Raw genomic sequence first — 123,465 nt, 5'->3', positions numbered from 1 at the left:
TAGATCTAATTTTTAACTCTTTAACTGAACTTTTTTTGTGCAACGAACATATCAGATGCAAATAGATATATTTTTAAACATTTTTGTAGTTGTATTCTCATAGGGGTCATTTTTCTGCATCATGAATACTTCACTCATTTTTGAATGGTGTATGGCTACTTTTACTTACTTTCTGAATCTTGGTCACATAACCAAAGAATTGTAATTAGTTAAATAGAAGTTCACCAACGCAGCACTGTCTCCAACATCCTTATAATAATTATACTTTTACAGACATTTAAAAAATCCTAAAACTGTTTGACATATAACACAAAGTGACCTCAAATTAAAATGTCTCACCATCCACCGACATCCCAGCTGTGGATGGAGTAACTGCAGATAGGCAGTGAGACACTAGGTGGAGGCACAGTCGCGATACGCAGCATTTGCTTTTTAAGACACTTCACCCACAGGGAGCTGCCGGTAAAATGAACTGAGCAACTTCACAGTGAATGCACACATCAGCAACAGCTCAGTGACTAGTGATGCCCCCTGGCTGCTTGACAGTTGTCCAATTAGGACTTAGCATGATGAATGCACTGATTAAACCTGAAAGGGGAATCCTATAATGTCAATAACTTTACCGTCACTAATGAGAGCTTTAAAGAGAAAACAAAAATGCATCAGGAGGACTACCCGAGTCCTCCTGGGAAAGGTATGCAAACATGAGTCACCAGCAGTGCTAGCTGTGCTTTCAATCCACTGGAACACAGACACTACTATTTTTAGCATTCATGATTAATTGTATTCCCCTTCAGAATCAATGATTGTAATATTTATCAGAATATTAAAAGAATACATTGATCATTTAAACATGAAAACATACAATTAGGGAGTGCTGGTGAAACTAATTGGTGGTGTTCTTGGTCTGTTCCAGTCTAATATCGGACTCCTGCAAGGATGCAGATCTAATTATGGTATTCATTACAGCTATTGCATTTGGAAGATGAAATATCTTTGTAAAGCGTGGCACACAGATATCTATTGGCTGAGGTTTTGTTCATAATGCCAGCACTTTCTATTGCGAGAGAGACAAAAGAGGGAGGGGTGAACTCTGTCATCTGAATCATCTGTAGTTTATTGCTGGTGCTGGTAGCTTCCTCTCCGAATAGCATCTGTGCAGAGATGGTGTGATGTAAAGGTTCACAGACGTGTCAGTCAATGACAACGCGGACACAGACAAGCACTCTTGCTGCATTGCCGTCCCCTGTGGGTAAGCTGTTGACTCCACTTCTACTGCACTTAACACACAACTGCATCCCGTCCTTTTCGCACTCGCAAAGGGAGTACATCTTGGTACTACAGAAGGAGAACATAAATCAATAGTTGGCAGAGAATGTCCCCTTGCCCTTTGATGCCGCATGGTAACCAGAGAGACACTAACTACACACTTGTTTTTTCTCCTTTGCGCTGGAAAACAGCACCCCCGCAGCAGATCTCATAAAAGTCGAGACTTTGCATATGGATGGTAACTAAAAAAAGTACTGAAACAAGGAGTACAGCCTGAGGGAAGAATGTCTGAGACTGTGTATGACTTAACTTGACATTTCTAAATCTGGGGGATTTTTTTAAGAGGCGTGTGGGCCAGTCAGGATTGAGGTCAACAAATCACAAGGTCAGTTGAAATTCCACAGAAGTATATTAAGACATCCATCTGGCACTGCTCCTAGGTACATGAAATTGTAGACATGTGAATAGATGAACTTGACGTTTTCAGGGGCTATGTATTCAGTGAATCATCCAAATGAAACCACAGGAGTCCAAAAATGTCCTCATGAATCCCTTTCTATAGGAATATGACATACGAATTTATTGTAATGTGACGTGGGAGCAGCAAAGTCCGTTTGTTTTTACTGTGTACGGAGCAGTGTACAAACATTATTTTGACAACAGGAACAGCATTAGGCACACTTTGGAGACAACAGGAGCACCACTGACCAGTTTTAAAATTTTTGGTGAAATCATGCAATATATAAAATTTTCCTATGAACATTTTTTATACATTTGAACTGTTCTTCGGTAATATAAAACATGTAAACACATTGGAATATTTTGGTCTCTTTACTATGAGGAATTTTTCTTTTGATCCACTTCAGGGATTCTTTTTTTTATTTACAAAATTTGATACACATTTGCTTTATTTTCTTCCCTTCTACGCTGTATTCTGCTGCAGTTTGTTTTTAGAAATAAATACAAGCCATCTTCTTAATTAAAGGGGTCAAATAAAATATGTATGATAAATATAGATATTTCTTTTTCTTTGACAATCATACATCCAGGAAAAATCACAAAATGTTATCAAAGCTGAAACTTTTTAAAATATAAAAATTCAAAGCAGCCACCATCCAATACAACTCATCCAACTGTGCAAAAGGAAATATATTCTCATCCGTGACATTGAAAGAGGAGTCATGACTAATGGATGAAGGATTACAGTGGCTATACAGGCTCTCCTTTTTCTGACAGGGACAGTTGGTGGATTTTAATGGTGGGAAGGTTTCCGACTGGAGGCGGCTGGGCGCAGTTTGACTCCTGCGGGGGAGTCCCACCACTGAAGACACAGCAGCAGGTCCGATGGAAGCTTTTACTGCAGAGTTTGGCCACTTTATCCCTGCTCGTCTTGACCGGTCCTGATCCACCTGAGGGGCCTCCGGGAAAGACATTCCACTCCCTGCTGTCCCTGGAGGAGGGGGTTCTGGACAGGGCCATGGAGGAGGAAGGGCTGAGCCGACAGGGCGCCCCCCTGCTGTCCAGTCCCAGAGTGAGGGGCTGACTGTGACCCTGAGTTTGACTCTGACCTGCCCTCAGATGATGATGGTGTGGCCTGGGTGTCTTTCTCAGACAGTGACCTCCGAGTAAACTCTGGAAAGCTTTCTTAAACTCCTGGTTGGAGCACGGGTAAATGATGGGGTTGATGCAGCTATTGAAGTAACCGAGCCAGAACGTGATCTTGAAGACAGTGTCTGAAGGTCTGTATGCGGGAAAGATGGAGCCTGTGGGAACATTAGGGTGATAAACATTGCATTAACAGGACAGCAGAAGGAACACAATATCCCAACTAAACTCTGAAACATGGAGTTTGATATATTAGAAAACAAGGGCTCTGTGATGCGGAAGGCACAAGTGCAATTTGAGCTAAATGCTAACATTAGCTTTCAAACATGCTCTCAGTTACAATGCTACCATGCTAATGTTAAGCAGGTAATATTGAATTTACATGTGTTAGCATGCTAATTAGCTAAACACAAAGTACAGGTGTCATTGATGGGAATGCAATTAGTTGTGCAGCTGTTTGGTGTCCTCTAGAGACAGTGAAGGCAATCTGTAAAAAAAATGAACTGTAATCCATCCAATAGAACTCACTCTAAACCACAAATGTCAACCTCATGATTCCGGATTCAGCATGTAATGAACATGAATGTCTGTTCAGAATTTTCGAATCCATGTTTTATATGTCAATATTTTGAATAAGTGAAAAGTTTCACCAGTTGGTGGTGCTAAAGAATAAGTCAAGAGATCACCAAAGTCGTTAGGAGTCATCCTCTGTCCACCATGAATATCTGTACCGAATTTCACGGCAATCCTTCCAAAGGTTTTTGAGATATTACATTTAGCCTGCCAACCAGTCGGTGGCGCAAGCAGAAAAAAATCTGAGTATCACCTCATCCTCTGGGGACCATGAACATCTGTAAAATAATATATCTTATGACAATGCATCTAACAATTATTGAGATATTTCAGTCTGGACCCAAGTGGTGAGCTGAATGATTACATATTGTTGCATCAAAGGTTGTGTTTATATCAAATGAACGAAACATAATGGGAGAAACATAATTGCTCTGATTAATATCCACTTAGTCTTTCAATTGAATCCAGTTTTGACTAAACAAAGCTCCCTACTTGCCATCAAGGTGAACGATTTTATTAAAATTGCCTTCATGAATTGTGCTGCTTGTGACGTATTCACATCAGAAAGCATGCGTTGGATCCTTAATTAAAAAGCAGAGAAAATAACTTAACAGGCACATTACATGCAGCCCTGTTAGTCATTGTACATATGACTCTTCATGTATCCAGTGACTGCCAGTGAAACAGAATAATTAAATGGCTGCTTTCTTGTGTGACTGCACTATCTATCTATCTATCTATCTATCTATAGAGCTGCTGCTGAAAAATGAGAATGTGATACAGAGATGGATAGAGAGAAGAGATGGAGAGAGATTGAGAACAAATTATTTTGTGCGTGGCTGTGCAGCTCATACATTTTATCCCCATCTGTGCCAAAAAACAATTCCTTTATAACCCTTCATAGAGAATGAAGAAAGATATTGCAGCTGTTCAAGACACAAATTGTTGTCCAAAATCAATAAAACATAACTGACTGTTGTCATATGAAAACTGTGTGACTACAATTGTTGTCAAATAAAGCACAACGTGTTTCAGGTTGAATGTCAATGCCACAGATATTAAAATGTCTTCGAACTCAGTTCAGCAGAATTCATTTTAAAGTAGCATTACAGTACTTTTGGCCATCCCGGGGCAGCAAAACAATCTAAAAACACTACATGGACATATTTCCACCTAATATAGTTGTTGTGGTGAACATGTCAGCAAACAGTTGCCTATTTACACATCCTTCAGACACAAAGCAACATTAGCATTCATTTGGAGTTGTGTCCACCTAGTAAGTCAAACATTTACTCTCCTTTTGGCTCTGTTTTTGGTCTCCACCATAGACTGTATGAAATATGGACGAGTCTCTGATGTCACCCATAGGTTTCTGAAGAGCCGTTGTGAAGCTGAAAGTGGCTCCGGTGGTCATTTGAGGAACCACATCTGCATTGGATTCATTTTGTAGCACCGCAGGTCTCCACCAACTTCTGAGAAAAATATCTGATTCTTAAGCAGCTAGCTAAATGTTCGACTATAATCACAAGCTAACTTTGTCTCTCTGTTGTTATTGCTAGACAGGTAGTGTAGGCTACAGTGTTTTTTTATTTGTTTCAGCTAGGTCCTAAAATGACATTGGTGACATTGGTGAGAATGAATAAAAAAACAGTAAAGTTGTGGGCTGTGAAACCGAAACAATGATCTGATTGACGCTGAAACGCAGAGCAGAGCTGAAGGGAATTGCAGAGTTGGTTGATTCTGTAGGTAATATCTGGATCCTCATGAGCAACCTGTGTTTTAAACCTACAGGAGTGTAACTTTTCACCCTTTTGTTGTGATGTAGACGTGTACTTCAGGGGGTGTCAGTACATCCTGACATCATTGTGGTTACAGGTCCAACAGAGTGCACTTCTGACCACACCCGGCCACACCCAGAGTGAAAACTTAAATTTATTTTTCATCAATCACTTAATGAAGTTATTCTTTAATTTACCTGAAATGTCAAGGAGAGAAGAGGACAATCCACAAACAAACACAGAGCTAAAACAACTCATCATTTTCAATTTTTTGACAAGATCAAATTCCCACGATTCATTTTTCTCAAAATAATGTTTAGGCTGCTGCAATAAACCAAATCAAACAATCATGATGTATCCAGCTGTACACGACAAAACCAGACCATTGCTTGGTCATTTACTCATAAATCTCTCATTGTCCAGAGACTTGTGGCAGCGGTATGCAGTCTGATGCCAGGATTAGATGGGGAACATTGGTAAACATTTTCTCATTTCCCAGTCAGGAAAAGCAAAAGCCAAATGGTTGCAGCTAAATTTACAAGCATAATAGCATTGAATAAATTTTAAAAAGCCCAGAGGGATTTGTGAGGGTTTTGTCATATCTCATATTTCCTTCTCACATTCCCATCATATTGACTCCAGCACATGCAGTTGCAAGCCGTGCGAGTTCCCCTCAAGCACACTTCAGGGACAGTAGTAGACGGGAACATCAAATAAAGTCTGACACTGATGTGATGGCTTTATCTGTCAGTCGTGGACTGGCATTGTGATGAAGTGAGACAGGAAGAAATTACTTTTAGCTTCATTCAAAGATATCTGTTTGAAATACATGTTGGTCGGAAGTGCTATGCTTTTGTTTACAGAGAGGAGAGCACCTGTGCCAGTCAGACATCTAAACATTTTATTGGGCCTATTTATAGAGCGTCTACCTGGCCGAGTCACAACATTTACTAGGCTGCTCAAGAGGCCACAAGGCTCGCATGAATGACAGTAAATTCAGAGTGCACCCACAAAAGAGCAATTCAATCATCATTAAAATCGCTAGCACTTAAAAACCTGGCAGCGGCATGAATCGATCTATAAAATTAATTAATGCAGGCGTTAAGTAGCTTTCTTGAAGTGGTCTGACTCATATGTGTGAGTGCAGATTATTAAATATGTGAATCTGTTTTTAATTTGTGAAATCGTATTGATTAAAAAAGGAAAGGGGCATAATACGAGATCTCTATCGTCTCTCAACGGCTCTGAACTTGGCGACGTGGCTCAAAGCTAACAGAGCACTTAGCACTTTTGCTAACTGTGTTAACCTGAGGGGGAACGAGAGGGTGGGCACTATCTTCTGCAGCAACGCCGTCGGTTAGGGCAACTTTGCTGTAACTGCCGTATGAGAGCAGTGTCGAGCAAAGGCCATGAGCCAAGTGGGGTACGCTCATTCACTACCATGCATTAAAAGTCTATGCAGGGCCGGCCCGGCTATGTCAACAAAGCAAGGAGGAGCTCTGATAACAGCACACACAGACACAGAGGGAGAGCAACTTCACTCTCTGCTCAGGTAGACATTACTCCACTACATCTTTACATAGCAAATATTTTTTGCTGCTATATTAATGTTCTTGACGACCTATATTACTCCTTTAAAATAACTGTCCTGTGCATCTTTAAAGGAATAGTGACATTGTGGGAAACATGCACATTTTCTCTATCACCGAGATTTCGATGAGAATACCACTTTCATATCTGTTCAATATTAATCTGGTGCCAGGAGACAGTTTAACTTAGTTCAGCATACAGACTGGAAACGTGGGAACAGCTTGGCTCTGTCCAAAGGACACAAAGTCTGCCTTGAAAGCTTTTTTTTTTTTTAAATCTTTGGTTTTAGTAACATGCTATGATTTGTCAAGTTGTGAGCTTTAGGTGCTGGTAGGTGGACTTTTTAAAAAACTTTACAACACACGAGGGAGAGTGACTACATTCTCTGCGCAGGGAGACATTACTCCACTATATCTTTACATCACAAATAGTTGTTTGCTGCAAAATTAATGCTCTAAATTTCCAGTTGAACTTGTTTAAACAACTGTTGCTTTGCTCAAACAAATGCTACATAGATCTTGGGCATCCTCTTAAATGATTGAATATCACATACAAGATGAACATGACAATACTCACCGATGGGTAACACCAGGAAAAAGGGCAACCAGCACAACACGAAGCAGCCAACCACAATGCCCAAGGTCTTGGCGGCCTTCTTCTCACGCGAGAACTTGAGCAGTCGCAGGGCGAAATGTGTGCGGCTGCGAAGGGACTCGTCCTCTAATACACTTGTGTTGCCTCTGTGTATCCTGAGTATCACCCGCTCTGAATCGGACTTCTCTGTTTTGTGGCCCTCTCTGAGGCCCCGGCTCTCCCTGTGAGCTACCACATAAACCCGACAGTACATGACCAGTATGATGGCCAGAGGGAGGTAGAAAGAGCCCACAGCAGAGAAGATAGCGTAGGCGGGCTCCTCCGTGATCTTGCATATGGACTCGTCCTCAGGTGCCGGCTCTTTCCAGCCAAACAAAGGTCCAATAGATATGATGACAGACAGCACCCACAGCAGCATCACTGCCAGCAGCGCCCTGCGTTTTGTCACTATCGATGGGTAGCGCAGAGGGTAGCTGACTCCAATGTAGCGGTCAACAGAGATCACACAGAGGCTCATGATGGAAGCAGTGCAGCAGAGTACATCCACAGCTGCCCAAACATTGCAAAAGGCCCGTCCAAACACCCAACGATCCACAATCTCAAAAATAGCAGAGAAAGGTAGTACAGTGGAGCTCAGCAGCAAATCTGCCACTGCCAGATTAACTATAAAATAATGTGTGACTGTCCGCAGGTGTCTATGGCAAACCACGGAGAGGATTACCAGGATGTTACCCACAATTCCAAACAGAATCAAGATGCCAAGAACCAGGCCCAGAACCACAGCCTTGACCACGTTAAGCTCTGGGACTAAAACCTGGCTGCAGTTGGAGCAGTTCTGTGTTGGAGGAGGTGGGGTCATGTTGTCCAGCACAGGAACCATCTATTCCAATACGAAGCTGATGCTCAGCCCTGTCCTGCGTTGCAAAGGTGGACTGTAACACCCACCTATTTTATTTTGTTTCACAAAGGGACATCAGGGCATTCTCATAAAAGCCATTAGAGTAATGATCACATTAAGTCGGTCTTTACACAACATCATTTGAATGATGATGCCTCTGCCAAATGAACCATTACGCGCATCAAGAAAAATAAAACTCCAGGACGCATGCAGAAACACTGAGAGAGAAGTATAATATATGCAGACCAAAATTTACTCTGCTGAAATCAGGTAATCCATCTTGAAAATGTTAGTGATGTTGAAACTGTCTGTGATTATGCAGCTGGTACAAAAGAAAACCTATTAGAAAAGCATTATAGATGGGATACACAGATGGGTGTTCACATCTAGGAAAATCTCTCTGCATGTTCTGTGAACCAAAAACTGCAGTTTGGGAATACAATTCCTTGAAAGTCTTAAAAATTGGTGTCAGAAACCACTTTTCTGTATAAGGCGGCAGGTGAGCAGTCGTCAACATCCAGGCTCTTCAGTATTGAACCCAGAGACAGATTCAGCCTCAACACAGCAACACGATCCAGCGCCTTTAAAAAGAAAGACAGAAGAATCTGCTTTGAGAGAATTGACACATTCATCACATACAGAAAAGCCCAAAAGCATCCATCCTTGTTTTGTGTGTTTTGTAACTTTTGCACTTCTTTTCCATGTTATCACGGCTCAGATCTATCAAGACTGTGGGCGAGAGACAATGTCTGAGCCACAGCTGCTGTCAGATCAATGTGTCCACGGCCTCATCTTGTGCTTATCGACTAAACACAATATGAGGTTGAGTAATAAAGAAATCAGAACTAACCATATTCTTTTTCCACGGAATCACCTAGGAAGCTTCCCACAATTAAAACGCCAGATGGCATTGAGCCAAACCAGTATAGCTAGATAAACCTGACCTTGCTCTTAATCCCTCCACTAAACAAATCAATATCACACTGTGACCTTTTTTTGCACCTCTTAATACACTATATATAAAGCTACAGCCAGCAGGCAATTAACATAAATTATGGAAAAAGCTAGCCTCGCTCTGTCCAAATGCAATCCACCGACTAGAACCTCCTAGAAGTCCAGCCCATAACACACCAATTGTCATTAATAGATGTTTTTTGTAATTATACAACAATATTTAACATGTTAATTGGGGAGCTTTAAAATATGGAAGTAGGCAGATTAGTTAGTGGACAGTTTTGGTACATATAAAAGACAACAACAGAAGATAACCATAATAAATATAAATTATAAATTATTTTTTACTGACAATGTTATTGATCTTCTCTATTAATTTTCTAAAATGTTCTATTTCCTTAACTTTTGTGAGTGTACCCCCTGCAACTGCATGCACTCGTAATTGTACATTGTTGTTTTTTTGGCTTTGCATTCTGTAATACCTACAGTACAAATTAAATTAAGGTAAAAAAGAAAACCCTCTTTTCCAAGCCAGAATACTAGGCTATTTTCATTGTTTATATAAATTGAAAAATGCAGTTGCTCAGTTGGATTTCTAAGTGACAATGTGCACTGCTCCTCTATACTGTTGATTGCGGCCTGAATCGCTCCCTCTGACTTTGATGCATCAAATTAATTTCAGCTTGAATGCTCTGTCCATTGGCTTCAAAACAATGTCTTAGTTCCATGTGAAGTCCTCCTCTTTGACAGATGTGAAATTAATCTTGTATGAGCAGATTACTGACATTTGTAATGTGGGTGTTCCTTACCTAAATGTAGATTACATCAGACTGGTGAAAGTAGTGCAGCCATGTTGACGATTTGGGGATTTTGTTAAGCTGCTTTATTTGAGACTAAATTAAAAGTTCGTCTGAGTTGCCCTCTTTTGCTGTTTCTATCTCTCATCTATCGATCCATCTATCCATCTATCCATCTATCTATCTATCTATCTATCTATCTATCTATCATCCATCCATCCAGATTAACAATACTGCAGAATGTGCCAAGGCAACGGTGAGGGCAAAGGCATTTAACAGTCCCCTCAAATCTTTAGCCCCCACTCCCCTCCTCCATTGCTCCTCCATTGCACTATTAACGATTGGCTGACCTTTTCCTCTGTCCCCCACAAACCCCTGCTCTTCACTGGATGTACACCTGTTTAACATGCTTAAAGTCTGCCTTTATGTTTTTGGTTGGCTCGTCATGGTGGCAAAGACAGCATTAAAGCAGCCGTCATGACGCAGCTCCCGAGAGCTTCTCCCACCCACTCAAGCAGAGGAAGGAGGTGGACTGCTGGTGCCTCTAATGTAATTACGAAAGTAAGAGTTTATCCACAGGAGAACTGCAGGAGCTCATTACACCATCTTCATTTTTGTGCTTTAAAAAATGATTAAATTACCTCAGCTTAAAATACCTCCAGCATTGAAATAGTTTGTTACTGTTATATTAAACGTACTATGTTACAATGAACTAAGCTTGATTGATTTAATATAAGACAAGTTCAGTCATATTGAACTTGACTTGATTGAAACCACATTGCTCCTGTTCTTTGGTTAGTCGCTCATCAAAGGCAGACGTTTATGTCAGTGAGAGTAATGAGATGTATGTGACAATTAAGGCTGCTCAGTGACTTTATGACATTAAAAATATATAATATGGGAGTAAAGATTGAAGTGGTTACTAATCATCATGTTTATCCTTCTTTCCCTTTTTTTATTAGAGAACATGTGTTCAAGAAGGAAGACTAATTTCTTGAGCGTCGACCAGATTACATGTCGGGAAGATTTCCGATGAACCTAAAACTTAATATGAGTAATTATTGCTGCTCATACTTTACAATCATAAGACTGAAACTCTTGATTAAAATAATAAATAAATAAAAGCTTAAATCACATCAGGTTCCTGATTCACTAAATTGCAGTTTGAGTTTGAGGAGTATTAGGATTTCAATTGTGATGCATATGGATCCAGGTGCAGTAATGTAATGCACAGTGGTTAGGCTCTTTTCCAGCATGGATCTGTTTAATATTCATGAAGAGTATATAACACATATCTACAGTGGGGGTTTTCCAGTGACAGAGCAGGTGTAGCCTACTAATGGACAACTAAATGATCAGCTCTATAATGAATTAGCTGAATCTGCTAGATGCCTTGTTCCCGGACATGTAGTAGTAATTTGTCTTGACTTTTGACTTTTGTTAAATGTTACAAGCATGTTTCTCCACTACAGGATATTCTACAAATGTGTGTTCTTGGCTGTTTCCCAGACAGACAAACAACAATCTGTTGAAGTGGCTGATGAGCAGCTGCAGCTCAGAGTTGGACAGGAATCCACAATTATGTTGAGGACAGTGGGAGACTTGCAGCCTCTCTATGTCTGCAGCTATTTTAATTGGCCAGGAGTAAATATCCACTCTGGCTCTGTTGTCCCAGCCTCTTCACTGCCTGCGGAGTAATTCCCAGCTCTGTAAGATGAAGCCACTGTGCGGGACTGTAGGTGATACCTGACAGAAAGTGCCATCCACCTTAATAAAAATGGCGGAGACAGGGACTTGTGATGGTCTGCAGTCATTGGAGACCTCATAGTGCATTTCTCATATACACCCACTGTTATACAATAATACGACATTCGAAGGATGGTACCTCATCATCTTAAGGATTTAAGTGAAAGAGATTGATTGAGACAGATTATAAAACAGAAGTAGCATCATATAAACTAACAAGCCTTTTTATCAGTGCGACCCAGCCGTGTTATTTTAAAGAGGCAACTCCCGACTAGAAACACATTAAATTCGAGATAAATCACTTAATTGCTTTACAAATCATAGCAATTTAATTGAAATATAAAATAAATCAACATTATTTCTAGATACTTTTACATTTATAAGATAACCTTCTTAAATTCTGAGAAATCTTTCCTCTTTTTTAAAAATCAAAAGTCCGCTCGTGCGATGAGAAACAATACAAATTTTCAACATCTGCATTACCAGCGCGGACAGCAAGTTACAGAAACGCCTCAATTAAATGAGCGACAATTGGTATCAAGAGACAAAAATCAACTATCCCCTCAAAATGATTGCTTGAAGTTCAATTTGCCGGGACTCACCTCAACTTTGAGTTTCATTCTCAAATCCCGACGGATCGCCTGAGCCGCATTCGGACGCGGTGGTGATTGCCGACTCGCGCTCGGAGACGGTGAAAGGGAAAGTGCGCTCATCATGGAGAGAGCCCTCACATCGGCCGGTATAAACGCCCGACCTTCAGGTGCTCCAAGTCTCTTCAGATAATGATGAGTAGCCTACCAAATGACTCACTGCTTTCTCCCCGAACCACTTTCCCCCCGGATACCCCCCTACCAACACCCACCCAAACATCCTCATCCTCATCCTCATCCTCACATCACCCCCCATCAGCATCACTCCCTGTGCGTCATCACAGTGACTGTCTATACTCAACATGACTTTTCATTCACAAATGTTTCGTGATCGAGCGTCACTCACGTTGCCTACTAAAGAAAAAGTTGTTGTCGTTTTAGTTACCATATCAGTGACGCTTTGGATTACAGCACAAATGATTATTGTGTAAATATTTTGAACATACGGACGGTAAAATACTAACTAGAAACGGCTACTTGGGATAAACAAGTGATGGATTGATATAATAAAGAAGCTTTCACACATTTGCCGTCATGCTAGTGCACTAAACGATGACCATTTCGGTATTGGGTATAATATGCACTTGTAATGTTTGATCATTTCATTGAGCTTTTTCTGTAAAATGTCTTTGTGTTTTGAACCGAATTACACAGAACTATTACTTACAACATTTGCAGCATGTAGGCTACAGCTATCTGTTGCACAACTCAGTCAATACACATGTGTTAATCCCTGAGGTGTAACAGTCAATTAAAATTATGGCATTGCAATTTCAACAGGCATTTTATTATTCAACACTTGCACTTTTTATTTCTTATTTTTTCAACTAAGCTATAATGAAGAGACATAGAAACAGGCACACATGAATAAACACAGTACATTGATTTGTTTTAATTGTTTTTTTTTTACTGATTTGATTATTCCCACTGTGTACAAATCCTCTTTTAAGACAGTTGGTTCATTCTTTGTTTTCCTGTTGGATCCAGATATGAAGGTATTACCTGAGGCTACCGCCGGCTCACAGCGAGAGATGTTAAGCCTCTCTGTGAAGTAAACGTTTGACCGTTTAAAGTACAGCTTCTCTGCTCAATCAATGGCGGCGCTTTCATCGTACAATCCTCTGTGTCCTTATACCTGCTGTTATATCCAGTGGACAAATCCACTTTGGCATATCAAAAGCAAAGTTACAAGCACACTCCTGAAATCTCTAAAAGTACAATCACATCAGCAATGCGTAACATAAATAGATTATAATTTTGCGTGTACAATAAATGGATTGTTTTTTATCAGTGTTTTTAAAATGGAAAAAAAACTATTTTCACGGCAATTTAGGTTACAATTATCATAACATTTAGGGAGATTTTGTCTCATTAGTGTGCATGCATGGCTGTCTTGCACTGACACAGACAGAACACTTTCTAAGTATTTATTCAACTCGCAGATCAATTATTGTGTAATTATGTTTCCATTTTAACAACCCCATGCTGAAAAAAGATTACAAACATAATGAAGCAGTGAAATGATACTTGTATGTTTCTTCTGTGCTTGTTGGTTGCCTCGATTTGCATCTTGTTATAGGGTCTATCGTGCTATCTAACCTGCTGGAAAAGCAATTACCTATGTCTCAACCGCCCGTGCAGTGAGGCGGGCTGTTGAGTTTGAAAGATACTGAAATCAATACCTCTGCCACGGAAGACACATTTCCTGTCACAGGGGCAACAAACCAGAACCGAGCATTTGTAACTAATGTTGGCATTTACAGTGACATTCACCTTCATTGCATATCAAGAGATTTCCTCACGTATGGCTCTGCCTTTGACAAAATCTTAAGAGAAAAGAGGCACAGATTCCAATCATCAGAACAGGTAAATGCAAACAGCATTATGATTCAGGGCACTTATGTGCTTGTCTATCCGTGAAGTGGTATATAGCGTTAGAAGTAAAGAATGGTATAAAAGGCTAATTCAAAATGGAAACTGCTACTTCATGTGTAATCATATTCTCGAAATCACTGGACCACTGCAGTTCTTTGCATAAACCATAAAACTGAGATGACATTGTGAAATAAAGGTGATTGAATATGTCATCGTAGAAGAAGCCCCTCATGTGGAGCGTCCTGCAGCAGTGAGCTCTCCACCCACACAGAAATACAGCGAACCTGAAATGCAGAGAAAGAGAAAAGAACACTTGACTGATCATTGGCAAAAGACAAGACAAGAGTTAAAAATACTCCTGTAACTGCAACCATCCTGTATGACAGTACATATATGAGCACAAATACAAGCAAAGCGCAAAACCACAAATCAGCTCAATTTCCTCCACATGTGACTCAAAGAACCTAAAAATAAAGGACTTTTATTAGTCTTTGCAAGCATGTATCACATTTTGAAAAGCTAGTTGCACAGCAGCACCTGTGCACAACCCACATGCCACATTTTTATTATTTCTGAAACCTGGCGGGTTTAAATGTAAAACAGCTGCGCCACTGGGAGATTGGATAATGTTTAAGTGGTATAATGGTTCAACCTTTTATTGGGCTTCAGTTGTGGTGCTTTCTGCAACAGCTGTAATGAAGACAGACCTAATTATCTCAGCAGACAGAACTGCACTCTGAACAGGACTCTAATTATGGCCTAAATGCTGCTCTCTTACTGTTCAGTGTCATACCCCAGGGTTATAAGGGGGCGACTGCTGCTGTCTTCGCACCACAACATACAGTACATACACACACACACACACACACACCCCTAGGGCTCAGTGTGCTTAGCTGGTGCTCTTCTGTACAGGCTTTATGGTCTAGTGGCAGGGATTATCTAACATGGCAACATTCACCGCCCCCCCCCCCCCCTCTGACCAGTGACACTGTCATCTGATTAATAAATCACAACTGCAGCTGTCACTTGAGCACCATTGTAATTTGTATTGTGAAGTACTTTGCACAAATATTTTGCAGGAAAATCTCATTGAAATCCTAAAACCCACATGCATGTCAGCAAAAACGACAGACAAGACAAACTAAATAATGCATGAAGTAATGGCTCAAAAAAGGGCAGCAGGGTTACTTACAGGTACATTACTCCAGTCCCATTAATTTTGAATTTTTGAATGTAAAATAATTGCATAAAATAATTTTATCTGCTCTTGTGGAGTGTTTCAAGGCTGAGAAGCAGATTATTTAAATGCCAATTTCTCTATTCAGACTAAGTAACGGTAAGCAGCTTGTGCAGTGACCTTCATTTGTAGATGTTGAAAGTTCAAGTGAAAACATGGGACAAATAAGTCGTTTGGTGTACAAAGAAATTTGCAGCAGTGACTCAGAGTTGGTATCCGCTAATAAGTGCAGCCAAGAAGCGGTCACACAGCACAGTGAGATATAAGTAAGGAAACTGGCATCATTACTCGAGGAAAGGGTAAAGTTCTCTGCTGTTATTGTCAGCAACAGGTACAGAGAAGATGGCGGCAGGTGCATGTCTGCACAATCAGTAATTTCAGGAGGCCCAGCTTTGTGGGATCCAAATGAACTCCATGTGTGCACAGTAATATGGTAATATTGAAGCTTTAAAGAAAAAGAAAAAGCATGTTTGTTTAATCCCCTTTAAACAAAAGTGGGATTATAGATTATAGAGATGATGTTTAGCAGAGGCTTGGATACTTTTGTAAATATATGCATCAGGAGAAGAGAAAATAGCGTGCAGCATAATGCACTGCGTTACTACATGCAGTGAAAAACAACAGGAATATAAAATACAGATGGATGGTTTCGGAGTTTATATCCTTCCAGAGAGCAACAGTATGGCCTTAAGCTACAACAATGCGACTTGGAGTCAAGGCCATTGAGCGTACTAATGATCACTTGAGACTTGAGCCTATTATTGATACTGCCAGCACATCTAATACGAATATGCATTTACTTTATTATTACTGCTCTTCAACAGAGCGGTGTATTTCTCGATTATATACTACCTGTGGGCATTTACCCTTGACTGTACCATGCACCGCTCTGCCAGAAAGCTAAAACCACAATGATCCACTGTTGTGCAGATTCAGGGAAAAAAGCTATCTGAATTCTGCAGGCAGGAGAGTCTATATTTGTCTATGTGACAGTCCAATTTTCCACAGACCATCAGGAGAATGTAAAAAATACAATTAGAAAAAAAAGGAAACCTACCTGAACCACAGCAGCTTTAATTATTGATTTCAGGGGAATTGTCAGCCAATGTCATTTTTTTGTGTTCTGTCTATTTCCAGGTCAGTCATTCACAGGCCACATTATTGCTGCGCATGACTAGAGAGACGACAACATCTGGCAGAGAAAACACAATATACACTAACATAGACAGGTGCTCCTCCCAAAGTCAATATCTCAAGGATCAAATGTTTCTATTCAAAATATAAAACAGCTAGATTCAGCAATTATTAGTATGGAATCGTGACTTACTTTGTTAGATAATGGAAATCAAAGAGACTTTCTGTGCCATTTTTGTAGAAAAGTAGCAAATTTAGTATGTTGTTTGGAAATAATAAGATGTGATTTTGATCTGATGGACTCTATGCTCTTATTTTTTGTTTTGTGAAAATATCCATGCAAGTAGGCTCTGTAAAATAGATAGAATTGTGACTTATTTTGCTAGATAATGGAAATCAAAGAGACTTTCTGTGCCATTTTTGTAGAAAAGTAGCAGATTTAGTACGTTGTTTGGAAATAATCATGTGATTTTGATCTGATGGACACCTATGCTCTTATTTTTTGTTTTGTGAAAATGTCCATGCAAGTAGGCTCTGTAAAATAGATATTGTGTTTGATTATACAAGATTGCATTCCTGGCTCAAAACAGCCTTCAGAGGAGGACTGTATGTGTATCAAAAATCTGCAGCTTAGACAGAAACCTTATCTTCAGAGAACACAGTGTGATTATAAAGCTGGCCTGGGAGAACATCTCAGGAAATGAACATCCCCACAAAGAGATGAATCTCGACACCAGAGTATCAGTCTGCTGCTCTCAATGACCTGGTCATTTTACACCAGAACACTCGACAGGGCCCTCTTGTGATGGGTACGGAGCGGTGCAGAAATCACCGGAATAACAGGAAGACGACTCATCAGTGTGCGCAGGCGCATTGCAGACCGAGGCGAAAACACGGAAGGACCCATGATAGAAGATAATAGACAACACGCCTCGCTGTAATCGCTTCTCAGAACGAGTTTTAGGAAAAAATAACGGTCGTGCGTCGGGTCTGGTGTAAGATTTAACTGAGTGATGATGGTGTCGACAATGCATCTGTAGCCGAAGCTGCTTCTGCCTCATTGAAACACAACAACAAACTGTTTGCAAGAAGAAGCCGAGAAGATGCCAGCTCGTAACGTTGTGTCCAACGACAGCCCGAACAGTAAAGTTAGGTACTCCAGGCTGGCCACTGATGATGACGGCTACACCGATTTACAGGTAAGACGTATTGTGTGATATCAGTTCACTCTACCCATAGCATGCATTTTATGAAATTGTATTAAAATGATCTATGGTGGGTGATTTTCAGGCATTATAACAGTATCTCTCTCTCTATACACACACAAACACACACACACACACACACACACACACACACACACATAGTGATTATAGCAGCAATTCTGGACATAAAGGGGTAGGCTACTCCAGTGATGTAGTATTGCATTTTAATAACATTGGAGGAAAAAAGAAAGAAAAAAGTTCTGAAAATGTCCTGACTTTAAGCACCTAGTGTGGGTCAAACTCCAAAACACTTGATCCTACATTTCCCACAATGCAACCTGATATATGTATTGAGTTTACTGGATGTTACATAGCTCCCTCACACAAGGAGAAAGTTGTTTTAAGTTTGCAATATAACATAAAGAGAAAGCTGCATTGTATAACTGCATGTATTTCTAGAATAATTACATAAAATAGTAGACACAAAATAATTATATTTTATTCCATCACCAGAGCAACATATGGTCATGGGTGTTTTATTTTGCTGTCCTGCCATTCCATCGGTTTGTTTGTTTTTCCCGTGCCGTCCATAGGGTTGATTCCATGTGAAAGCAACATTGTCTCATACTTGGAAAAGCTTCTTCAGAGTCACAAATGTCATTTAACAAATGTTTTCACAGGCTGAATAACACTCTGCACGTCTAATAAATTGTGTAACAATGGTGGGGTTTTCACAGTATTTCACAGAATGCAATGAAGAACCAACAAAACACATCTTCAAACCCATAATGTAACATGACACTTTCATGGCTCACACAGTCAGTCAGCTTCCTCTAAAATGAAATCTGTCAACCAGTCACAGACTTTCACTTTTCTAAGAAGTTCAAGTACATTATGAGCCAGACTAATTTTGACTGGCCAGTTCAGTACATGAGTGGGAAAACAGGCAGTGCCACAAAAAGCATGCTGTGAAAAGTGTTTTTAATTAAATATTTCACCTCCTCCGCAGTTCAAAAGAAGCCCACCCAAAGTCCCATACAAAGCCATAGCACTAGCCACAGTCCTCTTCTTGATCGGCTCGCTGTTAATCGTCATTGGCTCCCTTCTCCTGGCTGGATACTTTGGAGCCACTGTGAGTACTTGTGTAATGCACAGAGTTTTTACACTATGAACAATAATTTGACTTTATTGAAATGAATATTTTCTCTCTTCCAGCACTCAGACCGAACTTTTCCTGTCCTTATCATTGGGATCCTTGTCTTCCTCCCTGGAATTTACCACCTACGAATAGCTTACTATGCATCGAAGGGCTACCGGGGCTACTCCTACGATGACATCCCGGACTTTGATGACTGACAGACACCACAGCTTCAGCCACTGTCTTCATGCACTCATGTATACTCCTAATACTCTGCTTTTGCTAATTTAAAGGCGCTGACATTTTGAAAGAAAACAAGCTTAAATAGATTCTGTAAATGACCTTCATCTAAATCTGGATGATTTTGATGTTGCCGTCATAGGGTTGCATGCCGAGGTAGTTGGTGCCAGCCTGCTGTTCTGAAGCCAAATCAGTATCGGACATTGTTTGATTTATTTTGTTGGCTTGATAAATCAATAAAACTATAATTTGATGGGTATCTTTTATTTGTTTATTATAACGTTACACTGAGTTGGTCTACAAGAGGACACATTTTAGCTCGTAGTACAGTATGTAGAGGAATTCAACCATGTGGCTACTTTTGCACCGAAACAGAGCTGATACTTCTCGACACAAGTCGAGCCAATTCTCAAAATGTATTTTCATGCCAAATAAAATTGTAGTCAGTGGGTTTTGTAATTTGAGGTGATCCACCCACTTGTTTGAGGATAGAGAGAACTCATAAAACTGGCTTGTAATTAATTATTTTAAAGGAAAATTAAGATAACTGTGTTTAAAGATTTCAGGCTAAGTGATTAACCTGCATCATGCATCTTTGTATATCTCATCTGGCAGAAAACAGATATTTAATAAAAGGCCATATTGGTCTGTCCACACTACGATCAATATACCAAATAACAGTTTCCCTTACTCTCCGCTTTATTCTTCTTTACTGCTTAAAGTACTTATTCCTCGGAGGATTTCATGTGATTAATGTCAATCCTTTGACCTCCATATGGTGCACCTGGCTAGTGAGACTAAATGTTGTCAAACAGGAAGTACACAAGCTATAAAACCTGATATTTTTGTTAAATTTAAAAAAAAAACTTTCCTCCTCTAATCTGCTACACTAGCTTATCAATTTCAACATAATTTGAAGCTGCTTTGCAGGACAATGTAATATAATGGGTGCTGTCTAAAGATTTTAATTAAATAAATTATTACTATACAGGCCGATAGGCGGCAGTATAATGCCATGAAATAAGCGATAATAAACACTACAAGTTGTAGTGTGACATTGTAGGAATACTACAGTTTTTTAACAGTGTCCACGTGTGAGTCATCATGTTCAGCACTTGATTGGCTGTTTTAAACTGGAGGTAAACAAGGAAGAGCAACTTGTCCTCGTGGGTGTCCCAAAATCCCCAATACATCACATCTTAGAGAAACATCCATCTCAAATAACGAGGACATCAGAAGACGTGGTTTTGTGGTAAGGTAATGAAAGTCTTGACAGTAAAGTTACTAAATTAAGTTAAGCTTTAAGGGTGACCAAATTAGATAGAACAAAAACATAATAGTGTAGTTAGTTTTCTTCTTCTGTTATCTCTGACAGAGTAACACGTGGCTTCGTACAACAGATAACGGTCACGTTAATTGTAAATGCGTCTTCTAACTTAGCATAGCCGCTAGCCAAACTCAAAAGTAACCACAATAACATAGACAATAACGTTACTTGATTTATGTCTTTAGTAAAAACAGCTAATGTCAGGTTTCTGAGAAGAATGTAGCAGCTCTTGCTAGCACGGTCCGTTAGCTAACTGAACCGTTACTAGCTGTAGCTTAGCTAACGTTTGAATGGCAGTGAGTTGTCGGTATTAAGGGCGGGTTAGGTGACGTTAGGTACAAATGTAATGCTAAATTAGCTCTTAGTCTAATTTACACATTGCATTGACATTCAGGTTTTTATAAAATTGTTATTTGTCAAATATTTCCAGAGAAAATGGACTTCAGAAGACGTCTCATTTCCACACGTGTTGTTCCAGTAGGGTATTAATGGTGGTCATCGTTACATTTATAACCTTTAATATTACAGATAAGTACGGTTGTAGCTAGCTCAATATATTTATTATCTTCAAGTTGGTCCTTAAGTTAAAGGAACATTGTAAGGTGTTGGTGGTGGGTGAGTGGTGGGTGTGGCAAACCCAACTCACACACCTAGCATTTGAAATTACATTTTGAATACATCACACCTGTTCTCCATTCCACACGTTACTTGAAAATGTGGATATATCTCATGACAACATATGTTTTTGTGACTATTATGCTGAATCCTGAGTCAAACATGTACGTTACTTTAGGCGTGTGTTTGCCTTTTGTTACGCTCCTCGAGTCTTTCCCACGAAAACGCGCTTTTGTCTGAGGCGGTTAAGTACGAGCAGCGTCAAGTCACACAGAGACAGGTGGCACACTAGCGGAAGTTGGTTATTTCAACTTCAACATAAAAGCGTTGGCTCTCGATAATAATGTGAAACGTAGGTATGGGAGACAAAACAGCAATTTTTCATTAATTTTAAGACTAGGGCTGCAATTACTTTCAATAAGTTTCATGGCAGTCGTACATTGTCTTGTAGGAAAAGCACAAGTGTAAATTATAACGTTAATGATTACTCTGTTCTGATCAGCAAAAAGCAGCTAAACGAAATTCAGTCACATTAGAAAAGCAAGAGACAGTTAGTGTTGATATTAATCTAAATAAGTGGCTGAAACTATTGATGATTACTAAAATTGCTTGATAAATTGCTTAATTGACTGATAGTTTTAGCAATGGATGTTTTACCCACCTCGTTCGTCGGTAGGGATTTTATTTTGAAATCTGAAACAGGAAGTGCAGTGATTGTTTTCTGTCCCCTGCAGTAGGAGGGGAAATGATAATAATGGGAGGAGAGACACGGCGAGAGTATCAACAGCAGGACTCTAAACTAAACCTGCAGTGTGCGCTCTCATTCTGATAAAACTTGGCTATAGATTTTGCACTGCGTCGACCGAGGGCCAGTTCTACATATTTGTAAAGTTAATTATAATCTCTGATTTATGATTAAAGGTACTTCCAGCAAGTTTGGACAAAGACGAATGCGGACATAAAAGCCGAGGCGTGGAAAGTTTAAAAGGACTTTAAATGTGCTGATGTTGGACTGATGAAGGAGGCCCTGGGTTAATGGATTTTATTCAAAGTTTTCTTTTAGGAAGTCTGCTAAGAATGAACGGCGTGGATTGATTTTATTTAATTTTGATCCTCGCAAGGTTCGAGGAAAAAAAACAATGTGACCACCTGCGTTTCATCCAACACTTTATTCTTTTTCTTTTAAAAGTGGTGTTTTAAAAAAAATCTGACTTCTCTCTGAAGAGGAAGGAAAGGACGGCTGCATTTGTTCTGCAGCACGAGTCTAAAAGAAGAGCATCAATGGATTGAAAGATTTCACTTTCATCTTTAAGTGAAAAAGTGCCTGAAGCAAGGTAAGGATCCAGCTAAAGCATCCTCTATAGACCTGTATTTATGACATTAGTTTAGATCCACAGCAACATGCACTACCAGTAGATACAGTGCCAGATCGCGCCTTTGTTTATGTTTAGTGTATCACATGCGCCACTTGTTATCTCCGAGTGAGTGTGTGTGTTTTTTTTTGTAATACCAGTGAATAGGTTTAGCACGCTGTAATGACCCAAAAGGGAACTCTGTTCTCACTCCCGGGATTAAAATACTGAGAACAATAGTCAGTTGGAATAGTGTTGTTGTTGTTTATTTTTTATTCAGTGCTCCCTCCTCTCAGCTGGATTAGACTCACCAGTCAGACAAAAGATGCACCTGTTCTGTTTTACAGGAGGTCTGTTTGGTGACATGAAGGACTGAGCATCACTATTCACTGTAGAGGTGCAGACATAAAGAGCTTGAGGCTCGGTGTCTGTTTTATCCGGACCAGACCGTCTATTATGCTGCTGCTCCGCATGGTGCACTGTGCTGGGCACAAACATATTACCGTGTTGTGCTTTTTCTTACACGATAGAGGCTCCCCGCTCTAGTGTGTGCCTTCCTTTGTTTTTGTTGTGCTTGTTATTACTGGTTGGTGAGACATGAGGTGCACAGAGGCACACATCACTCTGGATGTGTGTAATCCCTGGTGTTGGGCCATATTATAAGATTTCTAAATTGCGAGTCTGTTTTTGTGATTGCTTTTAAATTATTGATGGGGTGACAGCTACTGCATGTTCCCAAAGCCATTTTGCATTTTTCCTCCGGAATCCTTGAAATGTTGAGCGTATCATCACGACCCTCCAGTTTAACAAAGCCTGAGCACGTCAGATACCACCTCCGGTATAATTTTACACAGTGATACCCCGCATAATTCAACAATCAGCGGGCCGTGATATTTCACCAGTGCGTTGCACTTTTCAAAACAGATTGTCATGCTGGAGGAAATTGATTGTATTGAAAAACAAGTCATTCATGAGTTGAAGGTGGTTACTCCAAATTGCTGTGTTAATGACGGTCAAGATTAAAAAATGTAAAAAAGCACATGCAGTATAAGCTAAGGGAGATTGGAGAAAGTGCCTCACAAAGGTAAGGACGATAAACGGTCACGTTTTACGTCTCATTCGTGTTGACTTGTATGAAAGAGCCTTTTACATCTGGTCCCTTACAGAAGAAATGAGAACCATACCAGTGAGATTAGATTTTTACGGTTTGTTCCAGTGCCACGCCTCAACGGTAGACTTCGGCTCCTGAGGTTGTTACCTTTGGCTTTTGACCCTCAGCTCCCCTCACGTTGGTGTCTTGCAAGTAGCTTTATGGGACCGACCTTTTCCCCAGAGTTGGGGGCAGGGAAGGACAAAGACTTACAAGAAGGATATGAGCTGCTTTGCTTTCACTAGATGTCGTTCCCCGCTCCCCTGAGACCACTGAGCTGTATGAAATCAGTCCAGTTGTGTGTGTGTGTGTGTGTGTGAGCTTCCAGGTGATTTATTTCTGTCATTTCCAGTTTTACACAAATACTGAAAACTTGCATTGCATAGTAAAGGTAGCACTATTCAAGTTCCTCTGTGTGAGTGAATGCAAAGCGTTGGATCCATGGTCATTAGTCGATAATGTTACAGTATATGTGTTAGGTCACCAGCAATCACCATGTTAATCCATATACAGTAGGCTTTCCCAATCACGAGACTAGGGCTTCTCTCGCGTGCCCACGGTGTGCCCAGCTCATTTCCTTTAGTGAGAATAAATGTCAATACAGATACTGTAATTGGGTTGCAGTGCCGGGGACAACATCCATGGATTGATTGCTGCGTTGTATTGGCTGGAGCAACCAGTCAAGGCAACCCAGTCCCGTGTAAATAACTGGCACATGTACTAGTTGTGCAGATCTGTTATCTTTGCTGTGGCCGGTTGCACGACATTTCTGCCTCTGCATTGTTCTGTTCACCTGCTTGAGTATCATTTGTAGTTCCTGCTGAAGTGCTCCAGGCTTTTTTTGCGCTGAGGCTACGGCCTCTGTCAGGATTAGCAAGGATTACTAAGAGAGTAATGCTACTTCTTGTCAGGCCTGTATCTGTCGCTAACATCGCTGATAGTTCTGCTTAGGTACTGAGGGAAAACACGCACATGCTCTCACACACATGAGGTCAAAAGAAACCTTCAATGTATGGTCACATATCAAGTGAACAAGGTGGCAGAAAAGACTGCCGCACTGCTTGAGTTAACTCCTGCATTATGTAACACCATTACAAAGTAATCCTTAACTTTTGCAGTGTTCACTTTATGCCTCCTGATATGTTCATTCTAGTGAGATTCAGAGATGAGTTGCAGCTGACAGCAAAGAATCAGCTTCTTACTTGTATTCTTCCTTGTTGCTAATATTTAAGTGAAATCTGAATTCTTTAGATGGTATTACCACATTGTGCACATGATGGTTTGAGTCTGCAATTATTAAGTTATTGCCTGGCAGTGGAGATGGGAGAAGTAGCTTCTACAATGAGGTGTCTAGTGGTCTGTTCTAGAGGATCACCGGTACACTAGTTATATTTTACTGAAGTCAAAGTCCACATTGCTTCTTGTTGACTGTGGTCAACATAAAATGTGGACAACGCGACCTGCTGGCTCTACAGCAGATAATCCGCCCGTGTGGAGGTGATAGTGACTTGATTTAGCAGTGATTGATGTCTTCACAGCCAGATGACAAGAGTGTCCTTGATTTGTCTCACCAATTTGAGCTCTAATTCAATTACACTATTAACACTCGGAGCAGCCGGGCAGGATTAGTGTGGGTGTTACAAATGTACAGTCCAGCAGGCTAAGTCATGACTAGATCTAAAGCAATTTGTGTCATTGAAATCCAGAGAAACATCGGACCGGTAGACTGTGTCCACACGCGTGTTACAAATCTAAATTGAGTGGTAATGAGCTTGTTTGTATTGTCACTTTTTTACCTTTTACATCCCAAACACAGCATTGTTTCAGTGTCAAAGATCACTCTGGTCCTATCTGATTCACTGCCGATGTCCGTCCCATTTGCGCCACTTAATTTCAAGTAAAGAAGTTCTGTGACGCATTCAGTCTTCTCTCTCTGCATGGTTGTGTGAGATTTGCAAGAAGTGGTTAATTCTGTCAGCTTTCCCTCAGATACCTTCGTGAGGAGATTAGCGTGCAGGAGTAAACCCCTCTCACCTTGGAATAGTTGAATAGGAGATGTCTACATTATTCTATCTCTGTAAGTTACTTGGGAGATAAAGACCGTAATTGCTTTCAGGTCTTTTTGACTCCATGTCCTGGTTTAAATATTTGGACTCTTTTCTGAGGTACTCTGTGTACATGTCAATTAAATGGCCCCTTGCTCTGCTCTGCTGCCTGAGGAAATAACCCGTTGTCTTCTGTCTTCTCCTGCACCTGCAGACAAAAAGCTTCCCTCCAGGCTTCCTCTGTAATACACCGGCTCAGTGTGTCTGTCTGTCTGTCTGCCACAAGCGAGTCATGTCTTCTGGTGTGGAGGCACGGCAGAGCAGACGGGAGCAAAGACAAGATTAGTAATTGTTGAGGTTGTCAAAAGTCACTTGTGGTCTGGATATGAGCAAGAGGTTTAGATATATGATGGGGTTTGCTCATCACTTTTGCCATCACGTCGTTAAAATGACTGTGAAGATGACAGTCTAGATGATGCATTGATGTGCAATCGTTTCCATCTTCTTCTTTTTTTTGGACTGCTGGAGGTGACCCACAAATTATTACAGAGAAAATATTTATTTCCCTATTTTCTTTTTTTAATCCATTATAAGAGTCCCGTTTATTCCGGTACCCCCGCTGAGCGACTACGGTTTGCACAGTAGGAGTAATCCTTTCCTCATTAACAAACATTCTGTCGTGCAAATGTCCATTCCCCCCCCCCCCCCCCCTCTCTTCATCAGCTTTTACTGTAAAGCTAACCCCACTCTAATGTGTTTTTGTCCCACTCTTCTTCTTTGCCTTTGTGGCACTTTTTTGTCTTCTGCTTCTTTTAGAAAGATGCTAAAACAAAAGTTATCACATAGCTTCACGGGCCAGCTCCAGCAGCAACAGTCTCAACCCCGTGCAAGGAGATAAATGCATCTTTTTGCTGCTCTATTCTGGGATGTTTGTTTACTCGAGTGCAAGCATATCTGCTAAGAGACAAAACATGTCCGTCATGTGACTCAGTGATGCTGCGTTTCTACAGTGTTTACAGCAGCAGCTAATACCCACCACCCACTGGATTTCTAAGAAAGCCCCCTTCTTATCTTACCTAAGTGAACTCAAAGTAATAAGCTGGTATTAGAGGTGAGTGGATTGACTTCAGGGGAGGGGGCAAGGTCTTCCATTATGTTTGAAGGGCAGCAACTTAAACTTGTGCCTCCAATCCAATTTAAGGTGGAGGGCCTCACGAGTTGCTGCAGCTGTTCTCCTCTTCCAGACTGAAGCACTGTAGACCCACAATTTGTTCAAGTGGAGTCTTGTTCGCGGCTCATTGGGAGATATAAATCCGTGGATTGTGCTGGTTTGTTTGCGTGTGCTGTTTGTGAGTTTGATAGTCGGGTGAACTGCACTTGCTGCCGTCTGCTGCTTGACACGTGCTGTACTCGATGGAGCCTCGAATTCAGTTTAATTTAGCGGCGTCGTCAAATGTCTATTTATGTCACTTAAGTCCCCCCTTTTTTTTTAAGCAGTGGTATTAAGGTAACATCTGGAGTTTGAGGAGAGACGCACCTTTCAATATTGCTCGTGTCACCTGTCAATTGCTGTTGGCCTATTTAGCGTGAGACGAGACCGTCTGGAGGAGCTGAACCAATCACAAGCATCAGGTTAATCTGTACATACACTTCAAGTAGAGCCTTGTCTTCTCTGTGGAAACACACACACACACACTTTGGCCTCTGCAGACACTTGTTGAAATAACCCTATTTGCCTTAATCCAACCACAGCTCAGACATGCAATTTTCCAAAGGATTAAGTGTTTTCAAAGAATACAGTTATTTTTTAACCAAGAAGCATCTGGAATATAGTGTAGTAGTTGGATTATGAGTTGATGTTAACTGGAGGGATTACAGTTTGTTTCTGCGGGGGGGATGTGAGGGATGTCCTTGCACAGCAGTGACGCTGTCAATGGTGTAGTAGCTTTCTGTTGAAGAGTGAACGAGATGTGTGGTCTTCTCCTTCAGGTCGGGAGATGTGTGAAGGAGTGTGACGGACGGCCATGGGACTGGAGAGACGGTGGCTTCAGGCTGTCACCACTGCTGTAGCCATCTGTCTGCTAAGTAAGTATGCTAATGCGTGTATGGATCCATCACATACACTTACAATTCATTTCCATAATTCATTTCACCAAATGGTTAAAGACATTTCTCACTTGGCGTCTTCGTCAAAAAGCTGTTAATACTACTCGAAACCGTAAAACGATCATTCACAAAATGGATCCATACTATCAAAACGTTAAATAGATTTCCCCAAATTAAGTAAGTCATCAGGAGCAGCTGGTCATCTTTTGAGTTTAGCATTTTCAGGTATTATGTCATGTAATTGTTGTAGATCAACTTGTTAAAACACACAAAACAGTAAAAGAAACAGACACAATTATGTAACACTGACATGTAAACATAACTTAGACATGTACGGCACAGATTAGCTGTGATGAAAATATGCTTTGTTGGATCACATTTGCATGATCATGATGATGGTACTGCTTTACTGTTTGTCTTCAGTTTTTGAAGGCGTATTTTGAAGCACATTCACCAAATTAGTGAAGCGTTATTACAGCACTTATAAACGCGTTGTCACTTTTAACGTTGCATGTTAAATTTGGATTATGTAAACTGTCTTAGTGGTGGATGATAATGGCTAAAAAAAGGATCTAAATTGAATTCAGTCAAATAATTGGTTGAATTTGTGCACATTTAACTTTAAAAGCGTTAACAACGTTCACAAAGCAGGCTGTTTCACTAACTTTAAAGTTATATTGAATAGGGATTCATACACATTAGCCTTTTTGTAAGACTTTCTGATAGGGCAATCTTATCTTGTAAGACAACCAGTTGGTTTTCCTCCATTTGTCTCTGACATTTGTTTGCTTAGCTTCACCAAAAGTTAATTGTTTACCGATGTCCACAAGACCCGCAATATGTCCCTTGTTCTGGCAAAGCAATCGGCATATGTTGCCGTTTAGCCGCCTACGTACAGTTTGAGTGACACCATGGTGAATCTGGCACCGCTCCCATTGCCTTAGATTGGAGAAAGTAAAGGGGAGGGGTTACAACACAGAGACATGAGTGGAGTAGAGAGAATGGGGCCAAAATCCAACTTAAATAATATCTCTGGGTGTGGATTTAGATCAATCTGGGATTTGTGCAACCCCCAACCCAAGGCACGCTTCTCTGTGTGCGTGCATGTGTTTGTTAGGGGGGGGGGATTGATTATGCTGGTCTGCACACCATGTGTGTACCCCAGGGGGTGGTGGGAGGTTGGCTGGAGAGAGCACAGAGGGTCCTACTGCCCTGCATCAGAGTATCACCACCAACCCCCTTCTGGGATTACAGTAATCACCAGGCCAGATGAGTAGCAGAGCAAACACTGGCACCCAGTTGCACACACACACACACACACACACACACACACCCACGTGAGCACATGGCAGCGAGGGAGAGGGAGGAGAGGAGAGACCGCTCCAGGTGTCACTAATGGGATTGCTGTGTGTTTGCAGGCTTTGCGGCTGTATGATCGTGTCACCAAATGGCACTCGGTTGTTTTACGTGTCCTCTGATGACCCGGGGGGTTGTCAGGGAATACCCGGGAATGTCGTGAATCTCTCTCTCTCTCTCTCTCTCTCTCTCTCTCTCTCTCTCTCTCTCTCTCTCTTCCCCCCCCCCCACACAAATATTGCTGCAAATATTCTCTGAGCTGTTTTCAGCGTAGCTTTTCACGGGAATGAATGAAAAGGGCCGTATTTCTCAGGCCTGTGTAGCGCATGATTTATGTGTTTATTTCATTTTTTTTTCAGGTTATTTCTGTGCTATCTGAATGTCATGATTTATCCTGGTGACGTGCTGTTGCTTTTACAGGCGTGTCTCCATGTGTGGCATCATTGGTTCATGCCAGAGTCGGGGGCTCTGCAGAACTAAGCTGCAATCTCACTCCTACCTCCAAAGAAGCCACCACCCCAAACCTCTTCCCTCTGCATGTCGTGGAATGGGTGCGCCTCGGTTACAACGTTCCCATCCTCATCAAATTTGGAGTGTATGCTCCTCGAGTTCATCCAAACTACAAGGGTAAGAGTTATTCACGTGTTCAATTACAGACTCCTTTCAGAAGACAGACGATAAACACACGTTGTGTCTTTCACAGCATGTGTTAACAAGCGATTCCCTTGAAGTAGAAAGATCATTCTTTGATACATCTTTTTTTTTCCAGAGCTTCAGCAATTTGACTGCACAAAGACCCTAATATGGCTTGTTGAAAACATGTCTCAGTAGTGGGAAGACGAGCTGACTCGGGAGCTCTCATCGTAGCAGTTTGTTTCTGAAAGGATTCATGGGACTGACCACCAACAGACAGATTTCTGTAATTATAGTTCGGTGGATTTTTAGTGAGGGGAAGCGTTCGCATGACGACATTTCTCTTGTACCTCGAGTAACAATCATGTGTCCTGTGTGGGCAAAGGTAGACATGAGGAGGTTTAGGCTGCACTGGTATTTATGAAGACTTGGGGAGGGGAAGTTTGAATGAAACAAAACTCCAAATAGGTAATCCACCCAAAGCACAATCACTGTAATTACTGCTGCTGCTCAGTCTGTGTGTGTCCAGACTGCAGTTGCAGTGCGCGGAGAAGGGGAAGGGCAAGAATGGATGTGTTTTAATGCAGGCAGTTAAAGGGGGGGGGGGGGGCAGCTGAGCAAGAAGAAGGGGGGGGGGGGGGGTACCAGTAATGCCGTGCATGGGGGATTAGGAGTGTAGGTGGGGGCTTGGTGGTCTGATGACAGTGCTTTATTAGTATGCTGAGGGGTGACCCAGTAAGGGGAGATTGTTGTGCTAGAAGGAGGATGGATGAAGCATTGGGAATAATGGGAGTTTTCTTGCTGGAGTCCTATAATCCTGTCATTGTTCTACCAGAGGACAAAAGACAAAGAGGGGTATCACAACCTCCCCTTGCTTTGCCAAAGCCAGCAGGACTACTAGGACACCCAAAATCCCATACTGTCCCAACTAGGTCACTGAAATGTACAGGAAATCCCTCAGCATTTGCTGTGTGAGACCCTATTTTTTTCTTTTACAGAGAATGAGCCTCTGATTCAGAAACACGTTTGCAGCATAACCGCATCTAATGTCCACAGGGTCTGAACCACAAACAGGCTACCTCTGCCGAGCAATCGAGCTGCATATTGTAGGCCGTTAACCACGTCATTGTTTAGGGGCAGTCATCTGATGCACAAGCGGCCATAATGAAGTAAACAACATTGCAGAGATGTCGCTCAGAGTAGAAGACTGTTTTGGGTGTCCTAATATTTTTGTAATATTTATATCCCTTGTGTGTACTCGTCTGGTGTGAGCTTTAACCCTGTCTGCCTCACATCCTCATATCTCCCCTCCCACTGGAGGCAGATGGCAGCATGTGAAGCGTGTCAGCGCTGTGGGTCTAATGTATTCTGCCCTCAAATTAAAATGTTGGGGGGGGGGGGGATTTCCGATTTAACCTCAAGACAGTCAAGTAGCAACCTTTTCCTGATCTTTGTCTTGGCTTGTCTGAGATCTGCAACCAGACAGTAGCGATGAGGCTCGTACTGTTGTTAAGAGCTGGGGGATGGATTTACAACATAATGGCTGCTTCCAATAAAGCTAAGTAAGGCGTCAGACTTCAATATGCATTACTAAATCTGAGCGCTTTCTTGTCCTTCCTTTGGTGGACTCATTGCATTGCAAATGCCGCACAATAAAGTAGACTAAAATAAAACATTAAAAGCATTCCCAAAGGCTGTCTGTCCTTGGTCTGCTGCTTTATCTCAAGCTCACCGGCCATATATAGAAACCGAGACGAAAGAATCAAAGCAAGCGATATCCCGGATGAATATTTTCAATCCATTAAAGCAACGTTTTTTGATACGATATCAGGTGTATTTGAGATTGCACTCTGTGTTTGAGAAGTGTCACGGCTCCCGAGCTGTGGTCTTCCGTCGACCTTTTTAGACTCGGTCTCTGAGAGCTTCTCTTATTAGGACCCCTCATCCCTCTTCCTCTCTGGGTCACACCCAGCTCGCCCTGCAGGGCTGAACATTAATCAACTCGCCGCAAAGAGGAAACAGCCGGATAAACTCTGACTGACACACTATTTTAGTCTGTTTGAATTGAATTTGTTGAGACAATATGTTGAAGTCTTGCGGTGTCAGGATGGTTTACTGTTGCAGCGTGAGATCAAATGCCTCCTGTGTGCTGAAGTAAATCAGTAGAGACTGTGAGCAGGGAAGTCCGACCTGAGGTTAGAACGACAAAGGGTGAACCCCCAGATCTCAGCAGGCCTTCATCACGCTCTGTGTGACCTCAGATCACTGGAGAGGTAAGGCCTGCACGTCACATACACACACTTAAATCTACAGATGCACACACACACACAACTTGAACTCTAAAACCTTTGAACAACTAGGCTTTTGCAATCATGCAACTATTTGCAAAAACAGCCCAGCTGACAGGTGAACCTGATCACCTTCATCCGGCACCAACCAGTTTTTCCGCCATAACTAGATCAGGATGATGTGTGGCAAACAACGACACAATGAAAGAAGAATAGATGGCTGCAGTGGGGGGAATTTAATAGATGGCTGCAGCCTGGTTTAAAGCAGCAGGCCATCAGAAAAGCTCAGTTTCCTCATGCCTTAGGTGTGAGCATGAGATCAGTGCTGTGCTGTGCTGTGCTGGCCAATCAATATTGTTCAATTGTCTCTTCTGTCGATCAATATATCTGCTACTTTAAGATTACTTATAAATAAGTGAACGTGGGTTTAATCCACATTGCCCTCGATATTTTAAACTGTATGACAAGCTTGATGTTCACCAATGAGGAGTATTCTTTTCGGAGACAACTGAGTAACTAAAGCAAATTTTAGGCAACTATTAATCATTAACATCAACGTTATCTCTTACTGACCAGAAAACAAAGCTCAAGTTCTGTACCGGAAAACAGTTCAAACGCCTCTCGTAATCTCAGTGGACCAAATTCCATATTTTAGAATACTTTGCTCCCCGACCTTGTCCGAGAAGCGCTAATGTCTGCGGCAAGTCGAGCGGCCGCTGTAGCGAAATTTCGGCACGTGAGCTGGATGTGTGCCCTCGCTGGTGAAGGGGTGGACGAAGCTGGACGGAGCGAGAGGGACAGAGTTAACTGTAATCTATCTCACGACAAAGAGCTATTCATAAGAGGGTTAAACTGATTAGGGAGACGGGAGGATTGAGGAGAGAAATTTGGGGGAGTGGGAGGGGTGAGCTGTCAGAGGCAGGGGGCCGGTCCCAGACTTATGATTGTATTCAAATCAAAACACATCCCACAATGCACCTCCGCTCGGCTCTCTTATGCACATCCGGATGGACAAAGAAAAGCAGCGATGATGCTTCTCCAAACAGAGTAATCTGTCTTCCTCCATCGCACGATTGTATCGCATTCACTATACGCCATGTATTACAATGTCAGTAATACCAGTGGGAACCCCCAATACAAAAATCACACACTGATTTTATTGCTTTGGAACAATACAACTCGTGTCCTGGAGCTTAAGTTGTCACAAAATTAAGAAAATACAATATAGAAGCAACGAAAGTGCTGTAAATCTTCAATGTAACCAAAAATGAACTAGAGTGGGTAAAATGTATGTGGTGTAAAGTGTCCTCGGCTCCGTTGCATTGCAGTGGTTTCACTTCACCTCATCAATCTTGTCTGAAGAAAGAATAGGAGATCAGAAACCGTGAGACGAGGCCAGCGGCACGACTCTGAAAGCCGAGTTATTCCTAACCTGCCACCCACTGGGCGTGAACCTGACTCTCGCTGATATGAAGACGTTGCGTCTTAGAAGTTTAGTGTTTCCATTGTCTACCCGTAGCTTCACTGAAGCCCAACCTGTTGGAAACAAGGGCTCCTTTTAAGGTAGACTGGAGCTGTCATGTGATAGCTGCTGGAGGAAGAACCGTGAGGAGGAGGAGGAGGAGGAAGAAGAGGGGGGTGGACGGACACGCGAAAGGAGCAGCAACTATTGTTTCAACCTTTCTCCCCGTCCACCATAGAGCCTAATGATGTTTGTCTCTCGAGGAGGACTTGTGGACATTGTGCAAATGTAGCACCAGGGGGAGTGATGAATGTGTCTGCCGGGGAGTTTCGGAGCACAAAGGTCAGAAAGATCAACCTCTCATAGGCTGTCGGTGGATTATCAACGCACACAATACGAGTAACCTCTCTGTAACCTCTCGGACTGAAAAACAGGGGTTGGGTTTCTACTGATATGGTTGATCGTTTCTCATCTCTCGTGTTGTTATTGCAGCATATTTGCATTGTGCATTTGCACATCGGAGAGAAAAGCAACCCTTTTGTTTGTCACACCCTCAGGACGGAGCACCTGCTGAGTGCCAATTTGAGATTTCAGTTCACGTCCAAAGATGCAACATTCAAATTTAGATAAAGCAACATTTGTCACACAGCGTCAGCCTTTTGTCTGTCCCCCGGCTGAAAGGAAAACACTCTCATTCATTTATCCCTCTCTTCCTTTTCTGCCTCCTGGATGTGACACACAGATTTTTTCCCCCACTTGTAATTTTTCAAATCTCTGACGGTAGAGCTCGACCCTCCCCTACCCGTGTTTGGCCCGACTGTGTTTCTGCAGATCTAAACCTACAGCCCGGGCTTTTCTTGGTCTCATTGCTATGGTAACCTGAGAGAATGGGGGGGGGGGGGGGGGGGGGTCTACCGTCTCTTTGTGGTGACGGACAAGAGGGAGGCTACGGGAAAGGGTTAAGTGTTCGACAGCGAAACCAGAATTCCCCCGTGGAGACCCAGGGGGCAGGGGCGCTCACCACATTTTGAAAATCAACATGTAGACCGACCCACGTGCTTCTGAACCCGCAAAGATCAGTGCAGCGGGTCGGAGGGATTTCCATAGGCTGCGTTTCAGTCATGTTACCCAGTATAACAAGGGGTGCGATTAGCCACCGTGATCTCTTAAGTATCCCATAATATATAGCCACAAAGGGATTCTGTAAGTATGATTTTTTTTTTCTTTTCTTTTTTTTCTTTTTTTTTTGCACGTGAAAGTGTTTTTCCTCTCGGCAGTTAATTCCGTGACCGAACTGCAAAAGGTTTGTGCAGGAAATGGGCGAAGCAGGGAGGATCCCTCGGGGAGAGATAAAAGGAAAATACCTAAAGTTATCCGCACACCTGTTATCATCTGCCTGCACATTTCCTCTCGCTCCTCGCCCTGCCCAGTTGTTTGAAAGATGCTGACTGAAAGGAGAGCCACTCATTTTATGGCGCCTCTGAATGCCCATCAAACACTGGAGGTCAGTCAAACATTAAACCTAACTATTGAGCACAGCAACAGCCCCAGGCAGGAATGCAGGGTTAATTGTTAGCCTTTTGTCTGCCTTTACTCTCAGTGTGTGCTTCGCCCTGTCTTAAGGCCACGAATGGAGTTCAATGAATTTCATAGCTTTGAGGCTCCAGACACTGCTGTCTGGAGGGACAGTGGTGTGAATGGCGAGGATATTGTGTTTCTCGTGATATTGGTGCTTCAGGGTTGCTGGACATTCAAGAGCTCTCTGCTCTTATATACAGAACGTCTACCGGGGGAGAATCTAAAGATCAAGTGAAGAGATTTTTTGTTGCTATTTATTCGTTCATAACTAAGAGGATTGAATGTGTCAGACACTTCCTTTATCATTTAAGCAGCCTGTTGGCTGCAATATGACGAGATGCCGGAAACGTCTCACACATTCCCCTGTTTACTTTCAAATGGCTTTGGCCTGCAACGTATGTGTTTCCCCCCCTGCATGCATCCTCCTGTCGTTTAAAGCTCTGCGATTGAAGGGGGAAAAGAGTTCATTGAGAGACAGAATAAAGGGGGGGGGGTAACTTCAGTACTCTGAAAACCAGGCTGCAGTCACCAGGCAACCAGCAGATCAAGTTTCAAAGCATGACAAGGAGTTGTAAGAAGTACAGAGATGTGTGTGTGTGTGTGTGTGCGTGTGCGTGTGCGTGTGCGTGTGCGTGTGTGCGTGCGTGTGTGTGCGTGCGTGCGTGCGTGCGTGCGTGCGTGGATCCATCTGTGTGTTCAGAGTGCGACTCTGTCAGGATCCACATTGTTTACCTCAGTGTCCCTTATTGATAAACAAAAACAAGCAACTTTTCTGTGATTTAATGAACCCGCCTTCAAGTATTCACATACTCTTCTTAACTCTCTACTCCACCCAAACCCTAAATGACACGACACCAGCTTCATCCGTAATTTTGCAAATCATTACAATCATCACTCGAGTGATTCATGTGTTTGCACTTCAATGTAAGGCCCACAGACTTCCCGTCCCCTGAAAGTCACATTTAGTCAGCCACCTCCCCTTATTTTCATGAATCGTAATCGTGCGGATGCTCGTTTGTGACAAACATTGGAACTACAGTTGATGTTCACACTGTGCGTGAATTTGTCTGCCAGCATAAAGTCTGTGACTTTGACTGTGGCCTTTGTGACACTGGATGCCTGTGTCCTCTGCATGGTAAGCCCTCTTCCTGCATGTGCTGACTCTGCCTGTCTGGCTGTGTGTGTGTGTGTGTGTGTGTACTGACTCTCTCTCTCTCTCTCTCTCTCTCACCCATTCCTCTTTGCCCTCCCACCCTCCCCCCTCCTCCCACAGGCCGTGTGTCTCTGACCCGCGGTGCTTCTCTGCTGGTGGATCGGCTGACCCTGGAGGACGAGGGCTGGTTCGAATGTCGCATTCTGCTCCTGGACAGCAAAAAAGACGACTTTAGAAACGGCACATGGACCTTCCTCTCCATCACAGGTGCAGCACTGCAGGGTTGTAGGGACTCGGGGAGCAGCTTCTTTCACTGCTCATCACTGGCACTGTTCGTGTTTAGAACAGCCACAGCATGGAGCCTGGCTGAGGCTCTTACGGCGCTGGCAAGCTGAAGTGTTACAGCAGCGTATCAGGGCGTTCGGTGTGACGTTCTGTGCACACAGTGATCACATCTTGTGTTTGCTTAGGCTGCTCTGAGCTGATGTCAGCGTAGGAGTTATTCTTAAGAGTAACAGGACCAGGACAGCGTATATATGTGACTTGTGTGGGCTAAAGATTAAGGTTAAATGCTTAAATCAGAGTCTTTTTAACCCCCTTACTTCCTACTCTCTGTCTCTCTCTCACACACACTCACTCACACATGGTTGTTCCATTGAGAGTGTGAGGTCGGGATTTGATATGATTGTACTACGGTGAATGAAAGGCCTGCATGTGCTGCATCAGGTTGCAGATGAACACTGGACACCTTTGTACATAATAGTATTACATCAGTGCATGTATTGAGTACCACATGAATACATGTTGCCAAAGAAGACGTTCAGCAGTAACAAAACTAGACGTAACACAGAGCCTTGTACGTAGATGATGGTATATTTTATCCAGATCCCTTTCCAATTACATAAATGCATATAATTAAAAAAGGGAGTTCAAAATCCATAAATCTCGTTCATGAACAGATTAAATAACAACGTTGCATCCAAGTACACCCACCAACTGCCCGTCTCCACACAGAGGACATAAAACTGCTCACAGGGTCGAGAGATCATCGAGATAAACCAGATGTCCAACGCAGCTAACCAAGCAGGTGTTACCCATCGCACCACAACTATTTAAGTTTCCCTTTTAGGCATTTGTCGAGAAGTCGTCCACCTCGAAGAACATGCCGTGGTCGACTGTTGATGTCTGCATTTAGTCTTCTATGTCCCAACTGAATACGTAATTAGAAATATTGAATCTGTGCCGTCGTTGTTCCAGCTCCGCCTGTGTTCATCAAGACGCCACCAACTTTCGTCGAGGTTCTGCTCGGAGACTCGCTGACTCTCAGCTGTGGAGCCCATGGCAACCCTCGGCCAACTGTCGTCTGGCATAAAGATGAGAGCCGAATAGAGAAACATGAAAAAATAAAAGTGAGCTGGATTAACAGATGGCATTTGCTGTATTTTGATTAAATGCTTTATAATTAGCATTTTCTGTAGGAGTCGTAGCTTTGACTGCTTTGTTATCTTCTCCGTGGCAGCCTCGTAATCTACCTCTTGACTTTTCTCTCCTGTCGTCTTACTCTAGGTACTCAATGGCACCTTGTCTATGGCTTCTGTCACAAGAAATATTTCAGGAGTGTACAAATGTCACGTGTCCAACTCGGAGGGGAACCTCACCCACTATACGCAGCTGCAGATCAAAGGTCAGTGTCGAACTGTCAATCATCTGGGAAAGACAGAATCCCTGCTTATCTCATGTCCAGCACAAGCTTGATAGTTTGTCTGTGCTCCTGCACAAACCCAGTGAACAGGTTGACGATCATGGTTGCAGAGTCCATACTGCCACCTACAGCCCATCCCCTGCTGTAGCGTTGATTCAAGGCCTTCCAACACTCGCCATAGATCTCTCTAATCTACGTCACAACCGCCTGCATCACTATACAAACACAATCTTAACATTCGGGCGTGATGTGTTTTCTTCCAACTTGTCAAAAGGACCTCCAATCATCATCATCTCCCCAGAGGACACCACTCTCAACATGTCCCAGGATGCAGTTCTGCAGTGTCAGGCCGACGCCTACCCTTCTAACCTCACCTACGATTGGCTGAAACAAGGACAGAATGTTTACCATATTGAGTGAGAACATGTCTTTCTATATAATGTATTCGTGAACCCATACTTTGTATTTGTTGAATGTTAAATATAGGTAACGTGACATCATCAATCACAGTATCCTCGTGTACTTAATTGGAATACCGGGTAGACTATTTAAAGGAAGCCTTTTAAATATACACAATGGATCAATGGGGCATGTTTCCGAAGCACGCTGCTAATGCGATCAGTTCTAATTAGATTATGAATCTAATTATACCGTTGTATCGTGTGGTCATGAGCACGCTATAAACTTTTAAAAAAGGAGATTACGGTTCAGATCATCGTGATATATCCTAAAATTACCTTCTCAAACATTCAATTTATTAACAATTCATCTTCATTACAGTGAAATTAGTTTTCTTGTCAATGGGGTCACTTCTTAAATCGCACCATGTGTTGTATCTTTTGGCTTTAGGTCGCTTAAGTCCAGAGTGAAGGTTTTGGTGGATGGAACACTTCTTATCCCTAATCTCATTCCAGAGGATGCTGGCAACTATACCTGTATCCCAACTAATGGGTTACTCACCCCGCCCTCGGCCTCTGCACACCTCAAAGTGAAACGTAAGGGTTTAGTCAGCTACGAGAGTGTGTGGCTCCATATACACATTCATCTTTTATAACCCTGCATGCCCAACTTTTTGTGATTGATTCCTCTTCTTCCATCACAGACCCTGCACGTGTGGGCCGAATGTCCCGGGAAACATACTTGCCTTCGGGCATGGAGGGGGTCATTATCTGCCCCATTCAGGCTGATCCTCCTGTGCTGTACGTCAACTGGACCAAAGACGGGAACAATTTGAATCTTGACAAAGTGAGCTACGCAGCATAGAAATGCAATGCGTCACAAATTGCACACATTCCTCGTAAATCACTTCGCATCATTTCTCACTCTTTTCATCTTTCCAGCTCCCAGGTTGGATAGTGAACTCCGAGGGCTCCGTTTTTATAGCAACAGCCAATGACAACGCTGTAGGCATGTACACATGTACGGCCTATAACAGTTACGGCACCATGGGGCAGTCTGAACCCACCACAGTCATTTTGCAGGTGAGGCTGGTGAAAACCCTTTCCTGTTAGTGGACACAGTTCTACATGGGCGGAAGTAAAAAGGCTCTCTGTCTCCCCTCCAGGACCCGCCATCATTCCGAGTGCATCCTCGGCTGGAGTATCTCCAGGAGGTGGGCAGAGACTTGATCATCCCCTGTGAAGCCATCGGAGACCCCGCTCCAAACATAACTTGGAGCAAGGTACAGAAAATGTTCTACTCTGATATTTACCGGGACTGCACAAAGTCTTAGACATGTCTTATTTTGACCCGTTGCTGTCCGTCTTCACAGATTGGCCCTACTCCTCGCTCTCTGTACACTGTGTTGGCCAACGGCTCCCTCCTGCTGCAGCCGCTCAGTAAAGATCACCAGGGGGGCTGGGAGTGCTTGGCCACAAACCGCGTAGCGACTGTCAGTGCAGGCACCGTGGTCATGGTGCTGGGTGAGTGGGCCCACCTTATTTCAGCAAACCATTGTGTTGATATGGGGCACTTAACCTGAGCGCATCCACGCGTATTGTCAACAGATCAAACTTACAGAAGTGTTTTTGTGTTCCTCAGGCACAAGTCCTCATGTTGTGTCCTCAGTGTCTGTCATCACGGAGATGAACCAGGCCAATGTGTCCTGGGTGCCTGGCTTTGATGGTGGATACGCCCAGAAGTTCACTGTATGGTCAGTAACATACAATACATGCTGTATGAAAAACAATCCTAACTGTTTTATGCTCTGTCTTTAAATTTTCTGTTTTAAATTTTTTCCAGGGTCAAGCAGGCATCTCGAGGAAAACATGAATGGGCGTCTTTGCCTGTGCCGACATCCAAATTCTACCTGCTGGTGACCGGGCTACTTGCTGGCACCGGCTATCAGTTCAGCGTCCTGCCTCAGAATAAACTCGGCTCTGGACCTTTCAGTGAAATTGTTTCTGTGCGGACTGAAGGTTCGTGAAAGTGAACGTGTTCCGTTTGGAGTTTCCCCTCACTCTCTCTAATGCTGTTTCGTTTCTATCAGTTTGAACTTATATTGGGTCTTCTTATCAGCTGTGCCAACAGAAGCACCTACAGATGTCACCACTCTCCCATTCCTGGATCCTCCAATACTCCTGTCAGCCAACCAGACAGACCGAGGTATTTTCCTCCAGTGGTGGCCTCCAGAGGCTCCATCCTCTCCACTGACGGGCTTTGTGCTGCAGGCCCGCAGGGATCAGGGCCAGTGGGTCATCCTCAGCAGCAACATCGGTGCCAATCAGAGTGAACTACTCGTACAAGGACTGTTAAGGGTACAGATCAGTTCATTTCTTACTTTGCATCTGTACTTTAAAAAGATCAATCAGTGTGACCTCTGGATTTCTTGCTTTCACAACCTTTATGCATGTAGATTAAATAGCTATTAGGCCAGAAATTGTGTTGTATCAAACTGATGTTATGATTAATAATAAACTCTCAACATGATCATACTAGTTTGTGTTGAATAAAACACCTTACCTGTCTCTCCTTCAGGACTCCAGTTATGATCTGAGGCTGATGTCTTGTAGCAACAAAGTTCTTAGTGAACCGAGTGAGTCTGTCAATGTATCCACCATAGGTAAGAGGCTTTGTATAGATTACCAAGAGCATCACATGCATATTGAGTCAATGTTCCCGCATCCCACTTGCAACCACCTTCATTGACTCCGGCCTGATTACAGGGATGGAGATTTACCCCCTGCGCCCACGTTTCTTGGAGTTCATCCCTGAGCCCCTGCTGGCTGGTGTGTTAGGAGGCGTGTGCTTCCTGTTCGTGGCCATCATCCTCTCGTTGGTGACAGCGTACTACATGAGTCAAAGGAGACAGCGTCGGCGCAGAAAGAGAAGACAAGGTAAAATGTTGGATTTGATTTTATCCAAAAAGTTTAATTATTGTCCACTTCCAAGTTTATGTTAAATACACTTTGTCATATTTGGACAGTTTCAACTGTGCTGCATTTTAATCCTTCCTTCACCTTCCTCTTCCTCTCTTAGATCTCCCATCTGCCCTCCAGAAGGGCTCATCCCCAGAGTAAGTGTCCTTACCAGTACAGCTCTATATGTTCACTGAACATTTTTGTTCCTCTATTTGTATTCAGAGTGTAACAGTCCATATGATGTAATTATTGCTTATTTCTGGCTGTTTTAATACAGCTTAAATGTTATTATAGCCGCCAGTAGACTGTGGTGAAACACGTTATACAGCCCCAATATCACAAACGTTACTATCTGTACAGCATACGACATCCCCTGTCCTTTTCGACCATCGCTTCAGATAAGGAAAAACTTCCCAAATTACCAGCAACTATGCTGCCAGCCATCTAACTTCATAACTTTAGTAAATTACATATTTATTTTACTTGATGACAATTTGACTGAAACCAACAATGAAATAAAATTACTTTGCACCTATTTAATATTTTTTTTTGTCAGAACCTGCGGTACTTTAAGGTTTGTTTTAAACAACAACTCTTGCCCATGTCTTCCTCAGAACTCGCTCACCTCCTCGCAGCCCAGACAGTGTCCTAAAGCTGAAGCTGTGTCCGCCGCTCCCCTTCTTCCCCACCTCCTCCTCACAGTCCGATCGGTCGTCCTTTGATAAAGGCAGCCGTGGGGAATACCACGACCAGCGGAAACAACTCATATCCAACTCATCTCCGCCGCCACATTACACACTCTTTGAGAGTCACCTGGGCTCTCAGGATGCCTCACCATCTGCTCTGGAGTCCATCTCCAGAGGCCCAGATGGGCGCTTCATTATCCAACTGCTGCCAGAGGGTTCCAGTCCCTCCAATAAGAAAAACTCCAGAATAGAAGTGCTGCAAAGTAACGGTGGGGCAAGTGGCTCAGGGAGCAACAGGACGTCACTCAGGGACTCGCCTAAGTCGAGTATCTTAAGCTCAGAGAAGGACAAGAGGAGGGATTCTCCTCTCACTGTGGACGTCCCAGAGCTGAGCAGACCTCCTTCCTCTCCTGGAAGAGTACGAGCCATGGCCAGAAACTTCTCCCGTCACGGCTGCTTCTACTCTGATGACGAACAAGGCTCAGAGGCTCTGTTGGAAAGAGCCAGCTTCTATTCAGACAAGAGTGAGAAAAAACCCAGCGATTCTCTCAGGAGATATCACATGCCAGGCCACACTGAAGATCTGTTCCCAAGTTTGGGGAGGAGAACAAAGCTGCTGGATAGAGACCAACACCATTCAGACTACCAGCCTCTGGAGAGTCAGCTGACTAACAACAGCACCCTGGTGTCACAGCTTGACAGCGAGCTGCAGACGGGTAGTATCAACAAGTGTGTCCAACTGGCAAAAGAGAGGGAAGAAATGGAGAGGGAGCTGGAGAGCTATACAGCCGATCAAAGAAGTCGTGGGAGAGACGAGGGACATTCTAGTAAGACAAAAAGCCCTCAAAGGGACACGCCCAATGCAGAGGAAGAGCCTATATGGAAGCCTCAAGATGTAACGATAAGACAGAAACACAGGCCCTCGGGTCAGACGAGTCGGGTATCTGACTATCGGAAGGCGTGCTACTTTGGGAACACCAGCAGTCCCTCGGACCGGCTCCCTACGTCTCGCATACAATGGGACATCAGCCCGGTTACAACAGTCACCAGCCTCATTCCTGTGCAGAGCCCCCGGGAGACCATATCGCCCAGATCACAGCATGTTCGCACATGTCGGGAAACCACAGGGGACTCTCTTGCTGTCGATTCGTCACGCTCTCCAGTCACTCAGAACACCTCCCTCCCCATGCTGTCCCCTGACGTAAGCTCAGAAAGTCCCCCTGTTCTGTGTCTAGAAACGCCAGACAGAGTCAGGTCATTGAGTCCTCTGAGAGAGCCAGATAGATGCAGGAAGTCCATGACTGAGCAGGGCTTAAGGGAAAAGATACAGGACGGAGGTGTTGCATCAAGGACCAGACATTCATATGCTTCTGCAGGCACTCAGCCCTGGGCTTCAGCTGCCAGAGGGCCTTCAGTTGAGAGTGAGAGGCCTGAAAGTTCGGCCTCTGCACCACATAATCAGCCGGAGAGAACTGCAAACTACTACACAGCCACGAGGGATCCCAGTCCATCTAGTTATCCTACCTTACCCTATGAACATCATGAAGTAGGGGCAAAGGCCAAAGAAAAAGACACTCGGGCCCGGGATGACCGACGGGGTTCAGGGTTTTACTCTGAGTTAGAGAGAGAGGGGGTGCGAACACGCTCCAGGAGAAGTGACAAATGTCTCTTCTCTGATAGTCCAAGTCCCGTTTCAACATTGACACTTGTAGAAGAGGTGGATAGTGACCAGTCCCAATTTTCTGTCCCTGGAATGTCAGGGTCCTTCAAGGCTAAGCCTGCAGCTCCATCTCCCCAGATGTCCCCACTGCAGACAAGTGCCATTCTTGAATACCTGAGCCTTCCCGGTTTCATTGAAATGAGCGTGGATGAGCCGGTGGAAGAGGCTGCAGTCACAGACGCTGCTGGACGAAGTTCAGAACTAAAGCCAGAAAAGGCCCTGGTAGCTAAGCCCGATGTAGTTCCTAAAAACTGGGAGGTTCACGTTCAGGACAACCGGGTCACAAACTCGACCCACCATTCTGTAGAAGCCAGCGTTATTTCTGGTAAAAAACAAGGCCATAAACACTCCCTCCATGTGGAAGCTAGAGATTCCTCACATAGAGTAAGATTTCCAGATGAGACGACACCATCGTCACCTGGTCCAGAGAAAACTAGCAAGCAGCTCTATAATGAGAAAACACAAATTCGAGTTGGCAACAAAAGTACCGACAGACCTGAATCCAGACTTGGATCCAGGTCTGCTCACACCTTGGTCAGTGCAGCTAGAGGAATGGCAGACATAGTGTCAAAACACTCACAGAGCTTTGTAGACAGCCGGGAGTCTTTATCAGAGCAATCCCAAAGACAAGCTTCTCAGGGCAGCCGGACTAATAACATTGCATCACGAATATGTCAAGCCCCTGCGCCATTTCTAAAGAAGTCCTTAAGCATCGGCCCTTGTAGGACACTCTCGGGTATGGGACAGCCTCGTCCTTTCCTCAAGAAATCCATCAGCTTAGGCTCACAGAGGTGGGAGCACTTTGAGAGCCCTAGGTCATATATTTCTGAGAAATGTTACTGGGACGAGTTCCCTCATCCAGATGTCAGGGTAAAGTCCTACAGTTTGGGTCGCAGTCCGCCTTCCCTTCCCAGGCCAGCCCCCACCTGGAGGGAGTATGTCCCGTTGAGACGCCCCAGCATGGGGAGCCTGGAGAGGCCCCAGCACGCACAAAGATCTTTAGCAAGTCCTTCCTACCTCACTCCTTCCATGTACCCACCGAGACGAACCTCAATGTCCCCGATGCTGGAACCCTCCGATCCCCGACGGCAGGCCACTGTTTTCCCAGAGTCCTCCAGGTGGTCTCCCTCTTATCAAGATACCATGAGGTCTGCCCCGCTTAAATATGTCCCCATGCCCTCTTCCATCCCTGTCCCCCAGTACCAACACTGGCCAGGATCCAGAGGGGAAAGCATGAGACCCATGGAGCCCAGCAGGGGCCCTCCGAGGTCCTACCTGCCCAGAGGCATCAGCTGGCCCTCACCTCACTATGCCCCCTTTCCACCCAGAGAGGCAGAAAGTTACAGACAGCCAGACAGGATGATGAGGAGGGGAGGGGAGACGGAGATCAGGGAGGTCAGAGAGACCAGGGAGGGAGGGAGGACCAGTTATGCCAGTCAGAGCAGCGGTAGAGGCAGCGCCGGCCTCTTTCGACAGTCCCTGTCCATCACTCCCACACTGCTCAGCTCCCCCGAAACCACAGAGGAGAGCGAGCGGCACAGAGCTGAGATGGAGCTGCCTGAGAGGAGAGCGAAAAGGTGAAACACCACCACACCTGGGAAATAACAACAAACTCACTGGAAGTGTCTTCCTGGCAGAGGGATTTATTTATGTTGCCAAAATAACATTAATTCTGTTGTTTTTTTTTGTTTCTTGTTTGTGATGACCGTTACCTGACCACTTGTTTTGTGTATCTCATTAGAAGGAACACATCAGTAGATGAGAGTTATGAGTGGGACTCTGCTGATGCGTGCGTGGACTCGGAGGTCCTGGAGGCCATGAGGTTTGATCAGTCACAAATGGGTTTTCGGAGAGGCAGGTCGGAGCTCGGATATGATCAAGCCGGTGGCCTCCGGGACCAGCGGCAGAAAGGTGATGATTTATTCTCCTCTTCCTCGTTGTGTGTGTGTGTGTGTGTGTGTGTGTGTGTGTGTGTGTGTGTGTGTGTGTGTGTGTGTGTGTGTGTGTGTGTGTGTGTGTGTGTGTGTGTGTGTGTGTGTGTGTGTGTGTGTGTGTGTGTGTGTGTGTGTGTGTGTGATGTTATTGATGTCGCATGTGTCATTGTGAGTGTAATGCTTGATGTGATGGTGCTGCACGTGTTCACCCTTTGTGCTGTGATTATTGTGAGCTTGTCCCATGACATTGCCCATCCATGCATTCCCTCTCCCTGATGCCGTCCCCAGGCCCGTGTCCCTCAGTCAGCCCGCCAGTTTCCAACCCACCTCGCTGCCAGTACAGCCGCTCCCTAAGTGAGGCGCGCTTCAACGCTCTCCGCCAGGAGTACCAAGAGTACAGGCAGACTCAGCAATCCATCTGTTCCCGTGAGCCCTGCCGCGATTCAGCCTCTGACTCCGGCTCAGCGCTGCTCTAGCAGCTTAACTCGGTCCGTTATTCTGCCTGCCCTCTCACCTCTCATCTCTTTTTTTATTTCCCACCTCTCACTGCTCACCTGCCTGCATCCTTTTCTTGCCTGCTACTGTATCATCCATGTGCAGTGAATTTGTGCATGCCAAAATCTATGCTGCTTGCAATTTATAGCTCAAATGTTTTACGGCTGTCCTTTCCGAGGACTGTTCTAATGATGTACTACTCTCTGTCCTTGTCTTTCACAGGTATATCTAAGACACATACCAGAAGGCAGTTTTAATGAACAGACGACGGCCCTGTGGTACTGGACTCTGTCACACATCACTGGAGCTTTCTAACGTGAGAAAACTAATTGTTCAAAGTTGTCTGTCATCTGTAACATGGCATACAGCACCATAAACTGAGAAGGGATTATCTATTTTTCTGAGAAGCTCGTGCAACTGTATTTTGGGATTTCTTTCTTCTTTTTTTTTAAACCTTGACAATCAGGCACACAGGCCCCCTTTGAGCAATGAAATGCTCCCCATTGACTGAGATAAGAAAAGACCTGCTTTATAAAAGCAGCAGCATGCTACATAATGAAGGTTGTATTTCAAGTTCATGTCTATCGCATCAAAGACCTCCCTTTGATAATAAAGGGATGCTAACGACGACTGTAGGTTTGATTCCAAGATAACATCTGCTCGTGCAAATGGCTGGATCTGTAATGTTGCCATTCAAACATGTTCACCACCTTCTCCCTCTGATTATGACAAAAGAACTGATATAATAGTTCTCAAAAAATCACATGATTATGCAACTCTGATTGTTTTGTACTTTGGTACAGAATCTTGGAGCAGTTTGCGATATCTAACTTACAGACAATAATTTACTACTTAAAAGAAAACTCTGTTTGTGATTTGCCACTGTGGTTTTCCTGTTGGTTCCCTGAACTCATTTCCTGTTCTATACATATTATATATAACGTTGAGACTTTATAAATACTCACCAGTATTTGTTCCAGATGTACAAATGTTTATATGTACCCCAATGTGAATGAACCCTGCTGTATTGTATATCCCACTTCATCGTTTCATCGGATGACAAAATGCTACTTTAGTGCCCCTGAATTGGTCTAAGCTTGCCTCTGTGATTAAATTACAGCTCCCGTAAAACTTGATTTAAAAACACGGGGAACATGTTTTTTTGCCTTACTTTTGTTAATGTCACAAGCGCACGTAATTGACCACGTAAGGTTTGAGCTGACGAGTTAAAATCAAAAGTGATGATCAGAGGATTCAAAATGATTGAAAGGTTGTTCGTTTTTTACGCGTGTTTTGCTCACATGATGAGTCTGTCTGTATATTTATGAAGGTGAGTTATGATATGCAACAATGTTTACAATTCACTTCATTGATGTGAAGGCAACACTGTGAATATTTCATCGACTTCTGATTCTGTATTTGAATTGCTGTGAAGTCTAATGAATTTTGTGCCCATTAACTCTTCTGTTTTGTTATTAACTGAAAAAAGCTGTTTTTATTACGTCACCAGACAAACAGAGGTTTTAAGAATATATTTGTAGCTAAGATTCAAAATGTGTACTATATTTAAACCAGAGACTTCATATGGAGTGAGTATGCATTTACGATGATGGTTTTGGAAGTTTTGTACAAACTAGACATTTTTATATCTCACCACCTGGTTGTTTTTGTCATTTTTTATATGTTTGTACTGAATAAATTGTTTTATTCTGAATGCACCAGAATGAAAGAATGTGTTGATTTTTTTTTTTGTGTGTTTCGACAATAAGCATATAACAATGAACGCCGTTACTCGTTAACTTATTTTTCCAGAGCAGGGACACACCTATAATCACCTGTCAAGCCTACTTAAATCTAGTTTACTAATCCTCTCCCTTTGTCTCAGGTTACTCAACCCACCCTCACTTCCCCCTTTCCCATGCATTTACCTTCCTGCCTCATCCCCCCCTCCTTTTATCCTCTCGCTCGTTCAGACTTGTGTCTACCAACTGGGCCTTAAACAGCACCTGAGACAGGTCCTTGTATTTTCCTCCTATCGTTAAACCTTTGATCTGTTGTAGTGTGGTCCTTCCTAGTGAAACCATGTTGTGTTAGCCACGTTAACAAGTAGGCTTAAAAGAGGTCAAAGTCTCTGTGTTTTTGTCCTGCCCGTCCTTATACATTCTCTATGAACTGACTTGAAAATACATGTGTTGCTAAAAGACTAAAAACAAGTAAGATTAATTTAAAAGACTAAGAATCTACAGCCATGCTAATGACAAAGCTAACATGCTGATGGTAACCATGTTGGTTTAGCATGTTGGCACCCTAATGTTTTTTTAATTAGGACTAAACACAACTCAATACAACTGAGTCTAATTAGAATTTCTTTAGCTGCTCATAAACCAAATTATTGAACAAATGAAATTTCTGACCTGATGGTGGCGCTAAATGAAAAGTCAGGGGATTACAATTCATCTTAAAGGGAGCATACATGTCTGTACTAAATGTCCTGGCAATGTGTCCATTAGTTGGCAAAACATTCCACTAAAAGACAAAACTGTCGAGCTGTAGAAAAGTCTGGCGATCACTAAAGTCAGTGTAGGAGTCTCTGGGGACCATGAATGTCTGTAGAAAATCAATCTGTATAAAAACAATCCATGCGGTAGTTGAGATATTTCAGTCCAACAGTGCCACCCATAGAGCCACGCAAGCATGGCTCTATTTCACCCCATCCTTAAATCTCCTGTATTTCAACATACTGGAGACAGCGAGTCATTGCCAGTAATTGTAATAATCCATACTATTACTGTTTATTTCAAGGACTGAGGGAGAGATTTAACATCTCAGTCAGTGATATTGAGAGAATAATAAAGAGATGTACTAGTTACACGCTACATAGAAGGTGTAGATCCTCATTAATTCAGCCTAAATGAGAAGAAACAATTGTTGTTTTGTACATCCTAGAGATTATGTGTTGTGGCGTACTGTTGACATGTGCTGACCGTATAGTTTACAAGGTCAGAGTTAGCTTTGATCAGATGCAGAGGTGAGGACAATGAATTCCTCCCTGCCTGTGGTGCAACATGTCTCCATTTAAAGAACGTGGGTTAAGGTAAATGACCCATGAGCCCCTCAGATGTGTCGATCTGCTCTCTGCTCACATACATATTAACCAATACAGTGAATTACACACAACAAGCCATTTGCTCTTTAACTAAAGCCTTTTTATTGATCCAGGTAAGAATTCATCACAATACAGAGGTGTGCACCAACAACACCGACTTCCTCTATTTCTCTCCCTGGCTGAAAGTGTCGCATCACTTGGTTGACATTCGCATGACATGTTTGACCATATTTCCGATGCCATCAAAGATGTAGTGATAGTGATAATCTGTTTCCCACATGAAGGAAGGAGTGCTGACCACTTTGTTCTTCTCATCCACATAGGCTTCGTGAAAGAAAGGGTTAAGGTCAAAAGCAGGAGCTATACTTCAGATCATAAACAATGACAAAATGGTCATAAATCTGTGAGGATTTAGTCAACCGATAGCAAAAAAAGACCTCTGAAAGGATATGTATGGCTCTCGGACATTGTGGCGAGCGCCCATGCTCTTCACAGCCTGCACCATGCTTGTGTGAGGCCAGTTCCCCCAGCGAGTGTTTTCGTCCCGCTCGTAGCCCATGGTCACCTCGATGCTGGGCAGCACGCGGCAGGCCAGCACCGGAGCCATGCTGGCCAGTCTGAAACAGGAGCAGACTGTTAGTTGAGGTTTTTACTAAATTAAGATGAGGAGACCAGACTGATCAGGGTGTGAGCATAATTTCCTTACCAGTATCAGACAGGAGAGATTCAAAGCCTGAAAAAGAAAGGCTGTCCCAGTATAAATCACCGGGACAGCAGAGTGAAGCTCAGTGTGTACTTATAAAACTACTATTACTGACCAAAAGATGAGTATGAGGCAAGATTACAGTCAGCTGTTTATCCCCATGTGTCCATATTAACCAGCAATCTTGGGATACATTTGATCAAACAATATTATCCCCCACAAACAATCCCCCACACAATCCCCCACACACCTACAGTATGGTCCACTCACACAGGGGATTTCACTTATTGCACCTGACTGGAGTGGGTTGTGCACAGCCCACACATGATATCTGTCCTCATAAAGAGATGTAGTTTGGTGACCTCACATTATTCCTCCCAACTTGAACCTAAGCAGAGGTCTAATCCGCTAAAGTGAAAACACCTGAGTGTCTTTAGATAAATACAGGTGCTGTTTTATGCCTATAGGCTTCTTGGTATTTATTGACGATATTATCAACACTACAGTTCAGTCACAACTGTGGTCTCCGTATGGTGTAGATTTTGCTGTGCAGCAGGAATTTTGACTCCATTGTAGGAAAAGTGCAGGTGTAATAACATAAACGATGGGTTTGTTTCTTCCCAATATTTTACAGAAAGTAGGCCACATTAAGTTAATGCATCATGCAGATCTATAAACAAAACACACAGACATGCAGTGAGCTAGGTTCAACTGTTTACTGCTTTTTTTTAATCAAAGCAGTTATTTAACACTAATGACTTCAGCTGACAGCACATGCAAAGGTCTGCTGAGGTTTAAATTCAGTACAGTCTGTGTGATAATGAAGAGCAATTGATTGTCAGCCTGAAGCACTTCACAGACACTGAACATCTCCCCCCACTAGACTCCATCTACTAACAAAAGGTTCAAGTGCAAACTTGCTGATTTCAGATGAATCTTTAAAAGACGTTTGAGTTAAGGGTGCCTCCATTGGGCCTCTTTCACAGAAGACATTTTGACTTGTCATAGTAAGAACAGCACAGGTGTTTCTAATGACACTAATGAACGCTCTGTTCTGCTCAAGTGTTACAGTGAGAGTGACAGCGAGCAAGCCAGCAAGATACGAGGACCCCGAAATCATAGCAGCTGAGTGGAATTCATACATCAATCATTTCATTATTTACACCTGTGCTTTTCCTACTGTGACATTTAAAAATGTTTTCCTGAGAAAAAAGCCTCTAGATTTACATTTTGTCTTTCATACTGCTAAATCAAGGCGGAGTGAAACACTGATGAAATCAGAGGAAACACATGAAGGGAGGAGCTGCAGCAGGAGGCTTAATACCGCGCAGGAGCTGCAGAGAAGCGGTAGGATTTGCCACCGGGGGCTAAATTACTGCTTTGAGAAAGATAGTCTTATTCCAAATGTATACACTGCTTGTCTTATGTTTTTTTTTTTTTTTGAAAGATGAACACATTTCAAGACAACAATTACTGCTCTGATAAAACAGAGGGTGCATGTGTCCGTCTCCTGTCTGCAGCAGCAACGTGTGAATCACAGTAATACGTTCTACTGACTCCTACATTACACATCAATGTCTGCTTTGCTCATATTTTTCTTATCACTTGTAGGGTAGAAAAACAATTCTCATTGTTGGCAACACTTCAATGTCATGACGTTGCAGTATGTACTAAAAGTAAAAAGAAAAAATATGCGATTTGGCACACAGTCTCCCTTTCCTGTAATCCTGCATCTGCTGTCATCTCAGAGCTGCCATTCTGCATGTGACCTGTCTCCCCAGCTGCCCCTCGTCGCCTCATCGCTCCACGTGTGCCGACATAGTAGCCAAAGGATCAATCACGCTCTATCGCATCACATACTGTATGTCGCATCAGTGTCATTTTGTCCTACTCTCTTTAACCCCTCGGGATTTGCCGCATGTGACTGTAAGATTTCCTCTAATGTTACCTCACAGAAGATCAGCTGAGGCTCACCTGATCTTCTGGTGAGCCTGATTATCTGTCTGCTGGGATCAGCGAGAGGAGAGCCAATGTGGAGATTTTCAGCAGATAGCCTCTTAAGTGGTGCATCAACTTGCACTTTGTCTCTTTCTTAGCTTTCCTTCGCTTATTTGATGCAATGCAGATTTGTATTACATCATCAGATTTGCCTTTTTTTGCGATTTATTTTTGTGCGTGTATATTTTGTGAATGTTTAAACTACTGTATCATCACAGAATATGTCATGCATATTGGCATAATGGTTTTTAGAGGTAGTCTGTGTGCTAAAAGTAAACGTTTATTTTCTAGGAAACACTGTACTGACTATGTGAAAGTAATTACATTGTTTGATGTTACTGGCATGTATTGTAATGTAACTATTATTAATAATAACAACTTATGTCGGTAATAAAATATATTGTATCCAAACTTAACTGCAACATTTTAAGCAACATTCAATAATGAATAACCTGTTTATGTATTTCTATTTATTTATCTACATCTAGAAACAGCCCAGTATTCATTGTCTGAGCTTTTTTCCTTTCCACAGTTGCCTCGATGTCCCAATTCCATTACAGGGATCCTTTAAATCTCGTGTCTTTATCTAGTTTAATGTAATCTGATTTAAAGTGTTGTACGAACCAGTGACAGACTGCAATTTTGCCTTATGTTTGGATTTAAAATGTGAATTCTAAGTTTAAAAAAAAGCCACAATGTCGCATGCTGCTGCGCTAATACTTAAACATATTGATTGTACATAAGAAGAGTTACACAGTATTGCTCTTTCAGTACTGATAGATTAAATAGCGACCAAATGATACATACCCAATAGGCTTGCGTGAGCGGTGGAAGTCTTTAAGCACTCTTTCCACATCATTGTGCAGCTTGCAGTCTTTGCCGTCCTTCGCAAAAGAGGATCTAAAGAGTTGAGCATCACATATTGATATTAGTTCTTCATCTTTATCATGCCAGCTTGTATTTCACACTACACAGTCTCATCTTTCATTCATTCTCACAGATTCTTGGTGACGCCGTGGCCTCCAGGAAAGATGACTGCATCAAAGCTGTTGACGTCCAGCTTGGACAGGTCTTGCATTTGCATCTTTTCTTGACCATGACTGAAGCGAGCTGATTCCATCATCATGTTCCTATGTGACGGCCAGAAATAATCATAAATACTACCTTATGGAATTAATCAAGTCAGGTGGATAAACATATGTTAAATAAGCCACTGGACCCGTATATGAACCTCGTCCATCTGAAAGTGTATCAGTATTTCCAAACAAGCCTACCGGTTCTCCCCAGAGCCAGGTTGCTTCTTCATGTGGTCCATCACATGCATTTGCTGTTGATTTGGAGCAAACATCTGGAAGCGAGCACCGTTACGGCTCAGGTGGTACATGGTGCTGAGGACAGAGGTGTAAATTACCATCTCTGCATGGTGATATGTTCAAGCAATGTGTAAAATCCTGATACTCACTATACTCCCTCATGGACATCAGTCCCATCCCACCAGCCACATCCAGAGAAAACCTGGATTACATTGTGATTCACAAATCACAATAATGCCCACACTAGTCATTTAACTCTTTTCATTGGCCACATATTCGTGCGGTTCACTTACCACTGCAATATTGGTATTTCCCCAGTTGCCATAGTCACCCTGGTGAACAAAGCAGACGGGCTGGCGAGAGAAAACAGCCAGTGTTTGTTTTGACAGCAAAGTCCTGGATGCCAGCATGATTTAGCTTCAATCTTACTGCGTCAGGAGGAAAATGTAAAAGTTTGCCACAGAGCCTGAAGACTTTGAATGGTAGTAAAATGTACCTTGCTGTGCCTGTATATATACCACCAGAGAGGTGACGTTACCACGTAAGCTCAATTATCTGAGAATAGCATTTGCTTCTTTGCCTCGAATGGACTATTCCCCTGCTCAACACCTTTCCTGTTTATTCACCTGATTAACTTAAGTCATTTGGCCACTGAGTGACTCTTGAGCTCAGAGTATCTAAACATGAAGTGCTTTAACCCTTGAAATATCTTGACCCATTTAGAAGGTAACTCTTAGCATGGTATTTAGATGGAGAAACCTGCAGAAATAAATGCTAACTATGTTATTGATAGTTTTACATTTTGGAGCAGTTGACTGGTATCTTTTACACAACAGTCTGCATCCATGTGCAGTTTCTTGAAAATGCTGGTTGGTGTATTTGAATAAGGTAGGAGTGGATGTGATGCCTTGACATAGTACAATGCATACTGTATGCCCTTTAAAGTCCATTAGGTTGTAAGGCTCTTACTCGCTGTAATGCCATGGTCCGTCTGCGATGTCTAGACAGTAAACCCTGAAATACCCTGGTCAGACGGAAATGTCAAAGTCAATATACTGTTTGATCAAATCTACAGCTCTCACCTGTGGGCTGCATTTGGTGACGGAGAATTAGTGAAGAACCCAAGAGTGTACAAATGACAAACATGAGGCAACAATATGGCATTAATCTTTATTATGACCACTTTTTATGTAGAAACAATCAATATGTACATACTGGTGATGAAAGCATATGACAATTTGAGAAACAAAATGCAGGAATGGAGTAAACAGAACAATATACAACCAACTAGTCACCACATCAATCACAATTTTAAGTCTCACCTGGCTGCGAGATGTTCTCATACGATTCTGCCTGAAGATTTAAAATTTGCAAACGAAAGAACTCATGCATAAAACAAACACGTACTGAAACGGTCACATATGGTAATCAAAGTACAAATAAGGTTTATTTTTTTAAATCAAATACAAGAAACATGACACGACCAACTTATGCAGTGAGGTTCCTGTTACTAAATGTCTCTTATTGTGAAACATTCAGACACGTTTCTCAAGTTCTCCTTGGCTGTGAGCGCTCCAACACACACACTACATGCCATGATCCTTTTTAAAACACCACAAAGACGGGTCACATTGGGACAATTTTCTTATTTCAAGTAAAGATGTGATTAACTAAGACTAAACCAGTGACGGGTGTCTACCAAGCAAAAGAAAAGAAAGTAAGTCTGCACAGACAAGTAAATAATAAATAATCAGGTCTATTTGATAATATATATGAAAGAAATGTCAAAAAAAAATCTTAAGTGTATTTCTGCATTTTTTTTTTTTTATGTATCAGGAAAATAAAATCATACACACGGCAAGCATATCAAAAATAAAAACATAATGCTTAAGAAAGCTCCATTGAAAATCCAACCGACAGCAATACAACTGCTGCCGGTCTGCCGGTCTGCCGTGATCCTGTAATTGGCACTGGTCATCAATTACTTACGATGATCCATGTTGATCATTCCTTGCCGATTAGCTTGCTTTACATGTAAGAACCAATTCCTAAACACCATTTACATGCAGATCACTAACAACTTCAGTGGTGAAAGTAAGAATCGTCTCCTAAATGTCTGCCACCACAAAAGAAAGCTTTCATGCACCCAAGCACTGTCCAGTCAAGGAGTTTGTGCACCAACTGTGCACGCTGTGTTCATTATGGAGAGTATTTGCGAAGATATCCATTTGATAAGAGTGGGGTTTGCTCATCGAGCCAATAGCTGTGCTGAGAAAGAAGCGAGGGTTAACAAGGCCAGTCTGGCCGGCATTAGGGCGTGTAGGCAGGCGGTGGCTGAAACTGATTGGCAATGTCATAGTCAGCGGGAAAAGTTTCACTGCTGTCCTCCATCTCCGAGAGCAGCACTAAGGCCTGCTCCTCCTCCTCGGTGGGGTAATGGCGCAGCAGGTTCGCGGCTGTGGCGAGGATAGAGGCTCCGCCTGCGCCTGCCACCAGGTAGAAACTGATGGCAAAAGTGACGTATATGAGAGAGCCGTGGTACTTTTTGTGTTGCTGCTGTAGAGACAGGATGAGCTCCGAGGCCCAGTAGCAGAAGCCTATGACTGTGGCACACTGCAACACTGATGAGAGACAAACAAAACAGTTAGTAAATGTGACAATCTGACTTTTCTAAATGAAAAGAAGGGATCTGAAAAGAGCCCCAGTGTGAAAGATCAATACCTGTGAGAATATGTGCAAATGCATATCTCCGTGTGATCTTCAGGGCAGGGTGTTTGGGTCCAAACACATCCAAGAGGAAAGCAATCAGACTGCACAGGATGCCCAGGAAACAGAAGGCAGCGATCACCCTCATCAGCAAGATGGTCTGAGGATTCACACAGTAATCTGGAGGACACAGAGACATTACAAGTGAGATACCAGACTCATATACATCATCTGCAGGTTTTATTGCACTAGTGCTGGTCCTCACCGTCCAGAAGCTTGGGGTCAATGTACCCCAGGACATCTGCCACCCCCAGCTCTTGTCTCGGACAGGTGCCTCCATGAACCCGGAGCCAGGCCGGTTCTGCGAGCGCCGTGCACAGCGCTGTGATGGACAGAGCTCCCGGCAGAGCCGACACCAGGCTCCGCTCCGGCTGCTTGGGCAGCGAGGTGCCCCCTCTCCTCCTCCGGCCTCCGGGGACAGCAGAACCCGGCGGGGCATACATGGTACTTCAATCTCCCTTTAGATCGCTGTATTATCGGTTTCCTGTTATTTACTGAAACGCACGAAACGATCCGTTGGTAAGGTCGGCCAACTGACCGGTTCAAAATAAAATAGTTAGCCGGTACAGCTAATGTTACCTGGGCGATGAACGGATGACAGCGGTCCGGGCGCTTTGTTCACTTCCGTATCTAATGTTTCCAAACGACGCGTGAACTTAAAACTAGCTGCTTGATACAAACAGGATAAAGTATTTAACTCACCGGCAGAAAATGGACTGATGGCCTTTAGGCCTGTTAGCTCTGCCGTTAGCGTGCGAAGCTCACTCACGTCTAACGACAAATGTCATAAAAAATAAACTTAATGGTAACAAACCAGATGAACGCCAACCTATCAACTAATCTAGCAAACTATTCTGATGAAAAAATGGCCACCTATTCGATACAGAAAACAAAGACGAAACAAAACAAAAGGCAGCTTACACTGGCTTCCTATAAAGTATTAACTTCCTTGTTCACACCATTCTTCTTCGTTGCTTCAATAGGCTGCAGTCTAAGCGCGAGAGGCGACCAGTACTCCCACCTACTGATTATACAGCTAAACAACAGCTTTAAGTACGCTATTCTACATTATAAACCTTAGATTTGTATTGCAATTATGTGAAAGCATTCTATTTTATAAGTCACATACTTAAAGGTGGAAGGAATGAGTGCTTTTTGATGGGATAGCTCCACCGTGTGGTCATTTATAAAGCAGTTTTTTATTTGAGCTTTTAACTGCTGAACCATAAGGTCTAAAATCAACTTTGCTGTTAAAAATATAAACATACAAAAATGTCATCGTATAGTATGCCATGGGAAATAATAATTTACAATGTCATTATAAATGTAGTAAAATATTATAGTATAATATGCCATAAAAATATAGTTAAAATATCATAGTATAGTATGCCACAAAATATCACATTATTTCATATAAAGGTCTTGTAGCTCAATGAAAAACTGTATTATTAATTATCATGGCATAGTAAACTGACATTTTGTACACTTTATGCCATACTACACTATGACATATTTATGGCATTCTATACTATATTTTAATAAAATGATATGGCATATTGTACGATGATTTTTTTTCTCCGCATACTATATTTTGACATTTTAATGTACTATAATATGACTTTTTAAAATATAATTTCATGGCATACCTCATACTAAACGATGACATTTTTTTATGACATACTATAGTATGACTTTTGTATGACGTCTACAACAACAACTACTAGAAGATATTTCAGTCATAACGGAAGGTCACTTTCTCTTCACTGAATATGCCCCTTGTTTAGAAAAGCTGTACTGTGTACTTCATCAGGATGCCACAGTCAGACACTTCTCATCACATGCAAATAAAATCCAAAAGACGTGCAAAGCTGCTCCCCATAAACTACACACATTGTATAAAGACAATAATGAACACATTCACAGATATTTATTTCACGTATAGCCCCATACAGTACAGTACGAGTGGGTAATGCCAACAAAGTTATGTATTTAATGTACCAGGGAAGGTATATTCAGACCTAGAATGCACAAAGGGTAAAAAAATGTAATGCACTTTATTTATAGATAAAGGCTAAGAATATGCTGCAAATATATATATATATACTGTATATATATATTACAGACTGATGTAATTATGCAGGTCCAAAAGATAATAAAATAATCATTAAATAAAATAAACACCTTTGGTACAATATTTTGAGACGATAATCTCCAAAAATAATAGATTTGTCCATGTTTAATGCTGAAAGCAATGATTATCTGTGTAATGTATGATATATTTATGATATATTAACATAACACGCAAAAATAAACCTGTCAAGTGGAGCAAACAATGCAATGTTTTTGTGTTTTCTCACAGAAACAGGTTTACGATAGTGGATATAGGATCTAATCTCTGATCGTCTCCGCAAAAGGTGGCGGTAATGCACCTAAATACGCTGGTAGTCGACCGCTTTTAAAACCACAAAAGAAGAAGAAGAAGAAGAAGAAGAAACAAGCAAAGATGGCGGCGTTTCCGAGATGGTTGTTTTTGTGAACCTTTGTACTTTGTTCCTTGCTGCAACTACATTCCTTTTCAATTTGTCTTCAAGTTGACACATCGCTGTTGATCAGCACAGAAGCCCTGCATGTCTGAGCGGGTCGTTGTGACACTGCGTCGTGGTGTCCGTTAAATTAACTGATATCTCTCACGTCCATTAACTGTTAACTGTCAGCGGTGACGGAAATAAGAAGACGGTGACAGACGGGCTCAGAAACTGGAATAACGATACATCTATATATCTATCTATATATTAGTAGCTCCGACATGAAGCAAAATCTGACCCTGGTTCAGAGGCTGAACGCACACCCGGACTCCCGGTGCTGGTTCGTCAGCTGGAGCCCAACCGGGACGCTGCTGGCCTCATGTGGGGGCGACAAGGCCATCCGGATATGGGGACGAGAAGGTGAGTTGAGTTGATACAAATCTAATAATATTGCAATTTATTGATTAAAACTAATAGTAAAATAACATTATAGTATAAAAATAAACTGAAAACTGAGTTGGTTAGGATGTGCTGCCTCCTGTGATACTTACAGAAATCCATTGCACATGAACGTTAAAGGAAGTAAAGTTAATGCAATTGCTCTTATGTTTAAGTTATATTCTCAAAGTTATATAGAGTTACACGACTTCTTACTAGTTTGCCTTCACTCCCGGCATTCCCCCTCTTGAGGCTGATCAGAAAAAGTAAATAAAGGTGATGTTTTATGTTTCTGTCATTTCCTTTACTTAATAATCTTCTTCTATTATGAGTAAATCAAACTTTAAATACTGCTATGTGAGTTTTGTATATAGTTCTTTGGAGACATTGACTTGTTATTCAGGGAATATAAATCTAATCTAAATGACCTGTCATTGGTACAGGTTAGATTTTGGTGATATGGACTAAATCCTCTATGTAATTATGTATCACGTTGTGAAAATTTAATAGAGAAACTATTTGTTAGATGAAATAACCAGAGAGGAATGTCTGTTTGGGCTAATCCAGTACTTTAAAAATCCAAGTCACGTCATCAAATTGATGCACAGATCCTGTAAATCCATATTGCCCATAAAGCAGTCTTGCTCACTGATTTTTATCTGCCTCCGTATAAACGACTTCTCTCTTTGCAGGTGACTCTTGGATATGTAAGAGTGTGCTCCAGGACGGACACCAGCGCACCGTGAGGAGAGTGGCTTGGTCTCCCTGTGGGAACTATCTGGCCTCTGCCAGCTTCGATGCAACCACTTGTATCTGGAAAAAGAAGAACGACGAGTTTGAGGTTAGATGATCTATTTAATCTTCACTTTTGAATGTGCTGCACCCTCGTAGATTTTACCCAGAGTTTCACCCTGTCTTCTAGAGTTTGACCGTGTTAGAGGGACATGAAAATGAGGTCAAGTCTGTGGCGTGGGCGCCTTCGGGGAATCTGCTGGCAACATGTAGCCGAGACAAGAGCGTCTGGGTCTGGGAAGGTTTGTGTTAAACTACACTCGGATGCAAGGCATGAAAAGCAAACCTACTGATATGTGCCTCTTCTCATGTCGATGTAAATGACTTTCCCTTTGCGTTTCGCAGTGGATGAAGAAGATGAGTACGAGTGTGTTACCGTTGTGAACTCTCACACACAAGATGTCAAGAATATTGTGTGGCACCCGACACAGGAGGTAGGTTACCCTCTGCTCTATGCACCTGAATGATCTCTCAATATGTGGCTCCGTTATCTCACTGTGTATTTGCCGTATGTTCATACAGCTCCTCGCTTCAGCCAGCTACGACAACAACGTTTGCATTTACAAGGAAGCGGACGATGACTGGGAGTGCCGGGCCACCTTGCAGGGACACACATCCACAGTCTGGAGTTTGGCTTTTGACGCCACTGGACAGAGGCTGGCCTCCTGCAGCGACGACCGCACCGTGAAGATTTGGAAAGAGTCTCCTCTTGAAAGTGGTACGAAGCATTAGTCTCATTATAAATACTATTTATAAAATGCTTCATCCAATCAATGACTAAACTACATTTTATGTAAATTTGATGACTTTTTTCCAACACAAAGCACCTCAGCAGGCAAAGATCATCATAAGAAGAGAAGCTGCATACAATTGGAGACGTCATTTATATCCGTCACATACTTGAGTTATGAGTAATAACATCGCACCTTTTTCTATATTATGACAAACCTCTAAAAATATCAGGCAGGTCTCAATGTGTGCATGTTTGTGGTTAGCTTCCACATAAAGGGATGTCTGCATTATTGCAACAGAGCAAATATTTTAATCAGCAGTGAAAGAGCTGCTGCAGTAGATATTTGTCAACTGTATGTTATTTTTGATGACTAATTGATCTGTGGTCTAGCTTGTCAGAAAATAAATTTACAAAGTTTATACAACCCTAACGTCACAACTTTTTGTCAAAGTGTATAGGTGGACAGATGCTGGTGGACAGTCTCGTTCTCAAACTGTTTTTGTTTCCTGCTCTGCTTGTTGAACAGGAGACTTGTCGTGGAAGTGTGTTTGCACTCTGTCTGGGTATCATGGACGAACAGTGTATGATGTCGCCTGGTGAGACATTTCATTTTTATATATTGTTTGGGCATAATGCACTGAACTCTGTTTGTACCCTCGGGTTGTTGAGATCTGTGGATCAGTCGGCTTGTCCATTAAGATTAACTCATCACCACATATTCTCTGCCCCTTCATGGAATACTATACATCTATTTATCCATATTTTATGTGGCATGATACCAGTTAATTGATCTGATTGTCGCTGATCAAACGGTAACGTTTATCCTTGTTCAGGTGTCGGCTGACTGGCGCCCTGGCTACTGCCTGTGGTGACGATGCGGTGCGAGTGTTCAAGGAGGATGAGACGGCCGATCCGAACCAGCCCGTGTTCTCGCTGGCTGCTCAGGCGACCAAAGCTCACAGCCAGGATGTCAACTGTGTCGCCTGGAACCCGAAGGAGGCGGGACTCCTGGCTTCCTGCAGCGACGATGGAGAGATCACCATCTGGAGGTTCCAAGAGGAAGACTGAACACAACCGGCCTCCCACTGAACAAGACGTTGTAGCGAGCAACACTGGGGACTGTGCGGTCCAGAGGTCAACGCAGAAATATTGTTCATTCAGCTTTTCTAGATTGCTCGGCAGGATTCAGCTTGATATAACGGTGTATGTCTAAACTGAATGCTTCACTTCTTTTGCTCTGTACGTCTACATGTTTCTTTTTAAGAGCTCACTTAAGAATTTGACATTTATATAAAAAAAACAAATAAAACAATTGTGTGCCTTCTCTTTATTGCAAAAAAATATTCCAGACATACTACAAACATTTAGACCAGTTCAAGAATTTGATTTTAAAACAACAAAAAAAGTCCAAAAATATAACTCGACAGCTTTGTATTTAAAAACCCAATCTGGAATCAGAGCATCACTAACTTAATAGGGCAGACCTTGTTTTTGATTAATGTAATGGTTTATCAAATGTCAGTGAGAACTGAAAGTAGATCAGAGTACAAAGTTATACAGACCTGAACACTCAGATTGTTGCCATGTATGATTAGATTAACTAAACGGATCCTGTATTTTTGGACTGTGTACATCACTCAGGTGATTTAAAATGAGACAACTGCACTAAACAATAAAAGTACTTATTTTCACGAGGGTAAAGATGACATGCTAACAGAAAGTGAAGGGCCATTAATCAGGCTGAATATCTACAGGTAAAAAAAAAAAAAAAACACCTACTGATCCCTCTCATCAAAGAATAATGCAGAATGCAAAACTCAAGTTATTGATTAGTCTGAGTCACTGTCTCCCTCGCTGTCAGCCTCCTTCACATCTGCGCTGAACTTGTACTCCTGATCACAGCCCATGTACGCGTCACTCATGAAGTACAGGGTGTAGTTATGAACGCCCATCGCCGGTGCAACAAAGTCCAGCTTGACCTGCAGAGGGGGGGGGACAAGATAAACAAAATGAGGCCCCTCAAGATACGCGAAAAACACACAGACAGACTGATAGTGATTCCTCGTTTTACAGTTCGATATGAGACTCTCACTGACCTTTGCTTTCTGCTGGAGAGTCAGCCTCTTGATAGAGATAAGGCTGTTAGACTTGGGGTCTCCGATCACCACCCACCAGCCCTCCTCACGTTTCTGTAACAATGAAAAATATTTAGTAAAGAGTCATTACATGTCCAGGAAAAAGGAAAAGTATTTAAGACATTCTTGGACATGCAAAAACACAATGGCGTTTACCTGTGGGAAGAGAGGTGCGATGACGGGTCCGGTCACCTCCTCCTCTCTCTCCAGCTGGACTTGAACCAGAACTGGACTGCCACTGTGAAGAAACATACATCAACAATTACCAAACAATAACGTGATGAAATATAAGCAGCTGTTACTAAACTTTAGGATTTCTTCCTCGGCATTACTGCAAACAATGCTGCCGACAGAATCCATACATACCTCTTGATATTTTCCTTTTCTGCTACTTCATAGGACAGCTCTATGTTGGGGTAGCGGTTAGAGAAGCGAGCCACGTCGGCCATCTGGGCGTCTGAAAGCTGCAGTAAAGCAGTTCTGTCTTCATCCTCCATCTCCATGATGTCAAAGATACTCTCCACCCCCTGAAGAACAGAGCAGGGATAAGACGGTCAGTGTCACGTACACTCGTATTGAAGCAAGAGTTATGACTTAGTGTAACTACAGAACACTGGTGTACCTTATCTGTACAGCGCTTGATGTGCTCTGAGGTGAAGAAGGGCAGCTGTTTGAGGTACGAGTCCTTGGACCACATGGCCTGAGTGACCATCTGGGCCAGCTCCATAGCAGCCAGTGCAGGACTCAGCCAGCCGTTACTGGACAGCACATCAACGCAGGCCTGGATCAGACGAACCGCCTACAAAACACAACACACGGGTTGAATATACACACAGGAATACAATCCTGAAATTTAACAGTTTTCTCCCACTCGGTGCCACAATCTCCATGAACATGTACCTTGCTCAGGATATCCTCCGTGTCCGACTGCAGCTCAGCGCTCAGCTGCATCCTGGAGAGGTGGGCTTGCAGCAGCAGGTTTGTCTTCACGTGGGGGTCGTTGAACTTGGGGTTGTTCAGTTTGTGGGGCACTTTCTGTGCCAACTGAAATACAAAAACAAGTTGTTCCAACACAAACATACTGACTTGGTGGAGAAGTGTTAGTATGACTGTGATGTGCTGAAAATGTCTGGTTCTGATTGTTTACCTGTCGGAGAATTGCGTCCTCGTGATGTCTAATGGGAATGTTCTTGTATTCGGCAGCATTGGAGATGATCTCAATCAATCCACGGATCTTTGTCTTGGCATTCAGGGACATGCTGAACAACTCTGCCAAACACAACCACACAACAAGTCAGTCACGTGTTCATTCAACACATTTTATATACACAAAAGGATCTATGAGAGGCATAGAGATAGGCGATAACAGATTTACAGCTAGGACCGTCTTATTGGCACTAACCGATGGTGGTGTAGTTGATGTAGTAGTAGGCAGCGATCATGCCCAAATTGAGCGGTGCTACGTCCATCTCATCCTCTATGCTGATGCACTTGGACTGCTCCAGGTCATGTAGCGTGTGTTCCACCAGCTCAGACAGGTGGTCTGACAGGTGACGATGGGACATGCCTGACAAGGTAAGCACAAAAAGACATTTGTTCCCAACATTTCATCCGGTGTACGAAACACCATATTTATTCTGTATTTCAAAGCAGTCGTTTGCTTCGTAAACCCGACAGCATGAGACTCACCTTGCAGGTTGTAGTAGTTGGGGTTCTGGGTCATACGGCGGTAGAGGAATGTCCAAGTCAGGTAGTCCACAGCGTCCTGCTTGTTCTCCACAGTCTTGGTCACAATCTCGGCATTGAAGTGGTCATGGAGGCAGTGGTCCAAATGAGACTCCACCGGCAGCGGCTCATACAGGAACTTCTTGAAGAAGTCCTAACAAGAAAAGAAAAAGAAACTATTTTAGTTTGCTCTTACTGTCATCAACTGACAAGACACTGACAGAAACAGCAGGATCTCTCTCTACCTTCTTGGAGCCCTGACACATGATAACACAGCGTCCCTCGTCATCCAGCATTGGTCTGTTCGCCTTGCCCACCATCTGGAGGACGTCGTATATGGGATAGTCCACATAACTAAGAGAAAGAGGGGAAGCAGAATGTCAAGAACACAATACATATTATTGCATAGTCCACACCTTTATGAGAGCATCGACTAGTGGGAGCCTTACGCATGGATTTTGCCATTGTAGTACTGGGTGTCCATGACAATGACGAGGTGTGCGGAGATGTTGATGCCCCAGCAGAGTGAACGAGAGGACACTACCACCTGAACAGCACCTGCAAAAAAGAACGAGCGATTACAATCATAATTATTTAGTCCTAAACCTCTACCGACCAAGCAGAAAGTGCAGAGGGACTCGTACCGGAGTTGAAGAGCTGCTCCACTATTCTGCGTTCGGTTGCAGACAGGCCCTCGTGCAGGTAGCCCACGCCGTTGGCCAGAGTCTCTTTAAGAGTCGAGTCATTTATTTTCTCCAGGAATGGTGCAAGGTCTTTCTCGGTGCAATGCAAGAACCTACAGAGAGACAAACATTTGTTCTTTCGTCCACAGTGTCGAGGTGTAATGGAAACATTAGCACAATCTATTCATCACATGTACAGGCATGATCTTATTGTAGTGACTGACCTCTGAGGAACCACGTCAGCGGCACAGAAAGTGAGGATGTCGATGGCTGTGAGACGAGTCTGTCTTCGGGATGGGACGAACACCACGGCTGGCTTGGAGGGAGAGTGCCTCATGATGGCGTGGTACACTGGCTTAGCCATGGACAGCAGGCGAGTATGAGTGTGACTCACATTGAAGCCCTAAAACAGACCAGAAAAGTTAACAGCAAATCAGGAGTTTATGTCTTCCTGGCTGGCTGCACGTTTGAGTACAATACACCTATTTTTTTGTTGACTAGCACACAATTTACAGACCTGGATGTGCAGCTCCAGGGGCACCGGTCTGACGTTGGGGTGGAAGTTGAATGTGGCTGTGGTGCTGCAGCCCAGCCAGTGGGCCACATCTTTCGCGTTGGACAAAGATGAGCTGAGGGCCACGATACGGATGGGGCGCTCAATCTGAGAGGAGATGTACCTCATCCTGGAGCAGATGACCTCCAACACAGGCTAATGAAAAGAACCAAGGGAAGTTAGCATGATGCACATGACGACTATTGCAGTGCACGCCTAGTGTGTATGACATGACGTGTTATGTTCTTACTCCATTTTCTCCTCCGATGAGATGTGCCTCATCCACAATGAAAAGGCTGACGTTCTGGACGTTCTTCCTCTGTTTCCAGCGGCGAGACAGGATGTCCCATTTGTCGGGGGTACTGACAATAATGTCACCTTTTCCCAGGAGCTTCAGATCTGTGCTCGTCTCTCCCGTCAGCAGCACCACCTTTTTGTTCAGGATGTCCTGGAACTTCTGGTGCCAGTCGACAAACACCTGAGTGACAGAAATTGACACATTTGTTTATATAATGGACGGAAAAATTAAGCAATGCTAGCTTTGATAGAAAGCTCACTTAAGTTCCAAATGACTTCATACCTGCTCGGCCAATGCTTCCATTGGGGTGATGTAGACGCAGCGACCTTCTGCGTTGTGCAGCAGCATCCTCAGAATAGCAAACTCGGCACAGATGGTCTTTCCGCTGCCAGTGGGAGCTCCAACAAACACGTTATCATCACTGTTGTACACAGCGTTGAACACTGGAGGAACAGAAACAATACAACGTAAGTCAAGACAACAATGTGCTCTGGACAGAGAGCCCCGGGGCACTCCTTCACCTGAAGAACCACAGAGTACAGTCTGTACCTTGTGTCTGAATGGGGTTGAAGAAGGGGAATTTGTTCTGGTAGAGAGCCTCAAAGGCAGAGTTCCTGAGAGCAGTGACGGGCAGCGGCTGCAGGTCCAGCAGCTCAGTGGGTGGGGGGTATTTCTCTGGTAGGATCAGGTGACGGAAGGACACTGGGAGCTGAGTCTCACAGGCTGAAAAAAGAGATGCACAAAATAAAGCAGTTAGTTGAAATGCTAACGTAAACATTGTGCGAATTCTATAAACACACACGTTTTAATGAAGCACTTACAGAGCCATCGGTCTGAGACCACGCGGATGAAGTACTGTGGAGGCAGAGGCTCGAACACCGGGACAAAGAAAGTCACGAGGTGTTCGTCCTGGGCGTACTTGGCTTTGAGCAGGAAGTACTCGTGGTGGAGGATGACCTCGCTGTCCACATCCTCAACCAGGATCCAGAAAGCCTCAGAAGATCCATGAATCTAAGTGGGAAAAGTTAAGCGTGTCAGGAGGCTAAGACACAGTTCAGTACATGCAGCACATGGTGGGTCTACTGACTGACCTTGTCATCCCACTGGAAGTCAGGCGTGATGGTGAGCTCCACTTTCAGTGTAGAGCGAGTGATGGGCTGCAGATGGACAGCCAGGTCCAGTTTGGGGAACTGGTGGACATATTTGTGGATGGTCTTCCCCATTTTTGGCATTCGGATCAGCTCACCTGAAAAACAGAACGCATGACTTCTAATGACTTTCTAGGCAGAGGAGGGAATTCAGTGAGCATGTTGTGGGGAAAAGAAAACTCACCAATCTCATTGTGGTTGAGGTCATAGAGCCGCTCAAAGGGGAAGTTCTTCTTCTCTATCTTCTTGATCACTTCCTCTGGCAGCTTCTTGAACTGTCGCAGTGGAGACATCGACTGCCACCTGTGGAGAACAGGTACACAGAACATCAGCAGACTGCCTCAAACAAAATATACCGCACTGAAAGCATAAAGGAGGAAAGAGTGACACTTACATTCTCTTGTCAATCATCTTGCACAGATTCATGGTCTTATCTGTCAGTTGAGCCCAGCCTCTGTTGAGAACAATCTCAAATATGGCCCGCATTAACCTTCCAGCACTCTGCAAGGAAAACAATAAAGAAATAGAAATTAATCTAATGACGAGTTTATTTCAAAAACTGACAGTATCTTCAAAAAAAGTTTATTTGCTAACGAAATAAACTGAAGAAAATGTGAGAAAACTGCAATTCAGAGAGATTAAAAAAAATTTAATTAAAATAAACCGATGACAAAAGTGGGATCTGGCGTACCTGTGTGACATACACCATGTCGGCCATGAGGGCAAAGCCTTCCAGTTTGAGTTGAGAGATGTACGCCTGGAGCAGCACGTTGATCTGAAAGGATGAGACACAAAATACAAGGAAACTGTTTTATTGGGATTTAATTCATGATTCTTAGTATCTGCACACCAGAAACACAAAGCCATGACCATCATCTCGAACTATTCTTACATATTAGCTGCCTGTGGTGGCCTATCATAAGTAAATGCCTTGACGTTGATTAGATTAACCACATTGTTGGCACTAGAATGACTATTTTGGTAAACAATTAAATGTATTTTATACAAACTGAACACTTGTTAGGGATGCTACCTTAGCACTGGGCTCCTCAATGCTTTCCTTGACAGGAATGGGAACTCTTTCCAGCAGCTTCTGAAGTTCCAACTTCTCCTCCTAAAAGACACAGCAACATGTCAGCATTTAAATTGAGCACGTTAAATGGAGTTTTGTTGGGGGTTATAACTGAATAACCATGCGTGACAACCATACCTCTCTCACTGTGATGTTCCTGAACTCTGAGGAAAGTGAAAAGACTCTGAAGAGCTCAATCTCACTGAGAGTGGGCTTCAGCAGCTGGTTGTAAGTCTGAATGGAGTCATGAGTGATGTAGAAGTGACTGGCAATGCGTCCAAGGTCTGTAACCTTCAGGGGAAGAGACACAAATTTAAAACATTAAAACCGTGACGTCAAACTCATCACTAACTTACAGCATTGGCATTAAAGAAATAAGAGATGATAACTGATAGATGTGCATACCTGGAAGCTGCCTGTCCTCTTGTCATATTTAACAAGACTGTTCTTGTCCAGGACATTGGCTGCTGTGTGCACCAGGTCCATCCTGCGTCTCTCCAGCAGGGGATCTGCACTCCGGTCATCGTGGGACACACCGTACAGGGTGGGGTTACGCAGCATGCGCACATACAGGTAGGTGTAACCGAGCCAGTTCACAGCATCCTGAGACAGCAAAGATATGAGAAGTTATAGAAGTTGTAAAACAAATAGACTATTTGATCGACTCGCTATGCATCTTTACAAGCCACTAACCTTAACAGTCTGCACATTGCCCAGTACTATCTCAGCATTGAGCATGTCAGGCAGCTTGCACACCATCTGACTCTCTATGGGCAGCTGCTGGTTGAGCAGGGACAGATAGTACTGCAGCTCTCCATGGGACGTAATAAGGATTCCCTCTCCCTTGGTGTCGTACTGGGGACGGCCGGCTCGTCCAAGCATCTGAAATAAGACACAATGAATTGAGTTATATCTGGTAGTGAGAGGTAAAAAGCCCTCTTTACTGCAGTTTGGTATCCAGCCAGCACAGACTCACCTGCAAAATGTCCAGGGCTCCGAGCTCAGTCCATCTGCCTTTCTCTGGGCTGTACACCTGAGTGCCTTTGATGATGACAGTGTGAGCGGGCAGGTTGACACCCCAAGCCAGAGTAGCTGTGGACACCAGGACCTGGATGTGTCGATCAGCAAACAGATCCTCGACCAGCGTACGATCAACTCTGGTCATACCAGCGTGGTGGATAGCGAAGCCATAGGGCAGCAAATCCTTCAGTTCGAGGTTCTAGATAAGAAAGTTATTAAAGTGTGAGTCAAACAGGGTTCTTAATTTGTTATTCCGTTGCAGTGAAGTCCCCGGTTAGAGGCATTAGCTCACCTTGCACTGCTCAGCCTCAGTTCTCAACACTTCAGTAGATGCTGAACCCTCTCTGAGGAAAAGACCCAGTGTGTCCTTCTCCAAACACATGTCTCTTATGGCCCTGGCTGTCTTTCCCGTCTCCTTCCGGGAGTGGACAAATACCAGCACCTGATGGAGACAAGTAAATGTCAGGAGCCTCTCTAATCTAGTAACACCTTGTTGATCAGTGATAGTTCAGCATGTAGTGTAATGCATGTCATTTTAGTCATTTTGGATCAAAGAGGACATACCTGGTTCTTTCCAGCATGCTCCATGATCTTTTCATAGACAATCTCATTCATGATCTGGAAACGCTTGATGGCCTTCTTCTCCGTGATGCCGACATACGTCTGCTCAAGGGGCACAGGGCGGAAACTACACAGAAAAGTATATATATATATACACGTTATTGGAGATGAATGTGCAAACAAGAAAACGCATGCAGCTGTTATAGAAAGTATCTCTTCTGTTCACTGTTTTGTCATCCTCCAAACGACGTACCTGTTGTCAAAGTAGAAGAGTCCCTTGGCAGGATCTACGCGCAGGCAGGTAGCCACATCTTCATAGTTGGGCAGCGTGGCACTGAGGCCCAGCAGACGCACATCCTCCTGGGTCAGCTCCACGTTGCGGATGGTTCTTGCCACCAGAGATTCCAACACGGGACCACGGTCATCGTGCAGCAGGTGGATTTCATCCTGCACATGAGGGTTTTATGTCAAAACATCTGCACAGTCACTACACTCTGCATGTTTTATGACCTTATAATCCTTCATCAACATATTCACAGCACTTACAATGATAATGAGCCGCACTAGCTGGGTGTAGGTACGATCTCCGCCCTTACGGGTGATGATGTCCCATTTCTCAGGTGTGCAGACGATGATTTGAGTGGCGTTAATCTCCTCTTTGCAGAGCTGGTGGTCTCCTGTCAGCTCAGACACGGTGATACCGTAACTTGCCAAGCGCTGTGAAAAGTGAGAATTATTAAATCACTAAATCCCCATCCACAGAAATGTATTGATTTAAATGTAAACAAATCCCTGCAGGACAGAGGTGGGGCTCACCTTACTGAAACTTCCCACCATCTCCTGTACTAGTGAGCGCATGGGTGCAATGTAGATGATTTTGAAGTCATCCACATTGATGGTTCCATCCAGGTTTATGTGCTTTCCAATTTCCCTCAGCATTGCCATCAAAGCAACATTGGTCTTACCAGCTCCCTGTGTGCACAGACAATACATTATAGGAGAAAATACACTTTGGGAAAAACTGTCACAATGCTTTTGGATAATTTGACTTACCGTAGGTGCACACACTAGCAGGTTCTCGTCTGTCTCCAAGGCGGTCTTGTACAGTTTGCTCTGGATGCGGTTCAGGGTTTTGAAACCTTCAAATCCAGCCTGTGCATACTTAGGCAACTTCTCAATGGGAACAAGCACCTGATGACAAAAACAATATGCTGAATGAACGCCATGAACACATCTATAAACTACTCGTCACTGAAACTTTTACATTAGTTGCTGGATAGCTGGGCAAATTGTAAGGACATGTTTTACATATAACCAACAAACCTCATCATCAGCAAAGGGCTTGGGTTTGAGGGCGGGCACGTGGACTTCCTCATAACCTTTGCGCTGTTTACGAAATGAGCCGTCCGGCAGTTGGCAACGCTTGTTGGCCATGAAATGGCTCCCCTGGGTGAAGGCCAGGTCTTCAAGGTCTAGCAACTGTCGAGATGCCATTGACTGTAGGATAAGAACAAGAACAACGTGTCAACTTTTTTGTAAATATACCTATGGCAGCATATACGATGCCATTTCACTACCTCGATGTAGTAATCTTGGGTTTGCTTTCAGTGAAAACACCACGAGTAGGTTGCATGATTGCAGTTGATATATGAACAGAAACATTATTTACCTCTCCGTGGTCAATGTCCATCGCTTCCAAGTCATCGACACGAGACTTCCTCACCCTCTCCCTGCGAGATCGCTCCTCCTAAGAACACAAAAGCCCATGAACAACAGATAGGACAGAATAAACTAAAAGATCATTTTATAAGCAAGAGGTCTTACCCGAATAATATCCTCCTTCTCCGTCTCTTGCAGCTGGTAAAGGATCTTGGACAGTTCCTGATCAGCCTCCATCTTTCCAATGATCCGCTCCTTTTCTGCCTCACTCTGAGCACTTGCCAGCATGGTACAATACTGAACTGCATGTCAGAAGAAAAAGTGATTTACTTCAAAAAGTCACAAGATCTAATCCTTTTTAAACAACACAGTTCTACACCACTGACTTACTCATGCGACGATGCTGACGGAGGATTTTGATGAAATCAAAGGTGTTAAAGCCCAGCAGCAACACCAGCTGGTTCTCACATTCTCTATCGTCGCTGGCAGTCTGTGGAATACAGAGAGACAGTGAATGAGCAAATCTGAAAAATACACATGTGTATGGACTACAAGATGGGCTATAAGATTACATACCTTGAGGATTTCCAACACTTCATCAGCTTTCTTTTGGGAGACAATGGCATCATCGTAGAAACGGCTGAGCTGACGCTGGAGCCAGAAGGCATCGATGTCTCGCGGATGTAGATCTTTTTTCTTTGCCGTCATCACGTCGCCCGTGGCACCAAGCTAAACGAAAAGTAATTTATTAACTTTCAGTGCGGTGTTGTGTGCAATACTTCAAAAAGATACAACTATCTTTGTAAATATTGATTCAGAAGTTGCACTTACGTTGGCTGAAAGAGCGCAGCCCACACCCGCCTCCTCTCCTTCGCTGTCTTCATCAGAGTGTTCGTCTCGTACCTCCCCAAACTGGTCTTCATCCCCCTCCTGAATAATTAGGAAAAAGAAAAATCTATGACACAATCTACCTACAATTCTGATCTTTCAGCTACAACTCAGGAATAACTTGTGATTCTTAATGATTAAGCAAAAAGCCCTCACCTCCTCGTCAGATTCAAACTGGACATTCACACCATATGTTTCATCGATGTTGTCATCTGTAAAGGTAAGATATGGTCCATAATCACAAGAATACTTTCATGGAAAACTTAAACATGACTTACTGACATCATTAACTTATTAATTACCCATATTCTGTAAGTCCTTGTCGCCTCCGTAGTCAGAGATCTTCTTGCCCAAATTAACCAACACATGGTAGCGTGTGTCATCAGCGGGCCCAAGAAGCTGCTCTACTTCACGCCGCCTTTCCTTGTCCCTCATTTTATCATTCTTCAACACCGCTAATACCTCATCCGCCGCTCCACACAGAATATCACGCGGCTGCAAGAAGATATAATAACAAGGTCAGTTGACGCTTCAGGAGCTGATTAAAAACACAAGCTGACATTTAAACAAAACGGGTGTTTTAGAGTTTACAGACCTGATCTCCCAGAGCAGCATGGATGAAGCTAAGCAACACTTCATAGGTCTCTCTGGTTTCTTTGGTTTTGGGCTTGTACACGATGCCCACCATTTCATCAATGCCTTCAGACAGAAGAGTAAAACCCTTCATTTTTTTGATGTCGTGTCTGTCCTCATCTCTTTTTCGCCTCCTGTATAGACGGAACAAGACAAAAAGAAAAGAGTTAAGAGTAGTGTCACTCAGCGATGACAACATAACTGAGGTGTATTATGAAGATTATAAATTAAATTCCTTAGCCATTTGTGCCAAATGTATTCCAGACCATAGCAGAGGTCTGACGTGATCAAATTGAATTTGTGAGAATATCTATGATTTCAGTATTTGTTGGCAAATCATCACCATTAATTATCAATTATTGTTTTGCTGTGACCTTGTAAATTATTTAAAACATTACTTAAAAAAAACAACTTAATTTTTATCTTCTGGATTTGTATTTTCAACATGCAATGAGTTACAAATGTCAACATCCCTAAAAAATGTAAACACAGACCCTTTAGATGCGTTTAAACAATCTTAACTATCAGATATATTGGAAGGCTTTGATCACAATGGAAATGTTTAACAGAGTTTAACGGGGCTAAAACATGTGCAGACATCGGTGTTACGTTGTTTTAACTTTACAAAGACGATAAAAACGTGTTGTTGACAGCACGTACTTGTCTCGTCTCTCCTCCAGCTTCTGGGGTTTGGTCCTCTGAGCCTTGTCGCCCATCTTGGTCCCTTCCAGCTTCCCCACCAAGGACAGCACCTCTCCGTTGGGTTCATCTCTCCGTGTGCGGTCGATCAGAGAGCGATCGGCTTGTAACACCAAGTTGGAGTTCTAGCAGGTCGATGCAAACACAAAGTAAACGTTACGGTGATCAGCAGTGACACTAACGTCTCCGCAGCTAGCGGCTAAGCTAACTGCTAGTTAGCATAACGGCTAGCTGCACACGTAGTAGCACGAATTTAAAACATTTAGCATTTGTTTTGTTAGCTTGATTGCGTTAGAGCAAACTATCAGAGACACTACCAAAGATAGTACACTTCCAATATGTTAGGATTAATGAATATATTTTTAAATATACTCACCGCTTTGTACTCGTACTGCAAGCTACGGGCAGTAACATCCGCCATGGTGCGAGTTTCGTGTTTTAGCTTTTACTGCACTTTAACTGAACGTGAACTAGCTCACTAATACATCCAGAGTTGACGTTACTCTCTCCTTTCAGGTAGACGCTGGGATCATCGGTGCAGTCTTTGGATTTACAGCATGAAACAGTTTTCAAAATGTCAGAGTTTCATACAAGTAAATGCGTCTCCAGTACGTCACAAAAGCAGTTAGTTAACACGAGCTCACAACAAGCCGCCGCTAACGCTCATTTCCGTTTCCGGTGTCAAAGGTTAAACCTGGTACACACACACACACACACACACACACACACACACAGCGCCCCCTGCAGGCTATGTTTATCTCATCATACTTTCAGTTTTAAATTGCCTATATTCACAATACAGTCCTTGCAGAACACTAAATTCAACATGATTTATCTAAAACATTAATAAATAGCACCCACTCACAGCCTGTTCATTACGTACAACAAATTAAAGCAGTCATTCTGTGTTATTATTCAATGTTGCTAATAGGTTGTCCTAAAATACCTCAATCTTTGGCTTTTGATTCCTGGCTATTAAAAAGATAAGGCTCAGTGCCCCCAAATAATTAACTCTTATCAGTATAACTGCATTGTGAATGGTCCCAGCTGCATTCTCTTACCACAATACAACTTCAGTATTTGAAAAAAGTCTATTCATCTATTTATGTATTTTTAGTCATTTTCTGAAGTATGCTGGTTAATATAGATGTCAACATGTCTGGTTGCTACAAACATAAAAGGGAAATTCTCATATTTAAGGTAAATGGGCTGCACTCACAGCATTCACAGCCAGATGGCAGCACAGAGTGTTTTGGAGTCCAATGGTTGCTCAAAGATACTTTGCCTTGTGAATAGGAGAGTCAGTGATCAGACCATCAACCCTACGGTGAAGGGACGACCCATTCCAACTTCTGAGTAACAACAGACCTTAAACATGTACAAATGCTTCCTGTGTAATATGAATGTTCATTATGTATGGCTGTTGAAGAGATTTAACAAGTATATGTGCAAGTATTTCACAGGTGTATGTGTGCATTCTTTGTGCTTATGTGACAGAAATGTTACATTTTTGGCCTAAATTACCTCTCATACTGATGTAGTATGAAATGTAGTAAGCACTAAAGATATGATGTAGAAACTATATTATGAAACTGAGACAGGAACACATAAAAAGAAGTAGAGGAAGATGCAGTTAATGTGGGTGTGACCGTTTCCTTAAGAGAGAAGTGTGTGTTCATGTTTGTTTTTACTGTCTGTGGCCTCATATAACTTCCATCTCCTTTTGCACATCTGTATGTCCTTTTCCTCCATTCAGAATCTCTGATGTTTTACATCTACTGAGCCAGTCTTTTAACTTCAGTCACACCCAACGGCAGACACACACACACACAAAGAGAAGGGGTGACACAGATAAATGGGCTGCACACATCAGTGAAACAAATGATAGGTTAGTGTGCATGTGGGGGTTGAGGGATTACTGACAACTGACACACACACACACAGTGTGATTCAGGATATCTGTAGTTATTCCAGGTCATATTTGGAGTGTGTTGATCCTCCTCTCATCTGTCAACGCATTATGATGATATTATGAAGTGCACTCTTCTGTCCTCTCTGATTTAAAGGACATGTGGACTTGTGATTAACAGAAACAATGATGGTGTGGTCGGTGATTAATTTGCCTTCTAATTATTTGTCATTATAGCTGGATTTAGATGGCTTAATAAAAATATTACATTTAAACACTTAAAAGGTTTTCCCACCCAATATGCGTTTGTGTAACTCCTCCATTGTACTTTAGACTCGTGTCCAGACAATGTGATCTGTGTGTCTTTCTGTCACAGGGACACCACATGAGCACACTTCAGCTGTCTGAGCAGCTGTTGTCGTGACGCCATCTGTGAACACACTCGGCCCCAGAGCTGCCAACAGGAGTGTGAGAAAACACATTGTCCCTGACACACACGCACACACTGAGTCCTGCATGTACGGCCTAGACAGAGCGGAGAAGGATCGCTTTCTTCCAGGAAGAGTCTGTTGAGCGAGGTTTACCATCTGTGCTGCCACAGCTCTGTATTAAGGCAGGGTTAGCCTAGGTAAGGTATTAGAGGCTGGAGCTCCTGACATGTGGCTTCTACACTATTCTTGTCCCCACTGAAATGAATTCCACAATGTTCACTCATTATCATCTTGTGCCGATTCATCACAAACTTCATCTTCCCAAAATAGCCTTATTTTTCCTATTTATGCTACGGTATAATGACCTGGTTACCTCCATTTAAAATTGCCTCTTTGATCCGACAGTTTAATATGCACAAGACATTCAATAAAGGTGCAGTACTGGTGAAACATAGCCAAACACACTCCACCAAAACCCCAACAATATTGAGAAATGAGAAAATGGTGAGCTGTGAAAGTCATCACACAATGAAGCGTGGTAATGTCTCTCTGTACAGTTTTATTTACATGATACTATTCTGTCGTAATGCTGGATAGCAAGATTATATGTAATACATAAATATCAACACAGTTTGTTGTTTTTTCATTTTTTGTACAAATTTGCATATAACTAAGAATCAGAAAGGGAAAACTCAAAACGGATACATACAGTTGCTTTTAAAATGAAAAAAAAAACATCCTTACAGGGGGAGAAAAAACAGGGATTAACACAAGTCACAAACATACGTTGGTTTCAATGTGTCAGGCAGCCATGAAAACACACTTTTGCACAGGAATGTGCACATGCACGCTCACAAATACACACACACACACACACACACACACTTTTCTATGGTGCTCTAAAGCAGTCACACAGACCAATAGCTGTTAGACAGATGAGGAGTTACATCTAATCTTGGTATCTGTTATTTTTCATAAATCTAGCTCTGGCATGCTCCTGTAGTTCTGTAAACATGTGCTGATAAACCGGGTAGCTCCACAGACAAAAAGGTTGGGGAACAACACACACACACACACACTGTGCTCACATGAATGTTCTGTTAGCGTATTAAAAAAAAAATCATGGTTCACATTCCATAAAAGCACTGAATGCATGCGCTAACATCAGTACAATATCAATGGAAGAGGAAAAAAAGCTAATAAAAACGTAACAGATAATTGTCTCTCAGCAAATAAAATGTCTGAAACCCTAAATTGAGTGATGCCAAATATTTCTGAAACACTAATGCAGATGAAGAGTAACTCATGCATTTATCCCATTCATTCATGCTCCTACCAGGCCTGCAGGGGAAGGGTGCCATCCTTCCTCTCAGGCCACACATCAGGCCACACAGCCCTGCACCAGGCGTCTGTGATTACAATATGAGCTCAGACCAGTTGAGGAACTCCTTTACCCATCATGTCCATTGAAAATGTTTAGATTTAGTGAAACTTGGGAGTAATTGGTTTGTCCCTGTCTAGCGTGATACCTCCAGCCATAATGGAAACAGCCTCATCACAATCAAACCAATCAAAGTCAACACAGACATGCTGATCAAAGGGTCACTGAGGCTGACTGTCAAGATGATCCACGGTTCTGCTGGGGGTCAAAGCTGGTGAAAACAAAGTAAAAGGGAAGACAACAAAGCTTAACACAGCAGCTGTGAGGTAGGTAAAGCTAGGAAAGACAGAGACAAAGTAACAAAGCCCCTTGTGCATGGTGGGGGACAGTTGTACGGTTCTCCAAACATTGACCGACTCCAGTACCAACGGAGCACAGAGCAAGAAGTTCAAAATGTTGAGGGACACAACTCGTGTGGACTGTTACTGTGTAATCTGAATGCTTTGAAAGACATGCTAGTGTCTGACACATGACAGGGTCTTAGTAAAATGGCTGTCTACGGTTTGGCACAAAATGGCGCCTGGTTTGGGTGAGAGGAGCACAGCATATCCTGGACATTTAGCCTGGGCTGCTCTTAATAAGACAAGACATATTCTTAAAAAACAAAAAAAAACAAAAAAAACAAAAATAAAAGAGGACTGGACAGCCGCAAAGTCACACCACAGAAAGTAGGATAAAACAAACTAATGAATTAATCAAAAAAAGAGGAAAGTGATCATTCATGCATCTCCCTCAGACAGGATCTTCTTCTTTTTTTCTCCATCATTTTCTTGAGGTTGTTATTTCGTAAAATCAAGTCCTTTCGATCCTCACTTAGCCACTCGTGCTCCTTTCAAAAAGGTTCATTCTCATTCTCATTCTCCAGTCTTTGTCAAAGGTGTTGTCATCGTTGCTGCTTCTGTTTTTGTAAAATCTATATTCTCTGGATCTTCTCCGCCACCACCACAGGGTTCTCTTTACGGATCTTGGCGGCGGCCTCGGCCTTGTAATCATAGGGACAATTGTGCTTGTCGGAGTACCGGTGGATGCCACAGAACAAGTTTCCACAGCGACAGTCGAACCCTGGAAGCACAAAAAGGTCAGGGTTCAAAAGCTAGAACGGGAGAGCTGAAAGTCGTGGTCAGAGAAAACTCTTTGGCTTTCCATCTATAACCAATAAAACAGTTATCACAACCTGCCTCGCTGACAGTAATCACATGTGTTGCATCAGATGCTCCTTCATGTCCCCATCTGCTCACCTGTAAGGCCCACCCTTTTGCGGCACATGAAGCACCTATTCTTCTTGGGTTTTGAGTTGTCCCCCTTGCCTTCTTCACTGCTGGAAGACGCTACAGGAGAAGGGCTAGAAGCAGCAGGCTGGTTTACAACTACAGAAGAGAAAGACAACAGGGGAAATAGAATACTTTTTAGTCATGCTAGGTTTAATTTGCCATTATCTTGACATCTTGAGAATTTGTAAGAGCAGCAGATTAATGAGTTGAGTTAATTGTTCTATAAAGACATGCATAAACACTGGCAACTGAAATGATCTCCTTATCTCTAAATTGCCCCCTCTTTTTCTTGGCAGAAAATAGTGCACTACACTGTGAAAGCCTCTGGCAGGCAGCATCCACTCTGAGAATACCCTCTGGTGTAGAGGTATTTTTAAACAGGTTTATTTTTAGACCTCTCTTTTTTTGGAGGCTGTAAGTAAAACCAACAGTTGGATTTAAGGTATGCAGCTAAGCATCGAAAATAAACTGTGGCTACAGTGGCTCCTACAAGGCGGTGTTTGCCTCAAGACGTCTGTATGCGAGCGTTCATCTTCATGCGTCTGTTCTTGGCCCGTGTGACACTTGTTTCTATCGGCTAGCCTGTCGGTAACTACAAGCGTGTCTAAGTGAGTCTGCATGTTTTACCAGGCTCCAAGGATTCTGGCTTGTCCTCTCTCGAGATGCTCATCTCTGTCATTTGTTGGGTCACAGGAAGAGATCCTTGAACAGTTCTGAAGGTTTAAATTTAAAAAAAAAGGGAGAAACAGGGATCAGCAGGAGAAAAGGAAACAGAAGTTATCACATTCACCATTTACTAACTATCTTAAAATGAATAAAAAAATCAAACGCAGTACTACTGACCTAGACATGTCTGGTGAAGAGCAGGGGGAGGCATCAACCTTGGCTAGACTGGCTTCTAGTCTCTGGATGGCTGAGGCCTCTGACATAGGACTACCAGCTGAGCCTGGGTGAGAACAGAGTGAACTCCATTACACAAAAACATTTGAAATCGACACAAAAAGGATTAAATATGTACAATCATAGGTGGAAAATTACTTGTATATCAAGAACTGTAATTAATGTTGAAATTAAATTAAAATAAACTCATTTTATCGACTCCAGATTAATAATTTCAAATCTCTTCGGTTGACTTTCTCAAAGCTGTATTCGAGATAATCTCTCTGCTCTTTTTACTGTTTGAAATATAGGTCTCAACAGGTTGCCAGTGTCACATTGTGGGAGAAACTTCAATGTTTGATCTGAGAAATGTTTAAAAGGAGTGAACACCCACCTAACCTTGAACACTGTAATGAAGAAAACAGCTGTCTGTCATTACAAAGAGTGGAAAAACAGAGAGGGAGGGCAGGGGGGGGGAGGAGAGCTGGGAAATACACCGACTGGCCTGGAACTGGTTTTATTTCAAAACAAATGTCTACACTCTTATGAGTCCCTCCTTATCTCAAGCTGTAAATATATAGTTTATAATACATCTATTTGTTTACAACACAAACTGGGCTTCTGAAATCAATTTGGGGTGCAATCATTTCTACCATATCTCTTTGTGTGTGTGTGAACTAACTTACCCATAGGGCTGTGGGGGCTCATGCGGTCGCTGCTCTGCTGCCGTGTCAGGTGATCCTTATAGCACACGGAGCACATACCGTTGGTTCTAGGGTTGCCATAGAATCCGCAGCCCGTGGCACAAAGCACCGGGCTCTGGTTCGTCTCTTGGGCCATTGCTAACAGAACGAGAGAAACAAGAGTGAGAAACACACACACACACACAAACAATACAACTGAGAGCTACCATGTTTCCCCATCACAGGGCACGTTTCCCTGTTAAGACGCTGCCGTCCTGACAAACTAGTTCCAAAGAAACGTGTTGCCAGGGCTCACAGATAACAAGCGTCATATTATGAAAATTGGAAAACAACACGCCTGTCTCTTTTGACCTGCCCTTTAGCCTGAATACAGTAATGAACTCTTCTCCACAGGAAGTCCAGAGAACAAACAAACGCTCGCTCTGTGCTGCTCAGCACCTTGGCAGAAGCTGGACGCTGTTCTGTCCCAGCTTTGTTCACATTTGAGTCCCCCTTTACTTTACTCCCCACAGTTCTGAGAACAGTTGGTATGACTCTTCTATACATTTCACCCACCATCTCTCATTTTTATAACTGTATAGTGCTTTAAGTAATCAGTTGCACCTCTCCAGACAGCTAATCATATAGTGTCACATAGTTTGCATCACTTAGTTAATTCCAAATAACTAAAAAGGTAATTGTGTTAAATGTGTCATCACAGTGCGTCGTGATAATTACATGACCAAATACGACTCTTCACAATTACTAACACTGCCTCATCATCAGTCTATTCACTTCCGCCAGACACCAAACAAAGCACCGAGTCATCGGCAGTATCTCGGCCACCAAAAGAACAAAGCAGTAACAACAACAAACTGTTTGTACCAAAAGACACAAGATAGGAAACAGAGTAGGTCGACAGTTTCAGAAAGTATTCCCACACCCTTCCCCCCTGTGATACTTGCCCCACAAGACATTTTCAAAAAACTCTCGAGTCATTTCTCCCCACACACAAGCCCATAAATATGTGCGAAACTTGGCAAAACGTGAGGCCCTATGACGTCAGCCTGCTGTGCTGCAATGCAATACAACAGGAAGTTGTGTAATGGGAGGCGCTGCCTTTGAGGCAACAGATCAAAAACACCTCGATGAATGAACAACAGACAGGAAGTTCTAGATTAGCCGGGTAAGAGGCCTCCTGTCTGTCAGTCCTGCCCTGACTGTTTTACAAATCGCCTGCGTGACCGATACCAGACCTGTAACATGGGAGCTGCTTGCTGGTGTTGTTGTGAAGCTCGTCTACATTCTGGTCACGGACACAAACAGGACAGACGAGCTTAATGGTCCAGGAGAGACAGTTGGCAGTTGTTTAAGAACGTCCTGTCAGTTCACTCGAGGTGTCCTGGCCTCACCCACACACTGACAAGTTCCCTTAAATCTTGAGCTACCCCCCCCCCCCCCCCAACCCCGCCCCTCTTTATCTGCCCCTGCATGCGATCACTGACGTGTCAGCAAAAGGTTTTCCTCGGAAAAGCCCACAAGGACCTTCTCTGCGTCACGTGTTCAACTGCTGACTGCTGAAAAAATGCCAGACATGACTGACCCGGAGGTTAGTAAGCGTGTAGCTGAACAGGAATTTGTCTTTGCATGTGATCTCCAGTATCATTCACTTTAAACCCAACACCAGTTCATCATGCTGACAGCTACATTTGGACTGTACAATTTGAGCTACACATCCATGCCCCCCACAAATCTTGGACGAGGTCTTTGAGTAAAAGCAGCTCCTCAAATGAAGGATATCAATTTAAAGTGAGACAGAAAAACAACATGAAAGATAAAACGACAAGGACCATAGCTGCTAACAAATTGACAGTGAACTGTGGGGCTCAACTGTTACTGTTGGGCCCAGCTGTCAGACAAACAGCAGGCATGTTAACCTAACATCTACCAAGACCTCTCACAAACCTGAGATAAGGTAGGACGTAAAATCTTTCACTATGGCATGAATAAAGCGCACAAAAAGATGATTCAATTAGGTATTTTAGAGAGAAAAGCACACATGCTGTGCATGAAATATGACTGATTGTTGTTAATGTTGGTGTCTATCACCAAGTGGAGCAACTCATCCAACCACCTTGATTAATCTATAGCTAAATCACTGCTTAGCGAGCCAAAATGTCCTAAATATGACATATATTGTGAAATACTGAACAGCTGACAGGGCAAGTCAGGGGGTTTCCAGCACAGGGCAGATTACCAGCCACAATCATTCACCACCAACTTCCTTTCACAAAAAAAAACTATGGCAATAAAATGTGAAAACTGATCTAAAAATGGTTCTGTTTGGCCTCTAAGCGGCGGACTATTGAACCCAGTTCAAAACAACATAGCTGTGAAAACCTCTAGCAAACCAAAGGGGGGGGTACAGTGCTCCTGTATCAGACACAGGTTTAACGTTAGCTCTCATTTCAGGCCCTGCTGGGCTGAAAACTACTGAGTCACACTGAAGGGCAGAACAGGAAAAAGCCCACTGTTTAGTTACACACACCGAATTTATTCTCCTTAAAAAGGACACAATGTTACAAATAATCACCAGAGAGAGCGTCAGCAAGACACCAGCACTGATGTTTAGTGAAATAACCTACAGTCTAGACAGTGAGGTCTCTGCTCCCTTTGTTTCTTCTTTCTTCCTTTGTCTGCCATCTCTCTGCTTCCTGTTTAGACATCGCTGTGTAGCTCCCCCCTTTCTCGCATCAATTCTACTTATTTCCATTTTCTACGTGTTTTCAACGACACAATGTGAACAACCTCGACTATATAAATCACACTTAAGTACCAAGAAACGACTTGGTGGAGCCACATAGCTCTCAGCACCGAGCAAACCTTCGTTTTCTTCTGAGCTATAACTACACAGATGTACCGGCAGGTCATTTAATATTTAACTGAATGATCTGTAGTAATGTCAGAGCAACTCTTTCGCTCTACTTGCACATTCGGCTTATGAATTTTCTATTTCTAGACAGGAATTAGCTGGCTTTGGTTCCCCATCCCCCAGCTCGGGGCAAATAGAAAAACAGAAGAGACATCAACCAGTACTAGCTAGCTCCCTCCCTTGTTTTCCCCCGAAACCAGACGGAGTCACGTTTGAGGGCTTGTGATGTTTCCAGTCAGGAGGAGGAGATGGTGGTGGTCACAACTTCAACGAGCCCAAAGACGAAAGAAAAGCGTTGTTTACCACACAATACCACCACACATATACACCCCCCTGACCTTTCAATCCACCGGTAAAGGTCGCTGTGACCGACCGTCAGCCTAGTTAAACACCCCTCTTTTCGTTGTTTACCTCCACAAGCTGAGCTCACTTCAAAATTCATCCTTAAGAAAAAAAAAGCAATAATCCAAGATCATCACCTGCTAAAAAACGATGTAGTTTCTCGCGAGACGACAGGAAAAAGTGTCCGTTTGTCCTGGCGGAAGAAAAAACCGGTCGAAGGGTCCAGGTCCTGGTCCTTTACTCTTTCTACTTGTGTTTATGTGGCGGTGTCCTTCGTGTCAGACGGGTCTATGCGGGTTTAATGCTCCCTTCCTCGCCCTCCTACCTCTCTCTCTCTTCCTCTCTCCGTCTCCCGTTCCTTCTGGATAGATGTTTGTTTCCTTCTTTAGTAAGAGGAGTGGCGGATGATGTCACGGGTAAAACTACGTGTCGCCATTGGCTGACAGCGGAGCCCCCGAGCGCTATGTACAGTTTTGCGAGTCGAGGGAGGGTTGTCGGTTGTGCGCATGCGCGCAGTCAGTGTTGCGTTATTACACATCTCTTCGTCATCCACCTACAGGGCCACGAATCTGTTTTGTTGAGTAATACACCTAAACGAATGCATCAATAAATATAAGTGCTGACATGACAGAATTGAAAAAAAAGTATGATTATTAAAAGGATGTTCTCCTGGGAATGCCTCTTTGTACGATATTCTCTATCTGTGAGAGGGCACTATTTCTTGTTGAAACTGCCTCGTCCCTCCTGCCACCTAGTATGATTATTTATGTCAGGGGAACAAAACAAGTGCAGATGTATAACCACAGAGATATACAACCCTGTTTGTTATGGGAGAGGTTGACACCCTACCTTCCCTCCCGCACACCAACATGTTTTCCGTGAGGTATCAACAGACAAGAGCCAAGCAGTAGGGTGGATGATACCACATTTAAAACTGATACCAAGTCTAACTGGGACCAGAATCACAGATATTGCTACCAATATCAATACTTTTTTATAATTACAATTGGTGGATGTGATATCATACATAGGCATGTACATAGGCCGGTTCTGAATACATTATCATTCATACTCTGTGATTTGTCAAACTTAAGGCATTTCTTTTTTTATATTATTTTCTATATCTGTAAATGCATGTCAAAAAAGCTTTTTTCAATTCTGATTATAAATACAACCCATATTTGATCAGGTCAACTCAAATATGTATAATGTGTTAAGCAACCTTTAAGGTTTTACAGTTAAACAAATTCTTATATCCGAGCATTTCAGGCTAAAACCATATGCTAAAATAAAGCGATTTCTCATTTCTCCACCAGAATTATTTTCTTGCATTGGGAGGAATGCTATTTTAACAGTTAAATGATTATACAAAAAGTGTGAAAAGAAAAAACTTCATGTGGAGGTAGGATTAAACATGGGGACTTTGGAGTATTTCTAAAATCTTGGCTATACAGCCCTGGTGGTAAACATATTTCTTGTGGTACACTATCATAATCTGGCTGAACTGCCACTGAAATTCTAACATCAAACAATCATCTGAGTTCTTTTGTTCTATCAAATTTGACTTTGGCCTGCTGTTTATAAAACCAACAGCCACCAGATCATATCATCATACTGGCCGTGTTTTTGTGAAACGTGAAAACATGTTCCTTCCACTCAAATGCAGTGTGTCGTGTGTGCTGTATAGTTTGCCCTGCAGGTTCAACAGGTCCCAACGTATCCCCCCATCTTGTCAGAGTAACTTCACACACATGCAGGCACTACAGGCCACACTCAGCAGAAAACAAACACTCGGGGTAGGGCCTCGTGTGTGTGTATTTGTGTATGTGAGTTTGAGGGAACGTACTATCATCTATCAGTGAATGGATTCGTGGAAACTTAGAAGGCTAGTACAGTCTGGAAGCCATTGGGTAATACAGTCTGTTCGCTCCAGTTCAAACCAGAACTCATGTGGAAACTGGAAAAAGTTTCAGCCGAGTGAAAGTAAAAGTAGCTGCTGTTGCTGCTGATCTTCCCCTAGCTTTTTTAAGGGGAATACACAGACACACACACACACACACACACACACACGCACACACACACACACACACACACAGTAATTATTTCAATATCACAAGACATTAATGTTGTCTTGCTTTGACAACACTGAGTTGATTTGCACACAATTTACAACAAGGTATCAGGGGAGGGTCCTCAAAAACCAGGAGCATTATCTGCGGATTAAAGTGACGCTGTGATCTAATAATGTAATCAAATGATGGCAAAGGGGTGAAATATTGACAATAGACAAATGTGAAGAGTGCTTGTGAAAGCTCATCATGTGGCATTTTAATGCAAATCATCCTCCATGTAACATACACAGAAGCAATAGTAGTGGTTCCCTTATTATACTGACATAAGCTTTTCATATGTGAGTCAAGAAGGCACAGGGAGGGAGGGAGGGAGGGAGGGGGAAGTTAAGGGGAAACCAGGTCTGTGTTTTACACTGAGGTCTCTGTGTGTGAGTGTTGTGTTAACGCAGCCCTGTACAGAGAAGCAGAAAAGAAGGCGCATGTGTATGTCTGTTTAGTATGTGAAGGTTCATTTGTTTCAGTGAAGGGAGGGGCAGCTGAGCAGAGAGTGGGAGGTGTCGAGTATCATTACCCATCCCCCGTGCTGTCATAGCTTGGTTTCTATGGTGTGTTTGTAGGTTTTGGTGCCAGTACTGAGTGTGTGTGTGTGTGTGGGGGGGGGGGGGGGGGGGGGGGTTAGGTGGTGCTGGTGGTTGAATTAAAGGGGGAGTGGGCCAATAATTATTTTGCACGACCACGACAGGCACATGCGAGGAGCTGCAAGTGACAATGTTGCCATGACAGCGAATGCATACAATTGTAAGCTAATGCTTTTTGTTTCCTTTCAGTCTGTGCTTGTGTGTGTGTGTGTGTGTGTGTGTTTGAGGATTACTTATGAGAATCTGGAACAGCCTGTCTGTAGTTACTAGGCAGATATGGGCCCGACACACACACACACACACAGCTTGCCTGTGTCTGGCGTCTGTGTGGTGAGACACTGTTGATAAAGGGGCTAGTGGTGGAAATGGCAGCTTATCCATTTACATAAGCTGTGTGCGGGGCTTGATAAGCTCTGCACTGAGGCTGACTTAAACCATTGCTTCAAAACTTGATCCCCCACCCCATCATCCCCATCATCACCCCTCATTAAAGGGGCGATGATCTATGCGTGTGTGGGTGGTAACAGAAGTAAAGAGAAACATTTTACAAACAGAGGGTGCCTGTCTGTGTGATTCTGGGGAGATCAGGGACATCTTTGTTGTAAATCCTTGCTATTAAGTTCCATTTACACTGTTGTTGCTGTAATTGTTGAGGAAACACTAGGTGAACACACTGGAGGAAACATGTGACGTAAAACACGCCTGGGTCACATATGTGCAAAAGTGTCAAGAAGCAAAGTATTAGGTGTTCTAAAAGAAGCGAAAGAGAATTAAAGCAATAGAGAGATGAACAGAGAGAGAACAACAATCGGATCAAATTAATGTAATCTGCTGAATCAGCACTGATTGACCATTTACTCCCTCACTCGTGCGGCTACACAACTCCTCTACATCTCTCATGAATGTGTTTCTTGTTATTTCTGACCAGGGAGGAGTACCCCCAAACTTTCCCAGCACACACTAAATTGTCTTAACTCCCCTTTTTCCTTTCTCCCCCCCCCCTTTTTTTCGCGCACACAATCCTCACCGTACATGGCTTTCTGGATGATTGTTGTATACACACGGTGTGAGTATAAATGTTTGTGTGCGTTAGTGTGGTTCTTGTGGAAAGTTGCAGAAAGTTGGTGCATATGTTTGTAATGAGTGTTGATATGTCTTTGGAATAATTAGGCTAGTTGCCAGTTATAAATATATATGCTGCTGTGCCTGTGGGTTTCTCCTTTGCAGCTGATACAGGAGACTCTGTAGTTCACATGCCTGCATGAGGTGAACAAATGTGAACCCTTGCATGTGGGTTTGCGAAAGAGAGAGAGAGAGAGTGTGTGTGTGTGTGTGTGTGTGTATATGTGTGTGCAGCAGATGTCCTGTGTTCTGTTCTGTTCCCCAGACTGGCTGGTCTTTGTTGCTGCTGCTCCCTCGTGCAGATGGGCCTGGCCACGTGCTTATCTGTCTGCAAGAACATGCCACGCCTCCGCCGCTGTAATCTGTCAATTGCAGCGGCCAAATCCCGCCCCTAACAAAACCCATCGTCTGACAGGGTCCGCCTCCTTGCTTGATGACGCTGTTTTACTCACGCATACTTACCATGCTCTCTTTTTCTCCCTCACTGAACCCCTCACTGTCTGTCTGTACCTGTGCCTTGAACAATCTGGGTCCGTGTACGGTCTGTGTACGTTTTAGTCATCTGTTTTACCGTTAATTCGGAAAAATCTAAATACGGAAATACCATGGTATTCTCGTTTTTCGTTTCAAACCAAGAACGGGAAAACCAAAGTCAACTAAAGGAGCCGTATTTCGTTTTTGCAAATCCCTTTTTTGTTTTTTCCTTTAAAACGAGACGCAGAGCACAACAGGTAACCCGGAAAGAAGAATATTTCAAAATAAAAGTGAAGGCGATATAATGACCATATGCAAGAAATTAATACATTAATTAATTAATTAATCTGGGCCGATGGGAGTGCGTTAGCATCAGTAGTTGACTACATGCTGTTTAATATTCATTTATCTATGTACACAGCAATAATTAAGTTTTCGATTAATCGGTGCATTGTTTGATGCAATACAGTTCGTGATATAGTTTAATCAAAGTCATTTTCGTGTTCAGAGTTGCCGGCACTGATATTTATTTTTCCACCGTATTGTGCTGTTGATTTAGTGAACGTGAAGTAGATGCAAAGTCAAAGTGTTTACCATTTTTACCAGTAGATGTTTAAATGTATAAGTGTATTTAAACCATAGATTTAGTCATATTTACCTGTGCCTTTAGGTTATTGATACAGATGTATTTAATGCTGATTATTTCATCTGATATTTGATGTTTATGGTTAATTTGCATTAGTTGCATCATGTATTTACATGTTATATTTGTGTCATTTAAGAACTCAACATAGCAGCAAGAAACACCAAGAAGCAAAGTAACAGAGTAACCAAAAATATTAAGTATTAAAAAATGCACAATATATACAATGAAATAGAATAGTGTTAAATGAACTAACTAGGTGAATAACAGTAGTGCAAAAATCAACCCCAGCATGGAGAAGAATCCTGTCAAGCCTCGTGAAGCGGGAATTTACCAGCCCACTATCATGGGCTGGTAAATTATATTTGAAACATGAACCGTTAGCTTGTTATTTAGCCCGCTAGTGCTGCTACTTTACTGTGTTAGCTGGTGGCTAACGAAACCGTTCATAATCAATGCTGATGCTAATCAGGCTAAATGCTGATTTGTGTACTGTTGACATGTTTTAACCAGCGACAAACACGTGGTTCTCGGTCAGTTATTGGGGATAATATATATGTATATGTTATTGATTACACAAAGTTTAAATTAAATTATCACCGCTGAATAAACTAATAACAAACAGCTGTTTATTGTTGTTAGTACAGTTGGTACTGTCTCTATCAGTGATAGGGTGACCAGATCCATAACACCAAAAAGGAGGACACTGCGGTATTTAGTGAAGCTGTGAATAATTGCATAGGACTCTGGCGTGCTCCCCTCTACAATACAACTTTGTGTGATTGCTACATGATATCTGTGTAACAGAATAGGAAAAAATAGTCTTAAAGAGTCAAAAAGTGTTTGTTCACAGTATTTGTATTTATTCAATACATTGTGGTGTTCAAAAACTGACCACTGTGCTGAGTGCCACAAAGCATAACATTTGTGGACTTAAAATGTACAAATTAAATCACAGGTCACATAAATAATAAATAATAAACAGATAAATGAATGTTTTAAAAGCATAAAGAAAACCAAACAAATTTGGTTAACATTTAACGGCTCAAAAAGTAAAGAATTTCTAAAGTGATTCAGTCTATTGGGGACTTGTGTGCAGTGTCTTCATCCGTGTATGTGTGCAGCAGTCCACTTGTATTCAAGCAAACTCCGCCTTCACCCTCAGCAGAAGCTCAACAGCACCTCAGTCATCATGGTCGCCAAGCCCCCACCGCGCCTGGGCCTGTTCATCTCCTGCAGGGACACATAACAACATAGCAACAATACTGTTATCAGCATTCAAAAATCTGTATTGTTTTAAATCCAATGAATATTCATATTATATGTAGCCCATTCATAAAATCAAAATGCTGCATTAGAAATCAATTTGGCTTAAGAGCTTCCTACAGGAAATTAGTAGCCTATATTTGCTCAATTAAATACACAGCAAACAAACTGCATCATATCAAGTGGATGCCACTGACACAACATCATCATAGTGTATGTCTGTTTGGGAAATAAAACATAAGACTAGTGTACTCACCAAATAGTTGATTCTCTATTTGCAATACTTCAGATTTTTCCTGGCTGCATCCAAGAGTTTTTTGTCTCCAAGGAACTTCTTGTACACGTCTGTGCAGGGAAAGGTGAAATTGACACAAACTTGCAGCTCAGCCTTGACACTGTCCACCTCCAGCCGATTCCTCTCGTTTCTCCATGCAGATGTCATCATTGAAAAGACTCGTTCTGTGTGTGCATTGCTGCATGGGATGGAGAAAATGTAGGCGCTGACCTTCCTGAGATTCACGAGTGGTACATCTGCTTTGGAAAACAGTTTCAGATATCGCTCCTCACTGTGGCAACCTTCCATTTCTGGAGAGCTTCCACCATGGCATATTCCTCATACAGTCCATCCACATCAATGTCTTTCAGATTGCAGGCCTGGATAGCATCACTGTATTCTTCATATGGCACAGCAGTTGTGAGGCCAAGCTTTGCCACTTTGCTATGAAAGCTGGTCTCAGAGAAGTCGTATCTGTCACTTATGTATTTCTTTGCTCTTTCATAGAAAACAAGAAAATCTGTCTCACATTTCTTTGCAAGGTAAGCTGGTAGCTGCTTGAGTTTGCTGTTCACAGTAAAGCCAAAGAACCTGTCCTTCAGCCTTCTCTCAAGTTTCTGTTTCAATTCAGTCATCAGCTTAAACACATGTAATGCTGAATGATTTGGCCTCAAGTGCTTCAATGCTGTTTGAAAACACCTTTAGAATGTGACTGAGGAAAAGAAAATATGTCTCAGACACTTCAGTGCTTTCCTCTCCAAAACATTTCCACAAAATCTTGGTGCATTCCTCCTCACCTTCACTCTGAAAGTAGCTGGTCAGTGGCTTCCAATACTTCATCATTCTGTCAATAGATGGAAGCAGGGACAACCACCTTGTGACGACATGCCGCAGCAGATTGCATTCTTCCGCTTCCACAAACTCACAGAATTCCTTCAACTGTGCTGTTCTGCTTGCTGAGATGCTAAAATGGCTGTAAACCTTGAGCACAACATTTTCAACATCAAAATCCAGGCTGCCTGCTGCATATCGTGTTGCATTGTGCAGAATATGCGCTAAACAGTTTGCAGGTAGCACATCCTTCTGAGTCAGTTTCAACTTCTGATAAACACTGTTGTGTTTTCCATAGTTGACACTGGCGTTGTCTGCTACATATGCAGACATGTATTTCACATCTAGACCAGACATCTCCAGTTTAGCCAGCAGCTGGTTTGTTATAGCCTCTGAAGTTTCGTTGCTGTCACTGTAAAAATCCAACAGGGCATTTTATTGGAATGTTCGCTGAAAACGGCCCTGACCAGAAAACAAATCTGTACAGTGATCATGTACAGACACAAATGGAGAGGAGAGAAGACGCGAGGAGATATGTTTTAACAGACATGAGACATCCTTTCCTCTGAAGCGTCACGTGAAGCGACGTCGGCCTCAGTGCGTATATATGATGTAGCCAGCACACGGAGCCTTGTTTACGTTTTTAACCAATGATATAGGGCTAGAACCTAACCTAAGCCTATCAGATATTTATTTGACAACGCTTTTAACCAATCATTTGTTAGACTGCGTTCCAGCAAAATATTCTATCGCGCGGCTCTTTAGGCCCAGTGGAACTCCAAAAAGGAGGACAAATACGCGTCCGGCTTGATGCTGCGCCGGACGCCGGACAGGGCTGCTCTGCTCTGATTCCCTGTTCTGAAAAGTATACAAACCCTAAGAACACAGTAACTAAAGGAGTTACAGATGTAGTACCATGTATTACATAAATGCACCTACTCAGCTTTATTTTGACAGACAGGTGTGCATTAAAATATTGCATGTTAAAAGGGTCTTTTCATAGCTACCACAAGAGATCCATTTACAGTAGGATGCATCATGCAGTTTGTTTTGATGCCACTCTCTGCTCATGTGGCCTCAATGGCCTCACCTCTGTTCAGTGACTCTCTCACAGTAGTAGCTAAGTTTGGCAAAAGGAAGCTGATATCCCTCCCACTGTCCTTACTCACATATCACACGAGAGTACACAAACATGCTTACTGTGAGGCTATGGGCTTTCTCCATTCATGCATGCACAAATACACAGACACATGCAGAAAAACAAGTCAGTTAAAGACAAATAATCATAAACAAGGCAGAGGTGTGTCTTCCTACACCTTCCAGTAAAGAGGAACAGCGCCCTCCAATGGTTTATTGGCTTTGTACTCATGCCTGCCTCTCTTTCACGTTTTATTTTTATGTTCAGTATGTTTGCCTAATTTGTTGGTCATGTCAGTGCGACACCATACTCATTTGTGATTTTTTTTTAAACTGAAAATGTCCTTTGTGAGGACCAGCTTTTCGTCCCTAAATGGGTGGTGAGTTATCCTAATGTGACCCCCCCCCCCCCACCATTTTTTATTTTGCAAGCACACACACATTCAGATGTGTCAGATTGCTGAATTAGTCCATAAACTCATACATCTGTGACTCATTTCATACTCTTCACCAGCCATGATCAAAACCTTAACACAATGTGAAATGTCAGCCTTTATATTAGTTTCATTAGATAAACACAGAGGGATGAATTAGTGAAACAGCACAACAGACACATAGTCACTTTTACTTTGAGAATATGAGGCCAGACTGACTGGTGCTGTCCTTATTTGTACACAAACACGTGAGACACATATTTAAAGCAGATGAAAAATGAAAAGTTCAAGAAACAGTTGGTCAGGAATCGGTATCAGGGTTTATTTACTTCTTTACTGGTGCTTTGCACAGATTTATGTTGCTCTTTTTAGCCATAGAGTGTCAAGGGTCAGTGTGTGAGAACAGAAGGAAAATTGCAAGAACTAACTGACATATATGTGAATAAACAAATCTAGGAAGCCATCTTTACACTGATAAAACACAATATACAGTCATTGCCCTTATTTCATCAAGAAAACTAAATGTAAACCAGGAGGACGTTCAGCTACATGAATATAATCTTTCACTTCTCAGTGAACCCTAACAGCTGAGTCATACGTTATGATACAGTGAAAACAATCTCTCATGACCCCCTCTTAGGCCTGCTGCTTTCATAACCCTTATGTATTTGTCTTTTAAAACACATACTCAGCAGTGCACACACACACACACTCATAAACATTCACAAACACACATACAGCTGCATAAAGGCAGTCATAACTGTTTTGAATAATTGATTGCTAGTGAAATTGCGTGGCTCTAGGGTTTCCATGCTGTCATTGTCCCTGTTTCGGGTCGATGGGTGGCGAAGATGCCAGTTACTCATGTACCAGCCCCTCAACACACACACACACACACACACACACACACACACACACACACACACACACACACACACACACACACACACACACACACACACACACGACCACATGGCAGGGTGTGAGCTTGGATAAGCAACATCCTTTTCTGTAAAAATGCAGAAGGAGGGAGACCACTAAACCCTGCAGCTTCATTTCCACCTCACATATGCACCAAGTCGGCTGGCCACTGCTTTAGGGTGAGAGGACCATGAGAGGAAGATGCCTCAAGACAATTTGACCACCTCTGAGAATGACAGTAAGTCCATAATCATCTTTTTAGTTCCATGACCAGATTGCTATTCTGGCTTTCACATATTACTAGTCTGTAGTTTTGGTTTTAGAAGACATTCATCATTTTTGTCTGTGGAGATAAATGTCTGATAGATTCATTTGACGTAATCTGATGTAAATTATTTTCAATTTCTAATTTATGTCAGCATGTTCATTAGGATAAAGTATTAATGATCATTTAAATAAAGTAAAGACTTTTGGTTTCTGTGTTTGTGTGTTTATGACATAGCTGCGATAAATGATTTGAGCCTCTTTTTGGACAAAAACATCCATATTTATTGTGTTAGTAGAGCCTTAAATTCATTAATCTGAATATAACAGACAAGTAAAAACAGCACAGCTGTTTATACTGGATTTCTGGTTTTAATCAATATAAGACTATCGACCACTTCAAATATATTTACTTTCTTGCATCCAGCTGCATATTTGGGAGCTGGCCTCTGGCCCTCGGCTGTCTCCCCGTCCCTGTGGCCTTAGTCACCCCGTCTCCCTTCATTAGGCCATTGTTTCTTTTGTGCCCCTCTACTGCACACTGCCGTAATGACCCGATCGCTGGCCACTCCGGTTACACGAATGACACACATCAAAGGGCCGACTACATGAATATCAGTCCAATTTGTCAGTGGTCCTCTTTGTTTTACTCTTTATCCCCCTTTTGCTGCAGGACAATAGTGGCAGGTATACAGTCAGGTAGGCTAAGCTCGACCCGTGAAAGGGGTCAGTGTTGTAGATATACTTTATCTGAAAAAGCATGAACATGAGAAGACAGAAAAACACAACAATAGAATGGAAAAACGTGTACTGTTTACTGCATAAGAGACTTTTGCTTTTATGATTACCTCAGTGTATAAGAAAGGTTTGTCAGTTTTAAGTCATTTCATCATAAATTGTGTTTTGATCACTGACTGAGTCCAGTCTTGTAACTTAGTTAACCAACTCATCGTTTACGTGACTCATCAAATCAAGTTTTTTAAAAACATGGTTAACTTATTCACAATGTTCCCAGCTTGCATTGTATTGGGATGAAATTATTTAAAAGCCTTCTATTTTCTAATATGAAGAATGTTTCATGATGGAGGCTGGTATGTGCTTGTTATAAGTCTCAGATGAGTCTCATTGACTTTATCTCTGTCGTGGAACTGAAAGCAATGGAATCCTTGAAAAAGGTTGGTATCCATGTCAGTCATTCCCTTCCTATCTTACAACATGTGTGCCGAAACTGTGGACAGTTGAATTAACAGCACTGATCCTGATTTCACAGTATTTGCATGCATGTTATTAGAAATTACCACATCAAATTGATATGGACACAATATACAGATGCCGGTTATCATAACTTGGTGGCAATTTATGGACATAACAAATACAATAGATGTTGAAAACATTGATATTCTCAACTTTGTTAATTTGTGACTTTGTCTGTCTCCGGCAGTTGACATTGGACTGGAATTTGAAGGTGAGTGGGTTCTTGATGGTATTACATGAGATGTTCCTATAGTTCAGGCTGTTTCTACCAGTCAGATCATGAAGAAATTTCCTAATTAAACTAAATTATTAGGGAGGCAGAGGAGTCTTGACATAATGCTCTTTGATATATATTTCCACACTTTATCCTATTCCGAGGGTTGGGATTATAGGAGTGGTTTGTTTTTCACCAGTTGTTCCTTCACTTCTCTCAGAAGCTCTGCTGTAACTAACTACACATCTGGCCTCGCTGCTCCACCAGTTCATCTTCTACAGTTTTTACCCCCCATACCCAGTAATACTTACACTTCCCTTTGCCCCCCTATCATGGTGGTCACCTGGATTAAAATGTATCAGTGAGAGAAAAAAACACTTGTTTTAACTGAGTAGAGAACAATGACAAACTTCACAATACTGTAAGATAACTATAGTAAGAGAGAAACAAAGTGGCACCGTTAAAGTTTCAATGATGTAAGTGAGTGTACATATTTTGTACAGCATTTCATTGTTAATACTGAATTAACACAGAATCTACGTTTTTACTACAGGTGACGAAGATGAGGTTTCTACTTTTCAAGAGGAACATGAGAGGGAACGACACAGAGCAAAAAGAAGTGACGGTGATAGGGAGAGAAGGAAGAGGGGAAATGGGAGGAGAAAAAGATCATCTAGAGCAGAGGAATGGGAGGGGGCATCACAGGCCAGGCCTGAGAGAAGAGAAAGGGGCAGGAGAAAGACAACAAGGAGTGATCAAGAAGCAAAAGGGAGAGAGAGGGATGAGGAGGTGCAGCCCAAAACAAAAAGTGGTAAGTCGGCAAAAACAAGGAAGCACATAAAAAATGAAAAAACAAGAAAAATGGAGGAGGAGGAGGGAGAAGGCGAAGAAAGACATGCCAAGAGAAAAAAGAAACATGGGAGTGCCAAAAAAGAACAGAGAGAAGAGGATGGAGGTAAACGTACAGTGAAGGAGAAAGCACAGGAAGTGAAGAGAAAAAAGCACAAGAAAGTAGTTGAAACAAGGTAAAGTATTATCGAAAGAATAAACCTTATCTGTAGTTTCCTCCTGACAAAAGTGTTATAATCTTCCCATTCTGCAGGGTTATCAGAAGGACTTTTTTACACAACTATCATGTCATGCACACAAGGTGCAAAGACATTTAACACATCTTCTATGCCATAGTTCAGAGCCAAGTGAGGAAGATGACAATGATGAAGAGGACAATGAGGAGAGAGAGGTGAGGCCAGAGTCTCTGTCATCGGAGGAGCTGGAGAAGCTGAAGGAGGCCGTGGACGAGAGGAAGAAACTGATCCAAACTCTGAGGGGAAAACCTTGGCCAATGAAAAAGAAATGTGTGACTTTACGGTAAAATCACTCATGTTTTCATCGACACTTTGAATTAGGACCCTGAAAAAGTCAGAATCTCCTGAGGATCAGCTGTAACACAACATGTGGCCTCTGGTTCACTTTGAATCGCATCGTCTTCTTCCTTGTAGGGAGTCTCAGGAGTTTGTGGAGAAATATGAGGGAGCTTTAGGAAAAGGGAAAGGCAGGAAGCTCTATGCATACAAGGTCATGATGAACAAGGTAAGGCATCCCAGACTGACTTGATGTCAGTATCTGTTCATATAGTTATTAAAATAATTATATTGAATATATGATGCATGTTTTATGGATTTATATTTCTTCTGTAGAAATGGATGAAATTTCAACGGGACTTTGAAAATTTCAAAACTGCCTGCATTCCATGGGAGATGAAAATCAAGGAGATTGAAAGTAAGTTTGGTTTATTTTCAGTTTTTTTCTTCATAGTATCAAACTTCATGTCATAGTATTCAAGACTTTGTATGCAAGATGAATCATACAGCTTATATTGTAAGGTTTGCAGGCCTCGCATTTAGTTCTCCAGCTTCCCTGCTTACAGAAAGTCATTACTGGTGTCCCAATCATCCTCATATTTATTCCCTCTGCCTCTCAGGTCATTTTGGCTCCTCAGTTGCCTCATACTTTATCTTTCTGAGGTGGATGTATGGCATCAACATGATCTTGTTTTGTCTGACCTTTGGCCTGGTTATGGTGCCAGAGGTAGGCTACATTGCATTTAAAAAAATCAGAAACAAGTTCATAATTTCCGGGTATTGTGTCTGCAGTTTTGCTCTCACGTATTTCTCTGTTCATTTTGTCTGCTGAGTTTTTTTTTTCTAATAACCCTCATTTTTCCTCTGCTTATTTCCAACAGGCATTAATGGGGAGACCCTACGGCACCATCCCAAGAAAGACTGTCCCCAGGCCTGAGGCAACCAGTGCCATGGACTTTGCTGTCTTATGGGACTTTGGAGTCAGTTGCATCATCACACTCACCTCAATCTCTTGTTTCTTTGTTACATATGCTTGTGTGTCAGTTTACATGTGAACAATAATGATGCATTCTTAGTGCACATAACCTCAACAACAATTTGCATCCACAGGGTTACGCTCAGTATTCGGTCCTCTTCTACGGTTACTACAACAACCAGCGAGCCATTGGCTGGCTCATGTTCCGTATGCCTCTGTCATACTTCCTGGTTGGTGTGGGAACAGTGGCCTATAGCTATATGGTGGTTATAAGAACGTACGTTTATTATGACTACATATAAATGATTAATGTCCTTTGGGCTCAATGTTTTACTGAATTTGTTGTTATTTCTGTTTTAAAGGATGGCCCGTAATGCAAATGAGTCCGGGGTCGGAGATGATAACAGCTTTAATTTTAACTGGAAAACGTTTACCAGCTGGGACTACTTAATAGGAAACCCTGAAACGGCAGACAATAAGTTTGCCTCCATCACCACCAGTTTCAAGGTCAGTGTAGCTGATACGGTCCAGTGACTGATGCCATTTACATTCACATTCATCTATATCCCGTATCCTTCTACCTCTGCAGGAGGCAATCTTAGAGGAGCAGGAGAGCCGAAAGGATGACAACATCCATCTGACTCGTTTTCTGCGTGTGCTGGCCAACTTCCTGGTCTTGTGCTGCTTAGCAGGAAGTGGATACCTCATCTACTTTGTAGTGCGCCGCTCTCAGAAGTTTGCCCTTGACGGACTGGATAATCACTCCTGGTGGGAAAGGAATGAGGTAGCAATGAGAAATGGGAGACAGAAAATCAAAGAGACATAAGTATAGAGAAAGAAATGCATGTTGAGCAAGTTCTACATGTGATACATGGTTTTAAAACCTTTTTGATTCATGACATTGTTTCAGCAGGGAAAACACAACTGTAATTAACAACATTTCTTATTATCAATTTGTGTTTCTCAGGTGAACATGGTCATGTCGTTACTGGGGATGTTCTGCCCCATGCTTTTTGACGTCATCAGCGCCCTGGAGAACTATCACCCTCGCGTCGCCCTGCAGTGGCAGCTGGGTCGCATCTTTGCCCTCTTCTTGGGAAATCTCTACACCTTTATCATTGCACTCATGGATGAGATCAACCTCAAAGTGAGAACTACAGCATGTAGACATGTGAGATATTTTATAATTCTATAATATACTTCACCTGTGGTGTGTATATGTGTTGCAGAGGGAAGAGGAAAAGATAATTAAGTTTAATATAACCATGTGGGAAGCCAGTCTTTACAATGGTACAGTATCAGAAAACAGCACGGCTCCAGCCATCACTATCCAGCCTGCTGATGTGCCCAGAGGGCCCTGCTGGGAGACCATGGTGGGCCAGGTCAGTGTGCATGTGTGTGTGTAAACTATTATGTAACTTTATGATGTAATTATGTTAACAGCATAATGTTATGGATACCCAAAGTGACCAATATTAAAATAAAAATATAGGGCATTTTGAAATAACCATATACAAACTAAATATGTAATATAACCATGGAATTGTGACATTTGTAATGGATAACTTTCTTTGAACTCAGCTCAGTATTATGACCTTTTATCTTTATATTTACATTTATTTATTTCAGAAACATTGAAGGGGCAGTTATGTGATTGGCTGGTGATTTGGTATTAATGAGTGGACAGCCATTTAAAACAAACAAACATCTTCTACTGGAGTTTTAAACTCTATTGGATTATGTCACAATTTATTAATTTGACACTGACAATGTTGGGTCACCATATATTGATTACATTTGCTTGAATAGAGTAATGATTTTAAATGGAAAGAGAAATGTGCTCTGATGACATTCTGTTACTTTTAAAAGTCTGATAAAAAGTGAGAAAAATGCAAAGTTCATGTGATTTAAAGTTTGCATTAAAATGAAACAATAGTGTATTTTATGTTGGGTAGGACATATAGTGTTGTTTAATTTCTTACATAGAAAATATTTACACAATGGTGAACTAACCTGAACATTGAGACACATACAAGGTGATAAAGTGATGAATAAATATGTATAACCTCTGTAAAATTACCTCCAATATCATCAAGACGGGAAACCATTTAGTATTTCTTTACTGTCTTTGTATATACATTAAGCATTACATAATGTATGATTGATTCATCCTTTGCAGGAGTTTGTTAGGCTGATCATATCTGATACCATGACAACCTACATCACGCTGCTGATCGGGGACTTCCTGAGAGCCGTGCTCGTTCGTTTCCTCAACTACTGCTGGTGTTGGGACCTCGAGGCCGGATTTGTGAGTCATCTATTCTAATTGATTTCAGTGACTGTGCCCCTAAAATTGTTTGTCTTAGTGTGTATTTGTGATTACACATTAAAAATGTGCACCTTTTTCCAGAGGTGAATTTAAATGTTGGCTATGAAAATATGAATCACAGCTGAGTTATTTTTGTCTTTCTTGTGTTGTTTGTGAAAGCCGTCCTACTCTGAGTTTGATGTCAGTGGGAACGTACTGGGCCTAATCTTCAATCAAGGAATGATATGGTGAGAAAACAACACTTTGACACTTGAATACACTTGAATAGCACTTTCAGTCAGTCTTCCACTCAGTGTTCTGCCTAATCATTTCCTCCAGGATGGGTGCTTTCTATGCCCCCTGCCTGCCTGCCCTGAACGTCCTCCGGCTCCACGTGTCCATGTACCTGCAGTGCTGGGCCGTGATGTGCTGCAATGTGCCGCAGGAAAGGGTCTTCAAGGCCTCTGGCTCCAACAACTTCTACATGGCCATGTTGCTGGTCATCCTCTTCCTGTCCACTCTGCCTGCCATCTACACCATCGTCACCATCCCCCCTTCCTTTGACTGTGGACCCTTCAGGTAATGATGCTATAGTTCAAGGGATCTGACATTTTCAATTTGATTACTTGACCTTCTGTCACAATCATTCTCTTGTCCTCAGTGGGAAAAAACGTATGTTTGATGTGATCCAGGAGACTCTTGAGTCGGACTTCCCTGCCTGGTTTGGTAAAGTGTTCAGCTATGTCTCTAACCCTGGACTGGTGCTACCCTTCATATTGCTTATGGTGTGAGTCAACAGCAGACTAATATTATTCTGCACGGCCTAAGTTAAATTACATGACCATGTTGTCATCACTTCATTTTAGTGGTAAAGTTTAAGGTTCTTTGATGCTAATAATCTGTTATCTTATCTTTCAGACTGGCCATTTATTACTTGCAATCTACATCCAAAAGCTACAAAGAAGCTAATGTGGAACTGAAGAAAAAACTACAAACGGTAACCCAAAATTAATTTCCCCTCTCTTATCCAGCACTCTAGCTTTAATGTGCTTTTAGGTATGCTAGAATAACTAAAGTTCGTACTTGGAAATTTCACATGAATGACGCTCATAGATACATACAGTATGTCACAATGGTATCCTTTAACATTCGAAACAAAGAGGGGCAATTCAATTTCAGGCAGGTAAAGGTAAGAAATGAACAGGAACTTTCATGCTTTTTATTTGTGTGTCCTTCTCCTCCTTTTTTCTATCAGCTTTCAAACTTCCCAACAGTGCGCAGATGCACAAACTGTGGCCACAGTAGTTGTATTAGTATCATTAATCCAGCAGAGAGCAGCAGAGGAACAGCTATCTGTCCAAAGAGCTTGTCAAGAGCAGCGGTTGAAATATAGCAATATAACAACTGATGTACATTTCTGTATGCCTTATTCTACATTTCTACACTTTACGGTGGTTTCTTGACTCTTGTCTTATAATAATTCATTTTATGTCCTTTTCAAGCAAAATGAGGAGAACAAGAAAAAGAAGAAACTAGCAGCGCTGAAGGCACAAATGGATCTAGAAGAGGCCAGAAAAGCTTCATCACAGACTGCAAAGCATCAAAAGAACAACAATGCTTCACAACAAGACCAAGAGTGTGAGGCTTTTTTATTCTAGACAATAGAAAAAACCCAGATCATTCTGTATATTGGGATAAAAAGAAAGATCAAATTTAAACAAAAACAAAAATCTGTTGAACTTTGATTACAAAACATACTTTGGGTCTCAAACTATGGAGCCCTGAAACTGACAACATCCTAAATTATTGAATAATTTGAAATGAAATACAAGCTTCATACTTTTTCTTTAATTAACCTCCAATCAGTTGGCAAAGAATATTTTTCCACTTTTTTTTGCACACATTTAATCATTTTTCTGCCCTATTTAATATTTTCCCGTTACTCCAAAGTAGCCATAGCTAATGCTATTAGCTTGTTCTTGACAAAACTTTACCTAACTGCTACTTTTACGAGAGATATACAGTGATGCTACGGCAGTATGTATGGTTGATAAGTGAAACAATTATTTCCTTCTCATTCAGCAGATGAAGAAGAAGACCACCACAGTAGTCAGAGGCTACATCACGGTAAGAATGGACGCCATGCTCCTCCTTCAGTCAGAGAACAAGAAGGCCAACTTCCAGCCACCAGAGCCCCTGTCCCCAGGTCCTATCAGCATGAAAACCACGGGGCTCCTGGGTATCTGCCCGGTTTCCCTCGGCAAAGTGAACCCAGGATGCACAGGGTGCCGAGTCTGCAGAGACACTGAGGGAGTGAAAATCAGTATGTCAGCAAATGTCACTCAAAATATCAAGCACTTTATGGAGAAATTCACGTAATGGGAAGTTAGTCAGTTGATGCACATTTTCTCCTCAATAAAAGTGTTTTTTTGTTTAAAACTGTGTTCTTGATTAAAAAAAAACATTTAAAATGAGAAGTTGTTGCTTTGTTTACCATGACGTTAACAAGAACAGAATATCTTTAAATGTTTAAATGTTGAATTGCACTTTTTGAATATGTCGCGTGTCTTTTGAAACCACCGATCAATAAATTAGTAAATAAAATCTGCCTTAAATTGTAAATTAATTTTAAATTTGAAGAAACTGACAATTTTACTTCTATGCAGCATTAAACAGGAAAACTGTTAGCGTGTCTTTATGCTACATTGGCTATAGCCAGGTGTGCAGATTGTGGTTTACGGAGGTCTCCAGATTAGCTCTGCTTGGCCTAATCTCTGATATCACAGCAACTCATCACTTCCAGCCAATTATTTTCATGACATGGTTGAGAAATCAGGGCTAGACATGGAGGTGTTGTTTTTCTAAATTGTATCAATTTATTTTTGATTCATTCTACACACATTTTATGATAGAAGATAACGACACATGCAATAACCATCTTAACTTTAATCCTACTGATCTTTCAGTTTCCTAACTAGTTCTATTCAAAATTCCAATCATTTAAAATCGCACTGACATATATTTTTCTCTTCTTCCTCTCAAACTAAGACACTGAGAACAAGTGTCCCTGGACCTGTGACTGGGCCAAAGCATTACACAATTCATTAGACATGGAGGTCATTTAACCTCGCAAGGCTTAAACGGACCCCTTAGTCATCGCTGGCTGGACTTGTACCCTCAACTTTACAGCCGTTACATAATGATATGATACACTGCTCTGAACTTGGAAAACACAAATAAAGAGTGTCAGATCATTCTTTTTTTCGGACATAAATGAAACAAATTCAATCTTTGCCAAGCATTCAGATTTGAGCTGTCAGTGTGAATCCATTCACTGTGATCTCCAGACCTTCATCATGTATCATGATTCGTATCATCTGATAACCGCATGGTCATATCCAGTGTCCCAGTAGCTGATTCTGATCTGCACTCCTGTCAATCAACCTCTCATTTAGCTGACCTGTGTTGTCTCATTAGTGAAACTTTATTAACCTGAAATCCTATATATTGATGGTCATTCAAAGTCTTGTTCAATTGAAATTGAAGATGAGCAATCTAAGGGTTGTTATTGAGGAATAAGTGTTGTTGTCTAAATCATTTAAGACAACAAGTCAACAAGCTCATAGTTCCACTGACGTTGAATTTCAGTGCCAATCAAATCCACTTCCATTGATGCTCATGATCAATTCATGACAAATGCATTAAGTATTAATCTCTGCAGCTATTTGAGAACTAGGAGATGGAGTAAGCCTCCATGCTTTATTCTTTCATCATTGGCCAAGAAATGTCAATCACATTATTTAATAAAGACTGAGGAAGACTGAGTAAAGCCTCCATCTTATCTGTATGCTGGAGACGCTGTCACAATGAGCCTCACTCTTATTTATCCAGGTAATACCAACCCCCTGATGCCCGCTGTGTCACCCTGTTACTGGAGTTGTGTTTTGGCTCCATCCCAGTCTCCCTGCATGCTGGTACAGTGTAGCAGAAAACTGAGCCATGACGGGTTACACATTACCGGATATCTCAATGTCCGCTGTATCACGATGGGCATCTCTTATTCCCTAACGGTGAAGGGAGGATCGAGACATTGCGGCGCTTCAAGCACTGATTTGACTGCTGGGACATTGTACAGGTTTGCTTTGGAGAGCAAAGGTTGTCACACAGTGTGAACTTGTGGAAAGTTAGACAAACAATTTCATGGATCTTAAAAAATAAATCCATTAAAAGATTCTGTAAGCTGCAATCCAGTTTAGTGAGAAGAAAGGATGAAGAGGAATATTGAATGGTTGCAGGAGGGGAGGGGACAACAAGGGGAGGAGTGAGAGGAGGAGCTGGATGAGGAGGACATGAAAAGCTGCAAGCCAGAGGGCTTAGCTTGTCTTTCAGGTACACATAAACAATCATGAATATAACTTCCGGAAGTGTCTTGCTCTCTTTGTTAGCAGCATAGCTGCCAGGCATCTCTTGTTTCCTCCTGTATTATTCAAGCATTTGACCATAACTATACAGGTTGAAACACATAATAGGAGCATAGGCAACATTGTTCATCCCTCAGTCCTCATTTCTAGCTCTTAATAAAAGGATATAGGTGACATTTTTAAAGTCTGCCCTAAACAAATGGCAGAATGGAACATGGCTAATGTGAATGAGGCTTCAGCAGTCTGAGTTGGTCAAATCAAGCACGTATTAACACAATCAGTCTTTTTGTAGAAAGTGTTTCCATGTTGATCTACTGTGGAACACAATGAGGTCTTTTAATGTACATATGGGCTTGTGAGTATTGTTTTTAAGGTGGACTTGAACACATGTGAACCTATCCTTTAATAAACAGCTTGTAAAACTGACAGACTTGTCCCTTTCATAAAACACTGTTAGTGAAGTTAGAGAATCACTGGAGGTACTCCTGTGTGTTCAGTTTGCAGTGTGCTTCCACAGAAGACTCTGTACAGTATTTAAATAGAGTGACTTGTTTCACTTTTCACTCAGGATTACTTAAGCTTTCATCTAACTTTAATGAGGGCTTGTCCTTTATGTCAACATTTGCTCTGGTGTCTCCTTTCTGTCTCACAAGTGAGTGATGGCACTTGTCCAACCATTAGTTTTTGGTGCATCGTTTCCTCATATAATCACACCCATTATATGACAACGATACAAGTTATTAGCCACTATCCAGTTTGAATAAACTTGAGGATTAAAGCAGGTGGACTGTATCCAAGCTCCTATTGCTCCAGTGAAAAAAAATTAGCATTTTGATAGACAAGTCCATCGTCTGACCCTGTGTTCTCCCGGCATCCTGATTATCTTCTGAACTGTGTTGTCATTGACGGTCGTCAAGGAGCCCAGTCTTTGAACAGCCTAAACAGAGGAGCACCTGTTCCTGCATGTGTGTGTGTGTGTGTGTGTGTGTGTGTGTGTGTGTGAGGGGGTGTATCCTGGCTTTCTGACACAGTACCTTCACAAGTGTAACAGCCCATTGCACCGAGTGACACATGGATGGAGATGAGACATAGTCTGAAGTGAGCAGAGGACTAACAGGAAATAAGTTAAAGAGACGCAGCAAAATGCCTCCAAAGAGGAAAAACGATGCTGCAATTATGGTTGAAGATGGTAAGAATTGTTTTACTCTATTTTGCTAAATAAGCGCTGTCTTTAATTGTTTCTAACAACTTTTAGCTTTTAATATTCACTTTTATTATATTGAAGTAAAATTAAATTGTTTAGTGGTAAATATCGTTTTTGTTGAGATGAATCCCCTAAATTTGTGTTCACAGTTGGGATGGAAATTGATGTTGCATCAGACAGTGGAAGTGAAGGTGAGTTTGTTTGCTTTTCATCAGAGAAGCAGTTAAATTGAAGAAGGTATGACTATGTCTTTAAGATTTGCCACAATGTGGTGATGTGATGCCAACCAAGTGTAAATTACTGCTCGTTTTTACCTCTTCTGTCTCTGTTCTTCAAGAATATTTACAACTTTTGACCAAGTTTCCTCTTTTATAGAAACTGACTGGAATCATTTCAGAGGATATTTGTACACTTTATTATTGTACTTTGAACAAGCTTTCAGGTACTTATCTGAAATGTAAATGTTTGTTTCAGATGAGGCAAGGCGGAGGGCTAAAAACAGAAGAGCCAAACCACAACGTAAATCCAAACCAGTCAGCGATCATGAGGAGGATGAGGAGGATGAGGCACCAAGGAAAAGAGTAAGAAAGAAGAAGGCCAAGCCGCAGGAAAGCGATGAAGAGGATGAGGAAGACAACCGGAGTGTGAAAAGAAAACGTTCAAAAGCCTCCAGGAAGAAAGCTAAAGAAGAAAGCGAGGAGGAGAGCGAAGAAGACAGAGAGAAACGTAAAAAGCGAGGGACGGCGGTGTCCAAAAAGGAGAAAGAGGAGCAGAACAAAGAGAAGATGGGAAATTTTAAAGGGAAACAAGGGAAGAATATGGGTGGTGAGAATGACAAGAAAAAGAAGAATGGGAAGTTGAGCAGGTGCAGTATTCTCTGAGAGCTGACTCTCGCCTACCTGCACGCTCCACACACCTGTATGGGCTTTCTTCATTCAGTCTCATGCAGACCTCTGGCAGACTCTGATGATATGAAGATATATGTTCAGGGAGATGAAACATTAACAGTGTTATTACTTCAATATTATTACAACATAGAATACTCACTTGTTTGCCTGAATATATGGGATTTAGAGTTTATCTGGTTGATTTGACAGGTTATAGTAGATAGTAGTATCAAATTTAACATATCAGCAGTCAGATGCTGTTCACGTACTGAGAAAGAATAATGGCTGGTATGTCCATCACCAACCAAATGTGCAGCATGATGAAGTTTACGTGTTGCAGATTTTTGGCTGCTGTGATGGATGGCGTGATCTCATTTGTTCATCCATTATTTAGGCTACTGCTGCCTTAAAATAAAGGCAAGAGGACAAAACATCCCGAGACACCAGATCTGCTTACTGTTTCATTGGGTGTTTGGGAGTTGGCTGCATATTAAATATCGCTAACTTCCAGCTCTGACTATCTAATAAAAAAGCTGATGAATTGACTCTTATACCTGCTCTTTAAAATAATTGAATGCAATAGCTTAATTTGTGTAGAACTTTACAAAAAAGTTATACTACGTTACTTAGTTGGCATATTTCGGCGTATGCGTTTAGATTGCAGTAAGTTTAGACTACATGGTGTAAAATGACACACAAAAAAACAAGAATGGTGGTGTTATTGCACTCTAAATTAATTACAGATTGTCATGTCATTTGACATTGACATTGACTTTAAAGCCATTGTGTATTCTATTTGAAAATCACAAAAGAGCAACACATGCTGCCATAAAGAAAAATGTATTATATGGGCGGTGTCTGGCCCTCTCTATAATTTTCTAAAACTGACCATCCAACATTCACACGCTTCATTGAGCAAAATGAAATGTCTTCCAGCCTGAAAAAGTGCGATATCCACGTATTTAGGCTTTTTCACCTGGCCTTCGACACATTTTTCCCTTCAGATGTGGTCGGACCTTGAGACCTACTGTACTCCTTAATTGCACTGTACAGAACTTTGAGCTAAATGCTAATATTAGCATGCCAACACGCTGAAAGCATAATGTTTAACTATGTTTGCAACCTTATGGTAACGTGATAACATGCTAACATTTGCTAACCAGCACTAAACTCATCTGAGGCTGATGGGAATGTCATTAGTTTTGCAGGTATTTGGTCATAAACACATATTTTTAAAATGAAAAGAGATTCATCCAAGGTTCAATTTATTAAGCTTTATGAATAAATCTAGAATAATTAAGGTAGATTCTTGTCTTATCTCACAGAGCTCAATATGTTCTTACAAATGTGATATCACAGATGTCAATGATACAAAACTGAATATTAATGTCAAACTGTAGCACAAAACTTTGGAGCCCCAAAAGTAATTTCAAAAAACAAGATGCACAAAAACAACACAATAAAACAAACTGGTATTATTGTGACTGGTGCCTTGTCAAAGCCATGTGACAGCTCTTTCCCTTTATCAGCTCTTCCTCCTCCTCCTCCTCCTCCTCCTCTGATTCTGATGAAGAATCGCTGTCGGAGGGAGAGATCGCAGCCCTGAAGGAACAGGTAGAGGAGAAGAAGAAACTTATCGCTACGTTAAGGAACAAACCTTGGCGCATGAAGAGGAGACTTGTGCTGCTCAAGTAAAAACAAAAACTCACATCCTCTGCTTGTTTATGTGTGATTACTGCACATTTTGGTGACTGCATTTTGTTCTTCATGTTTTTTTGTTTGTGAGTCATTTGTTTTTTTGGTCATTGACTATTTCTTAGGACCACCTTCCTAAATGCCTGCCATCACTCATGTCATTATTAAAACATGTTCATCGCTAGTGGTTTTGAACTTCTCTCTGTCAGTGATGTCATATTGCAAATCAAAGCCAACATGCTTTTGGAAAACTGAACATTTGCAGAACTGAGCTCCGACATTATGACACTCTTAGATAAATTTAATTCTAAAAAAGCACTCATCGCCAAACACAGCCCGGAAACTCGGATAATGATTAGATCAAAGCCTTTGTTCATCAACATTCACAAATGTATTAAATTATGTAACTTCTCCCTCCTGTAAGATGTACAGAAGACACATGAATACAGTCGTAAATCTCAGATAAACTAAACAACACCAGCACCCACACAGTTGGCTGTAGTTTAGCCTGTTACACATCCTCCTCTCAGTGTGAGAAGACATTACCAGCTGCCTTGCAAGGGCTAATAGTGTGTGTATACTCAGTGTGTATGTTTCTCTATGTACAGATCAGTGTAAGCAACCCGATAGGTGAACTGCTTTAACTTTTTCATGAGCTTGACACTGTTTAATGCATGTTGTGGCTACTGACCTGCTGCTTGCCAAGTCTTCCTTCCGATGCTCTTACCTTAGAACCGCCATCAATCAGTAAATCATCCCAATCCTGTCGTTTTTCCTGTTGCCACTGACTAATTAAGTCATTGGTTAGGTAGATTGTGTTTTTCATTTGTGTGTTGCACACTTTATCTCATTGGTGGATGTTTCCTCTGAATGGTCAAACAGGGAGGCGCAGGGGTTTGTTGAAGAATTTGAAGGAGCTCTTGGGAAAGGAAAAGGAAGGAAGCTGTATGCATTCAAAGTCATGATGGCCAAAGTAATCTGCTCATTTTGCAACACTTAATACAACTTTAGAATGAGGATGATATTGGGCAGATTTCAAACCTTTTTTTTTTTTCAGAAACTAATCAAGTTCAAACGTGACTTTGAGAACTTCAAAACAGCCTGTATACCCTGGGAGAGGAAGATAAAGGACGTAGAAAGTTGGTACCGCTATGACATCATTGGAAAATAAACACTGAGCTACGACCTCACTGTTTCTTATACCACCCGGTTTCTGTTCTCTTAATTATAGGTCACTTCGGATCATCTGTGGCATCCTACTTTATTTTCCTGAGGTGGATGTACGGTCTGAATATGGTCCTGTTTGGGTTCATGTTTGGCCTGGTGGTTCTGCCTGAGGTACAGCCTTTCTCATGTTAGCACAGTGTGCACATTGGGTACATTAGGACATTGTACATGTTATTTAGCTCTCTTTTCTGACTTCCATCCCTCTCCTCTGTTTAGATTCTTATGGGTCTTCCATACGGCTCCATTCCCCGGAAAACTGTGCCTCGAGAGGAGCAGGACACAGCCATGGACTTCTCTGTGCTCTCTGACTTTGGAGTAAGGATCTAAGCTTTATTCATCAGTTTATTGGCTGTAGACTCATAGATGTCTTGTAGTTCATCAAGATTGCCATGTTTTAACCTTTTCTTAGTCTTGTTAAAAACGTGGGAAAGTTGCTCTGAGCACCTATTTGCATAGTTGTAATTCATGTCTGTAAGTTTGCATCTTTGAATACCTTATAAACAGGGATTCTGCCAGTACTCCTTTTTGTTCTACGGCTACTACAACAGCGATCGAATGATCGGGGTGCTGAAGTTCAGACTCCCTCTGTCATACCTGCTGGTGGGAGTTGGCATCTTTGGGTACAGCCTGATGGTTGTCATAAGAACGTAAGGCAAGACACGAAAAAACAATCAGATGTGCATGTATACATGACAACGGGGATGTTTGTGTATTTTTAATGTGGTCTTTTTGTCTTCTCAGAATGGCTCGTAACTCAAATGAAGGCGGTGACGGGGCGGACGAGGGAGAATTCACCTTCAGCTGGAAGATGTTCACCAGCTGGGACTACCTAATAGGAAACCCAGAGACTGCAGACAATAAGTACGCCTCCATTACCACCAGCTTCAAGGTTAGCAGGTGTGTGTGTTTGTGTGTGTATTTGTATTGGAGGATAAGCAGTGTAACAAAAGCAAACATTTCCTTTGATGCACAAGAATTTAACAATCATACATAGAAAAATCCATCATGAAAGAACCTGAGATACCAAATATATATATTAAATATTTAATTTTATTTAATTTTATATGTGAAAACTGCTGAAATTTGCAAATGGAAAAGAAGTTAAAAATCTCAAGTAATCACAACTTTGTTCCCTTATACCGGCTTATTTTTCCCTGCTGTAGGAATCCATCGTGGATGAGCAGGAGAACCAGAAAGATGAAAACATCCATCTCCGACGCTTCCTCAGGGTTCTGGCAAACTTCCTGATCACATGCACTCTTGGAGGCAGCGGATACCTCATCTACTTTGTAGTGAAACGTTCGCAAGACTTTGCTAAGATGGAGCAAGACAAACTCTCGTGGCTTGAAAAAAACGAGGCAGGTGGACATTAAACGTGGTATTTTTAGATAACATAAGGAGATTTTGGAGAGTTGCGGCTTGAAAATGGGAGTGAAAATGAGATCAGTAACTCCCCTCTCTTGTCCAATGTATCAGGTGGAGTTTGTGATGTCTCTGCTGGGGCTGGTGTGTCCTCCTCTGTTTGAAACCATCGCAGAATTGGAAGATTATCACCCTCGTATCGCCCTCAAGTGGCAGCTAGGACGAATCTTTGCCCTCTTTCTGGGAAACCTTTACACCTTCCTCTTCGCCCTGTTTGATGAGGTCAATGAAAAGGTACGACGAATATGTATGTACGTATGTGTTTGTTCCTGTTGCTGGGCTGGTGTGTTTGTAGATATTTGGGCTTAATTTGGGCTGTCTCCTGTATTGGTAAGAAACCTTCGCTGCGTGTAAGACCTTTTCTGCGTTTGATCTGGTATCGGATATGTTATAGAATAAATTGTCCTTGATACTTAACAATTTAAGATAAGAATGACTCACTTTTAAAATACTGTACTAACCCTCAGTTCAGCTACAGATGTTGTGACAGCAGATACCTTTAAAGCAAAAGTTTGACATAATGGGAAATTTGCTGAGAGTGGTATCGAGCTTCTCATCCAACTCTCAACCGGAAAGTGAATAGTATTTCCTGATATGTGCGACTACTCCTTTAAATCAAGGTGGCAAACTGTGTATATCCCTGTGGGTGTGAATTGTGGTACGTAAATAAAGTTTGAGTTGCGCTGCATATGCTTTGACGTATTTTCTATTCTTTAGCTGGAGACCGAGAAGTCCATCAGGAATGCCACCATATGGGCTTTGGAACAGTACTACGCCAACTACAGCTCCCACTTCAACACGACAGATGTGCCTCCTCCAAATGTGTCCCCAGCTGACGTCATCAGAGGACCCTGCTGGGAGAATGCCGTGGGAATAGTCAGTAGTGGCATTATACTGTTTTCCAATGGTGAATGAGAAATTCTGGGCGTATAAACAGTAGTAGCTGCAGTAGACACCGATTATTTTTACTCAGTTTGCAGCATCATTCCTTTACTTCACCCTCCGATTAATCAAACAGAAGAGACCAATCATTTGAATTAATTGGTAGGTTTGTATTTTTTCTTATTTCTTTTGCGTCTTTTCTCGTTGGTTTCTGATGATGTGTAGGGATTTGTGAAGCTGGTCGTGTCGGACATTCAGGTGAGCTATTTGACCATCCTGGTGGGTGACTTTCTGCGAGCCGTCATTGTCCGCTTTCTTAACTACTGCTGGTGCTGGGACCTGGAGGCCGGATTTGTGAGTAGCCTACTCGTAGTGTGTGTTATGGGTCACGGTGTCTCTGTGTACATTATGTCTGTTATATTTGTTTTGTTTGAAGTAAAGAATCAATAACATTTTATTTGTACCAACAAAACATTGCCCATTCTATTTTCTGTGCTGTAAAGATTGAGTTACAGCATGTGTATCCGTTTATGTCGACATTGTATAGCTACCATGTCTTTCAGTTATTATTGAACACTGTTTGAGTACAGCAAAGTTCAAATTGGATCAATGTCAACCTGATACCATACAATGACATCTGGCAGGACAGCTGATCCCTAACATCCAGTGACACAAGACACTGCAATGAGAACTTAATTACAGAGAGAGAGAGAGAGAGAGAGAGAGAGAGAGAGAGAGAGAGGGAAAGAGAGAGAGAGAGAGATAGCAAATGCAAAGTGATCAAGCTGGTTCTTCTTAATTTATTTGAGCATGATAATCATATTGTTGTGTTGATTCCAGCCTTCATATGGGGAGTTTGACATCAGTGGAAATGTGCTGGGGCTTGTCTTCAATCAAGGAATGATATGGTGAATTACTTCTTATGCTTCTGTCACAAATGTGCTAATAATTAACAAAAAAGTGAGTGTGGAGTGGCTATCTCGACATATAATTTGTATTATTTGTTTGACTGTTAACTGTTGCAGAGGAACTCAAATTAATGACATTAAATCATAAATGAGAATACTCAGCTGACTTCTTTCCTTTATAAATGATTAGTTAAAAGCTGGCTGATAATTCAGTATTTTTTAGACAATGTTTCTGCTATTTTCCTCAGGATGGGAGCATTTTACGCTCCAGGTCTGGTGGGTCTGAACATTTTGCGTCTCCTGTCCTCGATGTACTACCAGTGCTGGGCAGTGATGTGCTGTAATGTTCCTCATGAGCGAGTTTTCAAGGCCTCGCGGTCCAACAACTTCTACATGGGCCTGTTGCTGCTTGTGCTGTTCCTCAGCCTGCTGCCGGTTGTCTACGCCATCATGACCTTGTCCCCGTCGTTTGACTGTGGACCGTTCAGGTCAGTAAGAGATGGAGACAGTCGGATTGATATGGTATACAATGTAGTGAAATGAATTCAATTTACAAAGTTAGATTGTTCATAATGAGTTATTCTGCAGGTGATGTAATGAACATAATGTATCTATCTGAAACTATTTAAAACCTATGGAGTTTATTTATCCAAATGCACTGTTTGTTTTTAGAAGCCTACTTTAATATATACAGTGTCAGTCTGTCAGTTGCTCAGGGTTGGGGAGTATTGAACTACATCTAATTAAACTAGTCGTTTAAATACATTTTGCAGCTTGCTGGCATATTAATATTTGTGTATCGTGATTCAAGTAGTTAAATTACTTTTTAGCTTTTTTTGTCTAGTTAACAACACAAAATACAAACAATTTTGAGGCATGAAACAAAAGGAATGATTTTTTAATGTTTTATTTTACCATTGCTTCGCTACTTTGATTAAACCCCCTTTGACCAGCCTTGCACACTTGAGAGGCACTCAAGTACATTTGTGCCTAAACATGCTAACACTGTCTCACATTTGCAATTTGGTGGTCACTTTTTATTGATACACAACAAACATTGTTGCATTTGATCCAACTTTTTCACCCAGTGGCCAGGAGAGGATGTATGACGTGGTCATGGAGACTATAGAACAGGATCTACCGTCCTTCCTATCGAACATTTTTTCATATGCCACAAACCCGGGACTCATCCTGCCTGCTGTCCTCCTCATGTTGTAAGTATTATTCAAATATCAACTGAAAACACTGTGCTGCATCTGCTAAAAAGGCTTATGTATCTGTGGTGGGAATCAGCACAAATGTCCAGAAAACTCAAATCTGAAAAGGAGAGAACGGATGAACAAGCAACCAGGGACTTGCTGGATTCATTTTTTAGGGATGTCATGACAACAGTTGTACTACTGGTATTTTGTATACGTGGAGTTGAGGGTGTACATGTCAACTGATAACTCTTAAGATCCAAATTCTGTAAAGTATCAGATAAAACAGAAACCACAGAATAATTTTGATTGGTTACTGTAATAAAGCTTTTATTCGTTGATGTCACACTTTTATTATTAAGCTGATATATAACTAGTATCTTAATTACTCAAAATATAATGTGACTAAAAATGGCATATTTTCAGTTTCGGCAGCCAGCTGATGCCAGTGAGCCAACCACTTTTAAAAATGAGTGTATGGACATTATAAAGTATGTTCTGAACTTCTGCTTTTCAAAGAAATATTTATAATTCTGTAAATTGACTGAAGCCTTCTGCACACTGTCTGTATATTGGCATATACAGAAGTTTGATGTTTTTATAGCTTTTCTGGTGGCATAACAATTTGGCTGCTCGAAGATGCCTATCCCGGTCAAAATTGGTTGCAAAGCATGCAACTCTGTATGCCGTCTCCCTCTGTCATTTCTATACTACCACAGGGGGGCACCCCAGTCAGAGTCAAACATTTTTAAATCCTACACAATGTCTTAACTTTATACTTACTTTTTGGACCTGAAATAGTCAATATACATATTGTCTAAAAATGCAAGAATCAATGTGTGTAACTGTAGAAAGTAAAGTCATATAACTTGTAGGGCGTGACCTCAGTATCTACTGACCTGTGTTTGAAGCCTGACTGTGGTCTCAGCTGTTGTACTGTTTACAGACTTCTTATGCACAACAGGTTGGCCCTCTACTACCTGAATGCCGTGTCAAAGGGATACCAACAAGCAAACATGGACCTTAAAAGGAAGATGAAAATGGTGAGTATGAGCGTTATCTTGTTATGCCCAACTTCTGTTTTCTTTCCTTGTTTCCCACATTTTTCAATATTTCACTTGGTGTTCAAGATTTAATCAAACACAGGACTGTCTGGTTTAACACTTTAGGCGCGAGACGAAGAGAAGAACCGCAGGAACAACAAGGACAGCACTAATCAAGTGATGAAAGACTTGGAGGACCTGCTGCCAAATAAGTCTCTAATACCGCCTCCCATCAAGGAAGAGCCCCCCCCACCTGGTACACACACACACACACACACACACACACACACACATTCCTTTATTGCACATACTATCAGACACTCTGCACCCGACTGTCCTCACCACTCTTTTTGCTCTCCATCTGTCTTCTAAGATGTAATCGCGAAGGGCAGCAAGTCTCCCAAAATTAAGCCAGGTGCAGCGGCAAAAGGGGTAAATCTGCAAAAGGATGTGTCACTGGCTGCCCCAAACCCCAGAGCTCCAGTGACCTATGCCCCGGGGCCAAGAAGAGGGCCTCCTGGGAATGCCAGGGGACCTCATCCTGGGCCTGGTAGAGGAAGAGGTCGGGGTGGGCCTCCAAGGCGACATGAGTCATGATTCATGGACTAAAACCTAGTCTGTTAACACTACAACTGCAATCACAGTCATACTGTATATGGAGGGTGCCACTAGAATATCATATCTTAAAATGCTTTAGATGTAACTGATTGTCTGAGAAAAATGATAAATATACATTCATTTATTAACAGTTACTTTCGGCCTCCGATGAAAAGCTTATGACTAGTGTTTCAAACATGCCAAATACTTAATCGAGTATAATTAACCATTGAAAAGTCTATAATTAATGCAATAGCATACTACAGCATCCACAGTCAAATCCCTTCATGTTCTGAGATTGGAGGTGGAGATGAGTTTCGACTGTGTGGAAATTAAATGACACAGACATGACTGTGATATCTGTATTTAATAGCAGTACTACAGCAAAATGTAAAAAAAAAAACTTGATCATGTTTACTGCATTGCAATCCATGTAATGTTTACTGGTTCATAATATGGGTCAACAGTTTCCTTTGGAAATCCATGTAAATATTATGTAAAATGTCTTTCTATTTTTTGTATGACAACTATTAAAATAATTCTTTTCTGGCAAAGTGCTATTGAAGAAACAGGTTCTCTTGATACACATGACAGACAATAATAGAGAACATGCTGTTCACTAAACTGTAGAATACATCTGAGATAGTACACCATGGGAAAACATAGATAAATGAAAGTCAGTATTGTCACAGAAATATAAAGAGAAAGAGACACAACATTGACAAGAAGTAGGTATATCTTAGGAGAAATGACAGGAGTAAATGTTGATGGAGTGACACCGACGATGCCTTCAAAATAACCAGGTACAATACAATTATTGCAAAATGTGTTTGGAGGATCTGAAGCTGTGTGGTGGCAAAGAATTAAAGAGAGGAAAAAGTAAGTCTTGTGATTTGACGTTATTATGAGTTCTTCTGTGAGATTTTGATGGTGACTGCCTTGACTTCTGTGTACTCCTGAAGAGCATATTCCCCCTGAAATAAAATAAAAAGCACCACTGATTATGTAAGGAACATTACATGAGCAATAGTTACCAGTAGAGTTGCAATGTTACAAGTACCGAAGTACCAACCTACATGTAGCTGTGTTGTGGACACATATACATTGAGTATAAAAGGCTGTTGCCATGTTTGTAGTAGCAGCAAGGACATCATTTCCTCTGGGGATGGGCTCACATCTCAAAATCCTATTTTGTCCCACTCACTTTTACAGTTTCTGATTAATTCACTGAAATAACTCATCTGGGTCACCATCAGTTACTATGTGTACAGTGCACTCACAGCACTAAATTTGACAAACAGTTGCAATTAATTGCCAGATTTCCCCCCCCCCCCCCCCCCCACATTTTTCATGTTAAGCAACAGACCAACTGCTCTGCCTTCTTGGTGGAGGTTATCGTGGAGGTTATTGTGTATATGTATTATTTTGATGTTTTTATTTACATGTAATTCACCTAAAATATATGCAAGCAATTATCTTCAATCAAAGATAATGCAGCAAAGGGTAGAGCACTTTAAATAAATTACAGAAATACAACATTATTTATTGAGTTTTTAAATAAATTTGACACTGGAAATAGAGAAATGTATGTGGCTTTTATTTTTGATAACCAATTCAATCATATTATATTATCAACTAGATGAAAAAAATAATATAATGAAGAAAACATTTATATTATGTATAGCCACATGGTTGAATGCATTTATTGTAAACCACTTTGGCTAAGTCAATGTAGTGTAATGTCCCCACCATCGAGCACCAGCCAAGCTAAAGTGGAGATACTAAACGATGGTATTACTCACAGTTCCCTCCCGTTCCCAGACATCTTGAAGCCACCAAAGGGACACTGAACACTCATGGCATTGTAGCAGTTCACCCTAAAAAAAGAAACAATAGTTTCACCACATTCCATAAAATCACCAACCATTTTACACAAGCCATTACTATGTGGCAAAATGGAAATATGTTATATATATATATACATACAGTACAGATATAAAATATGAAAAACATTTCTTTAAAGAAGGTTTCTGTGAGGATGTGCACAGCAGATACATCAGATTTACTGTTCGATCCCCAAACCATATATAGTATTTGATCCCTACCACACCATGCCAGCCTGCAGAGCAGAAGAGACTGTTAGAGCTTTGTCGATGTCGTTCGTAAACACTCCTGCTGCTGGGCCGTAGTGTGTGGCGTTGGCTCTCTGGATGACTTCATGGGTGCCACGGAAACACATGATCTGTTGCACTGGACCAAAAATCTGAGAGGCAAAAGGGGGAAACGTGGTGGCAACGAAAAGCTCACATGAGGAGGAAATTCAGAACACATGTGTGTACCATCAAGTGTGTTTGTGTCCGTGCAGGTGTGTGTGTCAGAGCACAGTACCTCTTCTTTAGCGATGCGCATGTCGTCTGTGACATTTGAGAAGACGGTGGGTTGGATGAAAAGTCCCTGCTGACCCCATGCGGATCCCCCACACTCCAGCGTGGCTCCCTCCCTCTTTCCGCTCTGTATCAGCTCCATTATCTTATCAAACTGCTTCTGGTCAATCTGCAGAAAACAGCAGCTCAAATCAAATTTTCTCTTAGCACGTGAAGCTGCAGATACTGTAGTCTAACTGTATGCCGTACCTGTGGTCCTTGTTCAACCCCTGGCAGCAATGGGTTTCCCAGGACTTTGGATCTAGCCTTCTCCACACTGCGGTGGACAAACTCTTCGTAGATCGGTTCCTCTACAAACACCCTGGATCCAGCCAGACAGCACTGGCCCTGGTTAAAGAACAGGCCACTGTGGGCCTGCTCCACTGGGTACTCTACTGCAAGACAAACATGTGCATATATGAAGTGCTGCAGCAATACTGTTGAAGGGAGCTTCATTTACCACCAGTGCCATTTGAAAAATGTTGATCAGCAATAGTGCATGTGCATGGTTTGGAGTGAAGTGTGGTCTATTAACATACTGTCAATGCACACTACAGCACACAGTGAAGGTACAAAAAGAACATTACCTTTAAAATGTAACTAAAGTAATCCAGTAACTGTTACTACTCACAGTCACAGTCAGCAAAGACAATGTTTGGGTTTTTTCCACCGAGTTCTAGTGTAACTCTTTTCAGGTTGCTGTCACCTGCAGCCTTCTGGATGAGTTTCCCAACCTGGCAACCGATTAAGACAATGTAGGACACGCAGTTACATTACAGTGAAAGAGTTTATGCAAATAGGAGCAAAGGACACTTAAATACTAGAAGAAAAGCAAGAGAAGAGAAAGAGAAGTGAAATAGAAGAGAAGAGAAGAGACACCTGCTCAATTTGCTATTCATTTCAATAGACACTAACATCAGTAGATCCGGTGAAGGCTACTTTGTCGATGTCCATGTGGTGGGATATGGCGCTGCCTGCTGTCCGACCATAACCTGGCACCACGTTCACTACTCCTGGAGGAAACCCAGTCTGAACACAGACAAACGCAGTGAGAGACACATGTTCATCTTTAAATGAGACATAATCTAAGAGCGGTCTTCCTGCGGTTGTGGAATATTTCTCATGACTAGTCGGGAGAAGAAAGTTGAGGTTTTCTATCAATATAAAGTAAAACAGAGTTTTGATGAACGATCAAGGTTTGTAAAGTCAATTTATTTGCTTGCAAGCAAAGAGAACAGTCTCACAGACACATTGCAGTGATCTGGAAGAGTGATCTGCCTAACACTCACAATGCATGGACATTTATGCTCAGACAGCTTCCTGTTATCTGCTTAGCTAACAAGAATACACAAAGAACACAATAAAAGGCAGGTCATCCTTCGAGCCTTAGTATACTTCATTTAAGACAGTCAGGAAGATGCTTTATCTCCTGTTTGCAAATCCCTTTTGTTCACAGTCTGCCTTACAATAAACAGTTTAAACTCACAACAGATGCTTCCTTTGAAGCCACTGTGACATTGTTAAAATGACCATTGCAGAGACAGAATAGACATTCTTTACCCTCACACATCATATCTGCATGCAAAGGTTTACGCCTTTACAACTTCAGATAACGCGTCTGCAAAGGAAGTAAAAGTATTACTAACAGAGGATCTCTGTTACCCAAGGTCTCTCTGTGTCTCTGTCTTACGAAGAAGAAACAAACAGTGCACAATGATAACAGATAACAAGACACCTGGATACTAAACTAATTAAAGTAATCTACTGAAACTACAGTTTGGTGTCTGCTCTTTTAGGACTTACATTCTTTAAACCTTCACATGAGACTATGACATATTTTCCCATTACATTCCACTCTTTTGATTATACAGTAATCACACAATATAGTAAAAATATGTCATAAGACATTTCAATAACAACAGAAGTATTACCCCAAAATATGATTCTAAAATACATCATCATGTGAGATGTCTGAAGAAAAACTGTTTTTGTGAGATAAAGGATCTCCGGTTGTTTGAAGCCAGCAATACAATTCAATAAACACAAAAGAATAAAAAGATAAAAAAAACAAAAACAAAAAAAACTGTCTTTAGACCTGAGCATCAAAATCATCATAATACAGAAATAAAATGAAAACGAAACAAGCAATAATATGAATATAGCTATAATAAAAAAAATGCGTTCTTCGTCCTTTTGTAGAGGACCTAACCGTGCTCCTTTTCTTGTGTTTGTTGGCATAGACACGTCAAGAGGGGCTCTTCCAGCCGTCTTTCTTGCGTGGTATCAGCGTTGGGACAGTTAACACAGATCACGCAAGCGTCTGTCGGTCAACTGCCCGTTGTGATTCCGTCCGTGATCACTGCATCTCCTCTGTTGGTGGCTCCGTCTGTCCTTCCTCCCTCGGTGGTGCCTGTTGGCTGACACTTGTTGTAGGTGCGAGCTCACCTGTAGCTTCAGTTGGTGCGTCTCCTGGTTCTGGAACCTTCTTGCAGTGGGACGCGTGGACCCAAGTTGCCCTCTCAGCTACTTTGACAGCCGTCTGAGTGACGAGGAGGACTTGAAATGGATCTGAAGTCTTTCACCACCACGAAATCACCAGGTTTCAGCTTGTGGAGAGGTCCTTCAGCTGGCCTCGGGAGAGCGGCAATCACCTGTTGTCTTATGTTAGATAAAGCAGAGGACAATTGTGCACAATATGTTAACATTTCATGTTCGCATAAGGCGGTTGAGGGAAGTGGCGCCCCTGGTGCTTCAGTTCCTACATGAGGAGGAAAACCAAACAGTATCTCAAAAGGACTCAGATTGCTTCGTGTTCGTTTTCTCATTCTCATGTACATCAGCACTAGAGGCAGGGCTTTTGTCCAAGGCAGACCTGTGTCAGCACAACATTTTGCTAACTTAGTCTTAAGTGTACCATTTTCTCGTTCAACAGCACCACCACTGGCTGGATGGTAAGCACAGTGTGTTCTTAAGTCGATACCCAAGTATGCGCTTAGTTCTGTAATGGCCTGATTGACAAAATGAGAACCATTGTCACTTGATATTTTAGTAGGAATGCCCCAACGGGGAATGATTTCAGAAATCAGAGCCTTTGCTACCGTTGCAGCAGTTTGTTTACTTGATGGAAAAACTTCAACCCACTTGGACCACATGTCTACCATCACTAGACAGTGTTTCTTACCTTCAGATGGAGATAACTCAACAAAATCCATCATAATGTGCTCAAAAGGGCGTGTCGGAGGCGGATGTGCAGCCTGGCTGGACACTGCCACGGGCCTGTCTACATTGTGAGTAGAGCAGGTTACACATGCAGAACAGAATTTTTGTGCATATGCTGTGAATCCCTTTGTGAACCATGTCTCATTTAATGCACTCAACATTCCCCCTTTTGACACGTGGTCTAACCCATGTGTCAACTTAGCATAATGGCTGAAATAATGCTTAGGCAGACATGGTTTAGCATCAGGCCCTGACCACAGTCCATCAGTGTATGTGCAACCTGAAGCTGACCACAGCCTACGTTCTTCCGGAGTGGACAACGTCTGCATCGCTGTAAGAGAAGAGGGAGCTGAGACAAATGAGGACATGAGAGCAGAAGAAGTGGGGACTGGAAGTCGAGCAGCAGCTTTTGCAGCAGCGTCTGCACATGCATTTCCTGTTGAAATGACGTCAGTGTGTCCTGTATGAGCAGCACATTTGCAAACAGCAATTGCTGTTGGCAACAAAATGGCCTCTAACAGTTCAGCAATGAGAGTGTGATGCAAAACAGGTTTACCATCAGACTTAAGGAACTTTCTGTGTTTCCACAGACTACCAAAATCGTGGATGACGCCGAATGCATAACGAGAGTCAGTGTGAACCGTAACAGTTTTACCTTCAGCAAGTTTACATGCTTCGGTGAGCGCGATGAGCTCAGCTGCCTGGGCTGAGAGGTGACATGGCAGAGAACCTGAACACAGCACTTCTGAGTCCGAAACAACAGCAAACCCCACAAGATTAGTACCAGTATGATCGCGAGAGGCAGATCCATCCACATACATTACCATGTCGCTATTGGGCAGCGGAGTGTCCATCAAGTCAGGGCGAGGAGTGCACTGAGCTTGGAGCTCAGCTAAACAGTTGTGCTCCTCTCCGTCACCAGGAAGAGGAAGTAATGATGCAGGGTTAAGATTAGTACAGCGTTTGACCGTTACGTTTGGCATGTCTAAGAGACATGTGTGATAACGCAAATATCGCGCTGCAGAAAGGTGAGACGATTTCTGTTCGAGGAGAATCAAAGACACCGAATGAGGAACGAGCAAAGTTAATGGAGCGTATCCTACTATGTCACGTGAGGCAGCGAGTGCCTTTTCAGCCGCGGCCACTGCACGCAAACATTGTGGCAAGCCTGAAGCGACAGGATCGAGTTTTGCGGAGAAATACGCAACTGGTCGTAGTTTATCACCATGTGATTGTAGCAACACAGAGGTCATACAGCCCTGTCTCTCATCTACAGTCTGAGTGAACGGTTTGTTCGGATCTGGCAACCCAAGAGTTGGAGGTGTTTGCAAAGCACATTTCATTTGTGTGAAAGCCGAATGGCCTTCTTTTGTCCAAATTATTTTGTCATGTGCTGTGAGATTTTTACCGTGAATCAAACTTGATAATGGCTGCTCCATTTGTGAGTAATTAGGTATGAACGACCGACAGTATGAACACATGCCTAAAAATGACATCATCTGTTTTTTAGTGTTAGGTTTTGGTATCGACACGATTGAAGCGATTCTTTTAGGAGAGAGGGTTTTCCCTTCCCCTGAAATGTCATGATCTAAGAAATGTACATTTTGCATTACAAACTGTAATTTAGATAGGCTGGCCTTGTGGCCTTCTCGTGCTAAATGTTGTAGCAGTTTTATTGTGTCTTTCTGACACTGTGCCTGAGTAGGAGCTGCGATTAAGCAATCATCTACATATTGCAGGAGTTTCACTTTAATGTCAGGATCGTGGTCAGTCTGGTCGGAGTGTACACTCGTCATAGGTACAGTACATTTTTCAGTTACAGTTACCCCAGAGGCCCCCTGTGAATATACAAAACGCCCACTCATCTTTTGATGAGGAAAATGTTTCTGTTGAATTACAGAGTGAGTAGCCCCAGAATCTACTAAAAATGTTAATTCTTTCCCTTCCACAATAACCTTTGTAGATGGCATATTTTTGTATGACTCTGATGAAAACATTGAATAAGTGTGTGGTTGTGGTGTAGATGCATTCACTTGTTGTTGCTCTAAGTGTGAAATGACACTGAGGAGTATGGATTGTTGTTCTGCAGTGTGCGTGCGAGGAAGCGTGTGTGCGTTGCAGCAAATGTGCGTGTTGTGTGTGCGTACTGAGTCAGTGTGTGTGTGTGTGTGTGTACTTCTCTGTTCCGGAGTTGAGAGGGAGTCAGCCGTCTCCTGCCCACGTGCATTACCTCGCCTCCCCACATCGCGTCAGTCAGAAGTGCCAAATTGTTGATGAAAGTCATCCCCTCCGTCTCCTCCCTGCTGTCGGCCACGTGGCTGTCGTGATCCGCTGTGTGCATTACGATGTGGGCAATCTCTGATCCAATGTCCTGTTTCTCCACAGAAGAAGCATTCATTGTCTTGTGTCACACGTGAAACTCCTCTTTGGCGGCCATCTTGGAAACGCCCTCTTACATCTCCACGGTGTTGTCCTCTTCCACGCCCCCTTTGCTGACCCCGCCCAAAGTTGTTACGTGGTTGGGTGGGTTGTCTTTGGCCTCCCTCAACTCCTAGCGTCATCTGTTTGA

At 42.3% G+C, this 123,465-nt stretch overlaps 11 protein-coding genes across 31 annotated transcripts; 5 read left to right on the top strand and 6 right to left on the bottom strand.

Annotated features, from left to right (window-relative positions):
• Positions 1 to 2,478: 2,478 nt before the first annotated feature.
• Positions 2,479 to 8,304, bottom strand: adra1aa (adrenoceptor alpha 1Aa). Its single transcript, XM_076104771.1, has 2 exons — positions 7,392 to 8,304; positions 2,479 to 3,032 (listed from the first exon to the last, which is right to left on the bottom strand). Exons 1-2 carry the CDS (start codon positions 8,287 to 8,289, stop codon positions 2,479 to 2,481), a joined length of 1,452 nt encoding a protein of 483 aa, XP_075960886.1. The 5' UTR covers positions 8,290 to 8,304.
• A 9,278-nt stretch (positions 8,305 to 17,582) lies between these two features.
• tmem230b (transmembrane protein 230b) lies at positions 17,583 to 19,536 on the top strand. Its single transcript, XM_076104727.1, has 3 exons — positions 17,583 to 17,899; positions 18,915 to 19,037; positions 19,121 to 19,536. Exons 1-3 carry the CDS (start codon positions 17,804 to 17,806, stop codon positions 19,259 to 19,261), a joined length of 360 nt encoding a protein of 119 aa, XP_075960842.1. The 5' UTR covers positions 17,583 to 17,803; the 3' UTR covers positions 19,262 to 19,536.
• A 9,492-nt stretch (positions 19,537 to 29,028) lies between these two features.
• igsf9b (immunoglobulin superfamily, member 9b) lies at positions 29,029 to 46,225 on the top strand. Its single transcript, XM_076104984.1, has 20 exons — positions 29,029 to 29,056; positions 29,655 to 29,861; positions 36,469 to 36,615; positions 37,606 to 37,757; positions 37,915 to 38,032; positions 38,325 to 38,466; positions 38,900 to 39,045; positions 39,153 to 39,295; positions 39,391 to 39,531; positions 39,615 to 39,731; positions 39,822 to 39,972; positions 40,091 to 40,202; positions 40,292 to 40,467; positions 40,568 to 40,806; positions 41,027 to 41,111; positions 41,215 to 41,385; positions 41,528 to 41,564; positions 42,024 to 45,392; positions 45,557 to 45,726; positions 46,038 to 46,225. The coding sequence occupies exons 1-20, from the start codon at positions 29,029 to 29,031 to the stop codon at positions 46,223 to 46,225; spliced, it is 6,039 nt and encodes a 2,012-aa protein (XP_075961099.1).
• Positions 46,226 to 49,543: 3,318 nt separating this feature from the next.
• Positions 49,544 to 53,774, bottom strand: gatd3l (glutamine amidotransferase class 1 domain containing 3, like). The gene is made up of 7 exons (XM_076104760.1): positions 53,658 to 53,774; positions 53,514 to 53,566; positions 53,326 to 53,439; positions 53,050 to 53,181; positions 52,859 to 52,951; positions 49,802 to 49,967; positions 49,544 to 49,678 (listed from the first exon to the last, which is right to left on the bottom strand). Exons 1-7 carry the CDS (start codon positions 53,772 to 53,774, stop codon positions 49,544 to 49,546), a joined length of 810 nt encoding a protein of 269 aa, XP_075960875.1.
• A 746-nt stretch (positions 53,775 to 54,520) lies between these two features.
• tmem127 (transmembrane protein 127) lies at positions 54,521 to 57,111 on the bottom strand. Of its 2 annotated transcripts, XM_076104551.1 has the most exons (4): positions 56,710 to 57,110; positions 56,336 to 56,624; positions 56,086 to 56,250; positions 54,521 to 55,985 (listed from the first exon to the last, which is right to left on the bottom strand). In XM_076104551.1, exons 2-4 carry the CDS (start codon positions 56,571 to 56,573, stop codon positions 55,675 to 55,677), a joined length of 714 nt encoding a protein of 237 aa, XP_075960666.1. In that variant the 5' UTR covers positions 56,574 to 56,624; positions 56,710 to 57,110; the 3' UTR covers positions 54,521 to 55,674. The 2 variants fall into 2 exon arrangements, with proteins under 2 accessions (XP_075960666.1, XP_075960668.1); XM_076104553.1 differs by having other exon boundaries at positions 56,336 to 57,111.
• A 1,481-nt stretch (positions 57,112 to 58,592) lies between these two features.
• Positions 58,593 to 61,930, top strand: ciao1 (cytosolic iron-sulfur assembly component 1). The gene is made up of 7 exons (XM_076104652.1): positions 58,593 to 59,075; positions 59,786 to 59,934; positions 60,016 to 60,127; positions 60,231 to 60,319; positions 60,408 to 60,603; positions 61,145 to 61,214; positions 61,452 to 61,930. Exons 1-7 carry the CDS (start codon positions 58,937 to 58,939, stop codon positions 61,684 to 61,686), a joined length of 990 nt encoding a protein of 329 aa, XP_075960767.1. The 5' UTR covers positions 58,593 to 58,936; the 3' UTR covers positions 61,687 to 61,930.
• On the bottom strand, positions 61,931 to 74,365 carry snrnp200 (small nuclear ribonucleoprotein 200 (U5)). The gene is made up of 44 exons (XM_076104651.1): positions 74,069 to 74,365; positions 73,654 to 73,817; positions 72,956 to 73,127; positions 72,663 to 72,855; positions 72,517 to 72,572; positions 72,304 to 72,402; positions 72,049 to 72,201; positions 71,863 to 71,962; positions 71,638 to 71,774; positions 71,483 to 71,560; positions 71,137 to 71,310; positions 70,867 to 71,004; positions 70,630 to 70,785; positions 70,360 to 70,530; positions 70,067 to 70,260; positions 69,817 to 69,940; positions 69,545 to 69,694; positions 69,209 to 69,451; positions 68,926 to 69,114; positions 68,638 to 68,835; positions 68,371 to 68,523; positions 68,194 to 68,274; positions 67,852 to 67,935; positions 67,555 to 67,661; positions 67,345 to 67,463; positions 67,104 to 67,258; positions 66,834 to 67,023; positions 66,562 to 66,735; positions 66,295 to 66,455; positions 65,965 to 66,192; positions 65,679 to 65,870; positions 65,386 to 65,564; positions 65,123 to 65,274; positions 64,928 to 65,036; positions 64,724 to 64,832; positions 64,443 to 64,632; positions 64,156 to 64,320; positions 63,901 to 64,022; positions 63,654 to 63,797; positions 63,376 to 63,552; positions 63,120 to 63,280; positions 62,910 to 62,991; positions 62,715 to 62,807; positions 61,931 to 62,597 (listed from the first exon to the last, which is right to left on the bottom strand). Exons 1-44 carry the CDS (start codon positions 74,111 to 74,113, stop codon positions 62,448 to 62,450), a joined length of 6,411 nt encoding a protein of 2,136 aa, XP_075960766.1. The 5' UTR covers positions 74,114 to 74,365; the 3' UTR covers positions 61,931 to 62,447.
• Positions 74,366 to 76,571: 2,206 nt separating this feature from the next.
• On the bottom strand, positions 76,572 to 83,959 carry zfand5a (zinc finger, AN1-type domain 5a). Of its 8 annotated transcripts, none has more exons than XM_076104656.1 (8): positions 83,650 to 83,959; positions 83,449 to 83,502; positions 80,310 to 80,465; positions 80,018 to 80,107; positions 79,588 to 79,690; positions 79,372 to 79,457; positions 78,712 to 78,840; positions 76,572 to 78,535 (listed from the first exon to the last, which is right to left on the bottom strand). In XM_076104656.1, exons 3-8 carry the CDS (start codon positions 80,461 to 80,463, stop codon positions 78,387 to 78,389), a joined length of 711 nt encoding a protein of 236 aa, XP_075960771.1. In that variant the 5' UTR covers positions 80,464 to 80,465; positions 83,449 to 83,502; positions 83,650 to 83,959; the 3' UTR covers positions 76,572 to 78,386. The 8 variants fall into 8 exon arrangements, with proteins under 8 accessions (XP_075960771.1, XP_075960773.1, XP_075960769.1 ...); XM_076104658.1 differs by having other exon boundaries at positions 83,718 to 83,959; XM_076104654.1 differs by lacking the exon at positions 83,449 to 83,502 and having other exon boundaries at positions 83,650 to 83,958.
• A 3,934-nt stretch (positions 83,960 to 87,893) lies between these two features.
• Positions 87,894 to 102,246, top strand: tmc1 (transmembrane channel-like 1). 13 transcript variants are annotated; one of them, XR_012957501.1, is made up of 22 exons: positions 87,894 to 90,611; positions 93,495 to 93,630; positions 95,098 to 95,121; positions 95,678 to 96,149; positions 96,310 to 96,492; positions 96,624 to 96,714; positions 96,822 to 96,903; positions 97,106 to 97,212; positions 97,367 to 97,465; positions 97,596 to 97,738; positions 97,824 to 97,968; positions 98,051 to 98,245; positions 98,429 to 98,608; positions 98,691 to 98,843; positions 99,641 to 99,769; positions 99,950 to 100,017; positions 100,109 to 100,348; positions 100,431 to 100,556; positions 100,688 to 100,766; positions 101,025 to 101,178; positions 101,272 to 101,407; positions 101,855 to 101,997. XR_012957501.1 is itself a non-coding variant. In XM_076104316.1 (21 exons), the coding sequence occupies exons 2-21, from the start codon at positions 93,594 to 93,596 to the stop codon at positions 102,076 to 102,078; spliced, it is 2,916 nt and encodes a 971-aa protein (XP_075960431.1). In that variant the 5' UTR covers positions 87,897 to 90,611; positions 93,495 to 93,593; the 3' UTR covers positions 102,079 to 102,246. The 13 variants fall into 13 exon arrangements, 6 of the variants coding, with proteins under 6 accessions (XP_075960436.1, XP_075960434.1, XP_075960435.1 ...); XR_012957505.1 differs by lacking the exon at positions 101,025 to 101,178 and having other exon boundaries at positions 100,462 to 100,495; XR_012957503.1 differs by lacking the exon at positions 101,025 to 101,178 and having other exon boundaries at positions 87,895 to 90,611; positions 100,462 to 100,556.
• A 2,958-nt stretch (positions 102,247 to 105,204) lies between these two features.
• tmc2b (transmembrane channel-like 2b) lies at positions 105,205 to 116,122 on the top strand. The gene is made up of 20 exons (XM_076104324.1): positions 105,205 to 105,379; positions 105,544 to 105,585; positions 105,869 to 106,259; positions 107,811 to 107,972; positions 108,859 to 108,949; positions 109,034 to 109,115; positions 109,208 to 109,314; positions 109,420 to 109,518; positions 109,708 to 109,850; positions 109,945 to 110,092; positions 110,367 to 110,561; positions 110,680 to 110,859; positions 111,343 to 111,501; positions 111,733 to 111,861; positions 112,348 to 112,415; positions 112,664 to 112,903; positions 113,504 to 113,629; positions 114,579 to 114,657; positions 114,784 to 114,913; positions 115,031 to 116,122. The coding sequence occupies exons 1-20, from the start codon at positions 105,334 to 105,336 to the stop codon at positions 115,252 to 115,254; spliced, it is 2,841 nt and encodes a 946-aa protein (XP_075960439.1). The 5' UTR covers positions 105,205 to 105,333; the 3' UTR covers positions 115,255 to 116,122.
• LOC142964139 (aldehyde dehydrogenase, cytosolic 2-like) lies at positions 115,774 to 118,646 on the bottom strand. The gene is given in 7 exon segments (XM_076104323.1): positions 115,774 to 116,228; positions 117,053 to 117,131; positions 117,360 to 117,517; positions 117,643 to 117,807; positions 117,888 to 118,072; positions 118,309 to 118,411; positions 118,593 to 118,646. Coding segments are annotated over 7 exon segments (801 nt in total). The 5' UTR covers positions 118,632 to 118,646; the 3' UTR covers positions 115,774 to 116,156.
• Between the last annotated feature and the right edge of the window lie 4,819 nt (positions 118,647 to 123,465).

This window comes from Anarhichas minor, unplaced genomic scaffold, assembly GCF_050575085.1.
Source record: "Anarhichas minor isolate MPS153535 unplaced genomic scaffold, ASM5057508v1 ptg000030l, whole genome shotgun sequence".
Lineage (NCBI taxonomy): Eukaryota > Metazoa > Chordata > Actinopteri > Perciformes > Anarhichadidae > Anarhichas > Anarhichas minor.
This window is presented reverse-complemented; position numbering and strand designations above follow the sequence as displayed.

Coding starts and splice junctions, on each gene's coding strand:
- snrnp200 (XM_076104651.1), bottom strand. CDS start 74,113: ATGGCGGATGTTACTGCCCGTAGCTTGCAGTACGAGTACAAAGCG. Junction 64,321..64,442: donor CAACTACTACAACCTGCAAG/GTGAGTCTCATG, acceptor TTACCTTGTCAG/GCATGTCCCATCGTCACCTG. Junction 62,992..63,119: donor GAAAAGGAAAATATCAAGAG/GTATGTATGGAT, acceptor GTTTCTTCACAG/TGGCAGTCCAGTTCTGGTTC.
- tmc1 (XM_076104316.1), top strand. CDS start 93,594: ATGCCTCAAGACAATTTGACCACCTCTGAGAATGACA. Junction 97,969..98,050: donor CCATCACCACCAGTTTCAAG/GTCAGTGTAGCT, acceptor CTACCTCTGCAG/GAGGCAATCTTAGAGGAGCA. Junction 100,557..100,687: donor CCCTTCATATTGCTTATGGT/GTGAGTCAACAG, acceptor CTTATCTTTCAG/ACTGGCCATTTATTACTTGC.
- igsf9b (XM_076104984.1), top strand. CDS start 29,029: ATGTGTGTACCCCAGGGGGTGGTGGGAG. Junction 37,758..37,914: donor AGAAACATGAAAAAATAAAA/GTGAGCTGGATT, acceptor GTCTTACTCTAG/GTACTCAATGGCACCTTGTC. Junction 45,393..45,556: donor CCTGAGAGGAGAGCGAAAAG/GTGAAACACCAC, acceptor GTATCTCATTAG/AAGGAACACATCAGTAGATG.
- tmc2b (XM_076104324.1), top strand. CDS start 105,334: ATGCCTCCAAAGAGGAAAAACGATGCTGCAATTATGGTTGAAGATG. Junction 109,315..109,419: donor GCCTGGTGGTTCTGCCTGAG/GTACAGCCTTTC, acceptor TCCTCTGTTTAG/ATTCTTATGGGTCTTCCATA. Junction 114,914..115,030: donor GGAAGAGCCCCCCCCACCTG/GTACACACACAC, acceptor CTGTCTTCTAAG/ATGTAATCGCGAAGGGCAGC.
- tmem127 (XM_076104553.1), bottom strand. CDS start 56,573: ATGTATGCCCCGCCGGGTTCTGCTGTCCCCGGAGGCCGGAGGAGGAGA. Junction 56,251..56,335: donor TGACCCCAAGCTTCTGGACG/GTGAGGACCAGC, acceptor TGTGTCCTCCAG/ATTACTGTGTGAATCCTCAG. Junction 55,986..56,085: donor ATTTGCACATATTCTCACAG/GTATTGATCTTT, acceptor GTCTCTCATCAG/TGTTGCAGTGTGCCACAGTC.
- gatd3l (XM_076104760.1), bottom strand. CDS start 53,774: ATGCTGGCATCCAGGACTTTGCTGTCAAAACAAACACTGGCTGTTTTC. Junction 52,952..53,049: donor CACGGCGTCACCAAGAATCT/GTGAGAATGAAT, acceptor TCAACTCTTTAG/ATCCTCTTTTGCGAAGGACG. Junction 49,679..49,801: donor ACAATGTCCGAGAGCCATAC/ATATCCTTTCAG, acceptor CCTTTCTTTCAC/GAAGCCTATGTGGATGAGAA.
- ciao1 (XM_076104652.1), top strand. CDS start 58,937: ATGAAGCAAAATCTGACCCTGGTTCAGAGGCTGAACGCACACCCGGAC. Junction 59,935..60,015: donor AGAAGAACGACGAGTTTGAG/GTTAGATGATCT, acceptor CCTGTCTTCTAG/AGTTTGACCGTGTTAGAGGG. Junction 61,215..61,451: donor ACAGTGTATGATGTCGCCTG/GTGAGACATTTC, acceptor ATCCTTGTTCAG/GTGTCGGCTGACTGGCGCCC.
- adra1aa (XM_076104771.1), bottom strand. CDS start 8,289: ATGGTTCCTGTGCTGGACAACATGACCCCACCTCCTCCAACACAGAAC. Junction 3,033..7,391: donor TTTCCTGGTGTTACCCATCG/GTGAGTATTGTC, acceptor ATGTTCCCACAG/GCTCCATCTTTCCCGCATAC.
- zfand5a (XM_076104653.1), bottom strand. CDS start 83,009: ATGGCAGACAAAGGAAGAAAGAAGAAACAAAGGGAGCAGAGACCTCAC. Junction 80,108..80,309: donor GAGCCCCCACAGCCCTATGG/GTAAGTTAGTTC, acceptor TGTATTTCCCAG/CTCTCCTCCCCCCCCCTGCC. Junction 79,691..80,017: donor ATTACAGTGTTCAAGGTTAG/GTGGGTGTTCAC, acceptor GTTCTCACCCAG/GCTCAGCTGGTAGTCCTATG.
- tmem230b (XM_076104727.1), top strand. CDS start 17,804: ATGCCAGCTCGTAACGTTGTGTCCAACGACAGCCCGAACAGTAAAGTT. Junction 17,900..18,914: donor ACGGCTACACCGATTTACAG/GTAAGACGTATT, acceptor CCTCCTCCGCAG/TTCAAAAGAAGCCCACCCAA. Junction 19,038..19,120: donor CTGGATACTTTGGAGCCACT/GTGAGTACTTGT, acceptor TCTCTCTTCCAG/CACTCAGACCGAACTTTTCC.